The sequence below is a fragment of the Rhineura floridana genome, chromosome 11 (genome assembly GCF_030035675.1).
Source record: "Rhineura floridana isolate rRhiFlo1 chromosome 11, rRhiFlo1.hap2, whole genome shotgun sequence".
NCBI classification, from domain to species: domain Eukaryota; kingdom Metazoa; phylum Chordata; class Lepidosauria; order Squamata; family Rhineuridae; genus Rhineura; species Rhineura floridana.
The window spans coordinates 53,869,964-53,982,085 of record NC_084490.1 but is presented as its reverse complement, the minus strand read 5'-3'; the positions used below and the strand labels follow the sequence as shown (position 1 = coordinate 53,982,085).

The 112,122-nt window shown below is 43.6% G+C and overlaps 2 protein-coding genes across 4 annotated transcripts; both read left to right on the top strand.

The window, feature by feature from the left end:
* Nucleotides 1-13,523: 13,523 nt before the first annotated feature.
* Nucleotides 13,524-91,949, top strand: EFCAB3 (EF-hand calcium binding domain 3). Of its 2 annotated transcripts, XM_061590901.1 has the most exons (19): nt 13,524-13,591; nt 23,435-23,503; nt 26,478-26,582; nt 28,602-28,670; nt 33,342-33,446; nt 35,974-36,042; nt 36,927-37,028; nt 47,199-47,261; nt 48,220-48,324; nt 49,187-49,258; nt 59,203-59,287; nt 62,743-62,819; nt 65,812-65,955; nt 80,315-80,386; nt 80,643-80,760; nt 82,204-82,400; nt 83,610-83,797; nt 86,368-86,472; nt 86,945-91,949. In XM_061590901.1, the coding sequence occupies exons 1-19, from the start codon at nt 13,573-13,575 to the stop codon at nt 87,239-87,241; spliced, it is 2,061 nt and encodes a 686-aa protein (XP_061446885.1). In that variant the 5' UTR covers nt 13,524-13,572; the 3' UTR covers nt 87,242-91,949. The 2 variants fall into 2 exon arrangements, with proteins under 2 accessions (XP_061446885.1, XP_061446886.1); XM_061590902.1 differs by lacking the exon at nt 33,342-33,446.
* A 2,684-nt stretch (nt 91,950-94,633) lies between these two features.
* On the top strand, nt 94,634-109,391 carry METTL2A (methyltransferase 2A, tRNA N3-cytidine). 2 transcript variants are annotated; one of them, XM_061590912.1, is made up of 9 exons: nt 94,634-94,786; nt 97,833-97,924; nt 99,465-99,832; nt 100,644-100,693; nt 101,653-101,713; nt 104,767-104,906; nt 105,412-105,518; nt 106,732-106,797; nt 108,996-109,391. In XM_061590912.1, exons 1-9 carry the CDS (start codon nt 94,692-94,694, stop codon nt 109,196-109,198), a joined length of 1,182 nt encoding a protein of 393 aa, XP_061446896.1. In that variant the 5' UTR covers nt 94,634-94,691; the 3' UTR covers nt 109,199-109,391. The 2 variants fall into 2 exon arrangements, with proteins under 2 accessions (XP_061446896.1, XP_061446897.1); XM_061590913.1 differs by lacking the exon at nt 94,634-94,786 and adding an exon at nt 94,906-95,119.
* Nucleotides 109,392-112,122: the final 2,731 nt, after the last annotated feature.

Genomic DNA, 112,122 nt, shown 5'->3' with positions numbered 1-112,122 from the left:
ATTTATAAAAAACAGGGTTTCTAGCCCTTATGGTTCTGGTGATATGCTTGACAATGAATGGCCAATGACTGCTGACAGGTCAGAAACCAGAGTTGTTGTGGCTGAATAAGATTTTTTAGGGGTCAGAGTGTGTGGCATCAGTAGGTTGTACCGAATGTTAGTCCTACTCAGCACAGACCCACTGAAATTAATAAGCATGACTAATTTATGTCCATTAATTTCAATGGGTCTACTCCGAGTAGATACAATGGAATTTATTGGTAAAAAAAGCCCAACACATTTCAATCTGTAGTTATTTTAGGCCTTCATCAGGGGCTGTAAAATGGAACAACATATGAATTTTCAACAATAAAACTAAATAAATACATGTATTGGTGAAAGACCTTGATGCTTTATTATAGATTAAGGACACCTGGTCATGACTTTTTACAGTATATATAATTAGGTGCCTTTCGATAACATTTTGAGTTGTCAGTGAAGGGGAAAAAACCGGTTGTATTATCAGAGATCCCTGCAGACTATTTCTACATTTTAATTTGAGTAACTATGTTGCCTTTTACAGCCCCTGATGAAGGCCTAAAATAACTACAAGCTGAAATGGGTTTGGCTTTTTTTACCAGTAAATTCCATTGCAGCATTTTGAGATTTTTTTTCTCTCTCTCTCCTTGGGGTCGTTTTGAATGCTTACCACTTTTTGCATCTTTTCTACTCTGAGTAGTAGACCTCACCTCAGCTGGATATAGTTTTGCATAGTTCATTGCACTCCCATGTTTAGGAAGGCCAGAAGATATTGTGCAGATGAACAAAGATTGCATAATAAATAATGCAGTATAAGAAAAATATGTAAATTTACAGAACTTTCACAGTTCACAGAATTCCACTCTTCTTGATACAGAATTCTGATTGCCTGAATGTGTATTTATTTATCATGTGACATACACACAGTCCGAAGCAGCCTTAGGAGCTTTGTTAATCAAGCAGGGAATGCCAAAGCCCTGTGAATATTTCCACATTTATCATTTCTGTCACAGAGAATCGAGTTCATGTCCGTAACTTGGATGCTATTCTAGCCACCATGAGTATTTACCTGTCCGATGATGAAGTCCAAGAAGCTCTGAAATATGCAAATATAGATGGTGAGTCTTTTAAACACTTGCTCTCACTCCTCTTGATGGTAAAATAGGTTCAGAGTATCCAGTTCAAGGGAAAGATGCACATTCCCCTTACAGCTCCTTAGAGTGATTCCGGAGACTCTGGCTAAGGCCCAAATGACACATAACATTCAGTCAATTGTTTAAGATAAATAAATTTTCTCCCCCATTTAAAAAAAATAATCAAAAGCAGCCCTGGGAGTTTTAGAGTTCCAGCATGGCATAGAGGCTTCTTAGCTTTTCCCTTCTGACCTTTTCCCCACTCAAACCTCCCCCAGCTGCTTTTTACCCAATGGAGGAAAATATACAGGTACCTGCATCTTTTCCCCTACAGGCTGAACTGTAGTACATAAGAAGTTAAAAGGGGATATGGCATAAGGTGGGAGGATTAAGCAGCTCCTGCCCCTATTGGTTCTCTGCTTAAGAACTGCTGCCCATATTAGGGGAAAAAATGAAACGTGTCAGGGAAATGCAAACTGACTGAACATCATGTGTTGTTGAGCATGAGAAACATCCCATCCCCAGATCTTGCAACTTCTCTTGAAAAATATGTCCAACTATTTCTTTATTTTATTTTTATTTATTTTCCAAAAAAAGTCATATATCCATTGAGAGTAAGGCGTACACAACATATATTTAAAATAAGATTTCCTGCACTTAAATATACAAGCAAGTAGTGAGTTATTATTTGGTCACCTTTATAGATTTCATAAATTTTGGAACACCTTGGGAACCTTGTTTTTATTGTCTGCAACAGTATATGTAATAAAACTTCCCCACTCTGCCACAAAAGGGTTTTTGCATTTCTGTCCTTTCACCATCTTTAACTTCTGTGACAATTTCTCTATTAAGGCTAATTTCCAGACTTTGCTATACCACAACAAAATAGATATACCTTTCAGATCCTTCCAAAATGGTGCTACTAATAATGCGGCTGCAACTTAAAGAAACCTAATCAATTGTTTATCCTTAAGGGTCTGGTTTCCATTCAAGAATAGATTTAACAGGGCTAATTCTGGGGTTTTATATATCACCTGCTTTGTATTTTTTTTAAAATTTCTGTGAACACCGAGTCCCAAAATTCAGCCACCTTAACACATGTCCACCACATGTGGGGGAAAGAACCTTTCTCTGAGCATCCTCTCCAGCATAGAGGGGAGATGGTTTTATTAATATGTGACAACTTGACTGGGGTAAGATACCATTTTTGCACCACTTTTACCATTAGTTCCTTTGTGGCTGCTGATATTGAATGATATGGAAATTTAGTCCACATAGCTGTCCATGTTGCTTCTTCAATCTCTGTATTCCATTCCATTTCCCACATTCTCCTCTCTGAGCATATCTCTGAGCAAAAGAAGTGTGCAGACACGGGACACGAATCCCTTGCCTGTGTCCTCTGCGGACTGCAGTAATACTTCAAATGATGTAAGGTCCCTCAGAGCTTGTCTCTTGATATCAGGTCACCTTAGAAAATTCCCGACCTGATGCCAAGAGAGCCAAGGGACCTGTTCATTTCTGAGATGTGTTTGCCAATATTCCCTAGGCAAGGGGTTTGCATCCATATAAAATTATTTAAGCCTAAATAGCTGTACCTGCTTATATACTTCCATATTAAACTGCTTATCTCCCACTGCAAAATCTGGATGTCCCCCTAAGGGGATAAAAGGAGATATCCCTGGCATGAGCTTTTCCTTATGTCTTTTCCATACCCGCATCATTGCCCCAGAAGTAGACTTTCGCTCGATAAAATCCAGTGTAATATTTTTCTTAATAAATGGGAAGACTGCTGGGTGAATATATTTCAAGAGAGAATGTTCAATTTGGACCCAGTATGAGTTCCATGAAACAATAAAGGTAAGTAAATGTCTCAATTGGTAAGCCTCATAATAGTTTTTAAGAAAAGGGATAGCCCAGCCTCCAGTCAATAATGTCCTACATCTCAAAAATTTAGTCATTTTGGGCTTTTTACCCTTAAAGGTAAATCCTTCCAAACTTTTTTGCCAAATCTTAAACCATTTGTCAGGCACTTCCACTGGTAGCACATAATATAAATATCTAAACTGTGGCAAAATCATTTTAATTGCCGCTATCATACTAGAAAGAGATAGATTAAGTTTTCCCCACCTCTTAAGGTCCCGACAGATTGACTTACAGAGGGGTTTATCATTTACTTGAAATGATTTGTTCATGATAGCGCCTAAATATCTAAAGGATTTATATGAAATAGGAATGTTCCATTTCTGAGAAACTGATGCTGTAATATGTGGGGGTAAATTAAAACACATTAAATCTGATTTTGCAAAATTGACTTTCAGGCCTGACGTATTCTCAAATGATGTCAATTCCTGTATCAATGCTTGGACTGCTTTTTCTGGATCTTTTAACATCAAACTCATATCGTCTGCATAGAGACTAATCAGGTGTTTATTTCCTTGCACTCTGATTCCTTCTATGGCTGGATTGTTCCTCAGTCTAGTTCCTAAGAATTCTATAGTCCTTATAAATAAAAGATGTGAGATAGGGCAACCTTGCTTTGTTCCACTATATGCAGAAAAAGATCTCGAATTAATTATTGATCAGAAGTTGAGCTGTTGAGGGGGAATATATTGCTTTCATAGCATTTAAAAATTGTGGGCCAAATGTATAACACCGAAGGGAGTTTAATAAAAATGTCCAATTAACAATCAAAGGCCTTAAACAGATCAAGTGCTACCAATGCTAGAGGGGAGTTTGTGCTCTTACAAAATTTTATAATGCTAAATGTTCATCTAACAGAATCTACTATATATCTCTTTGGTATCTGCCTTCATGATCTTTCCAATTACCAATTTCAGTCGGTTTGCTAACACTGAGGTGAACAATTTATAATCTTGGTTTAATAGTGCTATAGGTCTATACGACTCCTTTTGAAGTGAGTCTTTATGTGGTTTTAGGAGCAATATAATTTTAGACTGCGTCCAAGAAGCCGGGAGCGGAGCACCCTCTAAAATATTATGAAAACCTTTTGTAAATAAGGTGAAAGAATATCTTGAAAGTGCTTTTAAAACCCTCCTGTATAACCATCGGGGCCTGGGGATTTTTTTGCTTTAATCTTTTTTATGGCTTAACCTATTTCTTCTATAGAGATTGGATCATCTAATATCCTATTCTCAATTTCTGTGAGAGGGGTAACATTCACACTATTTTGATACTCTCTAATTTCTATTAAATCAATAGCCCTTCCGTTATAAATATTTTCAACATTCAAATTGCAACTTATATGTACTTGTATGTATATGCAGTGCACATACATGTGTCAAGTATATGCAAAATACATATCTCCGCTACCCAGTAGTCAACCTCTGACTTCTCTTTTTCCCTCCCTATCTTGCCTGCCATGTAGTAGCTTGTGTGATTTTTGTGTGTTCCATGCAGCTCTGACAATGCCCTTCACAACTTAATAATGGTAATGGAAGTTCTGCTTTCCTGTCCAGTTGAGTTGATCACTTCTCCCATCTTGTCTTCCAGAGGATGGCAAAGTTAACCTGAATGAGTTCATGGAGGGGGTGAGGAATGTGAAGCTAAAATCAGGTGCAGAAGGTGAGTCTCTGGGGCTTTTTAATGATGATGGACTGAAGGATAATGAACAGTTGCTGCACTGTCATACAATTTTCCCTAGTACAATGCATTTTGGTGTGCTATTTTGCATGAATAAATGTGTTTATGCACCCTTTCCTTTAATATATACATTTTTGTGCATTTTGTTTGGCTGGATAACTGCATCACAAAATTTGGAGAAGTGCAAATTTTGAAGTTTAGCTGTGTTTCAGTTCAAGTATTGGTTTAAGAAGTATGAATTAGGTAGGTTCTCATTTAAATGCCAACAAAATCACATTTCTCCTCCATCCCTACTTACATGTCTATTTTTGTAAATTTTCTTAGGTCTTTCTAAAATTGTTTAAAGCTTAAATATGTATTTCTGTATCTTTGTAAATTAAATTCCTTGCAAATAAATATATACAATACTTAAAAGAGAGATATACATTCAAGGATCTCCATCATAATGTATAGTTCGGTCCTCACTTGCTAATTTATTTTCTCCACTTTTTTTAATACAAGTATTCCTGGTAGATTCTTCTTAATGGATGAACTGGCCCTAAATAGAGGTATAAAGGCAGCTGGGTTCAAGCTGTTTTTTCGTGACAAGTGGTTGTTTTTCATGACAAGTGGTTGAATGAGCAGCTGGTGCTACACTTGCCTTGCCACTCAGGAACAGGCAAGATGAAACCTAGGACTAAAGACATTTTGCTGCCAGAGACAAAGGACAAGATGGTGCCCCCTTCCCATTCCATGTACGAAAACTGACTGGCGAATCTTATTTTAACACTGGCACTGGAAAAGGTACTTCCATTACACCTGAGGGGTCCTGCAATGGCTGTGTGGTACAAGGGATGGGAGAGAAGTTTGATTCAATTCACATTTCAAGCCAAATGTATAAAATTCGCACTTTCTGAAATAATATGAGAACCAAAACACAGCCGTCCTTCAAAATCTGCATTTATTTTAACTTTGCAATGCAGTTCTCCAACCAAACAATGTTTACAAAATGCATGTGTTAGGAGAAAGTGTGCATAAAAATGAATATATGAGTGAAAACAACATACAAAAATGCATCTTGTTGTACACCGCCCTGAGAGCTTGTTGCTATAGGGCGGTTTAGAAATGTAATTAAATAAATAAATAAATAAATAAATAATAAGAAATTGCAAAAATGTATACAGAAATTCACATTAAAATGCTGGAGAATTTTCATGAAAATTTTTTAAAAAACCCGCAAATTGCTGAAGAAATGTGGAGAACTGAATTTAAGATTGGACAAATGGTGCACACACAGCTCTGTCCACCAACACCATACTGCCATTCCCTGCCTTCCTACATCTGCTGCCTGAGGCAACCAGTTCACTCTGCCTAATGGTAGGGCCAGCCCTGGCTTATGGCAGTTTGAGTCTAAAGTTTTCTTTAAAAAAGAAAAAAAGCAAGCTGCATGATCCCATTCATGAACAGTTCATTGCTGATCCTAGATTGTAAACCTGCCAGGCAGGGACAGTGTTAGTTCTACATTCTTCTTTCTAGCACTGAGCACATATGGCACAAAATTAATATTTTATAATTGAAACTTAAGAATTGCCTTGCTGGATGAGCCTTGCAAGTAAGTCCACAAAGGTTACCATTTACCAGCTCACCCACACATTCCTCCCCATGTTAGTCCTTTGTGGTCAAGGTTCTTGCCTAGTCACCAAGAGACAATTCTTACTTGCCAGAAGACACCAGTCAGATGTCTGTTGGAACATAATAATATAGCCTGTAAGGTACCAAACATGGATCATTGCATCAGACTAATTCCTGCTAATTGAAACAAAGGGAGCATGATTGAGAGTGGCAGCTTGAGTTCATCCCTGGAGCAGATGGGCATCCACCTATCTGAAGAGGAAACACAGGAAATTTTGAAACACATCAGTCCTGATGGTGAGTAAGCTGTGGTGGTGGTGAAGGCTTACAGTGCATTTAAGTCCTAAATTTTGGAAGAATGCCAGGAAGTCCATCAGCTTCCAAACATGCATGTAGCAGGAAGGAAACAGACATTTATGTGGCCATTCTGGCTTTACATTTAATGTGCCCCCCCAACGTGTATCTGGAGAACTAAAGTGGGATCCAGCCCCAAGAATTGTTTAGGAGTTAAAGTGGCACTTAATTGATATTGATTGATTTAAATATTTATAACCCACACTTTAATAGAAATATAACAAAGTGGTTATCTAACCACCTTATTTATTTATAAGGGTATTTATATACCGCCCACTTGCAAAACATCAGGGCGGCATACACCAACATAAAAACAATAGCAAACAATCATTAAAATGACTGGCTACTCAAAAAAATATTTTGAACAGCTGCATAGGCCTGTCAGCACAAATACGACTTCAAGAGACTCCTGAAAGTCAAAAACAAGGATGCCTGCCAAATCTGCGCTGAAAGAATGTTCCACAGCATGGGACTGGTGATACTAAATGCTCGACTTCTGGTTGAGGCCAGCTGGGCCTGTGTAACATGGAGGACAATTTACAGTGCTCCTCTGGATTACCTCAGTGATCAGATTGAGATATAAGGGCCCAGGTGATCCTTAAGGTATCCTGAACCCAAGTTGTTCAGGGCTTTGTATTAACAACACAATCTTAAGAAGGAATATCCAAAGTAACCCTTGGGAATGTATGGTATATTCTCAAGATTAGAACCAGGATAAGGGCTAGCAGAAAGGCAGGGTTCTCTAGTGAGAATGACACCAAGAGGGAGGGGCTTCTCCTCAGACTGGCCCTGCCAGATGAGCTGGGAGCAGGCTTCTGGCACTGCCTGTATCCATACCATGGTTACATTGAATTTTATTTCAGCAATTTCTTTCTTTTGCAGAGCTCCAGGCAGAGACTTGAGCTTTGGTTTAGTTGTTTCCCCCTGACCCTAAAGCATTTCTGAGGAGAAACAGTCTTTCCTCTCATGAAAACCTTTCACTTAGTTTCTGAGGCCAAATGTTTTCACTCAGTTCTGAGACCAAATGTTTTGGGTGAGAAGAACATGAAATGAAGAATGTATTGTCTGTCATGTGAGGCAACTGTCAGGACCCCCCAGCTTAAAGAAAGTTGTGTAGAATTGAGGTTGCCAACCTCCTCCTCTTTGCCCCACCCCATCCTAATAATAATATGTGGATGTAATTTGTTTTAAACTGTTCTTAACATTGTGTTTTATAATGTTGTGACCAGCCTGGGACCTTCCAGTAAAGGGTGGGTTGGTGGGGGTAGCAGCAGTAGTCATATCAATAATAGCCACCCGACCTATCTAAATGGCCATTTTTGTTTGCAGGTGATGGCAAAGTGAACTCAAGAGATGCACTGGAAAGCATCATGCTTACAAAGCAGACTTTTGAGCTTAAAAGTGAGTTGAACTGAGGGGGTTGGCAGCTTGGATGCCTTTGTGTTGCAGTCTCCCCATATTTTTCTTCAGAAACAGGCAGTTGATTTCTCCTTTTGCTGTAGGAACTATAGGAGACTCTGCCCACTGCTTGCTCTCTGTGTCTCTTCCTGCTCCCCTGCACCATCCTGTTATTTTATGTGGATTTTTACCTCACCTTTCAAACAATCCCCCTAATGGTTTCTGTAATAAGACCTCATGGAAAGACGAGGGGTTCTTGGCATAGCATCCGTATGAATCAGCACTAAGCTTGTTATAGCTGGTGGGTCTGCTTTTGCTGTAAACTTGCAGGACTGTTTGTTTTTTTCCTCTTTCCAGAACTTTGTCTTGAAAAGGAATGAGTGAGCTTGAACTGAATGCAATGAAGCTGCTGCAAGTACAGCTCCATAGCATGCCACGTCTATATTCTCTTTCACTGACTCATGAATGGCCAAGGACAACCATCATAGTCACAGGGCTGGCCTCAGACATGATGGGGCCCTTGGGCCGCAGCTTGCCCCGGGCCCCAGCATGTGCACATGAACATGCACAGCTATGCGCACGCCCCACCTACCTGTCTCCTGTCTTTTGTGGCTATGTGTGCTGCATGCGCAGCACTACCATTAACCAAGATGGCAGCCGAGGTTTCCCTAAGGAACTGAAGCCTCTGCCACCACCTTGGTTGATGGCAGCAATGCGTGCGCATCTCTGCCGTCAACCAAGATGGCAGCAGGGGCATCAGCACCTTAGGGAAACCTTGGTCGCCATCTTGGTTAATGGTAGCACTATGTGAGCACTGCACACAGCAACAAAAGAAATCAGCAGAGAAAGGTAGGTGGAGCGAGGGAATGGCGGGCGGCTTGGAAACTCCGCGGATCATGGAAGGGGAGTGGAGGGCCCCCTTAGGGGCCCTTGTAGCCCCAGGGGCCCTTGGCCAGGGCCCTACCTAGTTGCCCTTTGGAGCCAACCCTGACCATAGAGGGTGTGGCTTGAAAGATACTTTGCCATATCATGTTGTCAGGGGTAGCTAACGTGGTACTCTCCAGATGTTGTTGAATCCAATTCCCATCAGCCACAGCTAGCACAACCATTGGCCAGAGAGTGTAGAAGTTGTAATCCAACTACATAAGTAAACTGTGCCCAGAAGTGTCCTCCTATGCAAAGGGCCCTGCAATAGAACAAGGGTTACCAACTGGTTAATGTCTTTCTGTAGTTGCTGTATTTGGGAACTCTATTCTTGTCAATCTGATCTCTTTTATTCCCCCAATTGCAGGAGACAGGGTTGATGTTCAGGATCTGAACAACATCCTAGCCAGTGGAGGCATCCATCTCACTGAAGAAGAGCTCCAGGAAGCATTAAAAAATACCCCAGTAGATGGTCAGTATGTACTTTGATAAAGGAAGTCTGTGAAGCTGTTGATGTAATTTGCAATCTCAGAAGGCTTGGCATTCATCTCTGAGCAAACTCCCACAATCTGAAAGTCACAGATGTTGTAATGGAAGCATAAGAAGCACAGCATGAAAATGTGCCAGGTTTGCATGTTTTTTACATGCATTATCCAGCTTGCATAATGGTGGCTGTGTTGCGATTTGAAATATATCCTTTGGGTGGGTGAGGCTTAGAGAACCTTGAAGGGGAAGACTGCATTTCATGTAGGGATGGACAAGAAAGATTCAGTTCACAGTTCAAGCCAAACCTATCAAATTTGCACTTTCTGAAATAATATGAGAACTGAAACACACCCATTCTTTGAAATTTGCACTTGTTAGAATTTTGCAATGTAGTTTGCCAACCAATCAATCAGGGCTGGCACAAAAGGGCAGCCAGGTCAGGCCCTGGCCTATGGTCCTGCAGCTCAGAGGGGCCCTTAAAGAGCTTAGGGTGTGGGGGTAGTGCTCCCCTTCGGCAATCCTCAGCAGGGTCAACTCCTGACCCTGCCGTAGATCGCAGAGACAGAGCTCCCAACCCCCCTACAGACCATGCGGGCCTGAGGCGCCCACCCGCTCCATCTACCTCTCCTCCCTTTCTGTGAATGCCCTGTGTGCTGCACGCACAGCTGCCATCAACCAAGATGGCAGCAGAGGCTTCTCTAAGGGGCTAATGCCCCTACTGCCATCTTGATTGATGGCAGGCATGTGTGCGCACACAGCGTAGCATGCATGCGTGCCATCAACCAAGATGGCAGTGGGGGTATCAGCCTCTTAGAGAAGCCTCTGCTGCCATCTTGGTTGATGGCAGCGACCTGCATGCCCAGCGCGCAGGGCATTCACAGAAAGAGAGAAGAGGTAGGTGGAGTGGTCCCACATGGTCTGCTAGGAGCAGGGGGGCAGGGATAGGCTGGTGCCCAAGGGTCCAGTCATGCCTGGCACCAGCCCTGCAAACAATGTTTACAAAAATACACATGCTGGGGAAATTGTGCATAAAAATGAATATATCAGTGAAAATAACATACAAACATTCATTATATGATGAGAAATTGCTTGCAAAAATGTGTACATTAAGCAAAATTGCCTGCAAAAATCTGTTTATTAGGAGAAATTCACACTAAAATGCTGGAGAATTTTCATGAGGATTTTTTAAAAATCGCAAATTGGTGCAGAAACGTGGAGAACTGAAGATTATGAAGGTGTTAACATTGTAAAGACGGGATACTGAAAGAACCAAAATTGGCAGGTCTTTCCATCCCTACTTTCACGCTAGAGGGATAGGTACTGAGGGGTGGGGTGAGGTGGAATGCGGAAGAATAATACATCCCTGCCCATCGGTTTCTCACAACTGTGGCAATACAGAATGTCATGTAAGACAAAATACAAATAGGCAAAGTGTGAATTTGTGTACACTGCAGGGAACATATCCTAGCAACTAGAGAAATAAACTCTAGGGCTGTGTACACACCGTATGTTTAAAGCACATCCCACCCACCCCAAAGATTCAGAAACTGTAGTTTAAGGGTGCTGGAAATTGTAACTCTGTGAGGAGTACATTACAGTTCCTAGGATTCTTTGGGGGAAGTCATGTGCTTTAAATGTGCTTTAGCTATGTGGTGTGAACTAGGCAGCTAGGTTTGTACATTCATGATGCCTCCTCACCCACACTGTCTTGAGAAAAGGTCAATGCTTGACTGTTGATTGGTGCTTTTTAAAAATATTTTATTCTCAGCATGTTGGAATTTAAGATACTGCTTTTGACTTCTTATCTGACCCTGCAAGGACTAGAATTGGGAGTTTCTGATTGGTGGGTCTTGAGTTGCTCTAAAAAAATCATGAGCCTTCTCACTAACATGTTTGTTGGTCTCCATCTATATTAAGGGTCTCATTGGAGGGGGCAGGGGAGAGGAGTTCTCCTTCTGATTCTGAGTTCTTTTTCTCTCAGCTGATGGGAAAGTGAACTTGGGAGAATTTATGAAGTGTGTGAGAGCGCTGCAACCACACCCCCAGAGTGGTATGTCAATAAGCTAGTTAAGAACACACTGTGAGAGGGGAAGAACCACACCACAGACAAACAGATGCATGTACTTTTGTGCTACACATGTCATGGAGTTGGTGTTGGAACTTTGAGCTGTCAGTCTTTAGCATGAGTACACATGTGGTTCAGGATGGGAAGAACTTTGAAAACCACAGTTTTTAATTATTGTTGTCTTCTGCTAGTGCCAGCAAACCCTGAACTCATGCAAAGTCAAAGACACAATAACACCACTAATTTCTGTTGTCACCTTCCACCACTGTGGGGGTACTTCAAATAATCAGAATCTGATAGTACAATTATTTTGGCTTATTTCAAAATGAGATCCACTCCCTTTTGTTACATTGGAAAAATTGCTATTGACAGTGATTTAAAAAACAAACAAACACAGGATGGTGGTCCCAAAGACATCAATTAATACTTTAAAATTATTTACAATAATTAATATTTACATAGAATCTACTTAAAATAATTACAAGAGAATATGTGTATAGAAACAGTGTGAATAATGTAAAATGTCTCCTTTCATTTTCTTTCTCTTACAAGCTTCAGCAAGCCACCAACAGGTTTTTAGGTGTAGGCAACATATCACACAGCTATTCAAGAACCTTTCTAATTGGCTATGGCCTGTATAGATTGCGCTCCAGAAATTTCATTCTCTTTGTTTCATCTCTCCTCTCCAGGAATCACCTCTATCATTTTAACCCTTCCCTTTCCAAATAGCATTGCCTCTATTTCCAGTTCCTTTCCCTTCAAATTGCACAAGGAAGATCATATTTGGAAGCACAGTGAAGGAAACAAGTATTTAACCTTTTTTCCCTACACACCATGGTCCCAATGAAGATTGTCTCACCTCCCCAACAGGATATTATTTGAAATATAGAAGTCTGGAAGCAGAATTACTATTCCATTCTTAGCTTAAAGCAGAACAGCAACAATGGGTTGCAGCCAAATCATCTGTGTCAGGAAGCATTCTTTCACAGTGTTTAGATTTTCCTCTCCATTCTAGTTTTTTCCCCACTAAGTGAGAGCCAAATTATTGATCTGGTTTGTACTCAATACTAAACAGTGGTTTATTATAGAACTTACAAGATCTGAACAGGGTGGTTCACGACAGATGCTATTGGAGGTCGCTGATTCATAGGGTAGCCATAAGCCATAATCGACTTGAAGGCACATAACAAAAATATAATATCATCTCATACACCCAACTGATCACTGCACTCTGCAAGAGAGGGCATCCTGCAGATAGCATTTTATTGGGGGATTCTGCATGATGTTGGAATTGAGCCTTTTGTGTGGCAGCATCTACACTTTGAAACTCCCTTCTGTTACATATCAGACAGGTGTTTTGTTGTCTAAAGACTTTCCTCTTTCAACAAGACTTCTAAGTGGAGATTTTATACCAGTTGGTATTTGTATTAGATTTGAAATTGTTTCAATATATACAATTCTTTCATTTTACTTTTTATTGTTTTGTGAAATTGCTTACAAATGCTTCATAGGAAGCAGTTCACAAATGAAATTAATAACCTTGTCCAGCAGCATAACTAAGGTTTGTTTACTGCCAGCAAATCATGGTCTGAAACCCAAGGTTTGTTGCTGTCTTATAAACCTTAGTTTGATTTAATTATGGCTTGGCATTGCATGTGAGCCCAGCACCCTTCCTTAACCGTGATTTATTAGACCACTCCACCCCAGATGCTCACCAAACTACAAAGGCATGAGGCAAGAAGAGCCGGAAAACAAAATAAACACTGGAAAAACAAGCCACAGCTTGTTCATTTGTCAGACAACTTCCGGCTTAAGCCCTGGATTAGTGTTTTGTGCAAACCAGGGCATTGCCTTGTCTATCTCTCTCTCTAACATCATTTTCTCTTTTGGCCTCAAGAAGAGAGGATTGCTATCCAGGACCTCAGATCTGTTCTGGCCAGCAAGGGCATCTATTTGAATGACAAGGAGCTCCAGGAAGCCTTGATGCATGTAGAAGTGAATGGTTAGTATTTATTATTCAAATGTATATTCCACTTTTCCACACAGTGGTGCCCAAAGCAACTAACAATAAATAAAGTAATCGCATAAAATATAAAACAATATATAAAATATCTGATGCCCAAACTGGGGGGCTGCATTCTGAGAGAAATGACCCTATTAAAAAGCTTCCAAAATAATTTACATCCAAGAATTAAGTGCTCCTTCATTGCAGGTTTATTCTTTCAGTGCCAGATGGCAAAGAAAATCATTACACAGTAATAAGCCCCAGTGGGTCTCTAAAACCAGAAATAACCCCTTCCAGGAAAAAAACAGTTGGTGTGCCATGGTTTAGAACAGTGTTGGCTGGTGCACACTGGACCTGGTGGAGCTGCAAGGAGGTCACAGAAGCATGGCCAAGTTGTTCTGGTTTTTTCTCCTCCCTTGCAAAGATACTGTGGATACTTAAGCACTGAGTTGTATAAATACTTAGCACATAACTAAACTGAGAAGTGTCATTGGTTCAGAAGGGACCCCTGCTGTCGCAGTTGCTTCTTTCATGGATGCCAGTGAGGTCTCCACGTGGGTTATAGTCCCCAATCAGCTCGAGACAGGAACCTGTCATAATTTTTTTCTGGCTCCTCCCCCTGTTACTGAGGTGATGCCAGTTCTGTTCCTGTCTCAGCTCGGGCAACAACCTTCGGCTGTTTTTCTCTCATCCTGTAGACTATCAGCCTTCGGCTCCTCCATTCTTCCTTCGTTCTTTCTATACTTCTTATTCCTTTATATATTTTGATTAATTAGTTACAAAAATAAATAAATAAATAAATAAATAAATAAATAAATATCTCTACTATCCTACTTCTTCTCTACCGTCTGAGATATGGATGCAGTACCATCTCCTCAAACCGCCAGGACAAAAACCCTTAGAGGAACAGGGCAGCACACAGTGGCTACTGTGGTCAGATCCCTGCAAAGCCATAAGGGGTCAGGGCAGCACTCAGCTTCTGCTGCAGTCAGTCCCCGGCCGCCGTCTGTCCCGCACTCCAACAAAAAGAAGGGACACAAGAAATCGGGGCAGCACCCAGCTCCTGCTGCGGTCAGTTCCCTACAGATATTGGGCATGACGGAGACGACTCCAGCTGACGCGCAACATCCGGCAAGGGAGCATAGGCAAGAAGCCTTGCGTCAGAGCATGAATTTCGCCGCTACATCGCGGCACATTGGTAAAAGCGTCTCCGATTCGGACAATCGTGGCGGAGGCCTACTGCGCGAGATACGGTTTTCTGCCGCATCCAGCTCCCTCATGATTTTTCCCGCCGAAAATGCGGCGGTGGCCATTTTGAGTGGCACACAAGAGGTGCGCTCAATAGAGCCTGCAGTCCAGTGCCATCTGCTGGAGCAGCTGGACGACAGCAGATCGGAGGACGACGGAGCGACGGAAGCCCATGGGCGGTATGCCCCCCCCGTCTCTCCACCTCAACTCTCTCCCCAGCATATGCCAGCTCCCTTAATAACACCTTCAATGACGCTGGCACAGTTGCTTTCGCCTGAAGTAATCCGGCAACTTAAACAGGCACTCTTACAAGAGGTCCCACCACTTAATGTGATACCCCCCAGTGCCCCACAACGCCCTCAGACTTCGACAGTAGTCGTCCCCCCATGTAAGAGATCATGCCAGGTTCTCAGACAGTCCTCCCCCGACCTGACTTCCGTGGCTATGGGTAAGGGGTACTATGAGCAGGAGCACCAGGATGCCCTATCAGAAATCGGTTCTACGAGGTCCATAGATGACAGAGACTGGACCGATTCCTCAGAAACTGAGGCTCAGACCTCGGTCAGATTATTTTTGGAGGTTCATTTTGAACCATTGTTAAAAAAGGTGATCGCTTCCCTGGAGCTGACTGCTCCTTCTGAGGAACAACCTACCTCCTCCAGGCCAGCTATGGTGCTGCCTACTGTTAAGACTGGGCCTAAGGGCGTTCCGTGCCCACCTATGCTGTTGGCTAATATCCAACAGGAGTGGGAACTACCGCTACACCCCAAAAGAGGGACTAATTGGGCTAATAGACTATATACCCTAGAACCTAGTGTCATGGAACAGTTGCGAGCCCCAGACGTAGATGGGCCTATTACTGCGCTCCTGTCACATTCCATCTTGCCTCGGGATGGGGATGCTCATCTCAAAGATCCGATCCAACGTAAATCAGAGCTGGCACTTAAGAGGGTGCATGAGGCGACGGCTATGTCCATAAGAGCCTCTGTGGCAGCTTCAGTATTCTCTAGGGCATCGCTGCTGTGGATTGAGGACCTAGCCCAAAATCAAGACCTGGAGGTCCCCAGGTTACAAAAGTCCATTCTAAAACTCTCACGCTGCATGGCCTTCATAGCAGACGCTACCATGGATTCCTCACAATTTGCAGCCAGGGCTATGGCCACAGCAGTGGTAGCCAGGCGCCTTGTATGGCTTTCGCACTGGGATGCAGACAATGCATCCAGATTTAATCTAGCCACGGCTAAATATACAGGTGGCAAATTATTTGGGGAAGGATAAAAAGAAAGTGATGCCCTCACAGGGCAAAGAGGAAAGAAAGCCATTCCGACGCTATACTCCCACTTTTCAGACGTGCTCCTTTCGTGGCTCAAGGCCCTTCTGCAGTAACAAACAGAGGGATTTTAGAGGATCCCGTTTTCCCTGGCAAAACCAGAAGCCTCCACAGAGATTCCACCAGAACAGACAGCAGTCCTACCAGACTAGACAGCAGCGTCAACCACAACAACGCTTTTGACTCTATACCCGTAGGCGGTCACCTCAATTACTTCCTAGACCAATGGCAGACAACAACAAAAGACAGATGGGTCCTGAGCATTATCAAAGACGGATACAGACTAGAGTTACACCAGTATCCACCCCCACGTTTCGTCTTCTCACACAGACCGACATCACTTCAAAAACACGGAACGTTCCTAGCAGAAATACAGCACCTTCTACAAATCTCGGCCATAGAACCCGTTCCGATAAAGGAACGGTTCTCAGGAGTATACTCCCTCTTCTTTTTGGTGGCAAAAAAGGACAGTTCGTTCAGGGGGGTGCTCGACCTCAGGTTCGTCAACCAGTTCCTGAAGCACAGGACCTTTCAGATGGAAACTATCGCCTCAATCAGAGAGGCACTCCATCCCCAGGACTATTTGGTATCAATAGACCTCAAAGAAGCCTACCTGCACATTCCAATACACCCCAGACACAGAAGGTTGCTCAGATTTACATACGACAAGAAACACTTTCAGTACAAAGCCCTACCATTTGGACTTGCCATGGCACCCAGAATCTTCACCAAGGTGCTGGCAGCAGCACTTTCCTGTCTGCATCTGGCAGGGGTGCATATATCCCCTTATCTGGACGACCTGCTCCTCAGGTCTCCGTCGTTTATCCAGGCAAACAAAGACTTAAATCTTACCTTCAATTTTCTACAACGCCACGGATTTTTAGTGAATGTTCAAAAGAGTCACCTCTGCCCCACGCAATCACTTATACACCTGGGCACGGCAATAGACACCATTGCACAAACTATAATGCTGGCACCACAGCGGATCCGGGCCATCACCGATCTAGCATGCTCCGGCATCAGACTTGATGCGCCTGGCAAAACTGCTCAAGATGATGGCATCAGCTATAGCAGTTACACCATGGGCCAGGCTTCATTCACGTTCTCTTCAACATCTTCTGATCAAATTCCAGAGAGACATTGCCTCGAGGCGACACTGCAAGATTGCCTTACCACACGAAGTGCGTCAGTCACTCACCTGGTGGCATCAGGACTCCAATTTGTCCAGGGGGATCCCGATACAGGAGCCGCCTCGGGCAATAATCACTTCAGATGCCAGCCTCTGGGGCTGGGGGGCTCATTATATGGATCTCTTCGTACAGGGACGTTGGAGCCCACCAGAGGCAGCCAGGCCCATAAACTGGCTGGAACTGAGGGCAGCTCACCTGGCGCTGAAGCATTTCCTTCCCACTCTTCACTACCCCAACGTATTGATCAAAACAGACAACACGTCGACCAGATCATACATAATGAGACAAGGAGGGACCCGATCCAAACTCCTCAATGGAGAGGCGATATCCATGCTGTCCTGGGCGGAGCATCGCCTTTCATCAGTCACGGCGGAATACCTGCAGGGAGCAATGAACGATCGGGCAGATTGGCTCAGCAGATGTCAGATATTCCCAGGGGCATGGGCACTAAACAGAAGTGTCTTCCTGATGCTTTGGCAACACTTTGGAAAATTAGAAGTAGGCCTCTTTGCCTCGGACACAAACTATCAGATCCCACGATTTTTTACAAGATTCCACACGCGTGGGGCAGAACAGGTAAACGCACTGACGGCGAGTTGGCCACAGCTTTTACTGTATGCATTTCCACCAACTCCTCTCCTAGCCAGAGTCCTCAACAAGATCAGGAGGGAGGTGGCGCAGGTGGTCCTAATAGCACCATACTGGCCGAGAAGACCATGGTTTGCAGACCTAGTCCAGATGTCTGTCGACAACCCCCTCCCACTTCCAAATCGCTACGACCTGTTACATCAGGGACCGGTCCTTCACCCAGACCCAGCCTGGCTACAGCTAGTCGCCTGGAGGTTGAACGGAGCAGGCTGTTAGCATTACATATTCCACCTGACGCGGCAGCAACTATCCTGGCGTCACATAGACCCTCTACACTCAGGATATACCAATCCATTTGGGCAGCTTTCCTGCGTTGGTGTACAGCACACGACACCAATCCTATGATGGCATCTGCACCACACATCCTGCAGTTCCTCCAGGAAGGCCTTCACCAGGGTCTACGCCCTAACACCCTCAAGCGTCAGCTGTCAGCGCTTGCATCCGTTCTATCTTTAGACGAAGGGGTCTCTCTAGCGTCACATCCGCTGTTTTAGAGATTTCTAAGGGGGGCAACCGTTATCAGCCCTCCCGTAGTGCACAGATTTCCTTCATGGCACCTCCATACGGTATTAACTGCACTACAGAAACCTCCATTCGAACCTCTGCAGATGGTTCCTTTGAGAATACTCACCTTCAAAGTCACGTTCCTCATAGCAATCACGTCAGCACGCAGGATATCAGAGATTTAGGCTCTATCAGTCCTGAAACACCTCTGCACGTTCCATAGCAAGAGTTGTACTGCGGACCGGTCCGGGCTTCATACCAAAGGTCAGATCTCAGTTTCACCTGCAACAGGAGATTGTACTACCCACATTCTGCCCAGATCCTAAACATCCCACGGAAAGGGCATGGCACTCCCTCGATGCGAGGAGGGCGTTGAAGGTATACATCAATAGGACAGCTCAGTTCCGTCGATCGGAATCTCTGCTGGTATCATTCCATCCTCTGACTCTGGGCCACAAAGTGTCGAAATCAACTATAGTTAGATGGCTGAAGACATGCATCGGCTTAGCCTACAAATCACTTAGTAAACCCGTGCCACAGGGGATCATGGCGCATTCCACTAGAGCGGCAGCCACAACAGCAGCTTTTTCGGCTAATGCCCCATTGGAGGAAATCTGCAGGGCAGCAACTTGGGCCTCACCTTCGTCTTTTACCCAGCACTACAAAATGGACTTGTACGCATCTGCGGAGGCTGCATTCGGTCGTAGAGTTCTCCAGCAGGTCCTTACTCAATAGGCCCACCCTTGGCCGAGCTTTGGTACGTCCCACGTGGAGACCTCACTGGCATCCATGAAAGAAGGTACGGTTGGACTTACCGTGAACGGTGTTTCTTCATGGATGCCATGAGGTCTCCACGACCCTCCCTATGAGGGGCTGGGAAATCCATCTGCACTCTGTGCTATCTGATATTATTCTGCTTTGTTTATATCTTCTGATTTATTTCTTTCCATGTTACACTGAGGTGAAGTTCCGAGCTGGCCAAGAAAGAGAACTGGCATCACCTCAGTAACAGGGGGAGGAGCCAGGAAAAAATTATGACAGGTTCCTGTCTTGAGCTGATTGGGGACTATAACCCACGTGGAGACCTCATGGCATCCATGAAGAAACACCGTTCACGGTAAGTCCAACCGTACCTTCTCTGCTAGGAGCAAACTAGTATGGCCTCCACCTGCTCTGGTTCTCTCCTTATCCTCCTCCTTTGCAAAGAAACAGCTGACAGTTAAACATTGCACTTGTATAAAGAAAAAATAATCTGGTACACAACCAGGATATTCAGGCCCACAAAGATAGGATTTGCCAAGAACTTACATGCAAAGTCCAATGCAGGCCCAGAACCAGTGGACAGCCAGGTCAGGCACAGGCCTGAGGGCCCCTGTGGCTCAGAAGGGCCCCTGCCTAAATCTATAGGTTGTGGCTGGGAGGGTGGACCTCTGTGACCCATGGAAGTTTCCAGAGTGTAATTTGTGGCCTGGGATAAGGGATTGATGCCCCCAAGATGATGACAGGGATGTCAACCCCTTACCCCAGGCCACAAATGATGGCACTGGAATGGATCACAGAGCAGGAGCTCAGAGCTTGGAAAAGTTACTTTTTTGAACTAAAACTCCCATCAGCCCAATCCAGTGGCCATACTGGCTGGGGCTGATGGGAGTTGTAGTTCAAAAAAGTAACTTTTCCAAGCTCTGCAGGAGCTCCACCACCACCCGTTCCAGACAACACCCCCACCAGCACAGCTGGTGCAGGCTTAAATAGCCCCATCCACCCCGACTCCCGTGTTGCCACATCAGTGTGTGTGCACATAGCATGCTGGAGTTCGCACATATGCACTGACGTGATAATGCAGGAGACAGGGTAGCTGGGCCTATTTAAGCCCGCTCCAGCTGCATGGAGGGAGTGTTGGTTCCCAAGGACCATTCATGCCTGGCACCAGCCCTGGCCCAATGTGCAGCTGTGTGCTGGGACAGGCTTGCCTGGGTGGGGTGTGCAGGCACAGTGCAATCCATGCTGTCACACTACATAGAGGCTCTGCCCACTGAATTCTCATAAGAACATAAGAATAGCCTGCTGGATCAGGCCAATGGCCCATCTAGTCCAGCATCCTGTTCTCACAGCGGCCAATCAGTTGCCCCTGGATAACCCGCAAGCAGGACCTGAGTGCAAAGAGCACTCTCCTGCAGTTTCTAGCAACTGGTATTTGGAAGAATACTACCTCCACCTATGGAGGCAGGGTATAGCCATTATAGCTAGTAGCCATTGATAGCCTTTTCCTCCATTAATTTGTCTAATCCTCTAAAGCCATTGTTGGTGGCCATCATTGCCTCTTGTGGGAGTGAATTCCATAGTTTAACTATGTGCTGTATGAAGAAGCACTTTCTTTTGTCTGTCCTGAATTTTCCAACACTCATCTGAACCATCCTACTTTTTGTAATAGCATTCTTCTATTAGGTCTGTGACCGCACAATAAAGTATACTATACTATACTATACTATACTATACTATACTATACTATACTATACTATACTATACTATACTATAATAGCATTTTAAATTTGCCAAACTGTTTTATAGTCTTTATATCCTCACAACAACCCTGTAAAGTAGATCACATTGCAATTTTAGGAAAACAACAAAAATAACAGTATTAGCATATTTAAAACTAACACATCTATTATGGTATATAAGCTTTCTTCAGCTAGAGTCCACTTCACCAATTGCATCATTCTCTAATCCATGAAAGGTTATGTAATAATACATTTGCTAGCCTTTAAAGTGTTACTGGACTATTGTTTCATTTCTGCTGTAAGCTATATCTAGTTGGCTATCCCTCTGACTGAAGGGGGAAAAGGGTAAAGACAAGGCTCTCGAGAATTCCTTACTGTGAAGGAAACTGTTCAGGCAACATTCTATCCAATCAAAGTGTGACACAGCCTAAGGGGTTTAACTAGCACCATCAACCCCTCTGAGCCTTCACAACCCGCTCTCATAGACTTGAGCAAGGGGGGACATTATGAGGAACTGTAAGCCTCGACAATAAATGCAGAGTGCACCTGCAGAGTGCACCTGTCTCATCTATAAGGAATCTGTGTTTTTATTTAATAAGATGATTCCACAACAGTAACTTCAGCATGAAATATAAATTCTTCATTGTTCGTGATGCATGGAATCATTATTGTTCTTTTACCAGAGCAGAAAAAAATGCCAAGCAAAAAAGCCAGCCAGAAGCAAGTAGATCTAGGAGCAACAAATAATCACTGTATTGCAGTATGTGTATTATGTGTTGCAGTTCACCAGAGCCTAGAGCAGTTCCAGTCTAGGTTTTTTAAAAAAAAGTTCTAGAGAACAGGCCAAAGACCGCTGAAAAGAGAGATTCTGGGTGGAGTTTACTCATGCCTAATGTATCTTCCAGTTTGTTTTAAATAAAGTGGTTTGGTCCTCATCCACAGTGTAAAAAATAAATTTTACAATCATCACGGAATTGACAACACTGCAGTTCTGCACGCAGTCTGTCCAACAGCAGTACACTTACACAATAAATTATCCCAGGTCAAATCAAGCCCTCTCTCTCTCTCTCTCTCTCTCACACACACACACCTTCTCAGACTGTATGTTTATATGGCATTCCTATTTCAGAGCTATAGCCTTTAAGATACATCCCCCAAGAAGTTGTAATTGCTCCCAACAGTTTGCATAATTGGAATTAATGCTTTTCCTACTCCCCAGTCCCCTCTTCCCAAATCAAAACAGGAAAGCCCTCTACGTCTAATACAGGCAGTACACATCCCGGGCAAGGTAGCCAAGAGAACTGCTATTCCCATCATGCTTCTGTATCAACAAGTTGCCAGGCCCACAGCATCCATTGCTGGCCAAAAGAAATACATCCCCAGTATGTCTTTGAAGAAAATTTCCCTGCCCCAACTTTTCCCTTCCCTCCCAGCAAAAATATTCTTGAAGCTTTTTTTATTTCCATCAGCTTTGAAGGAAGGTAAAGTGCTCCATGATTGGCAAACACATTTTTAAAATAATAATTTAAGTCCTCCCAGTCCCCCATGTTTCATCCATAAAACAAAAATAGTATAAGTAAAAAAACCCTTTCATTTTACAAAGAAAAGTTTGTAACAAAAGTGTGTCCAGTAGTGCTCGCTCACACAAAACAACAGGTCAGTGAAAGAAAAGAAAATGAGCAAACAGCAAGGCTATTCAAGGAAGCAACCACTCTGACTCCCAGAACATACTATACCACTGTGTAGGTGGTCCTTCAGTGAAACACCTCTACATATGCTCAGAACATGTGAATGATTCGGATAGCTCTTCCATAGCCATAGCCCTGTTAATGGCCTTCTGTGGTTGTATGCTAATTCCTGTGTTCTGATTGGCTGAATTGCCATCAGGACAAAAGGGAAGAGGGGACTTGCAAAAGTGCCAGTTCTCAGGTAATTCAGGCCCTAGGAAATGACATTTTGCACATGGCTTTTCATACTGGAGAAGGATAGGAGTGACCTCCTGGCCATAACAATAGTTTGGATTGGGACTGGCTGAGTGGTGTAAAGAGCTGATTGGTCAGAGAATGGATTTCCTGATGTCATATCTAATTTGAGCCTTACTTTATGTTTAAGATGGTGGAACCCAAAGGGTGTTAGCTTCTAATCTTAAATCACAAAGGTTTGGGAAGAATGTGTATGTTTTCAAGTGTGGGCATTAAAGATTAACAGCAGCACTTTGAATGTAGCCAAGAAACTGGCAACTGGTAACCAGTGAATCTCCTTCAAAACCAGTGTAATATTCTCTAGCGGCCAGACAATTGCGATGCTTCAATGTTCTGGACCACCCAAAGTTTCCATGCTGTTTTCATGGGCAGCCTTATAAATCAGTACAGGGGCTGTGAGACCCATGGGTTGTTGTTTCTTTTTCTTTACCTTACAGCAGACGAAACAGTGAACCTCAGTGAATGCATCAAGGAAATTCAAGAACTCCAAGGGTTGTCACCAACTGGTGAGTTGAGAGCCTTAAAGCCAATCACACAAACAAGCCAATTCCGTTTGGGTGTCTAGAAATGCCAGTAAGTTACTCCTCTATATATGCCCTCTCCCTTGAAGGACACAGAGAGCTTAGTCATGTTGTACTCACTCTATTGCAGATTGTTGTTGTTATTATTATTATTAATCACTTGTTACCTGAAGGTCTCCAAGTGACTTACATTCTTGAAAACCAAAATAAATATGAAAGTGGAAATGGACTGCCTTCAAGTCTATTCTGACTTATGGCAACCCTGTGAATAGGGTTTTCATGGTAAGCGGTATTCAGAGATGGTATATATCATACCATTAAACAAATAATAAAAAAACACTCCCATACAGCCACAGACAGCTTTGGCAGCACACTGATGCAAACAATATCATCTTAGCTTATCAAATGCCTGGGGGGGGGGGAAGGTAAGTCTTTACCTGGTGCTAAAAAGATGTCAATGAAGGCACCAGGCTTTCCAGGTCCTCCAGCTGGCTAGGCTTGGCTACCTTTATCTGTGCTGTTCTCTACCTAACTTCCTTCCATTGTAAACTGATATACTCAGGGAAGCTTATCTGCCTCTCCTTTGATTTTTTTCTTCAACTGTCCGAGGAGAGAGAAGACATCTTTGTCTTTGCTCTCTCTGGGCATTGTGCTGCCAGTTTAGTTAGTTATAACTAGGTATGCCTTTCCTATCTACTATATATTTCTATAAATAAAGTAGCTTTTCTTATTTTACTAAGTCTTAAGTCTCAGTGATCTAAATGCAGGGTAAAAGCCTGCTACTTAGGTAAATACACACACTGGCATTCATGTAGCTCAGACACTGAGGATCTCTGCATGTTTACAAATTTCCATTACAAGAAAAGTGTGGAGAGATAGATGAGGGGAAAAGATTTTGATTCCCTTTATCTGTGCATCCCTGTAAGAGGTAAAGCCCCCCCTCCATAAAAAACCAATAACTCTGCCCCCATTATATTTTTTTGAACCTCAATGAATCCTGTCATGCCAGTTTGATCCCCTTAATTATTTTCCTGGGTCCCTGGTCATAGATAGTTAAAACTTTTGATATTTTCCCATCCCGGTGACCCGGTGATTTTTACAGCCCAGCTGTATCAGCTTACAGCAATTTGGCACCTCTTTATCAGCAAGAGGGGCCTGGTTCCGTCAAGGCCGTAAAAACTCCTACGGCTTGTTATGGGAAACCAGGAGGGATGGGGCCTGGTACTGTGGGAACATCGTTTCATCATTCCTGTGATAGAACTGCTAATTAGTTGATTGTCTCCAGCTGAGGCAGGGATTTTCTCTATAAGAGAAGGCCTCAGTCTCTGGGCTGTGTTCCACTTGTGGGCACCACCTTGCTTATGGTGATGCTCTGCGGTGGCTCCATTATACTTCCTGACTGGCCGTCCCTGAGGGGAAGGACGCTAACTACTGAGAAAGAGCTGAGGCTTTGTAAGTACAACCGAGGCAGTTAGCTTTATTATTTTCATTTTGTGCCAAGAACCTTTATATCCTGTTTGTTATATACCTTGCCCCTTTTGGGTGTTGGTTTTAGGATTTGATTTGCTGCTCCAAACTATTTGTATGTACCTTTTTATCTTTTGTACCCTTTATCCCTTTTTTTTATTTTCTTTCTTTTAATAAACTTTACTTATTTTAAAGCAACGTGTGTTTATTCCAGCGAAGGGGTTCAGTTACTAAGTTCAGTCCTGGCTGCTTGACCAAACTACCGTGTACTAGAGGAACGTTTTCACTTAAGATCTCTGAAGGGGCCAGGAGGGTATCAAGCCTCTGGTCCTGAGAGGTTTAGGTGTTCAGTGGGCTCTGGGGGTCCCTTCACCCCAGAGTAGTTAACCAATAGAAGGGTGGTGGCAGTACTACCGTGCAGGGTTGGTGTAAGCCTACACAGCCCTAGCAGACCAGGTTTGCTAGGATCAATTGCCCAAGGCTGGGGATTGATTCCTGGGACAGTAAAAGTAGGAGGAGTGGAACTCCCTGCTTTCACTACAAATCCCAGATACTGTCTACTACCCCGCAAGGTTCCAACCGATCACACAGCTATTCAATAGCTTTTCTGGCTGATTATGGTCTGCATAGATTGCTCTTTATTCGTTTCCTTTTCTGTGGTCCATCTCTCCTGTCTAGGAATCAACTCTGTCACTTTAACCCTTCCCTTTCTAAATAGCATTTTCTCTATATCCAGTTATTTCCTTTTTTTCCTTTCAAATTGCTTAGTGGAGGGATCATGATTAGAAGTACGGAGGGGAGGAGTATTTAACCCTTTTATCCAAACCATGGTTGCAATAAAAATTGCCCTGCCCTACCCTTCAGCCCCAATAGGATGTTGTCTGGATTATAGACATCTAAAAGCAGAATTACTATTTCACTACTGTCCTAAAGCAGCACAGCAATTATTGGTTGCTATATCAGGAAGCATCCATCCACTGTGGTATTCATATTTTCTCTCCATTCTGGTTCTTTCCCACTAAATGACAGCCAAATCATTGACCTGGTTTGTACTTAATGTTAAACTATGGTTTATTAAAACTATGGTTTAGCATTACATGTGAATACTGCAACTTAGCTATGGTTTGCAACTTTGCTATGGTTTGTTTACTGCCAACAAGCCACAATTTGAAACAATAATTTCTTGTTGACTTACAAATATTGTTATGTTTAACTATGGCTTGGTGTTGCATGTGAACCCAGCACTTTTCCATAACCATGGTTTATTAAACCATCCCATCACAAAGGCACAAGGCAAGAGTAGTTTGAAACCAATACAAACACTGGAGAAACAAATTATAGTTTGCTTGATGTTTGTGGCACAGCTCTTAGTTAACTCATGGCTTGCTAAACAAACCTTGCTTTAAACCATAGCTTGGTGTTATGTGAAAATCAAGACATTGCCTTGCCTAACTTTCCTCTCACTAACTCCATTTTTCCTTTTGGCCTCAAGAAGAGAGGATCACTGTTGAGGACCTGAGCACCGTTCTGGCAGGCAAAGGCATCTATCTGAGCGAAAAAGAGCTCCAGGAAACCTTGATACATGTAGAGGCAAGCGGTTAGTATTATTTAACTGTATATCCCACCTTTCACACAATGCTGCCCAAGCAATTACTAACAATCATAACAATCATACAAAATATAAAACACTATTAAAACTATCTGCTGCCCAAGTTGTAAGGTTGCCTTCTGAGAGGACTGACCCTGTGAAAGGGCTCCCAAGGTTATTTATATATACCGTAGTCTCCCACTGTAGAGTTTAATCTTATGACTAGAGGAGTGTTATGTTGAAGACAGTGGAACCCAAAGAAGTGTCAGCTTCTCATTTTAAATCACAAAGAATTGGGGAGGGTATGTATGTCCTTAGATTTAGACATTAAAAGTTAACATCAGCACCTTGAATTTAGCCTAGAAACTGGCAGCTGGTAACAAGTAGGGATATCAGAGAAACAAGAACAGAAATAGCAAATTTTTGCTTATTCATCCCTTGTCTAGAATGGAACTAAACACTAAAGTCAGGATCATTCAGACCATGGTATTCCTGATCTCTATGTATAGATGTGAAAGTTGGATGATGAAAAAAAGATAAGAGAAAAATCAATTCATTTGAAATGTGGTGTTGGAGGAAAGCTTTGCACATACCATGGACTGTGAAAAAGGCAGATAATTGGGTGTCAGAACAAATTAAATCAGAACTGTCACTAGAAGCTAAAATGATGAAACTGAGGTTATCATACTTTAAACACATCATGAGAAGACATGATTCATTAGAAAATATAATAATGCTGGGAAAAACAGAAGGGAGTAGAAAAAGAGGAAGGCCAAACAAGAGATGGATTGATTCCATAAAGGAAGCCACAGACCTGAACTTACAAGATCTGAACAGGGTGGTTCATGACAGATGCTACTGGTGGTAGCTGATTCATAGGGTCACCATAAGTCACAATCGACTTGAAGGCACATAACACTAGAATGGAAATCAATCCAGTGAATATGATTGGTATTCACTGTTGTTGTTGCTTTCAGTCCTCAAATGCTCCGTAATAGATTCTGTTTTCCCCCCATTTGCATTGTGTTTCCTTCATGATTTTATTTATTTATTAAAATTTATATACCATTTGATAGTAAAAAACCCTCTAAGCAGTTTACAAAAGACGTTAAAATTATTGATAAAATGGTTAAAACAAGTAATTAAAACCATTTTAAAACAAATTAAAAATAGCAACAGACATAAAAGATTAACACATCACTTCTATGCATCTGGATAAGCTTGCCTAAACAAAATTTTAAGCAGGCAGCTAAAATAATACAGCGAAGGTGCCTGCCTGATGTCAATTTGAAATGAATGAAGTGGGATAAGACTCCTCAAGACCATCTCAGGTGTTGAGATCAGCAGAGGGGGTCCTTTTGGGTAGTACCACCCTCAAAACCTCAGGGGGGTGGCCCAGGAGAGGGCATTCTCTGTGGCAGTCCCTAAGTTGTGGAATTTCTTTTCCACCGAGGTGTGTCCGGCAACCTCACTGTACAGCTTTAGGTGAATGCTGAAGATATTTACCCCGGCCTTTCACGCTTGAGACATATATTTTTAGGACCCAGACTATTTTGCAATTCTGGTTTTTTTAAATTGTTTTTAACTCTGTATTTTAAGGTTGTTGTAACCCAACCTGAGACCTGGGTGAAGAGGCAGACAATAAATGCTAATGCTAATAATAATAATGTAATGATAACAAATTTTATATATGTTTTGTAAGTATATGAAATTATAATTTTGCCACCATGGACAGTGACACAAATAACTTAGTTTTTAGTGGAAGACAGACTACAGCAAAATGGAAACAGTGCTGCCTGTACCAAATACAGGATGAAACAGAAAACAGTGCCTTCCTGCGTTCGTAGTAGCCAGTGAACCACTTTCAAAATCAGTGTAATATTCTCCAGTGGCCAGACCTGGATAACATCCATGCATGCATGTTCTGGGCCACCCAAAGTTTCTATGCTGTTTTCATGGGCAGCACTGTAAATCAGTACAGGGGCTGTGAGACCTGTGGATTATTGTTTCTTTTTCTTTACTTTACAGCAGACGGAACAGTGAACCTCAGTGAATGCATCAAGGAAATTCAAGAGCTCCGAGGGTTGTCACCAACTGGTGAGCTGAGAGCCTTAAAGCCAATCACACACACAAACAAATCAATTTCATTTGGATATCTAGAAATACCAGTAAGACACTCTCCCTTGAAGGCACAGGGAGTTCAGACCTGTTATACTCACTCTATTGCAAGAAAAGAATATAAGATGTGGTTCTCACTGGATATTTATTGTTTGATGACAGCAGTGTCAGGTAGTAGCCTTGCCAGTATGGAGGAGCCTTTGCAGGCAGAAGTTTCAGATCACTGTAGACGCAATTCTTCTCAATGGAATCAGTTCACACTTTCAAATATGAGCTAATGTGGGCTGAATAATGTTACATTATGGTTTATTTGTATGCTGCCTTTTGGCCAAAAAGCCCCCCCAAGGTGGCTCACAAAGAATACTCACAAATACAAAATACAAGTAAGAAAAGAACAATACGATTTACAAAAAATGTAAGACAACAAAATATTAACATTTTTAAAAAGCAACAACAAGAACTAAAAGCCAAATATATTAATTTTCCTGGTAAAGGGCAGTCCCCAGAAAGATATCAGAAAGAGCCAGGGTAAGGGGACAAGGCAGGTGGAGAAGTTTGACCCTTGATGGTCCCAGCACAGTCTCACTCCGGCAGCAATAATAAGCCATTCACATGCATATGTAAACTAGTTCTAACTGTGGGGATGTACGTTGTAATGCCTTTCTAGGTTGTGGAAAAGTAGACATGGTTGCAGTGCTGGAAGGAGACTCAAGGCCAAACTAGATGTGGCCAGGACAGCCACATTGGTGTTTTCATGTGACTGCACTGTGTATGTGTAGCACAGGATGTGTGTCTAATTTTAACATCAAAATGGCTGAGGAAAGCTGAGCCCATCTTTCCCATTCCATGTGTCCTTGCACTCTGGTGCTTGAACCCTGTCCTGTTCTGAGTGGGATTCACGAGGCTGAGACGCTGGTGCAATTAAATCTTGTTTTATTAAAGTAATGGATACATCAAAGGCGGTGCGCTTCATAGAAACCTCTAAGCTAGCTCACTAGAATTCCCTAACTGCACTCTAGACATGCTCTGCAATGTGTGAAGAAAGTTGACTCAGCAGCTCAAGCCACAGTCTTAAGTAGGGAAAGTTTTAGATTGTAATCTCTGATTCCTTCGCAAGTCCTGCCTCTGTCCCGTCCGCTCCTCGCGGCGTCGAGAGCGGGGTGACGGGGGGTGCTCTTCCAACGGCTTGTCCAAAAGAACCGTCTCCTTAGCAACCGGCTCGAGGTCATGGGGCGGTGACATGCTTGAAGCATCCCGAGAGCCGCTTGGTAAAGGGGGAGTCAACGCGCACTCTGAAACATCTTCCAACAGTTCATCCGACCTGTCTAGGGGCAGCGCGCTCTCCTCTTCGGAGACTGCACCATCCGTGGGAACTGGCCTGGACTCAACCTCACTCCCCCTCCCAAGGTCTTGCTGAGACTCAACAACTCCTGGGTCTTCCGCGCCTTCTGACAGCTGGGAAACCTGAAACTCATGTCTTCCCCCTCCTTGTAGTCAAAACTGCCTACAAAAATGTGTTTATTAGGAGAAATTTGCAATGAAGTGCTAGAGAGTTTTCATGAGGTGTTTTTTAAAAAAAATCACAAATTGCTGCAGAAATGTGAAGTGAATTTAAGACTGGAAACATGAGAAAATGAGAGAACTGAAATCAACAGCTCTTTCCATCCCTGTTTTATACTGAATACTCATAGTTCTTTTATCCCAATATAAATATAAACAAATCCTCTCCTTAACAACTCTGCTAACTCTTTTACATATGCTTTCACTATCTCTCTCATCTCATTCCATCTTTCTCTTTGTACATCACAGCCACTCTCCCCACTCCAACTCTCATTTTCCAACAGACATTCCCCACCTGTCATTCACTCTAACTCCACAACTCTGCATTCCACTCTATTGTCAATCATTCTCCCTCTTGCTCCTCTGTTACAGCACATTCGGAGAGGCAATTCAGTGCTTGAGTTACAAGGGGGCCACAGGGGGCTACCTCCTTTTTGTGGTCCCCCCCTTTACTACTGTTTGTGAAGGCACATTAGTGGGACTCAAGGGTTGGGGCTTGTGGATTTCATAAGGATCCCCATCTTTCCCCTTATCATTTGAGTACTGGGGCAACATGGATTGGGAAATGGAATGAGGTAGAAGGTTAAACCCCTCTTCCTCCAGCACAGTCCTGATCTGAATCATCCACCTATTTTACCATTTACTTTTCGGAGGGGAAATCAGACAGTTCAGTCATCATCAGTCTCCCCATGTCAGATCTAGTTTAGCTCTTGGTTTCAGAATTTTTGTTGTACTAACAAAAAAAAAATCTCTAAGCATGTGCAGAACACCTCTTGTTCTCCTTGGAATAGCCACAGTCTTTTCTATAACATTGTCCAAAAAGTCAGTCTCTCTGTCTGTCTGTCTCTCTCTCTCTCTCTCTCTCTCACTCACTCTCACTCTCTCTCTCTCTCTCTCTCTCTCTCTCTCACACACACACACACACACACACACACCCCTTTGCACTGTTCCTGTAGAAAGCAGTCACTTGATCCCTATCAATATGTTACTTGCTTGTGGGGAATTTTCTTGGTGACTATGGAGCAGGGCTTCACCAGTAGCCCTGTCTCTGGCGTCACAACTGCTTTCTGCAACAGCCAGTTACCTCTAGTGCACAGAGCCACTACATATGACCAAGTGCTCATATGTTGGGATTTCTTTGCAGACAACCATATACAACATGCAGTTGGGGGTAGGGCTAAAAGCACAGCCCTGCTCCACAGTCACCATTGAAATGCCTTACATGTAAGTAACACATGACCAAGGCTTTTGTCTTGGCCTAATCTACTTTATAGGATTAGAATGTGGGCAAAATGGGGGGTAAAATTGAAATGCTTCCTTTGAGTATTGTACAGTTGCATGTTAAGCAATATTGGCTGAAATTGGACAGACTTCTGACTTTGCAGGATCTAGTTTATCTTTTAACAAAATCCCAAAATCCACCAACGAGAGACTGGTGCAAAAGGCATATACTTAAACTTTAACAATTCTGAGCTGAGGAATTTGTTCTGAGTACAAGAACCAATCTGAGCTCCCAGTGCTTTCAGGCACTCTTCACCTGGGTACCTCTTTCCCAGCTTTCTTCATTTCAGTAGTATTTGGAGGGGGGCAGTCATTTTGCTGTTGTCATTAAACAATTGGGAATCATAAAACCTTGCCAATCTACTTCACATCAGCCAGAGATCTACCATTTGTGCCCAATCTTCCCCACACCGCCACCAAATTCTACACAACATTAAAGGAGAAGGAGCTCTGTCCTTTTTTTTTTTTTTACCCGGCCATCTTATGAACAGTGCTTTTAAAATAATAAGATCCATTTTCCCTTTCCTTTCCTATAAGGAACGTTTTTCCAAAATTTTAAGAAAAATCATAACAAGGAAGCTTTTGACCTGTAACCATCAGGGAGTGCTCTGCTTATCTCCAGTTTAAGGAACATAAACTCTGCTTCACAAGTAGCAGCTGTTTGCCAGGAAGAGCCAGAACTAGAATCAAATCTGTGCTCTGATACTCTTTTTCAATGAGGCGCTCAGGGTTAGAGAGAAAGAGAGAGATTTTCACAGGGTCACAATATCTACACAGGCCTCAGGATGGGATGACTCTACTTACCCAGATGGCCCAAGGATTTCCATTGACCTGGTAGGGCTATAAGAGTTTTTGGCCTGAGCAACATTTAGCCTTGTCCTTGTCTGCTAGTTGCCAGCTGCTACAGGTGTTGCCAGCATCTGAGCAGAGGTGCTCACAAAAGCAAGTCCCCTTGCTTGAATGCTGGGAAGCAAGATTAAAGAGAATACAGCCCTACTGTCACAATATTCTGTGAGTAGGGATGGACAAATCTATCAATTTTCAGTTCTTTTGGTTTCTTATTTTTCCAGTCTTGGATTCAATTTTCCACATTTCTGCACAATTTGCCATTTTTTTAAAAAAAATTAAAATCCTTCAGTGTTTTAAGTGCAAATTTAGTGCAAAAACACATTTTTGCCAAGCAGTTTTCCCTAATATAATGCATTTTGTGTATTATTTTCACAAATATATGTATTTATATGTATGCTTTACCCTAATATATGCATTTTTGTACACATTGCTTGGCTGACACTGTGCGCATAATTTCTTCTGGGACAAAGGCTCTCCATGATCTTTGTGGGACCTTCTCCCTGGTAGAAATTATGCACATAAATCCTGCTGGGGATTCTAGAACTGGTAGTTCTGCTTCCGGCAGGAAAATATGCTCTGCCAGGACATTCAGAGTCTCTCCATTGCATTCCCATGCTGTCCCTCAAGGTATGTTTCTGGCAAAGGGGAGATGGCAGTGGTGGAGGGCACTTCATCCCCCTCTGAACATTCACAAAATCTAGACCCCTTTAGAAGTGAGCAGTGGAGTGCTCATGCATCTCTACTGCCAGCCTGTGCCTGGTCCCCCATTGGCCTCAGGGACTTGTGCCTCCTCCTTTGCACCCTGCTGGCTCTGCAGTCCAGACTGCCTGTGGCCCAGCATCTTGACATCCAGATAACATTGTATTGAGGGGGCTCAGTCTTGTGATTTTGAGCAAGTTTTGCACAATTCTTTAGACATTTGACAAGCGGTTATTGCCAACACTGTTATCTTTTTTACAGAGAAAAGGGTTGATATCGATAGCTTAGATGAAATCTTGGATGAAATGGGTATCCATTTAACCAACAAGCAGAAGTACGAGGCATTGAAATATGCTGCAATTGATGGTTGGTTTCTTTTATCATATATAACTGGCCTTTGTTGAATGCTACAATAACTGGGTCTTTGTGTAATTCAGCAAGGCAATTCTGATCTTATGAAAGGTTGGGGGAATAGTCAGATTACTTGTGGTACAGCAGCTGCTCAAGGCCATCTGCCAAAATGAACCTGATAAGGCAAGAAAAGGTAGGGAGGGGATAGCTGTATATGCATCCATCAAAATCTGCATTATATATCGTTTAATCCTCATGTATGAAAATTCAGTGGTAATGATAGCTTCTAGGGAGGAGCATGGAGACTTCCAACATAAAAACCCCACTCCAAAAAGTGAGTACTCTAAAACAGGAGTGGGGAACTTGTGGCCCTCCAGATGTTCCTGGGCTTCAACTCCCATCATCTCTGAGCATTGGCCAAGGTCAGTAGTGGCCACTAGGGCAATGCGGGTGGAGCTGCATTGCTGTTCCAGTTCCCCAACACTGTGGACTGCTGCTGCTTACTGAGAGGGGGAGGGGCAAGGTGTGGAGAGCTTGGTGTGGTGCAGCATGCAACAACAGACCCAATCCACCACCGCCACACACCACAACATACCAAGCTCCCCATACCTCCCACCTCACCTCCCCCTTTTGGTAAGTGGCAGTGATCCACGCTGTTGAGAAGCCAGGACAGCAATGCAGCCCTACCTGCACCAGCTACTACTAGCCATTGTGGCTACAACAGATAGGAGTTGTGGGCCACAGATTCCCCACTCTGCCAGCTCCAGGTAAAAGCTATGAAAGTCTGCAGAAGGCTCAAATTTGATTCATATTGCCAGAGTTGTTGATCTTCATCTATGCCAGCTCAAAAATGGGGGGGAAGGAGGACTTTCTTCTGCCTTTATCCCTCTGGTCAGCAACTAGTTTCCTTGGAAGGCTATTTTGAGGATGGAATAAGAAATGGAAGAGCCAACTCTACAACCCCTCCCACTCCAAGTGGCCTCTTGCTATTGATACCGCTTCCTATGTCTGGCCATCATGTTATGAGGAATCAAATATTTGGAATTTTTAATCTTTGATTCATCTCAGTGAACCAAAGTTTGGAAAGGCCTGCAACAGCAAAGATTCCTGGGAAACAGCCCCTCTGTGACCTCTGAGTACATATCTTGCAATGCCTGAAGGTACAGACTTCCTGACTCCCATGGAAATTTGGATTTGTCACCCAGTAAGAATAGGCGCTCCTTTCAAACAAAGGAAATGCATATGATACTCTAGGCCATCACGAGGAAACAGAATAGCTCCTTTCAAACTAGGAGGTGTTGTGCATTTCTAAGCCTTTGGAGAAGACAGGATAAACTCCTGTCAAACAAAGAAACTGTTTTACACAAGGATTATGATAATCTTAACCTTGAGGAATCATCAGGAATCTACAGCAGGGAGATCACACCTATCATCCGGGAACTTATCAGGAAATGAGTTGGGTTCCCACCTTCCTGATCACATTTACATTGGGTTTACTTTGGGGTCAGTTTAGTTAGGAAAAGATATAAAACATGAGGAGTGAGAAGGGGAAGGCAGTTCCTCTTCTGGGGGCTTGCAACAACTGCTTTTCTTATCAATGCACGCTAGCATCTTTGGGACAATTTCAGAGCTATGGATTTGGGTGAGAACTTTCAAATCTGGCGCTGGTTACAAAGGGTGGAGCTTTTGCTCATTGGGCTAGATACGAAAGGTCTCTCTCAGTTTTAGGCTTGCAGTAACTCTCCAGGAAAGGTATATGCAACTATCTGGGCCTTTTTCTTTCCTTTTTTCATTCTGTGTGGGTGAGCTTAATGTGAAAGCTTTTATAGGGCTAGTCTCTTTGCTTTAGTCTATCCAGTGTTGCTGAATGAATGAATGAATGAATAATAGTTAGAAAACTACTCATTGTTAACTGCAATTGTATACTGCAATATTTTTCCTTGTTCCTTCTCTTAATAAAACCACTATTTTACTTTCAGTGTATGTGTTATTGGGTTAAGGGTAAAATTATACATGCTCTGGGGGTGACGTGCGGGCAACTCCAGCAAAAAGATCCTGCTGCTCTCTTTAGGGGACTTGGATTTCTAGTGAGCTATGCTCATGAGGAAGTTCAAGGTCCTGTTGTAACAATCACAGACCTCTTTTGCCTCTAGATTGGCAACTTGTGGGATTCTTCAGAGGCATTCAGCTCAGGAGCTGCCGGTTGCTGACCCTCTACTCTGCTCTCTTTGATTTCTTGATCTTTTTTTTAAAAAACTAATTATTTTATGGGCCACTTTTGATTATGCATTTGCATGTTGACTTGTTTGTTCAGACAGATATTAAGACCTTTGGTACTAGTATCTGTGCCACAGGGTGATGGAAGCACATTAGGATCAATTTGTCTCATTCACATTGGCATGTTAAGAATGTGGGTTGAACTTAAAAGCTGTCTCTGTGCCAAAATGATGGTGGAATTATTTTTCTGGTTTCTGCTACCCCCACCTTCCTAACTACTTAGCACTTTCGTGTATTGTTCATTACTTCTTCTTGTTCCTTGCAGCTGATGGGATGGTGGACTTGGAACCATTTAAGAGAGGTGTACATTCCATCTTGACAAGCCAACAAACTGGTGAGCTCAACCATAACTTTGGAAGATGGATGATAACCGTACACTTGTGTTAAAAATGCTTATTAAAAATGCCAGAGTTTTCATCTGTGCATGTGGTCACAAATAATAAATAAGCAATATAGGACTCATCTGAAGTTCCAAGACCTCAAACTGAGGACTGGAAGTGGGACCCAGGTGCCTTAGGGCCAAATAACATTTTATGAAGAGTTCCTTGTAATTTCTCCCAAGCTTTTTATTTCTTCAAAGAGAAGAAACCATTGGAGGCTGCAATAAGGAGCAGCGAAATGGATGGATGAGGAGGTGTGCTTAACCATTTCCATGCCGGCTGTTTTTCTCTCTCAAATTCCTCCACCCCAAGCAACTGTTCTCACCACAAGGGAAAATATTACGGTGGCCAGATGCACCGTTAGTAGTGGTGTAGAAGAGGAAGTTTCAGGAAATGTAGTTTGCATGACCAGCTCCCACTGGGCCACCCACTCTGCACTTAGAGTTAAATGTTAAAGTGCCCTCATATGCTAGCTATGCAATTAAAGTAACATATAATTTGATCGTAAGATTTTCCATTGTGAATAGCTGGAGTGATCATACATACAAAATGTAGGCTTGAGAACTTTTATCATTCTTATTCCAGCCACTTTTGTTTGTAGAGTGCTTGTTACGTAGTGTTGATTTTATTTTTGTCACTTTATAATAAGACGTTCAGAAAGTCGCAATATAATAGAGTGGGGTGAGAGTAGGCATTGGAGAGGAAACATGGAAGATGCACTTGAATGGCAAAAGAATTAATGTGAAAAGATAACGTAGAAAATATCTTGAATTAGCTTTACACAATGAAACTGATGATCGTTAATTGCTACTCAATGTTCCCTCCCATTCTGCTCAAGGCAAAAAGGTAGATGTCAGCAAGTTGGATTCTATCCTGACTGGTATGGGGCTTCACTTAACCCAAGAGGAAGTGCAGGAAGCTCTCAAGCAGACACTTAATAGTGAGTGTGTGTCACGGGGTTCACCTTTTTCATTGGATCATATTCCTGGGAAGTCCTCACCAGCACTGATAGTTCACACCTGACATTCAAACTACATATTCCATGGGGTACCGCATTACTTTTATTCATGTTTTTCTTTTTTAACTCAAAGCTGAAGATGAATCTGAGTGGCAGAAGGGTGTGTGGAAGGAGGCTGGTTAGACCTCTCCCTCTGATCATTTTTTTCAACTTAAAATCATCCTCTCCAGGCTGCTTTTCATTGTAAAAAGGATCCTGATATCTTCAACATATATTTTTCCCATGCTTGAATAAGCAGCTTGGGAAGGGTAGTTTTGATTTATTTATTTATTTTCATGGGGGGAGGGACTAAAAATTAGCCACTTCCTGCCCATCCTTCTTCTACTCAGGATCTTTACAAACAAAGCTTTTAATGTGTAATCTCCATGCCTCCTTCATGAATGTTTGTCAGGTTCACACACTATCATCAGCATAAAACTGAAATTCTCCCATGTTTTCCCACTACTACCTCTGTTTTCCAGGGATAGAAATATGGTTTTGTCCATCTCTCATAATATTAGAACCGGGAGCCATCCAATAAGTGGTGGGAGGTTGACAACAGACAAAAAAAAACTACGTCACACAGCACATAGTTAAACTATGGAATTCACTCCCACAAGACACAGTGATGGCTACCAACTTGGATGGCTTCAAAAGAGGATTAGAGAAATTCATGGAAGACAAGGTTGTTAATGTCTACTGGCCACGACGGCTATGTTCTGCCTCCACTGTTAGAGGTAGTATGCAGGGGAAGATAGGAAAACAGGCAATTCAGACACAGTGTGCCGAGCTGTCCCTGGGGGAGCTGGATTACTTTTGGGGGATGCTACTTTCTCTATCACTTGCCTTGTATTTCCAGTTGCAAAGCCTTTTTGTCCTGCAAGTCAACTTCCCTTTAAAACAGATTTGCCTTTAATCTTTGTTAATTATTTTCTTGTTCTTAAAAACAAAACTGTCCTGCTTCTGGCTCTCCATCATCAGTCACTTATTTGACTGCTTACTAAATTTGTTTGGTCCTGGAATGAACTCTCTTCAATCCCAGCACTGAAATCTCCCATTGAAATTCAGAATTAAGCTTTGCTTGCTCTCTCTTTTATTTTTTAATTTTTGCACACTTCTGAACAGAATTGCACAAGACCTGTAATAATGAAAACAGTTTGGGGCTATTTAGTGCTCTGAGTTGAGGGGAGCGTGCATGTGCCAAGCTTTCTGTAACAATAACTCCTCTCACCCAGCCTTCTCTGTTGTCAGATCCCACCATGTTGTTGAGAGAGGGAAGGAGAATCAGAGCAGTCCTGAACCTCATCTTAGGGCATTTCCAGATTTGTGTGTGTTTGTTTTTTGCTTTTGCAGATGCATTCTGCAATATGTCATTGACACAATAATAGTGCATTAGTGAAGGATCATCCATGCACCATTCTGCTTTATTAGTTTTCCATAGGAGGAATGCCATCATGCTGGATTATAGCTCGTCCTATCGTCCGAAGGCAAGAATGTTTCTGAAGTCAAGACCAGGGCGTCAGGCCACTCCCACTCACCAGTTCATTCTTGCCTTCGTCCGTGCAAGATCTATAGCTAGATAAGTCTTTCGTTTCGTGTGATAGAGGGTGGAGTTTTGTGTGCGTTTGCCATCTCGTTCCTTCCCTCTGTCCTGTCCTTACCACTGTTTGTGTGTCAATTTCCTTGTTAATTTCTCCTCCTTGCTGGGTGTGTGTGTTTTATCCCCAGCAACAGAGACTGCGGCTGTGGTCTCTCGCCTCAGCGGCGGATGCGGCTTGGCCAGGAGCTGTGGCTGCAGCCTCCGACCCCCTTTTTTCTCTACCGATCCTCCCTTTGTGCCCTGACGATTGGGAGCCTGCTGTTGTGGCTCCTTTCGTCTTTGATTTTCTCCAGCCCTTTTTTGCCGTTTTTTCCCTTTGTGTCCTGACGATCGGGAGCCTGTGGCTGCGGCTCCCTTCGTCTTTGATTTTTATGGGCGGTGCTTTAGTTCCCCGTCTGGAGCCTGTGTCTGCGGCTCTTTGCCTTCCCCTTTTGGCGGCTCCTCTTGCTTGGGCTGCCTTGCTCCTCGTCCGCGGCGCTTTGTTTCTGCCCTAGACAGCCCTCTCAGCCCGCGGCTGCGCTTTGCCTGTTGGTCGATTTTTCTTCGGCTATGGGAGTTCACAGGCTGTACTGCCTCCTTTACGGAGTTTTTTCTAGCATTTTTCCACCAGCTGCGATTACGTTGTTCAGTCCCGCGGCCGTATTCTACCGTGGCGGCTCTCTCAATTTTTACAGTTAAAATTTCAGACGCCATTCTTTTCTGCCCGCCATTGCTAATTACGTTTTTTAACAGTTGTTGCTGGGCAAAATAAACGTCATTCTTGTTCGATTTTCCCGCTTTTTCTACGGGCGCCATTTTAATGGCCGTTTCTTCCCGTCCTCTCTGAGAGCCCATTAGCATTGCAATGGGGAGGGTTTTTCTCTCTCACGGGCTGGGGTTAGCGGGATCCAGTTTTTTGTCAAGCTCCCTGTGTATGTGCTGCAGATAGGAAGTACTTCACTAACCCAATCTCTGCGACTGACCCTGGCAACTATTGAGTTACTGCACTTATCTGCGCCAGTATAAAGACTCTTTTTGCTGCAACACTGCTGATACTTCACTGACTGTACACCAGGTCAACTGATAGTGTGTCGGACTGTTGACTCCATACAAAGCTATTTGGCTATGTATCCTCCAAAGCTTTTGATACTGTGCAATCTTGTGCAATATTACCTTTTACGCCAAGTGTACATTCTGCCCCATCGTGACAGTGTACCTACCATCAGCCAGTGCATTCTGCCCCAGTCGTGTGCCGTGTACTGTGCCTGTTCTAAGACTGTTCATAGTGTACATTCTGCCCCATCGTGGCAGTGTACTTTGCCATCTGCCAGTACATTCTGCCCCAGTCATGTGCCGTGTACTGCGCCTGCCCGGGTCTGTGCATTCTGCCCCAGTCGTGTGCCGTGCACTGCTACCCTTAATATCTATATGATGGCAGAACAGCCAGAGACAATCCAGGCAACCAAACCAAAACAACAGCCAGTGACAAACCAGATGACCAACCCTAAACCCCCTAAGGCGGTCAAACATAAGCACTCAAAAGCGGTTGCCAAAACCAAACATCTTAGCCACTGCACAATCAAGCGGACCCGCTATGTCTCTGTTCCAGTCCCAGAGGAGTCAAACCATGCACAGTTAACTACTCTCTTTCATTCTCCTGCTGCTTCCTCTGATGAGGAGGACTTTCCTGGATTCCCTGTACAACCAACGGTCAGCCAATCCGGAGCGTGCTCCTCTTCACTGCCTGTGGGACCGTCCGCAGTCCCGCCTATCCAAGAGCAACCATTTACATCTCCGGGACTACAGCTGTCCAACGAATTCATTACACAACTTCAGGGCATGCTGTCCTTTTTTGCTCAGAGTCAATCATCCTCACAAGTTCCCGCTATCCATCAACGCAGCAGGGTGCAACTTGTACACAGCGAGACAAACCCATCAGGTTCTCCAGACCCGTTTGACGTTGCCAGGGGCAGGTTCGTTGATGATGCCTCCTTTGATGAGGAGTCCGCATTCGCGCTGCAAGACCAAGGAGACGAGTGGAGTGACCATTCGGAACCTGAGCAGGATACCTCCTATCGCCTCTTCGACGCTTCCGATTACCAGCCCCTGGCGCGCAGAGTTCTGAATACCCTTGGTCTTCAATCTACTCCAACTGTAGCTCCCGCTCCTGCTTTAAAAGGGACCAGGGTCCTGAAATCCCCTACGCCCGCAGAAAACTTTCTCCCTGTGCCAGACCCTATCGCTAAACTGGCCAAGGACGAATGGTCCCACCCTCTGCAGGCACGCCGATTTAATAACATTGCGGACAGGCTTTATCCTTTGGCCCTGGACTTTTCTACCAGACTGGCGGTCCCTGGCATCGACGAGCCTATTTCCAGTTTAGTTTCCAGGTCCCTCTTGCCACGGGAAGGGGACTCGCATCTAAAGGATGCCACTGAATGCAGATTGGACTTTGCTTTATGCAAGACCCATGAGGCCATCGCCTTTTCTATGCGTGCATCCACGTCAGCCTCCATTTTCACCAGGGCAGCGATGATGTGGTTAGATGACCTCATCGAGGACCACAATCCAGATCCTGCCTCCCTGCGCAGATCGCTACTAAAATTGCGTAAAACAGCTGCTTTTGTGGCCGACGCCACCTTGGACACAAATCAACTAGCAGCACGCGCCCTGGCGGCTCAGGTCGTTGCCAGATGGACCCTCTGGCTTCATCACTGGCAGGCTGACTCTACTGCCAGAGTTAATCTTTCACGAGCACCTTATGCAGGCTCATTACTTTTCGGGGAGGAGGCATTAAGGGCAGTGCTTGTCGACCCTAAGGACACTCGAAAGCCTGTCTTGGCCACCGTCAAAAATGTCGAGCGCAGACCTTTTAGGCGTTTCACTTCATACCGCACGTCTCAGCCCTTTCGGGGAACGCGGCCCACGGGACGAGGCCGCGACTTCCCAGCTTTTGATTTCCGCTCCACCAGAGGAGGCTGGAATAGACGTTTCCCCAGTAGAGGTCAGTACCAGGGCCGCAGAGGCTACTCAACGTCCTCATACAGGGGAGGGTCTCGCCAACGCAGACAATACTAAGGCACTACCAGTTGGGGGCAGATTGCTTCTATTTGCCGAACTTTGGCTACCTCTGACTCAGGTCCCATGGATCAGAGACCTCTTTTGTCATGGATATGCAATTGAGTTTTGGGCAATACCTCCAAACAAATTTCATCCCTCCCCTTGTCCCAGGGCACTAGACAGGCTCTGCATCATGCAGACTGCGATACATCACCTTTTGGACATAGAGGCGATAGAGCCAGTCCCCACTGCAGAGAGGTCGGAAGGGGTGTACTCCTTCCTATTTGCTGTGCCCAAACGCGATCTCTCATGGAGGGCGGTTTTGAACCTCAAGTTCATTAACCGTTTCGTAAAGTATCGCAGGTTCAAAATGGAATCCCTCCACTCCATTACAGACAGCCTGCAAGAAGGTGACTTCCTTGCCTCTATTGACCTAAAGGAAGCGTATCTCCATGTCCCTATTTGCATAGCCCACAGAAAATTCCTTCGTTTTGCCTTTGGCTCCCAGCACTTCCAATATCGAGCAATGCCGTTCGGACTCTCGTCTGCCCCGAGAGTATTTTACCAAGGTGCTACTTACCTCAGTGGCTTACCTCAGGCTTCAAGGGGTTCATATCTACCCTTATCTGGACAATCTTCTAATACGCGCGAGGTCTAGGGAGCTTACTCATTGTCATCTAATGCTCACGCTCCATGTCTTACAGGCCCACGGCTGGCTAGTCAACTTCGACAAAAGCCATCTACAACCAACCCAATGCCTGCAGCATCTAGGGGCAATGTTAGACACACTGCAAGCGACTGTGTTCCTGTCTCCAGATCGCATCAGCGCTATCACAGACATCGCAAGGTCTCTGATGCACAAAACATCTGCAGATGTCATGCTTCTAGCCAGGGCCCTCAGAATGTTGGTGTCCACCATCCATATTGTGCCATGGGCTCGGGCACACACTCGCCAGCTACAGTGGGCCCTGTTGCCGTTCCAACACGACATTGCCAACTCAAACCATTGAGCAATCCCCCTGAGTCCCACTCTGCGCTTGTCATTCCGCTGGTGGACAAAGGTACATCATCTCACCCAAAGCACTCCGTTCAGAGAACCCCACCGCCTGTCATTACCACCAATGCCAGTCTCCTTGGTTGGGAAGCCCACTGCAACTTCCAGTTCGTTCAGGGAGTTTGGGACACAGCAGAGCAAGCTCAAAACATCAACTGGCTGGAACTAAAGGCTGTCCACTTAGCTCTGCTTCATTTTCAGTCTCTCTTCCCCTTGGACCATGTCCTCATTCGAACGGACAACACGTGTGCCAAATCTCATTTAAACAGACAGGGAGGCACCAGGTCCAGGCCTCTACAGAACCTAGCTTCCCTCATATTCGACTTGGCAGAACAACATCTGCAATCCCTCAAAGCAGAACATCTCAGAGGAATTTGGAATGTGACAGCAGATTGGCTCAGCAGACAACAAGTCTTGCCGGGAGAATGGAAACTTCATCCGACTGTGTTCCATCTTCTCCAGCGTCGATTCGGCCCCTTCTCAGTCGACCTGTTTGCTTCCAGTCGCAATTGCCAGCTACCCAGGTACTTCGCTCGATACCTGGACACGACAGCGGAAGCGGTGGATGCTCTGTCACTACCGTGGCCAGTGGGACTATTATACGCCTTCCCTCCAATACCACTATTAGCCAAAACCTTGCGGAAGGCACGTCATGAGAAGGCGCAGCTGGTTCTGATAGCACCATTTTGGCCCCATCGACCGTGGTTCTCGGATCTCCTTGCACTGTTGGTGACAGATCCCTGGCCACTTCCAGTCAGGCCAGATCTCTTATCACAAGGTCCAGTATGGCATCAGGACCCCAACTGGCTCAACCTAACAGCGTGGCTTTTAAACGGGGACATTTGAGATTGGCTGGCCTGTCAGACGCTGTTATTGACATTATTTTGGCCTCGAGAAGACCATCCACCACTCGTATATACCAACATACTTGGGTAATGTTCTCCAGGTGGTGTCAGTCCCAACACATCAATCCTTCCAAGGCTACAGTACAACAAGTGCTGCAATATCTTCATAGGGGCCTTATGCTGGGACTTAGACCCAACACATTGCGTTGACATGCGTCCACTCTGTCGTCCATTCTTTCAGTATCTTCCACTGACGCCCCTATTGCCTCACATCCATTTATCAAACGCTTCCTTAGAGGCACTGCTCTACGCTCGCTGGCTGTGGCTCACCGTTTTCCATCATGGAGTTTGTCAAAGGTTCTGCAGGCCTTACAACATCCTCCGTTTGAGCCAATCAGGACTGTGCCTTTACGTCTGTTGTCTTTCAAGGTCCTGTTCCTGATTGCAATTACATCGGCGAGAAGAGTCTCGGAACTGGGCGCATTGTCTTCTGCTCGCCACCTCTGTGTCTTTCACAAGGATTCTGTTGTGCTGAAAACTGATCCTTCCTTCCGTCCCAAGGTCAATTCAGTTTTCCACTGCAACCTGGACATTGTTCTACCTTCATTTTGTCCGAATCCTACTCATCCTCTCGAGAAGGCTTGGCATTCGTTGGATGTTCGGAGGGCTCTCAACACCTACCTCTCCAGGACCCAGGATATACGACAGACCGAGTCTTTGTTTGTATCCTTTAATCCACGTTCTATGGGGCATAAAGTTGCTAATTCTACCTTATCCCGTTGGTTGAGAGCATGTATTACCTTAGCTTATGAGTCCCTTAAGCTTCCTGTTCCACCTAGTATAACAACTCATTCCACTAGATCAGCAGCCACTTCGGCTGCTTTTGCTACTAATGCTCCTGTTGCCGATATTTGTAGAGCTGCTGTTTGGTCTACTCCACACTCGTTTATAAGGCATTATAAAATAGATCGTTATGCCTCTGCCGATGCCTCATTTGGCAGACGAGTTTTGCAACAGGTTCTTAATGACAATTAGTATGTGGGTGGTCCCTCCCTGTTATGGGCTGCTTTGGTACATCCAGCATGATGGCATTCCTCCTATGGAAAATGGATCATTGGTCTCACCTGAAGGGTGATTTTCATAGGAGGAATCCCATCATGACCCTCCCAGTTGGAGGATAACTACATAATTTTTGGGATGGTTTATATATTACAATTTTGTCATTATATTATTTTATATTATATTACATTTTAATTTTCTAGTGAAGTCAAGACTTCTATTACTGTTTTCGCTAGGTTAGAGTCAGATATTATGAGTGTTACTATTATGTTATGTTCTTGCTGGTTGGCCTGTTGGCCTTTTTTCCTGCATGTTTAGATATATCTCTTTCAACTCGCTGCGAATGAACTGGAGAGTGGGAGGGGCCTGACGCCCTGGTCTTGACTTCAGAAACATTCTTGCCTTCGGACGATAGGACGAGCTATAATCCAGCATGATGGGATTCCTCCTATGAAAATCACCCTTCAGGTGAGACCAATGGTCCATTCTGTGATACTTCCATTACCACATTGTTGCTATCTCTAGGGGCATTTTTGCAGCGTATGGCAACAAAAGTGGAATAAAAGAGGTGAAACATATGTGGTATAAAAAGTTACAGGATTTCAGCAGGAAAGTACAGGACATGAACTGACAGGCAACAAAGGAGTGTGTCTGCTCTGAAATCTTTGCTGTTGTAAAGAGTGTTGAAAGTGGGATCATATATAACTGCCCTGATACCATCATGAGCATAAATCCTCTTGAAAGCACAATAAAAAAGACATCTGGATCGGCCCTCACTGTCCCCCCCCAAACCTCTCTAGAAGTCCCCTGCAGCAGCAAGAAAAACAGCAAGAAGAGGTAAATGTGTTCATGCAGCAGGATCCCACTTTCCTCTACTTGCTGTTTTTCCACAAAAAAGCCTTCTCCTAGAACTCAGTACAGAATAAAATTGTTTTTTTAAAAAATGGAAAAGGACAAGCAAAGTGCAAAGCTTAATCCTGTAATTAAATTGGCAAGGAAAGGTGAGGGTGGGAACAGCACAAAAAGTATATCAGTTTTCATGCTTTATAGACTGTGCTCTTTAAAAAAAACAAATGGATATTCACTCTATATGAAAGTGCCTGCAAGTGCATTTGGGGCAAAAAGGGGAGCAGGAATTATCTTTTCCCCAGTAGGGTTGGGATCCACTTGTTATTTCCATTTTGATCACATTTCATTGAACTGGAAGGCAGTTTTGTCCTGTGTTCATTTATTTTCTGCTATCTTCTCCTTTTACCATTTTGATTTTTTCGTCCTGAAAAATAACAATACTTATATCGTTTTCCCCCAACAATGTTTTCCTTTCCTAAAGGAAAGGAAATCAGCTTTCTGTCTACCTGCCCAGTACCCACACACCCAATCCCCCTTTTCGCCTGTTCTTCCTGTTCACCCTGAATCATATTGGATTTCCCACCCCTCTGCAGAGGAAGAAAGTGGGAGAAGTGGAGAGATCACCTAGTCAATTTCACATAAGCAAAACAAAGAGCAGGCCGATCAGTTTCAGCTATGCAATGCTAGCTGCTTACATGCCACCTGCCTGGTTGTCTGCTGATACTGGCTGCCATCTCAGGGGTTTGGAAAGGGCTGCCACTGCTTTGCTGAGAGATGTGCAGCACTGAGAGAGCCAGGATTACAAGCCGGAGAGAACTGTGTGCCTGCTTGTCTCCCTGCCTATTATTTGTTTCCACTGGCTGTGGGCTTTTTGTATATGTGTGCATAGTGTTGTTGCTGCCACTATCAAGTGTGCCAAATAAAAACTGCAGTATTGGCTCAGCAAACACTTTAAATATTTCCTCCCCCAACATTGTCCATATCAATATCATATTAGACAAGGGAAAATCTGGTATCAGTAAAAATCACAAAAACTCACAGCACACAAGATTGGTCCACATGGTCCACATATACAGACTATAGGGAAAATCCAGTGCCAAATTCAAAATTAGCAAAATCCTTGCCCATCCCTATTCCCTGCCTACACAGCTATGATCCATCCGGCTGGTGTGGATGGAACAAGCATGTTGTATACACAAAATAATCACTAAGGTGTGGAATGTCCACTGTAATACCATTTGAAGCTTACAGTGGAGAAGCAATGATTTTATTGTGAGACCAGTCTCGGACACAGCCTGTCCCAGGCTGCTTTGGGTTAAAGAAAAACACATGGAGGGAAGAAATGTGGAACTCTGCTTAATATGTAGTTTGAACTTCAGTGCTGCCAGCTAGAGGGAGAGCCAATATTTTAAATACCAAGCGCCTGGATGCTTGTTCCTGTGGCAGGATGATTAGCCAATCTAGAGAGGCAGAGGCTCTACCACCTAGCCCCTCTGAGTCTCTAATAATGAGCCATCAACAGTGAAATAAAAGTTTTTCTTGAGAAGAGCTGTGTGGGGAAGAGGGAGAGATCTTTTTGGAGAGAAGTGGGAATTCAGGGATATGGGGAGGGGAAGCATCTCCATGGGACTGCCTTTTCCATCCAGGCTCCTCTTTTTGCCTTGCAGAAGACGGTACTGTGAATATTAAAGACTTCATGTGGGCCATCCAGGACCTCCCTAGTTTTCAGGGTGAGTTTTAACATTCAAGGGGGAAATGGAGAGGCAGTGGATAACTTCTGGGCTGTACTCAAGAGCTTTGTAACACACACAGGCACTAAGGATTGAACTGGTGTCTGGTTTAGTTCCAAGTGCTCTTCTTCGAGTACCACACCTGCCCACCTCTACCTCACATTCCTTCTTGCCAGGGTACCTTGCATTTTCATTCCTTCAACCAGGGAAGGTTGAGAACAGAAGGGGCTCCCATCACTGAAAGCCACAGACATGATGCAAAATTGCTAAGGGCACTTTCAGATGACCTATTTATTGAGCATTCACCCTGATTTGTTTCTGGGAAGATTAGACGGTGTTAGCTATTTAATTAGCATTCATCCTGATATGTTTGCAGGAAGGTTAGATGACATTGCATCAAGGCAAGTGTTATCCCACACTTTCAAATGCATTTCCCCATCAATTTCCTTATCACAAAGTATCTGATCTTTTGGGGATGGGAAGCACGCTTGTTGCACAAGACCTCCCAAGCAACTATAACTGCACAACTTAAAATTTGCTGGTATGTGATTGAATCCCTACCCCAAAATGGCAGCAATCGCCCCACAAACAAATCAGAATTAATGCTCAATAAAGAGCTGACACCATCTAACTTCCCCAGAAACTTTGTGCAAACAAATCATTATGAGTGCTCAAGGTTGTCTGGCAGTGACCAAAATCTTTTTTCTCTCTCTCAATTTTGATTGTGTTTTCAAATTATGAGCCATGTGGCATAAGGTGGGACAGAAATCTAGATCAATGGGTCAACTTCCGCATTTAGTTGCTCCACCTCAGTGTTCCTTATCTGTGAAATGGGGAATTAATCACTATAGTTGTGACACCAAATGAAGTACCTGTTGGGATTAGTTACACAATTAAAATGGTGACTATTAATTAGTCCTCAAGCCATACTTACCCAAAGATTTTTCTTCTCTTAAAGACAAAAGAGTGGATATTAGCAACCTGGACTCTGTCCTAGGTGGCATGGGGATCTTCTTATCACAGGAAGAGCTGGAGAATGCACTGAAGCTGACAGTGCTTAATGGTGAGTGTGTTCCAAGGTCTTCTCCTCTTCATTAGACTATGTATCTGGGAGTTCTAATATTTGACTCCCAAAACCTTCACATCTGTACATCACATAGGGTGATCCAGCTTTTTAAACCATGGCCTGGATGATTCTTCTGTGGCGTACCCTTCAACCGCTCTGACAGGATGCAGAGGTCACTAGTCCTCTGAACCTACAATCATCCATCATACTTTGTAGGCTTCCCATCCAATCTGAATTTTAAACAGGATTGTGCATATTTCAGAAGATCTGTCTGTAATAATTCAAAATCTTATTCTGGGATGGAATTTGTTTTATACTTTCTATAGAGGCAAAGTTTTGTGACCAAATAGATTTCAATCAGTCCTGTGTTCATTTTCAAGAGGCCTCTCCTAGCAGCTTGTTACGCCTTGCATTTTGGAAATTTGTATAAATGTTAACACATAAATGTTAAGAGTATTAGGCAGATTGTCAGTTTTTAGCTGGGCTAAGAGCATTTTATCTGCTCTTGTTTTTCAAATGGCTGCTGTTTTAAAATGGTTTGGATTTTTATTTTAAGTTCCTTTAAATGGCATGGCTTTAGTTTTAACTGGATTTTTAAAAATATTCTGTTTTATGATTTTCTAAAAAAATTATTGCTGTTCCTTGTAATCCGCCCTGTGGATCAACTGATTTGATCCATGTTAGTGGGATAAAAATGCGGTTGATGTTTGTGAAGAAAACTGTAATGAAATTCTTCAAGAGGCATCTTTGCTCTTCATCTGGAAGGATGCCATAGGTTGTGCTGTTCTCTTCTTTCTCTGCAATGGAGTTATGAGTATCTTGGCCCTTCTCACACCCTGCTGCTCTTTTTGCCTTGCAGAGGATGGGACAGTGAATTTGAAAAACTTCGTAAGGGCTTGCAATGCTACTCTAGCCCTCTCCAGCATTGAGGGTGAGTTTTTACTTTTGAAGGGAGAAATGTAGAGGCAGCAGATTGGAAGGAAGGCCGTTGCTAGTAGGGCTGTGAAAGCAATTTGTCTGAATCATGAACTGTCCTGGCCTGATTTGTGCTGAATTAGCATTGGGTCAAGGCAGATGCAAATCTCTACAGAACAGGTCGGGTGAGCCCAAATTAATTTTGTCGTGATCTGTGCTGATCCAGAGCTCAAAACTGTATCTGAAAAAGCCAGACTGACTGACTCCAAAGTGTAGCAGTTATTAATTACAACACCATACAGTGAGCCCATCCATTTAGAGAGAGGAGGGGAGCAGGACTGTGCTCATTGATCGCTCTAGCTTCTGATCCAAGTCTAGTCTCTCACACAGTCTCACCCAATCGCAGTGCTGAGGGGGATGGTGAAGTCTTAAAATACAACACATTGTACACAGTCCAGCACATTGTACAAGTCAGTGCACAAGCAGTGCACATATAGTGTAATATTACATACATCAGTGCAGTATAGTCTTTTAAAAATATTTTATTTTTTGAAAAAAAGCAAATTTTAAAAGGTGGCTAGCACAGAAACCCCTGGATCTACTTGTCTGAATTACGTGTGTGATATGCGTGTATGTCAGTAAGTCTTGGGTTTACCTGTCTGAAATTTGGTAGGGTTAATCCCCTCTTCAGGGACTACCATGTGCAGATGTCTTGCACCTATGTGGAAAAAGTTATGAGATCTCCTAACATTTGTTTTTTCCAGATCACGATCTGGGGTCTGGATCATCCTGGGTCCCATTGGGGCCAATCTGAATTGCTCAATTGGGTCCCAAATTGGATTGGCAGGGCGTGTAGAGCCCTAATTGCTAGCACTTAGTAGCTTTGTAATGTGGGGAAGTGCTTACTGCCCTCCCAGCTTTATTGCCCCACCAGTATTCTGTAGCCTCCACTGTTGTTGCTACCAGTCATAGCAATTGGGCCTCAACTACATATGCAGCAGAACAAGGGTGCCTCCGGACTGTCGCTATTTTGCAGGAGGGATTCTAGTGCATAGCAGAAAATTAGATTTGCACAATTAAAATAGATTAAGGTGCTCTGTCACCCTAGCACAACAAACCCACATTTAAAAAACCACAGAGACTTTTTGTGTTTAGGAAAGTGATGGGAAAATGGCTGAATTATGGCTGGATTATAATGGTTCATTTCAAGCACTGCAGTCTGCAAGTGGTGAGAGGTTTCAGGCTTCAGCGCATACTCTAGGTTGGTTTCCTTTAAATGAGATTGAGCGCAAGTGTAAGGTTCATGCCAGCGTTAACACTCCAACAGATCCTGCTGCCCTATTACATTTTTTTGGGGGGGGGGTCACCAGCACAATATGAGTCTTGCAGAAAGAGCAACTCAACTTTCCTTGTCTCTTTCTCATCCTGACTCTGAGTGACTTCAAAAACTACTAGTCTGTTGTTCTCTTTCACCTACAGACACCTCAGCAACATAACCTGCAGCCAAGGGAAGGGGGAAAATAAGGATATGCCCTCTTTTAGATGGAATCTCCAGAACATTAGCTCCTGTACTTGATCATCTGCTTCACATAACAGACCCAGACATGTTTGGCAGATTAACTTCTGTTTAGCAGTAACTTTTAACAAACAGTAAGGCCCCATTCACATGGGAGCTGAAGTTCAGATTAAAGACGCAGCTTTTGCCATCACGATGGAATTTTGAGGTTCACACTTCCTACCTTCCAATCCGCTGTTTCTCATTCACATAGTTGCCATTCCTCTGGAAAGGTTTAGTATCGCTGTTTCCTTGTGGCCCCGCCCCAAAATTTACATGTTTATTCCCTCTGGAGTATTGCTAATGGAGAAGGGGAGGGGGATTGTTTCATTGTTTCTTGTCAATTGCACACTAAAGCCGGGAGAGCGTGTGGGTGCAATTGACACGAAAAACTTTTTCTGTCAGTTTCATTTCCTCCTGACATATTTATAGTAAAAAACCCTTTTTTATTAAGCACATATGAAATGCAATTTTTAGTGGGAGTGTGTGTGTGTGTGCGCGTACCTTATGTCACATCTCTGGTAATTGGGTGAATCATCGATATTGGGGGGGGTACATCAACCATCCTGCAGGGATTAACGTTAATTAACATGGAAAGTGAGCACATCGCTGATTTCAAAGAGTGAGGGAAGGAACTTAACTGGAGAGGAAAGGGGGGGAAGGAAGGCTAGAGCAACTGGAAGGAGATGGTTTTTGGGGGCAGTTTCATTGTTTCTTATCAATTGCATGCCTCCCCCGGTTGAACAAATGAGGTCTGTTTTCTTTGTTTTCTTGATAATAGGGATTGAAGGGGCACCCCTTCCCCTTCAAAGTGCTTCTCTTCTTTGTGTGTGTGTGTAAGGGGGAGTCGTGACTAGGACCACCATTCTTTCCTTATAAGACAAGACGTGTGACCCCTTGTCTTCCTTCCTTCAATGTACGTGAGGTAAATCACATGCAGGCACCCCCAATCTTCCTCCCTCTTCATTCTTAAAAAACATTCTTCTCTTAATGGAAACCCCCTTCCATTAAACCATCAACCGCCCAGGTGGACAATTCTCTTAAAAAACAATAGGAAAATGAAAGAGCAAAGGAGACAAAAGAGAACAAAAAACCAGAAGTCCCACGGATCCTGCAATGTGCCTCGTATGCATATGCGTGTATTTCCCTGTTTCTTGTGTGGGAAAGTCTCCCCTAAGACAAAGGGAAGGCGAAGGGAGAGTGCGTGACACTTTCTCTCGTTTCTCTTCCCTTTCGTCCTTCCCAGCTGCTGAAGCTGAAGCAAATCCCAGCCAGCCAGCAATTCCCTCTTCTGCCTTCTGCCCCATTGTTTGTAATTGGGGGATACAACAATATTGGGAAATGGAGTGTGTTGCTGGTTTCAAGGAGCGAGGGAAGGGGAGGAACTTAATCCTCTTCTCCGAGGCATTTTAGCATGTGTTTTTAAATTGTTTTAAATTTTTAAATTGTGTTTTAAATTGTTTTTAAAAGATGTGTTTTAAATTTGTATATTTGTTTTAATGTTTTTAGTTACTGTAAACCATCCAGAGAGCTTCAGCTATGGGGCGGTATATAAATACAATAAATAAATAAATAAATTGGGGGAAAGGAAGGCTATAGCAAACGCGGGAAGACAGAGCAAAGCCGGAAGTGGCTGCTTAAGCCATTGGAAGCAAAATGGAACTTGTAGAGAGTTTAGTGTGCAGAGAATGGGGAGTATCTGAAAGCAAGGATCCACTCACCCAGCAAAAAATGTCAAAGCAAAGCTCCTACATGGATTAACACTGCGAACCTGAGACAGTTTTTCCTTCACTTTTTGCAATATCCCCGGATTGGTTTAATGTTGATTTAAAGGGAAAAACTGTGTCCTAACTTCTCTTTGCCTGCAACGTCATGTGAACCATGCAAATTTAACGGGGATGCAAGTAGCACCAGACTCACACTAAATCTCCATGTGAACCAGCCCTTAGAGTCACAAAGTTGGAAGGGGATCCAAAAAGCATATTTAGCCCAACCTCACTCTCATAACGTACATGCTTTGTGCATGCAGAAGGTTGCAGATTGAATCCTTGGCATTTCCAGGTAGGGCTGAGAAAGACCTTTGTCTGAAACCTTAGACAGTCATGACCAGTCAGTGTAAGGGGTCACCATCATGATGCCTATGGGCACCAGTGAGCCTACCCGTACTTTCTATGGCACCCACAAAAGATCTGAGTAAATATCCTCTGAAAAATCCACATGCTGCTTAGTTTTCACTGGATTGGTCTCTCCTACATTAAATATATCCCCATAAAGACACCCCCATTTCATTGGATTGGATACCAGCCTCCCTTCTGTTCTGAACAGAGGAGATGTAGAAAGAGCTTCGCACTCTGAGTGCAGTGGTAGCTGATCTAGGTACTTTTTAATTTTTACTAATGTAGGGCATGCTTGTACCCAGTGGTGGCTGGTGCCCACTAGACCTGGTAGGGCTGCTATGGGGTTGTGGCCAATGAGGTCATGGGGAAATGGCCAAATTTTGGGTTTTCCCCCATCCTCCTCCCTTGCAAACATACTGTGGATACTTAAGCATTCCAGTTTTGCATATAGCCCTAATTAAACTGTAAAGTACCTTACTTTGGTTCAGAAGGGATTCCGGCTGCTGTCACAGTTGCTTTTCTGAGGGGGGAAAAGTTGTGTGGCCTCCATCTGTTCTGTATCTTTTCCTATACTCCTTTGCAAAGAAATAGTGGACACTTAAACATTGCCGTTTTAGTAATACTTAACACCTAACAGAGCTGTAGTCCTATGCTTGCTTTTATGAATGTACACACAGTTAAGTCATACCTCCTCAGCAATGAACAGTTAACTAGATCTCTGCTCATTAAGTACTGCTCACTCAATCCTGTTTTTTTTTTAAAAAAAAAAACCACACACACAGAGTGAGTGAGTTACTGGAAAACTCACGTTTAATAGGCACTAACTCCACAGAATACAGCAAGATTTACTTTCTCCTGAATAAGATGAAGAGGATTGTGTTGGTAACCAGCGGTGCTGGGAAAATTCATTTTTAAAAGGAACAAAATAAGGGTGTTAGAACAAATTAAACCAGAACTATCACTAAAAGCTAAAATGATGAAACTGAGGTTATCATACTTTGAGCACATCATGAGAAGACATGATTCATTAGAAAAGATAATAATGCTGGGAAAAACAGAAGGGAGTAGAAAAAGAGGAAGGCCAAACAAGAGATGGATTGATTCCATAAAGGAAGCCACAGACCTGAACTTACAAGATCTGAACAGCGTGGTTCATGACAGATGCTCTTGGAGGTCGCTGATTCATAGGGTCGCCATAAGACGTAGTCGACTTAGAGGCACGTAACAACAAAAAATGCAAGTTCATTCAAATGCATGTTAAGTTCATAATAATTCCTGCCTGCCACACCACTGTTAAAGGCACAAGAGTACTGCTCTCCCCCAATGTGGTGGTGTTGGTATTAACCTATAAATCCCTGTACGGTTTCGGCCCAGTATACCTGATGGAGCGCCTCCAACGTCATAAATTGTGCCGCCCTACAAGATCTGCCACTCAGGGCCTCCTCTCAGTCCCGTCAACTAAAGTAATTGGGTTGGTGAGGACTCGGGAGAGGGCCTTCTCTGTGGCGGCCCCCACAATTTGGAACTCCCTCCCAATAGATCTTCGACATGCCCCTTCCTTATATATATTTCGCCGAGGCCTGAAGACTTGGCTTTTCCATCAGGCCTTTATGAACTTGAGACTTCTAAGGTGAACTAGCTTCAGAATTGTATTACTGACAACTCTACTAAATATTGTAATTTTGCATTGTGCTGTACTGGTTATATTGTTTTTATTGTATCATATTTTACCATGTATTTTATCGTGCTTTATTGTACGCCGCCTAGAGTGGCCATTGGCCAGATAGGCAGCCTATAAATTAAAGTTTATTATTAGTTTATTAATGTCAGTCCTAAACCATACAAAGAACTCTAGAGCAAAAAGAAAAGAAAACACAAATATGGGCAAATTTCTATTTTTTTAATTAAAGCTTATTTAAAATAAGCTTCTGTAATTGTATAACTGCAATGGTTAGAATGTTGGACTAGGACCTGGAAGACCAGGGTTCAATTCTGCACCTACTTAAATAAACACAATGGGGTTTACTTCTAAGCAAAAAATAATAGGATTGTTGAGTTACTACAGCTAAATCATACCTCCTCCTTGGTATAGTTAACCATTACATATGTGAGACTATACGGCACTTCTATGGGAAAAAAACACAGCAAATATGTTCAGGATTATGTTTTATTTAAGCTATGCCTGGCTTATTCCCTGGTGCACAGAAAGAACCTCCCTGACCTGAAAGTGTATTTAAGTATCATGGGCAATAGTTATTACCTAAAGATTTCCAGAGTTTCTTTAAAAAAAAATTAAATCAGTCCTGTAAACTGTAAGTTCTTATTGCTCAGAGAAAAAGATGTGGCAGGTTGGGAAAAACAAGAGGCCAAAATGTTAGAAAAGAGGAGTCTTTCATACCATATGATCACTTCTGAATACCATAGCAGAATGTTCCACAAGTTCCTCCAGTAGAGTATTCCACTGGTGGGGGGACTCAGACATCCACAGAGTATATTTAAGTCTCTTGGGTTTTATAAAAGCAGGTTCCACCTCCCCACTCAACGTGAAATTGGGCTAGAAACATTGGGAAAAACCACACATGCCCTGCCAGTTTGGCCCATGAAGAACCAGATCCCACACACACACACCTCCTTTATGATGCCATCTGTGGGCAGTTTGTCACTAAGAATCTCCTCTTCCCCCCACCCTGACAATAAAAAGGCCTAGTTTGGCCCATGAAGAAACCAGATTTTCCCCCACCTCCTTATGATGCCAGCCAACATTTTGAAGGGCAGTTTGCCACCAAGAAGAATTTCCTCTCCCTTCCCAACCTCCTACAATAAATAGGTCCCAGTCTGGCCTATGAAGAAACCGAATCTGCTTTTAGAGTAGTTTACCACCACTCCTCTTACTGATATGTCTCTATATATCTGAGAACGTTCAGAACCAATGTGCGATTCTGATATAAACTACCAAGTGGGCTGCTCTTGAAGCAGTCTAGGCTCCTCCTGGACCCTGACTTCTCCCAAATTTGCTATAGTGGCTGTGTTAAAGAGATCTCTTAACAACAGACGGTGTAGAAGCCTTCTAAGAGGGCTGACAAGCAGGTGGAAAGGAGAGGGGCCTCTTTGCCATAGCTACTATTTTGGATTGGGATTGGCTGAGCGATGCAGAGAGCTGATTGGCCAGAGAACAGTAGATTGACTTAAATGTTTGCAGATCTTCTCTGAGTTCAAGTAGAAGTATAAAATGTGTGTGGAACAAAAGAGAGTGTGGCTTTGAGTTTTTTTTTGGAGGGATAAAAATTGTGTGGCTTTGAGATTTGGGGGGTTAAAAATTGCTTGACATTCTCATTGGGAGGGTTGTGCCCCAGTAGTCCCAATATACCAGTCTCATTGCTTGTACCATTTTGTGGTCCTGTGTCTTTTCTGCTCTTTTAGATGTGACAGTCATTTTGTGCTATTCCATACCCCCACCAGGGTAGCCATTTTATGTTATGCCACATCCCTACAGCAGATATTTTGTGACTGGCACCGACACTCTCCCAAAGTTCCAAATGTGATTACTGGCCCAGAAGGGTTGGTGAACCCAATACTGAACTTGATGGACCATCTGACTTGATATAAGGTAGTTTTCTGTGTAACAAAACTAGCACAACAGAAGCTTAGATTAGAACAGTTCTCCATTATGTGTGAGATAGTCATCCTTACTTGGCAAATCGTGGTCTCCACGCAAGATAATGGCATGTCCATGGTGTTGCTCCTCAGAGCTGGCCAAAGACAATTGGCTACCTGAGGCAAAGGACAAGATAGTGACCGCCTCCAATTGTATGTACAGAAGCTGGCCATATTTGCTGTTGAATCCCTTTTTTAATCACTGGTGACATGCTAGTGTCCCCTGCTTCATTGGATGTAGGGTAGGCTGCATGGCACACCCAGCTCTGTCCTCCAACTTATTGCCACTGCCTTGCATCACCCCAGCATCATCTCTTTGAGATGGCTGCCTCTCTCTGTACCTGATGATAAGGCTGGTTCAAGGTCTCCTGTTACTTACCTCCATGCTGAAAATTTGTCTCCCATACTGGCTGGACAACAGCCAGCTGACCTGGGTTTTCAGGCTAGCACCACCTTCTTGAAGAAGGAAAAAGGGCATTTTCCTACTACTTCTGCTTTTGGGCTTTTTGATAATAAGCATTTGTGTGGTGAGACAAGCAGGACTTCCTGGGATGATTGTTCTTTCCTTTTCCATCTATGGTTTACTCCCCTCCCTCCATAAAGAACCCAGATCCGCCCCCTCCCTCCATGAAGAACCCAGATTAGGCAAGTTACTGTTCTTGGTAGGTGATGATCTCTAGGTGTGTGTCTCTGCTTCCCCCCCTCCCCGACTGGTCAAATGAATTGTGGAGTAATCCCTTCCAAGGGGAGTCAGTCTTACTCAGCCCTGCCTCTTGTTGTAATGGGAGGGATTATCCTGAAGGATATAGAATCATAGACCTGGAAGGGACCTCAAAGGCCATTTAGTCTAATACCTGCCAATGCAGGATACCCGCTACCTTAGGATTCTACCACCTCATTTTACAATATGTATCGGCTAGCTCAGTGTGAGGATTGGGGAGGCAGTTACAAAGATTGGCCTTCACTAAAGTTACTTACCACCAGAGAAGGTATGTAAAGCCCTGTTCCTACGCCTCAAAAAATATTGAAAAGGAAGCCTAGAAAAGTAGAATTAAACAGAGCTCTAACGTCCATGTGAGCTAGGAGTTCCTTAATTTTCCCTTGCTTTTCCCAAACGTGCAGCTAAAGAGCAGGGGGAGAAAAGAATTGGGTAGAAAGAGGGAATTGCTGTGGTGGGCTGGTAAAAGGGATTGATAAAAGGTCACCAGTGTGGTTAAGTACTGCCTAATGGTACATGGAGAGGGAGATCACTATCTGACTACCTTCATCCTCCAGGATCTTGATCCTGGATGGTATTCTGAATGTCTGTGTGTTTCCTGTGCCATCCACTACTCTTCACCTCAGTATATTTAATCATGGATTAAAGTATATCTGCCCAGTTAGTTCCAACTACTTTTCTCTGTTTCCATAAGTCTGACTGATAACAGACCTGCTTCCTTCTCATCTGCCCATGGGCGCCCCCTCCACAAGAATAATATTTTTAAGCCCTCACTATTGCCAGTAGTTACTGGTTGTCCAGGGGGGCCTGAGAAACTGTTATTGGTTACAACGTCTTGACCTCAAGGAAGAATTAAAAAAATTAAGGCCTACAGGATGAAACCAGCAGAGCTGCAGAACAATTGTCTTGTAATAAGAACTTGGTATGTAGAGAAAGTATTTTAGGAGTTACTTCATATGCATCCTCTAGGGAGTTCTCGAAAGGCAGCGTTCTTCTAGGAAAGGGGGAAAGGAAGCCAGGAGGGGAGGGGGAAATGCAGGGGATGTATAGGTGGTGTCAGGGAGAGGCAAACACCCACCATAGACAAGTAGCTCCACAGTCACTCACCCACTGCTGTATCTCTGCAGATACTTGAAAAAAAAGACACTGTTCACGCACAAATTATAACTGAATCATAAACTGAGAACTGAAACAAACCTGCAGTCCTTAGCATGCTTTGCTGAAAATTAACTCCATCAAAATAAGTAGGATTTTGAAAACATTATTCCTTCAGATAACAAATGTTTAGGATGGGAGCAATGATGTGAAATATACTGTTTCATTCAGAAATTTAACATGTGGGATAAAGCTTGTTCTCACCGATCCTCCATTGGTAGAATGGGAAGTGTCTTTTGGGGATGGGAAAGCAGCCATCAAATTGAGTGGGCTTCTAAGCAACATTCCACCAAGTTGATTGTGCCACCCACTCTAGTCCCACCATGCCCCTGGACTAATGAGGATGAGAATAATAATCACTTAAAGGAAGTGCATTAGAATAGTGTAGTGTACTAGTGACTCCTTCTTTAGTCCTCCCAGGTTCAAATTCTTACTTAGCCATGAAGCTCCCTTGATGGTCTTGTGTGTCTGTAGAGGGGGGGATCCTAACTTTTCATCAAAACAGGAGTACAGGTGAGGGGAGATGAATCTTTGTCTCCTTTATGCTCATTGTCACATAACCACTCTGCAAACAAATTAGAACGAATGCTCAGTAAAGACTGAACATAATCTAACCACCTCATAAGCTTTGTTCAAGTAAATTGGGATGAATGCTGAATAAACAAGTTATCTGGAGGAACCCAAGGTGTTCTGCTGGAGATGCGGGGGTGGGAGGTGACCATCTACTATTGACCCTTTATATATTCTCCTTTACTTCATAGGAAAATATCCAAGGAAAAAGTTAGATACAAAGATGTTCAAATTGCCCAAGGTGACGGAGAAGCACTACCCACAAACAACAAGCAGGTCAGTAAGGCTCCAACTCTCTACATCCAATTTCCCCTGATTTTTCTTTCCCATTGCACCCTCTTCCCTGCATCCCAGGCTTTTTGGAGAGTCCCCCAGTCCTCAGGAGAGGCTTTTCAAGGGATGCAATAACAAAGAGGAGGCAGGAAATTCCCCTTGCATGAGCGTCCCTGCCCTTGCATTGCACTGCATGCAATCAGTTATCTTTCAACTCTGGTCTTAATATGTATATAATCTTATTTCATTAAGTTACAAATATTGCCATGAAAATTGTGTGGTCAGTGTTGTTAAGGGAAACTGATCTGTATGATTGAGTAGAGGATTGTTGTGGCCCAGGACAAGGGTGGGGGCTCAAGGAGGGAGACTGACTTTGGGGACTGGAATGACAAGTTGAGGGAGGAGGGCTCGCAGCATGCCCAGTCACCTGGTCTCTGCATGGAAGCACAGCAAGAGCTGTCAGAGACTGTTCCTATGGACACACACCACTCACCTGCACCCAAGGCGCTGCCTTGCCAACTTGCTGATCCCCAGTGAGGTGTCCGGCAGCTTCCCATGTCTGAATGGACTGTTAGTCCCCACCATTTGGAGGGGGAAGCCAAGATCCAACCCCTTTTGTCCCATTTCCGGCAGCTTCAGAGCACAAAGAGCAACTGCTGGAGTTAAGGAGGAGCTGTCTATGCATGAAAGAGAAACCTACTTAAGTGAGGGGGAAGTTGCTGAGTCAATGTCTGCGGCTGCGAAAACAAGCTTAGTCAGTGTTAGGAAGGGAATTAGTTCCTAGAAAGCATAGTTAGGTGAATGAGTCGAAAGGCTTTTGACATATCTGTAACCTTAATAAAAAGAGGAAAAAATAACAGAAATGACTGCGCCTGAATTTCTCAGCTTCAGGCAGGACAAGGATATATCTTTCTCAATTTTTGCAATGACCATTATATGTATATTATTCTGTGTTGCCTGCTTCTTCTTAACTTTTAGTACCCCATTCATAACTTCGTTAATAAATTCTCTAATACAGGCACGCCCCGCTTCCCGGCACTTCACTTCCCGGCATTCCGCTAATGCGGCGGCTTTGATGGCACTTTTTTAAAGCCGATTTTGCCGTTTTGCGACATTTTCGATTCATTTTTGCGCGATGGCACCATTATATTCAATGGGGTTCTGCTTTACGGCGATTTCCGCTTTATGGCGTGGGTCCGGAACGGAACCCGCCGTATAAGCGGGGCCCGCCTGTATAACAATTATTGTATGACAATATAAAAATAGGGTATAAGTGCCTGGTGCTTTGGTAATGTTTAGACTGCAATCCTGTACTCACTTACCTGGGAGTTAGTTCCACTGAACTCAGTGAGTAGACATAATAGGACTGCACTGTTAATTTCTTCATCATTTCAGTTACTTCATCAGGAGTGAGCACCTGTGGTCTTCCAGATGTTGGACTACAACTCCTATCATCTCTGATCATTGGTCTTGCTGTCTGGGGCTGGAATTGGAGCACAACAACATTTGAAGGGCCACAGATCCCCCCCCATCTATACCAATTAGGGATGGATCTGTCAATTTCAGTTCCTCATTTTTCCAATCTTTAGTTCAGTTCTCCACATTTCTGAGGAATTTTTTTTTTAATCCTCTTGAAAATTCTTCAACATTTTAGTGTGAATTTTTCCCCATAAACACATTTTTATATGCAGTTTTGATAAATGTGCACATTTTTGCAAGCAATTTCTCTTCATATTGTGCATATTCGTATGTTATCTTCACTGATATATTTTTATATACACTTTCCCCTAATATATGCATTTTTGTAAACATTGGTTGGAGAACTAAATTGTAAAATTCTGATAAGTGCAAATTTCAAAGGATGGCTGCGTTTTGGTTCTTGTATTGTTTCAGAAAGTGTGAACTTGATAAATTTGGCTTTATTTATTTATTTATTTGATAAATTTATATCCCACCTTCATCCCAGTAGGAGCCCAGGGCGGCAAACAAAAACACTAAAAACTTCAAATGTGATTTAAATGTGAAATGATTGAATTTCTCCACCATCCTTAATACCAGTGGGTCGTTTATGACAGATCCTATTGGAGGTCACTGATTCATAGGGTTGCCATAAGTCATAATCAACTTGAAGGCACATAACAACAAAAATATTTTTTATCTGTAGCTGTTATAATATATATGTAGCAGCACTATATATTTGGTGAGCTTCCTTCCAGCCAAATAAATTTTGGGGGAATTTCACCCCACCCCAAAAATATTTGGTGAAATGGCCTTTTACAGGGGTATGTGAATTCTGCTGCTCCCCCCAAATAACAAAATGATAACAAGACAATAATAACAATAAGAAAACTTAAATAAAAATATACTTCATCCTATTAAAAAAAAGGTGATGGGACTTTCTATCAGAATTTGAAGAGTATTACATCTCATCCCATACATCAGAAAATCCTAAGGAAAAAAATAAGATTTTAAAAAAATATATAGCAGTAGTGGCAGCACAGGTTCTTTCTATCTTCTAACTTCCGCCACCGCCGCTGCTGCCACAAATCATTGTGGTGGCCCAGCAATGTCCTCTTTGTGCAGCCTAACCACCATCTTTACCCCAAACAATGAGTTGCATGTAATATCATTCCAGTGTATTGGGAGCAGATGGAGGCTGCCACAAAAAAACTGAGGCCATCAATTGTTACTGCCATTTTTTAAAGGAGGTTTTCCCCTACAAAGCTCCAGAATGACATTACACCCAGGGTATAGGAGAAATACCCACCCTCCCCAAGAATATTCATTGAAATCCTTCACACACTTTAATGGAATGGCAAATTGGAGGGTGGGGGTGAGGTTGCTTGGCAAATTGGGGGGTGGGGTGGGGTTGCTTAGTCTTAAGGTGTATATATTTCTTTTAGAACACATGAGTCAGCTTTTAGGGGACAGATATTAAAATTACAAGAGCTTGCAGTAAAGAACTAGCCAGCTCAGAAACACTTTCATTAACATTTGTAAATTAGTTCAAAAGTGAAGGAGTGGTAATCCTATCAATAGCAATATCTGTTCAGTGTTTTTTTATATAGAAAAGTCTCAGTTTGTCAGCCGGTAGTTTTGCCACTTCTAACAAGGACAATGAGGTTCTTGGAGACCATCCATTAATCTCTATTTAAAAACAGTGTTTCCTGCCAAGGATAAATTTTTGCTAAAAATGACTATAAAACCTCATTTACCTGATGCATCTTCCAACTTCTCTGTAAGCTTCCAGCTAGCCAAATTAGAAACCTGATTTCGGCCAGCCAAGGGAGGAGCGCAAAAGTCAAACATAATATGAGCATATGGTAAAGGGATACAAATTCAGATCCATACTCCATAGGGGTAAACCTTCCACACAGCACTGAAACCCTACCTGCGACTGAACAGCCCAAACTACATGAGCCAATAAACATTGTGGTATGATCTTTTTCTTTTGACAGAATTGTCTTTTCTGACATACCCTCTGAGATGGCCAAATCTAAAGCAGCAAAGAACCTGAACAAGCCTCAACTGGAAGGTAATTCTCCGGCTTGCAAACCATATAACTCAGGGATGGCTGCCAATGTGGTACCTTCAGATGTTGTGGATTATGATTCCCACCTAGGGATGGAAGGATGTGTCTGTTTTGGTTCTTTCAGTTTCTCATTTTTCCTATCATAAATTCAGTTCTCCATATTTCTGCAGCAGTTTGAGATTTTTTTCAAAAAATATCTTCATGAAAATTATTCAGCAATTTAGTGTGATTTTCTCCTAATAAGCACATTTTTGTATACAGTTTTGACTACAGCACACATTTTTGCAAACAGTTTCTCCTAATTTAATGCATGTTGGTATGTTATTTTCACTAATATATTCTCTTTTATGCACACTTTCCCCAAATGTATGTATTTTTGTAAACATCGTTTGATTGGAAAACTGCATAGCAAAATTCAGTTAAGGCAAATTTTGAAGGGTGGCTGTGTTTTGGTTCTCATACTGTTTTGGAAATTGCAAATTTAATAATAAATGTGAACAGAATCAAATTTCTTCCCTATCCCTATTTCCATCATTCCTGACCAATGGCCACGTTGGCTGGGGCTGATGGGAATTGTAGTCTATCTGGAGGGTACCACATTAGCTACCCCAATGTAACTGTTTTCTTATGGCCCTGGACACACTCTACTCATATATCTGAAAGCCATTGTAGATTCTTCTGCCCAGGCCCATCTATACTACAAACATGTCCTGGTTGAATTGAAACTCTTCTGCAAGGAACCTGGAGGTGTGTGGGTTTTTTTATTGAGGAGGTGGGAGGCCGAGACCAGAGAGGTCCAAGGATACTTCCCTACATAATTTGTAGGAGATCAACAGTGGGAAGACAGTCCTGAAAACAGAAAGTACCTCATTAAAGTACTGTTGTGGGGATTTAGAGCTACTGTTGCTATTTTAGATATGATTATAGCCACACACATCAGGAACGATCCTGCAAGTGTGTGGAACGGGTTAATCTCCTTCTTCCTTTTGGACATGTGACCTCTGCTGTGAATCTGCCATAGTTCGGTGTTATCTAGGAACTATTACTCTTGAAACAATTCACATTAAAGAAAGAATGGTCAATGCCTTCACAAAACAATTTCCAGAAGTTCAGTGTTTGAGGGCAGGAATGACAATTTAATTGGTTTAATCAGGAAGGGGCACGATCTAGAAAAACTTGTTACCTTCTGTTGCTTCATATATGAATAATACTGGGGAAGCCTGAAACTCCAAAATATGCACTTATGAAAGGATCTAATAAGTCTGAATTGAATACCAGCTATAAAGACACTAGAAGGTTATTTAAGGTACGTGAAATGGTTAAGAAACCTGAAAGCAGATGAAGCAACAGCTGGAGGCAGCTGATAGTTAAGGGTGGGGTAGAATGTTTGATAGGAACAGAGGATAAGGGGTAAACATGCTATGAAAAGTGTAGGTCAACTGTTCCTAACCTTTGGGTCTCCAGATGTTACTGGACTACAATTCCCATCATTCCTGACCATTGACCATGCTGACTGGGGCTGATGGGAGTTGTAGTCCAACAACATCCGGGGACCCAAAGGTTATGAAAGGCTGGAGTGGGTTTTAGAATAACATGCTAAAAGTGAAAAACAAATAAGGTCATTAGTTATCTAAGTTAAAAGATGCAGATGGGGTCATCATGAGCCTTTACAAGCAAGATGGCCAGGATCAGGTAGAAACGCCTGGGGTGGAGCAGGGCTTATACAAATGGCCAGTAATGGCAGCAGACAACACATCACATCAACATCACATCAGATGCAGGAAAGGGGGGCTACATCACAACTACAGCATGTCCCTGGCTTGGTAAGGTTCTTTACCTGTTTATCCAGACTGATTACCTGGATAAAAGAATAATGCTGTCTGTGTAGAAATGGTAAAATAACTGTTTTGTCTACATATTATGTTAATAGATTTTATGTACGAAGTTTATGTATGAGTGTGGAATATTGCTTATTAGAACTGGTTTCATTATAAGGTGTAAATAAAACATTGGGTGTCATCCCATGTGTCTATTGAGTACATCAAAATAGGATGCTAAGCAGAACTGGCAGCTGTAAAATATCTAATTTATAGGTCGGTTAGACACATCTACCTATATAAAATAATCAACGGGCAAAGGGTAGCAAAGTTAGTATACATTAATCTCCATTGAAAGCAATGAAACTTATATACTATTGATCTTCATCCGGTGGGCTGAAACCCATTACTAGTTCATAGCCTAATATAAAGTGGGTCGCAGTAGCAGTACTACCATCATACAAATATATGGTAAAAGATTAAGAAATGGGTCCCCAAATGCATGTTTGGATTTAATTTATTTATTTATTTATTTAATTAAGCTTATATACTGCCTGACTAGCAACAGCTCTCTGGGCGGTGAACATTAAAAATACAATAAAAATAACACAAAACTGTACACAAAACTGTACAGTCTAAAATCAAAATATAATAATTTAGAATTAACAGGAATTAAAATGCCTCAGAGAAGAGAAAGGTTTTAACCTGGCGCCGAAAAGATGATAGTGTCGGCGCCAGGCGCACCTCCTCGGGAAAACCATTCCATAGTTCGGGGGCCACCACTGAGAAGGCCCTAGATCTTGTCACCACTCTCCGGGCTTCCCTATGAGTCGGAACCCGGAGGAGGGCCTTCGTAGTAGACCGTAGTGTACAGGCCGGTTCATATCGGGAGAGGCGTTCCGACAGATATCGTGGTCCCGCGCCGTATAAGGTGGATTCTGGGTCAGAAAAGGTTGTGGAGTACTGACTTAGATGGCTTCTCAGTTAAATAAGAATAGATTTTTTTATGTTACAGGATAAACACAGGGTTGTGAACACAAATGGCGGTAGGGACATTCATAGGAGAAATTGGCAGGCAGGTGCATAATCCTTTCTCTTCCCACTAATTCTGTCTCAAAGCAAATAAATATTTGGATCTCCCCTACTTCCTCTTCCTCTATCCCCATACCTCTGTTTAGCGTTCCGCAATGCTTACGATACCTTCAGCAAGGATTTCGATGGAACCATTGATATTGGAGCCCTACAGAACACGGCCCATAACTTGGGAGTCACCTTAACCGAGGAAGAAGCCTTTGATGAACTGATGTATGCTGATACAGATGGTGAGTGCATTCTAGAGCTGAGCCAAAAATTCTTAGTATACATTTTGCTGAGAACAATTCTGTGGTTTCCTCTTTTCCATAGGAGGTATGCCATCAAGCGGGAAACGACTCCACCTATCGTCCGAAGGCAAGAATGTTTCTGAAGTCAAGACTAGGGGCGTCAGGCCCCTCCCACTCTCCAGTTCATTCTTGCCTTCGTCCGTGCAAGATCTATAGCTAGTGACTAGATAAGTCTTTTGTTTGTGTGATAGAGGGTGGAGTTCTTGTGTGCGTATTTTGTCTCGTTCCCTTCCCTCTGTCCTGTCTTTACCATTGTTTGTGTGTCTTCCCTGGACAATTACTCGGGGAGGTTCTTCCTGGCCTGGGTGTGTGTTTTTTCTTCCCAAATCAAAGCCATCCGCCGCCTTACAGAGACCGCGGCTGCGGTCTCTCTCCCCCTGCGGCAGACGCGGCTTGCCCAGGAGCTGCAGCTGCAGTCTCCTGCCCTGTTCCGCCGCTTCTTTTTTCGTGCTCCGCCGATCGAGAGCCTGCGGCTGTGGCTCCCTTTGCTTTCGGCTTTTTTGCGGGGCGGCGCTTCAATCTTCCCCGCCAGGAGCCTGTATCTGCGGCTCTCAGACTTTCCCTTGGCGGCTCCTGTTGGTTCAGCTGCCTTGCCTCTCCAACTCGTCCGCGGTGCTTGGCTCTCGCCGAGACAGTCCTTCAGCCTGTGGCTGCAGCTTACCTGTTGGCCGATTTTTCTCCTTCTACGGAGAGTCCGCCGGCCATCCTGCCTCCTTTACGGAGTTTTTTTCCCGTCTAACTCACCCAGCCGCGATTACGTTCTCAGCCCCGCGGCTGTATCACTGTTCTGGGAGGCTTCTTTTTTACAGTTTTAAACTATTCTGAAGCCCTCCTTTCAGTTCGCTAGTACTACCCTGCCTGCCATTGCTCATTTCTTATTACAACGGTTGTTGCTGGGCAAAGTATCCACCATTTTTGATCGAATTTTCCCGCTCTTTTTACGGGCGCCATTTTGACTGGCCATTTTTTCCCGTCCCTTCTGATAGCCCATTAGTATTGCTAAGGGGGGTCTCTCACGGGCTGGGATTAGCAGAGCCCAGGTTTTTTCACAGCTCCCTCTGTGTGATCTGCTCCCTGTGTATGTGTCCCAGATAGGATCCTATAGCTCCACATAGGTTCCTTTACTAACTCCGTCTCTGGAACTGACCCTGGCAACTACTGGGTTACTGCGACTATCTGCACCAGTACAAAGACCTTTAGTGCTGCACGGTCTGTGCACCTGTGGCCGTTTCGTCAAACTACTATTACTGACTGATAGTGTGCAAAGGCTGTTGATACCATACAAAGCACTGTGCAATATTACCTTCTATTCCACCTTGCACCAGCCTGTTGATACTGTGCCAAGCTGTCTGTGCATTCTATCACATCTGTGGCCGTGTACTAAGACTGTTTATACTGTACATTCTGCCCCATCGTGGCAGTGTATTTAGTCATCTGCCAGTGCATTCTGCCCCAGTCGTGTGCCGTGCACTGCGTCTGTTCTAAGACTGTTCATAGTGTACATTCTGCCCCATCGTGGCAGTGTACTTAGCCATCTGCCAGTGCATTCTGCCCCAGTCGTGTGCCGTGTACTGCGCCTGTTTGGGTCTGTGCATTCTGCCCCATCCGTGGCCGTGTACTGCTACCCTTTAAAGTATATGATGGCAGAACAGCCAGAGACAACTCAGGCAACCAAGCCTAAACAACAGCCAGCGTCAAACCAGATGACCAAGCCTAACCCTCCTAAGGCGGTCAAACATAAGCACTCTAAAGTGGTTGCCAAAACCAAGCACCTTTCCAGCCACAGCACAACCAAGCAGCCCCGCTATGTCTCTGTTCCGGTTCCGGAGGAGTCAAACCATGCACAGTTAACTACCCTATTTCATTCTCCTGCTGCTTCCTCTGATGAGGAGGACTTTTCTGGCTTTCCTGTACAGCCAACGGTCAGCCAATCTGGGGCTTACTCTTCTTCACTACCTGTAGGGCCTTCTCCACTTCTGCCTATCCAAGAGCAACCATCTACATCTCCGGGTCTGCAGCTGTCCCACGAGTTCATCTCACAACTTCAGGGCATGCTGTCATTTTTCGCTCAGAGACAGTCACCATCACAAGTTCCTGCTATCCCTCAACACAGTGGGGAACACTTTGTACACAGTGAGACAAACCCATCAGGTTCTCCAGACCCATTTGACATTGCCAGGGGCAGGTTTATTGATGACGCCTCTTGTGAGGAAGAGTCCGCATTCGCGCTGCAAGACCAAGGAGACGAATGGAGTGACCACTCAGAACATGAGCAGGATACATCCTATCGCCTCTTCGATGCCTCAGATTATCAGCCCCTGGTGCGCAGAGTGTTGAACACCCTTGGCCTTCAATCCACTCCATCTGTAGCTTCCACTCCCGCTTTAAAGGGGGCCAGGGTCTTGAAATCCCCCACGACAGCAGAAAACTTTCTCCCTGTGCCAGACCCCATCGCTAAATTGGCCAAGGACGAATGGTCCCACCCCTTACAGGCACGCCAATTTAATAACATTGCGGACAGACTTTATCCTTTGGCCCCGGACTTTTCTACCAGACTGGCCGTACCCGGCATAGACGAGCCTATTTCCAGTTTAGTTTCCAGATCCCTCTTGCCGAGGGAAGGGGACTCTCATTTAAAGGATGCCACTGAGCGGAGATTGGACTTTGCTTTACGCAAGACCCATGAGGCTATTGCCTTTTCTATGCGTGCATCTACATCAGCCTCTATTTTCGCCAGAGCAGCAATGATGTGGTTGGACGACCTCATCGACGAACCCAACCCAGATCCTGCCTCTCTGCACAGATCGCTACTAAAATTGCGCAAAACAGCTGCTTTCGTGGCCGACACCACCTTGGACGCGAATCAGCTAGGAGCACGCGCTATGGCAGCTCAGGTTGTTGCCCGACGGACCCTCTGGCTGCGTCACTGGCAGGCCGACTCTACTGCCAGAGTTAATCTATCACGGGCACCTTACGCCGGATCATTACTTTTCGGTGCTGAGGCACTAAAGGCAGTGCTTGTTGACCCTAAGGACACTCGAAAGCCTGTCTTGGCCTCCGTCAGAAACATCGAGCGCAGACCTTTTAGACATTTTGCTTTGTACCGCACGTCTCAGCCCTTTCGAGGAACGCGGCCCGGGGGACGAGGCCGTGAGTTCCCAACATATGATTTCCGCTCCTCCAGAGGAGGCTGGAACCGACGTTTCCCGGGTAGAGGTCAGTATCAGGGCCGCAGAGGTTCCTCAACGTCCTCATACAGGGGAGGCTCTCGACAGCGCAGACAGTATTAATATAATACCAGTTGGGGGCAGACTTCTTCTATTTGGCAAACTTTGGCTACGTCTGACTCAGATCTCCTGGATCAGAGATCTTTTTTGTTATGGATATGCAACTGAGTTTTGGGCAATACCTCCAGACAAGTTTCATCCCTCCCCTTGTCCCAGGGCACCAGCCAGGCATTGCATCATGCAGACTGCGATACATCACCTCTTGGACATAGCGGCGATAGAGCCAGTCCCTACTGCAGAGAGGTCGGAAGGGGTGTACTCCCTCCTATTTGCTGTGCCCAAACGAGATCTCTCATGGAGGGCGGTATTGGACCTCAAGTTCATTAACCGTTTTGTAAAGTATCGCAGATTCAAAATGGAATCCCTCCACCCCATTACAGACAGCCTGCACGAAGGAGACTTCCTGGTTTCTATAGATCTAAAGGAAGCGTACCTCCATGTGCCTATTTGCATAGCCCACAGAAAATTTCTTCGTTTTGCCTTTGGCTCCCAGCACTTCCAATATCGCGCTATGCCGTTCAGACTTTCGTCTGCTCCGAGAGTGTTTACCAAGGGACTACTCATACTAGTGGCTCACCTTAGGCTTCAAGGGGTCCATATCTACCCCTATCTGGATGATCTTCTAATACGGGCGAATTCTAGGGAGCGGGCTCATCGTCATCTAACACTCACATTACATGTCTTACAGGCCCACGGTTGGCTAGTCAACTTCGACAAAAGCCATCTACAACCAACCCAACGTCTGCAACATCTAGGAGCAATGTTGGACACCCTGCAAGCGACTGTGTTCCTGTCCCCAGATCGCATAACTGTTATCACAGACATCGCAAGGTCTCTGATGCACAAAACATCTGCAGACGTCATGCTTCTAGCCAGGGCCCTAGGAATGTTGGTGTCGACCATCCATTTTGTGCCATGGGCTCGTGCCCATACTCGCCAGCTACAGTGGGCCCTGCTGCCGTTCCAACACGACATTGCCAGCTCAAACCATCGAGCAATCCCTTTGAGCCCCACACTGCGCATGTCATTCCGCTGGTGGACAAAGGTACAACATCTCACCCAAGGCACTCCGTTCAAAGAACCCCACAGGACTGTCATTACCACCGATGCCAGCCTCCTTGGCTGGGGAGCACACTGCAACTCCCAGTTCGTTCAGGGAGTTTGGAACACAACAGAGCAAACTCGAAACATCAACTGGCTGGAACTAAAAGCTGTCCACTTAGCTCTGCTCCATTTTCAGTCTCTCTTCCCCTTGGACCATGTCCTCATTCGAACGGACAACACATGTGCCAAATCTCATTTAAACAGACAGGGAGGCACCAGGTCCCGTCCTCTGCAGAACCTAGCTTCCCTCATTTTCGACTGGGCAGAACAACATCTGCAATCCTTAAAAGCAGAACATCTCAGAGGAATTTGGAATGTGACAGCAGACTGGCTCAGCAGACAACAGGTTTTTCTGGGAGAATTGAAACTTCATCCGACCATTTTCCATCTTCTCCATTGTCGGTTCGGCGTCTTCTCAGTCGATCTATTCGCCTCCAGTCGCAATTGCCAGATACCCAGGTACTTCACTTGATACCTGGATATGACAGCGGAAGCGGTGGATGCTCTGTCACTACCGTGGCAAGATGGCCTGTTGTACGCCTTCCCTCCAATATCTCTGTTAGCCAGAACCTTGAGGAAGGCGCGGCACGAGAGGGCACGGCTGGTTTTAATAGCACCATTTTGGCCCCATCGACCGTGGTTCTCGGACCTCCTTGCAATGTCGGTGACGGATCCTTGGCCACTACCAGTCAGGCCAGACCTCCTATCCCAGGGTCCAGTATGCCATCAGGAACCCAAGTGGCTCAACCTAACAGCGTGGCTTTTGAACGGGGACATTTGAGGTTGGCTGGACTGTCTGACGCTGTTATTGACATTATATTAGCCTCGGGAAGACCGTCTACCACCCGTATCTATCAACATACTTGGGTGGCATTTTCCAAGTGGTGTCAGTCCCTACACATTGATCCTTCACAGGCTACAGTACAACAGGTGCTGCAATTTCTTCATAGGGGCCTCATGATGGGACTTAGACCCAACACTTTACGTTGACATGCCTCCACTCTGTCGTCCATTCTCTCAGTGTCCTCTACTGGTGCCACCATTGCCTCGCACCCGTTCATTAAACGTTTTCTAAGGGGAACCGCTCTACGCTCACCGGCTGTAGTCCGCCGTTTTCCCTCATGGAGTCTGTCAAGGGTCCTGCAAGCCTTACAACACTCTCCGTTCGAACCTCTCAGGACTGTGCCTTTACGTCTGTTATCATTTAAGGTCTTGTTCCTGATAGCAATCACCTCTGCCAGACGCGTTTCCGAATTGGGCGCCTTGTCCTCTGCTCGCCATCTCTGTGTCTTTCACAAGGACTCTGTTGTGCTGAAAACTGATCCTTCCTTCCGTCCTAAGGTCAATTCAGTTTTCCATTGCAACCAGGACATAGTTCTGCCATCATTTTGTCCCAATCCTACTCATCCTCTCGAGAAGGCCTGGCATTCGTTGGACATTCGGAGGGCTCTCAAGACCTACCTGTCCAGGACTCAGGATATCAGAAGGACCGAGTCTCTGTTTGTATCCTTTCATCCAAGGTCTATGGGGCAAAAAGTAGCTAATTCCACTTTATCCCGCTGGTTACGCGCATGCATTACTTTAGCTTATGAGTCCCTTAAGCTCCCAATTCCACCTAGTATTACCGCTCATTCCACTTGGTCAGCGGCCACCTCGGCTGCTTTTGCTACCAACGCTCCTGTTGCCGATATTTGCAGAGCTGCTGTTTGGTCTACCCCACACTCGTTTATAAGGCATTATAAGATAGATCGTTATGCCTCTGCCGATGCCTCCTTTGGCAGACGAGTGTTGCAACAGGTTATTAACGAGGATTAGGTTGTGGGTGGTCCCTCCCTGTTATGGGCTGCTTTGGTACATCCCGCTTGATGGCATACCTCCTATGGAAAATGTACCATTGGTCTCACCTGAAAGGTGATTTTCATAGGAGGTATGCCATCACGACCCTCCCAGTTGGAGGAAATTTGGATGCCTAGTTGGAGGAGGCCTAGCTATTTCTTAGTATTGTCGTACATATACCTATTACGCCTTTTGATTATGTTTATTCGTGAGGTCAAGACTTCTATCACTGTTATATTGATATGTTAGACTCATATTATTCTGAAGGTTGCTATTATGTTATGTTGTTGCTGGTAGGCCTGTTGGCCTTTTTTCCTGCATTTTTAGATATCTCTCCTTGGACTCGCTGCGAATGAACTGGAGAGTGGGAGGGGCCTGACGCCCCTAGTCTTGACTTCAGAAACATTCTTGCCTTCGGACGATAGGTGGAGTCGTTTCCCGCTTGATGGCATACCTCCTATGAAAATCACCTTTCAGGTGAGACCAATGGTACATTTTTTCACCTCCACCACCCCCAAGAAAAATAATGCCACTTTGCAGAATTTTCTCTGAATATTCTCCACTGTTGGGTGTGTATTTGGTGCACACTGTTCCCCCCCCCCATGCTCCAGAATGACACTAAGGTCCAGGGCATTGCGGAGAATGCAAAATGGTGGCCAGGCTGGCATCACAGTTCCTGCTGCCAAAAATAAAAAATCATTTAGGAAAAAAACAAAAGCTCTTTTACTGCTAACATGAGCTCTGCCCCCGAGAAACCATTGGAGAATTTCTTCTTTCTTATAGAAATGCGGTGAAATGGTTCCCCCCCCCCTCAATTTCTCTGTCCACAAATGGGGTGAAGGATTTTGGGAAGCCATTTGCACTCTCTTCCACCCCTTTGTGGTGGGGACTGATCAAACCATCAATGTGTTTAACTGAACAGTTGTACAGATTTGGAGTTCAACCTGCTGGTTTTTAATTTACCTTGAAAAAAGTCTTCCATTGGCCACAGTTGGTGACTTTTTCCAAGCCTGATTGCACCGAGCAGGGATCCTCTCAGGGGTGCTGGATTGGTAAAAGCCCTAGTCAAGGCTGCAGGTTCTTTGAAGGCATGGAGCTGCCTCTCTTTTTTCCTTTTTTCCCGTTTGCTTATGAAACTGCCAGTGTCATGTATTCCATTGGCTCTATAATAATAATACTTCCAACTTGCCAAATTTATTACTTTTCTCCCAGCAACCCACAAACAAATGAGACTGCATTGGGTTTTTGTGGGATTTGTTACTTGCAGCAAAAGGTCATTTTGAGGGGTAAGAAGTTTTCTCTGAAACAGCGGCATTCCCCAAGGGGAGAAAAAGAAATGTTTGCTATAAATCTGAACAGTTCTCTTCACCTGGCAAAGCACTTGCCAAGAGAAGGGGTGAGTTATTGTGCCAGGCATAGTTCTAGTGGTTGTTTACATTCAAGTGGCACTGTGATGCTGAATTTGTGCCAGGTGTCACCAATCATGTGATAGTAGGGAAATGTGTGTCATCTGTGTTCCAATGAACCCTATGAGCGATGGAGTCATGTACTCCCAGCAGAGTCACCCATGGCAGTGTTGTCAAGTGAGAGGAACCAGACAAAGAATGATCCAAGAATGTCCTCAACAGCAGAACAGGCGGAGGATAACAATGTGTATGTTACAACGGCTGTGAAAGCGGATGAAGGCTGCACCAGATAAAAGACTTCCAATCGTCGTGATATCCATGCCATTGTGTGTTGTGTGTTGATCGTCGTGCACCGATCTCCCCACATAAAACAAATCCACGCACAGGCATCTTCCAACCAAACCTAACCAAAACAAAAGCCCCATGGTGATCGGTGAATGGCAACGGGGGCAGGACTGTGAAATCCGGAAGCCCCTAGTCATGGACCGGCACATGGGCAGTGGATACAGACTTAGTCATCCTAGCTCAAGGACCAAGGCAGTTGAGTAGTTCAGCAGCTATATCCATGACTGAGCAGTTGTATTCAGGATCCACTCTGCTCACCCCATATGGGGAGGGGGCTAGAAAAGGTGCCCTAAACATAGTCTGCCTCATCTCTCTCCTTGACTGGATCACTGCGTCCAGTGGGGTCACCACTTAGCGGTCGCAAAAGATAATTTGAACTTTGGAACATGGAATATACGGACATTGCTGGACAATACAGATAGTGAACGTCCTGAATACAGGACTGCCATCATCGCAAGGGAGTTGAGATGTTTTAATATTGACATAGCAGCACTCCAAGAAACTCGAAGAGCAGGAGAAGGACAATTGAAGGAAGAAAAAGGTTACACCTACTTCTGGAAAGGACTGCCTGAGCAAGAACGACGAATACATGGAGTAGGCTTTGCTATTAAAAATGAACTTGTGAAGCTCTTGTCAGAAGTTCCTACTGGCATTAATGAACGACTCTCAACTCTCCGATTAAAACTCACCAAAAACCAGCAGGCAACTATTCTAAGTGCTTACGCACCAACATTAGATGCTGATGAAGACATCAAGGAAATTTTTTATACCCAGCTGGACACCATCTTACAAGAGATTCCTAAGGAAGATAAAATTATCTTCCTAGCCGATTTCAATGCAAGAGGTGGGCGTGATTTTGATTTATGGCCAGAAACCATTGGGAAAGAAGGAGTTGGCAATAGCAACCCGAATGGCATTCTACTTCTGACTAAATGTGCAGAGCATAATCTTGTTATTACAAACACACTCTTTCACCAGAAAGATAAACTTAAAACATCATGGAAGCACCCTTAGTCGAAGCACTGGCATCTCCTGGATTACGTAATTGTCCATGCCAGAGATCGTCATGATGTACTCCTCACTAGGGCCATGATGAGTGCCGATGACTGCTGGACAGATCACCGATTAATTCAATCCACTATGGCCGTTAATATTGTTCCTCAGTGTAGGCTCCAAGGAAGAAAACCAAGGTGTAAAATGAACATCCACACCCTTCAAGATCCTATTAAGCGAGCCTGCTTTCAAACAACTCTCAAGAAACATCTACCTACGGAACTCCCTGAAAACGTCGAGGAACACTGGAGTAAACTGAAGACTTCCATTATTGCAGCATATGAACAAACGATTGGATACCAAACTAAGAAACATCAGGACTGGTTTGATGAGAATGATAGTGAGACTGAACATATCATTGACAAGAAAAGGAAAGCCTTCCAGATATGGCAAAAAGACATTAACTGTGCTGCCAAGAAAAACATCTATGCCAGTGCAAAGGCTGAGGTCCAAAGAAGAATTAGAGAACTTAAGAACGCCTGGTGGATAAAGAAAGCTCAAGAAATCCAGCATTTTGCAGATGCCCATGATGCACGGTGCTTTTTTAATGCCACAAAGGCCATCTACGGACCAACAAATTATGGTACAAATTCCTTACGTTCAATAGATGGTACCAAACTTCTAAAGGACAAAGAGTCTATTGCACTGCGTTGGAAAGAGCATTACCATGACCTCCTTAACTAACTCTTACGTGGCTGGTGAGGTCTTCTTGCAAATCCCATAACAACAAATTAGAGATGAGCTTGCAGTATTCCCTAATTTGGATGAAGTCAGTAAAGCCATTAATCAAATCAGGAATAACAAAGCTAGTGGTCCTGATGGGATTCCTGCTGAAGTCTTTAAAGAAGGGGGGCCTGAATTTACACAATAACTTCATAAGCTCATTGAAAAAATCTGGATGAGGGAGGAGATCCTGGAAGACTTTAGGGATGCCATAATTATCACTCTTTTCAAGAAGGGTGATAGAACAGATTGTGGGAACTACCGAGGCATCTCTATTCTAGCTACCGCAGGTAAAATCCTTGCAAGGATCCTTGCAAATCGCCTCCTACCTATCTCAGAAGACATCCTCCCTGAATCCCAAAATGGTTTCCGTCCTTCCAAGGGGACAGTGGACATGGTCTTCACTGCACGACAGCTTCAAGAAAAATGCAAGGAGCAAAACCAACCTCTGTATATGGCATTTATTGATCTGACTAAGGCCTTTGATACTGTAAATTGAACTGCTCTCTGGACCATCCTTCCGAAAATTGGATGCCCTGATAAATTTGTGAATATTTTGCAACTCCTTCATGACAACATGACGGCGACAATTTTGGATAACAATGGCTCTCAAAGTGATCCATTCAAAGTGGGATCAGGTGTCAAACAGGGATGTGTCATTGCTCCGACCTCATTTGCTATTTTCATTGCCATGATTCTACGCCTTGCTGAGGGGAAACTTCCCACTGGCGTGGAAATCACATATCGAACAGATGGAAAGCTTTTTAATCTCAGTAGGCTAAAAGCAAAAAGTAAGGTAATTACAACTTCCGTCATAGAACTTCAATATGCCGATGATAATGTAGTCTCTGCACATTCAGAGGAAGATCTTCAAACTATCCTAAATGTCTTTGTAGAAGCATATGAAAAGCTTGGCCTCTCGCTTAACATCAAAAAAACCAAAGTGCTTCATCAGCAAGTGCGAACCAATCCCTCTGTAGCACCATCAATCCAGCTTAATGGTGCGACGTTGGAGAATGTCAATCACTTTTCTTATCTTGGCAGCCATCTCTCTGTAAAAGCTGACATGGACGCTGAAATTCAGCATTGTCTGAGCTCTGCGAGTGCCGCATTCTCCCGAATTAAGCGTAGAGTGTTTGAGGATTGGGATATTCGCAGGGAGACCAAAATGCTTATTTACAAAGCCATTGTACTACCAACCTTACTGTACGCCTGTGAAACATGAACCATCTATAAACACCACTCCCAACTTCTTGAAAGATTCCACCAAACTCTGGAAATTACTTGGAAAGATAGGCGGACTAATGTTAGCGTATTGGAAGAAGCAAAGACCACCAGTGTTGAAACAATGAGCCTCCAACATCAACTTCGCTGGACTGGCCATGTTGTTCGAATGCCTGATCACCCTCTTCCAAAGCAGCTACTTTACTCCCAACTTAAGGATGGAAAACGGGATATCGGTGGACAGCAAAAGAGGTTTAAAGATGTTCTCAAAGCTAATCTAAAAAAATGTAACATGAGCATCGAGAACTGGGAAGCCTTGGCCCATGAGCGTCCCAGTTGGAGGTCGGCCATTATCAAAGGTGCTATGGACTTTGAAGAAGCACGAGTACAGGGCGAAAGGGACAAACGAGCCAAGTGGAAGGCAAATCCTCATTGTGACCATCTTCCATCTGCAAACCTGTGTCCTCACTATGGAAGGCTGTGTGGATCCAGAATTGGCCTCCACAATTACTTACGGACCCACTGTTAAAGACCTTACCCTGGAAGACATTCTTACTTGGCCACGAGTGATCGCCAATGAATGAATGAATGATAGTAGGGATGGGCGACAATTCTGCTGAATTCAGATTTAGCACCATATTTTTCAATGGTCCACATATCCTCCATCTTTGTGGAGCAATCCTGCTTGCTCCAAATTTCAGTGGCTTTCCTTCAACACCAGATTCCCCCCCCTCAAATATTTCCTTAAATATATTATCCTTGTCTTGATTTTACTCACAGCACAACAGTACAGGTTTCTCTCTCTCTCTCTCTGCCACCCCCTTCCACTCCAATAATCCAGGTTCCAAGCAGAAGGAAGCAAGCCAAGTCTCCCCCATGTTAAGGACTCAAGGCTTGCTGAGGAGGAGGTGGGGGTGAAAGCTGCTTTTCTCCAGTCTCTGCTAACATGAAAACTGACCAGCCTCAATCACAGCAGAGGAGGCGGCAGAAAAGCCACTTTCCTTCCTTTTATCAATATTGTATTTCAAATTATTGATATTTTATTTCAGAATATTGATATTTTCTTTCATTTATCAATATTTACTTTCAAAATGATAATTTGAAAGAAAATGTTGATATTAATCTTTTCTTGGAGGGGAAAAAATCAGACAAGGAAAAACAGCAGATAGCGGCCAAAAAACAGAAATCAATACAGCCTGTTAGGTCGACAGGTTGCTTTCAAAGTAGCACCGGCCAATAATCCCATCCCTATCTGGTAGATAGTACCAAAGATCTGAGTCTCAGGTGGGAGCTCAGAAATGGCTCAAAGCGATTTTAGTGCTTAGCTCCTTCTACTCTTTACAGAGGAAGAATGCCCCAGTCTTCTCTTCATCCCTGTCCCAATTCTTTCTGCTCATGAAGCAGTTTATTGAATGCATAGCATTCTCTGCTTGGATGCAAGCCACTTATAAAATTAAGCATGGTGTGGATAAAGTGACTAGAGGGAAATCTTCTCATTCTCCCACGAAATTGATTGGCAATAGATTCGGGACAGTTCTTCCTCACACATCACATAATTAACTTACACAGCCACATGATATGGTGATGAATACTAGCTTACACGCTTTCAAACAGAGATTAGACAAATTTTACTGTTTTTATTTATTAAAACCAGGTGTGGGGAACCTTTGGCCTTCCAGATGTTGCTGAACTACAACTCCCATCAGCCCCAGCAAGCATAGCCAACAGCTAGGGATCCTGAGAGTTGTAGTTCAGCAAAATCTGGAGAGCCAAAGGTTCCCCACACCTGATTTAAATCTTCTGTACAACTCTTTATCAGAACCGGTTTCAGGGGTCTTTGCAACTCAATGGTATGCTTTTATTCAATGGGTTAACAGAAAAAGTGGCCATAGGATTACACCATCCACATGTGGGGCTCTATGGATTTATATTTTGGGAGAAATGAGAGACATTATTTTCCTACTCAGGAAATGAAACTGGCAGAGCAATCCAAACTATAGGAAGCCAGCATAATTTACTCCCACCTAAATTAAACCAGAGTAAATTACCCCTATTCTGAACTCCTTTCAGGAGCAGGGCTACTGCTAGGTGAGATGGCCCCTGAGCCTGGCTGGGAAAAAAAAACCTTTAGAAGAAGCAGGGGTGGGGAACCTTTGGCCTTCTAGAAGTTGCTGAACTATAACTCCCATCAGCCCCAGTAAGCATAGCCAGTAGCTGGGATTGATGGGAGTTGTAGTTCAGCAACATCTTGAGGGCCAAAAGTTCCCTACACCTGAAATAGAATTTGACTTACCACCCTTTTCCCCAGTGTAACTTCCGCTGGATTGCTAGGTGATGTGACTGAGCTAGAATAGGGATAAGTCTCCTCTGGCCTGGTGGCCTGGCCCCACCACATCTCCAGAATGCCCCTTTTTCAGAACTTACCCCAGCTTTGACTGAGCTGAGATGGGGGATCTCAGCCACAGATCTGCCAGTTCCAACCCCCCTTACCCCAGTAGATCTTGGGTTTGGATTGCTCCCTAAGATTGTTCTCCATCTACATTTGGATTTTGAAAATGATGCGCTACATGTTGTTCTGTTTTTTAATGTAAATATTTTTTAAAAACATCAAGGCAGTGTATGATGTTACAAAATAAAATAAAATAAGTAGCAATCCAGAAATGAATTTAAAATAGCACAGCATACTCAGCAGAGTACTGAGGGCAAATAAATAAACAGCACAATCTAAAATATTTGGCGATAAATGAGTTTTTACCTGGCACCTATGTGACAACAAGGTACGCTACAGTATAACTGGCAAATGTCCTTGAGGTACACCAGTGGGGTGCCAGAGCCAAAAACACCCTTCCCTTGGTTGCCACCCACCTCACTTCTGATGGTTGGGCAATGGCAGATAATCTCAATGCACACACACAGGTTAACATGGGAGAAGATATTCCTTATGATACCTGTGTCCCAAGCGGTTAACAGTTTTATAAATGGCTGTTAAGCATGGTAATTATGTTGAGCCTCCATGTTCCGAAGCAATATGTCTCTAGGGACAGAGGAAGGCCTTCATTGCTTGTGGGCTTCCAAGAAGTAGCTGGCTGGTTACTGTCGGAAACAGGAGATTAGGTGAGATAGTCTACTGTTATTTTGATGGAGAAGAGTGGCAAAACCACAGCACTGTGACATGCCCAGAACTGAGCTACAGTATGCTGGTGAATGAATTGGGATCTGAGAGTGACAAGGTTGCCTGGTCACAACCAATATTAAGAGTAAGGCATTGTTGTGGTTGATTCTGTCAGGCTGCCTCATCAGCATCTTTTCTTTGTCCTGTAGGAGATGGAAAGGTGAATTTCACAGACTTCCTTAACATAATCACAGACAGCAAGCGCTTCATCCAGGCTGTAGGTGAGAAGAAACAAGCTCTGTTGTCAGGGAGACTGATCCCTACTCTCTGTATGGATTTTGCAGTTATAGCATCTTGGGGATCCTGTGGGAAATGCCGGTAGCTACAGAAAGCGAACGTGCTATGAAGGCATGATGTCATTGACAAATGGTGGTGAGATGGGCATTAAGACTGCTACCTCTGTAGTTCTAGCCATGACTTGATGAGGGTGAGATAGTGGGAGCTTCTCTGATCACTCTGCACCATCATTTCTCTCAGCCCCCAAGAAAAGTGACGTAGAGACTGTAGATGCCCGAGGGATCTTGTTCTTCGAGCTGTTGTCAAAGCTGGTGGAGTCATCGATGCTGCCAAGAAAAACCACTGTGAATATTGTCAGGTGAGAAAGAGGAAACCCTGAAAATGTATATGAATCACCTTTTACATATATCTTGGTGATGTGCAAACACACCATGAAAACAGCTAAAAATAGTTTTTAAAACATTACAAAAAACAACTAAAGTTATAAAGACCCATCATTGTCTTTTTGCAAGACCTATTAAAAAGTAAAGGCCTGTTGGGACTGAAAACAGTGTTACTTAATAACCCTTCATTAATTAAGCACTTCACTATCAAATTTTCAATTACCACCTCCATCGGGCAGGGACCTATCTGTGGCTTGCATTACTTTGTAAAGTGCCACGCGATGTATATTGGTGATGGTTTATAAATAAATAACACCACCTGGGAGCAATGCCCAGATGTCCTGTGGGAAACGGGAGCATCTAAGACCCATAACTCACTTACCCCCCTCCATGCACAACACTGACAATAAGCCATAGTTCAAAATGGAACCCATTTATTCTACTAAGCAGTGGCAACTTAAGGTTTAGATTGGGGATCAGTGATGTCATGCCTGGAGGTGCACAGGCACCTGCAGGAGCCGCCCCCACCCCACTCATCCTCCCGCTAACATTAGGCTTGAAAGAAGCCAGCAGAACAGGCTACAGTGTGTGCATGGCTGCAGTTTCTCTCGTATGCAAATGTGCCACGGGTACAAACGTTGAAGTGATTGTTCAATAGTGCTTGATTTTTATTATGTCTATTGATTAAGCACAAAAGTGCCAATAGTGTTTTATTTTTAAAGAAAAAGGAAGCAAGTTTTTTTAAAAATGGCAGGAAGGAGAGTGAGGAGCCACTCTGTGTGATCTGAGCGCTCCACCCAATCAGTCAGTCCATCCCCTAGCCCCATGCGGCAGAGGAGTCAAGGGGAGGGGTGGAGTGAAAAGGTGTCATCAGCTCTGAGCCAGCAGCATAAGATTACCAAGAAAGAAAGAAAAATGAAATTGCAATGCTCCTCCTCCCATTTCTAGAATAAGCCAGAGCCCCATCATCCTTTTCTGGATTGCAGAGGCCGACATCTCTCTCACATAGTTTCTCCTCTGTTTTGCTAGCTTCTCCTCTTGTTCATAATGTTGGTTAAGTAATAAAACTAATGGATTGATGAGTATAAGCTGTAGTTGAAGTAGGGATGGAAGGATCTATCAATTTCATTTATGTTTCTCATGTTTCCAGTCTTAAATTTGGTTCTCCACACTTCAGCAATATTTTTAAAATCCTCATGAAAATTCTCCAATATTTTAGTGAAAATTTCTGCTAATATATTTTGTATGCTGTTGTGATTACTATACAAGCAATATTGTATGCAGTTGTGCAAATTTGATATAATCATTTGTAAATGTGAACTGAATCTAATTTCTCACCCATCCCTTGGCTGAAGACGCCTTTACTCTCTTGTTCTGTAACCTTTTGTCTTGGTGCTGCTCCTTTGCCTTCTATCTAGCTACTACCGGCAAAAGTTCCTGGAGTCTACGGGCAAGAGAGCTTGGCGTTCCGATAGCATTACTGAGGGCAAGGGCCATCGCAAGAAACGAAGTCTGAAAAAATCCCAATCGACCTCCATGTCTGCCTTTGCTGGTGCTGCTCGCATCTGCGTCATGAAAGACAAAGAGCTGCAGTCATATGTTGAACACCTCCAAGGTGAAAACTGCCTGGGTACTGGGCAGTCAGTGCATCATAGCTGATAAAAGAAGCCACTAAGAGCAAGGATGGGCTATGAACTGGGAAATTGGAAGTAATGGCCATAAAGTGCTGGGCTGACAACTGCCAATGCTGCTCTGGTTTTTCTAGTGAAAACTAGTTTTTTGGTGAGCCATGAGAAGCCATTATTTTGACAGAAACCACATTCTGTGTTTACCATCATGTGCATATTTGCATCACTCATGTCATAGCTGGCACATGGTTATCTGGACTGGGGCAATGCACTGTTGTTGATTTATGTGTAGCAGCTTCTGTGTCAGGGATGGGGAACCTCCAGTCCATTGGCGAAACTTGGCCCACCAGGTGGTTTTCCCTAAACCATGGCCACCTGCCCCATACCTGACATCATATGTGATGTCAAGTGTGGGGCAGGTACCAACTCTGCTACAAAGGAACAACTGGGAGCTTAAAGTGACCTCCCAGCTGTTCCTTTGCTGGAGCAAGGTGTACCTTGCTCCAGTTGCACTAAGTGGTTTGCATTGAAACCACTGCTAAAATTGAGTTTTTCCCCTTCATTTTAGCAGTGGTTTCAATGTAAACTACTTGGTCCTACAGGACCAGCAAAGCTGCTTGTGCTGTAGTTCTCAAGTGCTCAAGAACAAGCTAACTGTCAGGTACTTTGGACTTTGATAGGTGGGCAAGACAACCCATCTGTCAAACCTGGCCCATAGGTGGGGTTAGATAAGGAACCTGGCCCACTGAGCCAAAGCATTTCCTCTCCCCTGATCTATGTGCACAACACTTTACAACATAAATGAGGACAAGTCTATGCCCCAAGGGGCTTACAGTCTATAATATGGTTACTGGAAGAATAGGTGTACAGTTTGGTCCTACATATTTGGTTACAGCAGTATATTGGACTAGAGGGTTGGTGCTATAGGTTCCATAGAAAAGATGGGTTTTGAGGAGGGATTTGGTGTAAGAGAGGTGGCCCCATGGAGGTGTTCTCTGCAAAGGCATTTCTGGGCACAAGAGTCACCAAGGGGAAAAGGGCAGAATTGATTGATGGAGCAGGAGACCTAGCTACTTCCCCTCACCTTTTCCAAACTCATGTCATGTTGGCCTTTCTGCCCAATCCAGACCTGGCTTGTTTCCTCAGGCACACACTTTCCCAACATCTAATTCCTTGTTGTTTTCCCGTTCTGCCAGGAAGCATTGCCCCTTCAGACAGCCCCTATTCGCAGGTGCCCATCTTTCCTTTGATTCCCAACCAAGATGGCCCAATGAAAGGAAAGCCAAGGAAGGATATTCCCAAGCTGGAGCAGCAGAGGAAGATGGAACCCATCTCATCTTTTGAGGACCACTTCTTCCATAACAAAAGGTGGCTAAACCAAGAGGTGAGAGTAGAACTTCATTTGTGCCAGACTGAGACCTAGCATCAATTTTCCATGTCACAATGTAACCCTGTTATATACTGCACTGGAGACCTATGGCACCTTTATAATATTTGATTTATTTACAGATATCAAGCAGAGTGTTATGGAGGCAAATGCATTCCTACATAAAGTCACTACTCCTGCATCAGGTTCCCAAAAATGAGCAACTGCACCCCAAGCCAATTCACACTGTTCTCTATCCTTGTCTCATTAGCTCTCAGGGTCTCACCTTCTCAAATTCTGATGGATATTACATTGCAAAAACTGAAGAGAGATATTCCCAGACATGAAGCGAACATCTCTTATTGTCAGTTGATTGTATGTTTTGATCAACCTCGTCAATTTTATAGCATTCAGCTATATAACATAGATATTCACTCAGCTACTGTTAGGGATGTGTCAGAATTTCAATTTAGTTCACATTTCAAGCCGAATCTATCAAATTCACATTTTTCAAAACAATATGAGAACCCAAACACAGTGATCCTTTGAAATGTGCACTTATTCAAATTTTGCAATACAATTTGGTAACCAAAAAAAAAAATGTTTACAACATGCATATAATAGGGGAAAGTGTGCATAAAAAGGAATATATAATATGTTAAAATATGAGAAATGTCTTGTAAAAATGTGTAAGTTAGTCAAAACTGCCTACAAAAATGCGTGTATTGGGACAAATTTGCAATAAAATGCTGGAGTATTTTCATGAGTTTTTTTTAAAAAAAACACAAACGCAAATTGCTGCAGAAATGTGGAGAACTGAATTTAAGATTGGAAAAATGAGAAACTGAGAGAACTAAAATTGACAGCTTTTTCCATCCCTAGCTACTGTACAACTAGAGATAGTCCCCTTCAGGGACTGCAGGGTAGAGATTTCCATGTCAGAGATAGTGTTGGCAGAGAGGCTTGGGCTGTGTATGCACAACATTTTATTCTAGAATCAATGGAGACTGAGCAGAATTTTTCTTTGTAGTCCACACACAATCTAGATGTATTGTACATGTTTTGCCCCTGAAAAACGCATCTTGAGAAACTGTATCCACATCTGCCCAATGATGATGTGGGTAGGCGTATATCAAGATCACAATCGCCACTTCCTTCTTCATTCACCTGGGGCATGTGCTGGGAGGAAAACATGCAGATACCCTAATAAAGGGGAGGATTTTCAAATGCATATCAAGTAACCACACTCACCGTTGTGGACAGCAGGATCTAAAACTGAAAATTTCTAGATCGAAAGCAGCATATTGAGGACAAGCACCAATAATTCTGGATTGAGAAAAGCTACATTTTTGTGTAGCAAATCGGTTAGTGTGTAGTACGCATCCTTGGTGAGCCCTGGTATCTTCCTTCCCAAGAAATTAAGCATTCAGGGAAGTGGGGGATATGTTGCCTCTGAAAAGGAGAAAGCACCCCCTTTCCCACTTGTTTATTACATGTAGCTATTTCCCCAAATATCTTAGCATGGCTCCCAGCTGGCTCACAAGCAGTGTCAGGGCCAGACCTGCTTAGCATCAGCAAGAGAAATGTGTCATGTTCTCTCAGACAGTCTTCTAGGGGCCAGACTTCAGGTTTATTCATTTGAAATATTTACTTTAAGAGTCCAGACAATAAGAAGTTTCTATGCCTAATCCCTTTTCTTACACAGTAATACCTTGCATTAACGTACTCAATGGGACTAGAGCGAGTATGTAAACCGAAAGTGTCCTTAAAGTGAAACACTACCTTTTAAAACTTTTTTTACCTCTCCTTCATGCGGAGCCTCAAAGCCCCACGCTAAAGCCTCTGCTGCTGCGCTGCCGTGCCTCTCAGCTGATCACGATCGTGGCTCCCAGCTGTTTTGCGGTGGCACGATCACGTCTATTTCCGCCCCCGCGCTCTAGAGCCTCTGCTGCTGCGCTGCTGCGCCTCCCAGCTGATCGCAGTCGCACCTCCCAGCTGATTTGCGGTGGCACGATCGCGTCTATTTCCACCCCCACGTGCTAGAGCCTCTCCTGCTGCGCTGCGTTTCTGGAGAAATACAGGCATATGGAGCATGTACGTTATAGCGAGGTGACGTTAAGTGAAGCGACGTTAAGCGGGGTATGCCTGTACAAAAACATGATACTGAAAACCTGGAAATCGAAAACAACAAGGCTTGGGTTGTTTCTTGTGTAACTTGGGAGCCTTTGACTGGCTTCACAGGTCCTTATGCCTGACCTCCCTCACCCCCAACATTTTGCAACAGTTTCCCAAACTCAAGCCTCATTTCACAGATCTAGATTGTTCCAACTTTAGAGAAAGTGAAACAGATCCTGGTGACTTTTTTTTTTACTGTAAAATACACTCAACTAGGACATAGCAGATCTCAGTCTCTATCATTCAGAATCAGAGTTTTTGCTGAGCACTACTATGTTGACATGTACATTTTCCCAAATGGGGAAAAATGTGCCACCACGTCTTGTGCCACGATTCTTGTAAGGCTTGACGATTAAGCTGTTGTTTTCTGCCTGATGTTTTTCTTTTTCGTTTCTTTTTTTTTTGTTATACAGCCTAAACCCTCCAAAGACCCCAGACCCTCCCTCACACTTACACCACAATTGACACGAAGACGGCGGCGTTTGACTTTTGACAACCTGGACGAGATCCGACAAGAAGTAAGCTGTTAGGGGCTGACACCATTCAATAGGCTGGGTCCAGGATAAGTTACATGTACACACAGTGCAATCCCCACATTACAGAGAAATAACCCCTCTGAGTGCAATGGAACTTAATCTTCAGGAAACTGTGAATGGGATTGCAGCCCAGGTCCCACTGAAATCAATGGGGCTTAAGTTGAGTTGTGACTAACTTTTCCCATTCATTTTAGTGAGCTGCATGTGGGGACAGCCTAGGTGTATTTGGCAGGCTCCCTTTATTCAGACCTTCCCCCAAAGTATGGACAGTTTGGGGGTGGAGTTAGAAGGGATGCAGTGGTGGGGTGGGGCTAGCGCATGTTACTCATATGGAGAGAAGAATGCCTGCACATGACATATTAAATTCTAGTCTGTATACAATTTTCCTTGTCATTAGTCATAACTGCTCTGACAGTTTAACGTCACACTTACAACCTCTGTCTCTCCTCTTTAGGTGAAGAAAGCAACAGATGCCTACCGGACGGCAATTGCCGTCCGGGAGCGCAACAAGTCACTGAAACTCTGGCGGAGAGTGCGTGGGGCAGAGATTGGACTGGAGACTGGGAACCCCAGCTTCTACCAGACCTTCTCCACGTACTCCTGGTCATGGAATGTCTGCCAAGAACTGTTGACGCCCCGGGAACTTCGAGAATATGATAGCAAACTATATCATAACAGTACCTGCCGATCATCCACTCCTCCAGACAAGCTGATCAGGGCAGGTGGGAGGCAGAAGGGAAGTAAGAAGTAGCCCCCAGATGTTGCTGACCATGGCATCTGCATTTGAGGATGTTCCATAGAATGATCTCGGGCTGGCATCCGGGACATGCTTCCTGCGATGGGAAATGCAGGGCTTCCTTTGTACACTGGCTAATACAGTGAGAAATTAAGGTAGAAAAGGCTAGTCTTCTCTCTCGGTGGTTTTGGCCTTCTGTTCTTAAGTGTTGCCCAACTGGGGTGGGGTGGTGGACAGGGGAAGGGAAAAAACATTTGATCTTGATTGTCAAGAACGATTTTGTGATTAGAACCCAAATCTTCTCATCTGTATTTTAACAGCATCCCATTCCCCATAGAGACCCTTCTCACACACACAAGTCGGAACCCAGCCTTAAAAACTAGACTTAAAACAAACACTAACATTCTGAATTTCAAATTTTGGGATTTCCACATGACATTTGAGTTAAATTCCTCATCCCAGCCACCATTAGGGATGGGACCCATTGGCTAGTGCCAGTTTTGAAAGCATTCCGTCAACCTAACAGGTTGGTATCAATTCAAGTTCATTCTTTGACTTCAACTGCTACTTTTACCAATCTATTTTTCCCCTCACAAAAAAATTGATATTAATATTGATGATTTTAAAGCAAATGTCGATAAAATTCTCATTCTTAATATTGACATTTTAGAGGCAATTAAAAAAATTCAAAAATAGCAGCAGAAAATTGCAACCTAAAAATCCAATCCACAGAGAAAAAGCAAATTAATGGAAAATTTGGTACCAACTCCAAATTGGGCAGAATTCTAGCACATCCCTAACCACCACCACCCAATATTTTTTCCTATGAGGAAACGAACCCAGGCTTCTCTGCTCTTCAGTATCCTTCATGTCAAGAAAGTGTGCTTTCTAGTGAAGAGAGGAGATGAATACGTGATTCTGGAGTATTTACCTCCTGGATGATCCAATAACCCAAGTGATGGGGAAACCAGTTGGTGAGGATAGTGGGAGTACTACTTGTGATTATTCATTTATACCTTTGTTATACAAGTGAATGGACAGTCGTCTTATCTCTCAGATCCTTCAGATGAAACTGTGAAGGGTCATTGTTGCTCTTCCTGTTTTGGAGATGAGAAATTATGCTGTATCTATTCTCAAGCACATGCTAGGAAAAATATTACTTCTGCTCTAGGAATGAGTCTTGAAAAGTGCCCAGAGGAAGAAAAGCTGCAGTCCTTGGAAGGACTGAAGACAGCCAGAAAATGCCAGTACCTCATGACTCCTGAAGGAAAGAACTCCATGTTTTATAGCCAGAGTCTGTTATGCAATTGTTGTCATTTGTATCACTCCTGCTGCTCCTGCTCTGCTGAATTTCACATTTGGGCGACTGAAATTTTGTTGGGCAAGATCAGGACAGTAGGGGAAAAAGAAGTAAGATGGCAGCAGCAACATAGTGGGCAGCAAGGAATCATGCCTTCCAAATACGTCAGCCATATTTATCAGTTGAATGGGGATAGGGCTCAAAATGAGTGGTAGTTTAAAAAAAAAAGTATATGTGACCATTAGGAGAGACAATTACCCACAGGCTGCATAGATGCTATTAAAGCAATGCAAGCACATTTTGGGAAAAGAGATTCCATCGGTCAAGAAAACTATAGTCCAGTCTGGGTGTAAACCATGATTCTTTCAAGATTCTGCACTACACAAAGATGAATTCTGCAACTTAGGTAAATTATGCAAAGTAGCAAATGTGTATCTTTTTGCATAATTTATTCTGCTTGTGGTGGCCAAGAGGAGGGACACTGTTTGAATGCAGGGTACTGAAGCCATACATTCTGATTACTGGAAGTCTTGCTTGGCCCCTCCACTCCCTACCCCATTTTAAGATTTCACCAGACATTGGCCACACATTTTCCATCCTGTTTTCACAGGCTTAAGGTCTATAAACATGCATTTTTGTATGAGTGCATAATCACAGACCTACACAAGGGCACAAATAAACATTTTAATTTTTCATAGGTAATTAGACCTCATTAATGTGTATCATTTCCAAGGCAAGAAATCTCAGGACAGCAGATGTGTGGCAACAACAAAAAGGGACATATTCAGTGTTAGGAATTATTAGGACAAGGGGGTGAAAATAAAACAGCAGTTTATCTTATTGCCATATAAATCTGCTGTTCATGTTCATCAACATTTACAATATTGTATGAAGTATTGAAAGCTAGTGTGGTGCAATGGTTAGAGTAGGACTGAGGAGACCCAGGTTCAAATCCCCACTCAGCCATGAAGATCACTGGATGACTCTTGGCAGTCACTTATCTCTCAGCCTAACCTTTCTCACAAAATTGTTGTGAAGATAAAATAGTGGTAAGAAGAAAATCTATGCAAGTATAATTTTTCCCTAAACATCTTTGAAAGATACAGCAGAATGGCTTAAATGATTATGGGAATGGAATCGCACTTTAGACTGGTGAGGCTTTTCATTTAGAAAAGTGATACTTGGAAGAGGCATGACAGAGAAACATACAGGATCATCTGAAGGGTGAAGAGTGAACAGAAAAAAAACTGTTCTCAAAATATGAAAGTGGATATCACCCACTGAAAATGATTGGTAGCATCTTTTGCGATAAACCAGTCAAGTGCTTCTTTACACAGTGCTTTGTTATCCTAAGGTAATGAGGTTCATAGGTTATTATTTGGCTAACAGAAAAGCAGAGAGACTCCAACATTTAACCTGAAAATGGTCTTGAACATCAAAACAGCCCTGCAGGATCAAATCAAATGCCCATCTGGTCCAGCATTCTGTTCTCATAGTGCCCAACCAGTTGTCTACAGGATGTCTTGCTTTTGTGAGATCCCTTGCTGTTGTGAGTGCTTAGTTTGAGCACTTGCAAAAGACTCAAGAGCACTCACTGAATGGCCATCTTTGTTGCTCCTGCCTCCTAAGAACCCAGCAACATAATGTGTTGCAATAGGAAAGGTGCTCCACATCTAAGCGTCCATTACTACTGAGGATAAGATTACAAATTCCAACATGCCCAAAGCGAAAATGTCAACTTCCACCAAGAAGATGGTGCTCTGACAGTCAATTTCTTTCAGCATCCCTAGTAATCTGGACAGCTAGTAATATAGCATCCATCTTTAAAGGACAGAGACTTCTTATAAACATGCCTTGAGTCAAGCCATCAGCCTCAGTGGTATCTACTCCAACTGGCAGTGGCTCTCCAAGATTTCAAGTGCAGGTCTTCTTAGCCTTAGTGCCCCTGTTCCTTTTGAGTGGAGATATCAGGAATTGAACCTGGGATCTTTTGCATGCAAAGCATATGCACTACCACTATGTGATCGGACCTTCTCCTCAACCTCTGAATACTTAATGCTGCTGTATAGACCAGCAGGAAAGCTAAGATCCAACTAAAAAAAAAAATCCTCACTGTGAAACCAATTTTGAATAACCAGTTCCAATGTAGCTTTTCCATCTGCAAAAGTACAAAAATTGCTCCTGGAAGCATGTGGTACTAATTGTGATGTGTAGGCATTGGTACCAGCTACATTGTAAGATGGATTGTTCAACATGAGGGTCTTTGCTGTTCTCTGATACTTTTCAGGGATTGACAGAAAATCCATCTTGCTCAAATAACATTATATAAGTACGTCTGGTCTGAGTGCTATTGAACAAAATGGGTATATTTTGCCCTAAAGGCATGATTATATATTTAAAAAGTTATTGTAAGGCAATAGAGTGGGCAACAGTAGATATATTGGAAAACAGATTGAGTCCTTCCCAGATTGAACATCCAGGTGTGAATCTCTCTTATACTTTGCTAAATTTGGAAAGTGGATATGTAAAAAATCAGAGATGGGGAGAGGGGTCCTGATGTTTTATTAGAGAAATTATCAAATATTTTAGCCAACTAGGATGAAAATGGCAAAAATGTTATCGTGGCTAGCCATGTATGTTCAGTTTTGTGCATATCTAACAAAATGACTATCATTTGATGAGTGGTATGGGGGAAAGTAGACTGGAGAAGTAAACCCTTGCCTAGGGGGTCCCTGCCTGCTGTGCACCTGAGAGGCAGCTTACAGGGCCTCATCCTTCTCCCTCCCTGTGGTAGCAACCTGCTGTGTATCCACAGTAGGATTGCCAGGTACATGGCCTGAGACTGATCCTGTATCAGGCCCGGCCTCCAAGAGGTCTTCTGTATCTTTCAAAGTTGTGCAGCGGGGAGGGAGAATTCCACCTTCCCATTACAGTGTTGCAAGAACACCTGCACTTGGCTGACTTTCTCTTCTCCTAAAGATACAGGATCAGTCTCAGGCCAAGAACCTGGCAACCCTAATCCATAGTAGGCTGCTGCTGTAGTGACCCAGAGAAAGCAGAAGGGGAAGCTTGTGCCTTCAACAACTCAGGGTAAGAAAAGAGAAGGGAAATGCCTGACAGGGCTGGGCTAAACTGATTAAAGTAAGGTGCTTGATTCCTTCAGTACCTGCAACTTTGTAGGAAGATCAAGGGGGAGGCCTAACCTAGGCTACTATATGTTGCTTTATACCTTCTGTTGATCACTATGCCTGATGACCAAGAGATACTTGGGTTTTTATGAGATTAATAATCACCATAATTTTAAAAATGGGAAAAGTATATGGTGAAGAATGGAGACAATACTGATGGTGATTATTAGAGAACATCAAAACAACCCTTTTGTCATTCAGGGTCATCAGCACCATAATTTACTACTTATAAAAGCAGCTTAATTGTACAAGTTGACATATGTACAAAAATAAAAATAAACAAGTATCTTGATTGCTGAAGCATTAGTGATTCTTTTTTAAGAAGAGTAGGATTGGAGCATTTTTGCACAGCTGGAAGTTGTAGTTCTGACCTAGAAGAATTTCTCCCTAAACTCATTCTGCTTGTATCAAAAGCACTTTCCCTTTTATCCACATTTGCTAGGCAGAACTCTGCCATTAAAAACAGTTTCCTGAGCTGGGCCCTGGATCAGATTGAGATATGTGCAACTTCCCTGCCAAGTGCACCTACACTATCTTTCAAATAGCTGAATTTTGAAATTCCTTTTTAAAAATAAATAAATGTAAGTAGGCAACTTGTTTTATATATTGTGAATGGGCCTGTCTCTGCTGTGTGAAGGTGAGTTCTGTGTTACCAAGTTATGAACACTCCATATATCAGCAGGAATTGGGCCCAATACAAGATAGAAATATCAAGGTGGTATTTTATGTTTAAACTTTATATATAATCAACACATTTCAGTGCAATACCAACCTTGGATTTCTGAGTCTCTGTCTACCATCAACATCTCCAAGGGCTGCTGCTTTAACCACTAGACTATTCTGGTTCTCAACTGTCTCTTAAGTACTACTGCTCAGAAATGGAACTTGATGGGATGAAAGAAAAATAAGCACTGTTGTCATTATACAGTTAACCTGCTTTTGCCCAGTAAATGGAAAGTAACAAACCACAGGATTCTGTTTTGGTATAGCCATTTCCTAGTCTGTGTTATTTTCTTTTCCCCTTAATACAAATGACCCACCAGCATAATATAATATAGCACAACAAAAACCCTTGTGGTATCTTGAAGTCTAAGGCTTGTTATAGAATAAGCTTTCACAGGCAAGAGTCCACTTCATCAGATGCCAGCTTATGCTATAATAAATCTGCTAGTCATTTAGGTGTCATAGGACACTGTTCTTTTTGCTGCAACAGACTAACACTGTTACCCCTCTGGAAGAAGATATAGAAACGCCCACAATCACTCTTCTTTCCAATATTATTTGTTTTTCAGTAAAACAAAACCTTGTGGTTGCTTAAAGACTAACAAATTTATTATGGCATAAGGTTTCTAACGGGGACTCAAGTCCACTTTGTCATATGCCCAATGTGACAAACTCATACTGAGTCCATGAAAGCTTATGCAACAATTAAGCTGTGAGTCTTTAAGCAACCATGATACTTCTGTTTTGCTGCAAAAACCACAGCTGCTACTCTGCAAATTCCTTCTACAGGCAGTGTCTCTTTTTAGCTATCTGAAATACACACATGAAATAAAATACCCTCGCTGTATGTGACATATGGATCACCTGTAATAATCCTATTATAGACACCGATTTACATAGTCCTTGAGGGACTGGACTGAGGGCAAATCCTTTTGATTTCCATCTCGGAGCTAATAAGGATGATTGCAGCCATCAACAGGTTAAAAACTGGTTCAATTTTGCGTTATATCCCAGTTTCTTTTAAATAATCCAGCACCGTGATTAAGGGCAGTGTGTAATTTATCAGGAGATGCGAGAGGTCATGCCGATTTTGGAAGTCTCATGGATGTTAACGTCGGGAACGGGATTCTGTCACTTTTCCACCCAGTCAGTTCTCCTTTGGGCACGTGACTTAGCTCCTTCGGGTTATGGGATACAGTATACAGATCCGAATCACAGTGATACATCTTACTGCATGCCATGGCTAGGGAAACCGTTTTTATTTTTAAATCTCCCCCAGGGCGGAAATTACAGCTGCTCATAGAAATCAATGGGGAAATCCACGGCTTTATTGTAGTGGTGATTGGACACCATCGTATGCACCTAGCAGCAAAAAGAGAGAAGTTCATGTTCTTTCCAACTCAGGTATCATTCTGTATATACACATATTTACGAATAGCGTTATCAATGCAAATACCGTATATTATTAACATATTGCAGCTTGTGGGAATTGCGGCGGAGAGTGGCTTGGATGTTGGTAGCCAGGCTGAAGTTAGGAGCAGCAGCAACAGCCTAGCTTACAACAACCCGGCAGTGAAGCCTGGAGTTCTTACACGCCTGTTACAGGTTAGAGCTGTGACTGAGTTTAGCATACCGTAACCCTGTAATGAAGCCATTGTTAATATTATGGATTAGACAAGTTTGGACTGAGGTTGGTTTGAATTGCCAGCTAAAAATTCACCCCCCAAACCACAAAAAAATAGCAGTAATAAAGTTCTTCTATTTAAATTGCTCCCTCGGACCCCCTCCCAGACAGTTCAGCTGTACGCAGAGGTCTTGTGTGCCATTAACTTGACGACAAAACCCGACAAAACAAGAACTCCTGTGTTTGCTGATACCAAATCCTGGATTTCTCTAACTGGCTGGTCAATTGACCGTAATAAATCTAATGAATGAATGAATGAATGGATTTCTCTAACTGTTTCTATGAGAAGCTCTCACTTCCGCCCCGAAGGAGGAAAGACTCTATTAAAGGAAATACAGTCTATGTGTCACTCTAATTTGTATCTCTATATTTGAAAGATTAGAATCTGGTAGTTTTCACACTGGTCCGCAAGGAGTCTGTAGGCCAATTAAACGCAGAGAAACAGTCCTTGTGCCTCTCTTGCGCATGCGCGTTCCGCTCCACCCCTTTCTATTGTGCAAACAGCGTTTAAAGGTAAGTGCTTAACTGCGGTCTGCTTCCGGGTTCAGTTCCCTCCACTTTTCTCGCGCTATGGCGGCGCCCAACGACGATGGAAGAAGAAAAAGAAAGCAGTTTGGGAACCGTTTCCTTACCGATCCGGCTCGCCTTTTCCATCACAATGCCTGGTAAGGAAAAGATGGGATGCAGCCTCTTTAAAGAAACTGCCCCATCCACTTTTTTTTGGTGAGGGATATTGGCCCATTTTCTGCTGCTCCACATTCTGATTCAGCCTTTATATTATTAATAATATTCTCTACGTTCTCGTTGCCCTCCACGCTGCCTTCTTAAAGCTTCAACTGTGTTGTGGCCTCACGCCTTGCACCAGTGATATTCTTCATATTATAGCCACCAATGAAGAAGATAGGTCCCTGCCCCGTGGAGGTTAAAGTCTAAAACTTGACACAAGGCGAAGCTTCAGTGTGAAGGAAAATTAAGATGAGGATAAACAGAGGAAGACAGTGGGTGATATTCAGTGTTATTTATTGAATTTATATCCCGCCCTTCCTCCCACTAGGAGCCCAGGGTGGCAAACATCTTAATCTGTCCACCACCCCTGCAGGGGAGGATCAGAACCGTAAGTTTAAACTTCACCAGGAAGTGATCTGACCATGACAATGGGGTGACATCCACCACCACCCATCTCCAGACCATCCCTTCCTCCATCTGGAGCAAGAACCAAGTCAAGGGTGTGCCTCAACTTACAGGCAGCCTCGACGTGGACATTGAAATCACCCAGGACTATAATTCTGGGCTCCTTCAATACCACAGCTGAGACGGCCTCTGCCAGCTCAGTCAGAGAAGTTGCCAGGCAGCAGGGTGGATGGTACACCAGCAGCAACCCTAGTTTACTGTCTCCTTAGCTGGACACCAGGTGCAGGCCATCACAGCCAGCTCCAAGACAGAGTGGTTTCCTGGTGACAGAGATGAAAGTTCTGTAGACCACAGCAACTCCCCCCCCGCCATCCCTGCAGCCTGTGCTGGTGTTTCACCAAGTATCCAGGTGGGCAAAGCTGGGTCAGGTCAAGTTCTCCCAGCTCACCCACCCAGGTCTCAGTAATGCACACCAAACTGGCACCTTCATCCACCATCAAATCATGGATGAGTGTAGTCTTATTGTTTACCAATCTGGCGTTAAACAACAACACACACAAACCAATGGGCACAGCAGATAAGCAATGAGGAATCTGTCCATGAGAGGAGTGGGAGCGATGGACAAGGTGTAGATAGCCTTGCCCTTGGCTTCTATGGTAGTTTACCATTTCCCCATGGCTATACCTCCCTCTACCTACGATCACTGAAATTGACGTGGCATTACCCGTGTTCCTCCTTACTAAGACTCTTTCTGGACACCTGATATGGATCCAACAAGAGCCCACCAACAAAACCTACCTGAACCAGTTATCCCAGTAGGCCTCTGAGATAATTGTGAACAGGCAGACCCACTGAATATCTTTCACACAGGGCACATCTAGTCTCCCCTCTGTCTCACACTCGGGGAGGGCTATCCTTCTGCCAGTTGCAGACTCACTCTGAAGGCATCTGGTGACTTTCTTCTATCGTTCAGTTCACTGCACAGGCTTTCACCCTGTGCAGGAACTACACATGCGCCATACGCCCTCCCCACTACCAACCGCCAATTTTAGTCCTATGCTGAGTAAACCCATTGAAAGCAATGTACTTAAATAACTGGTTCTGCATCATGTCTAACATTAGATATCGCCCAGCATGTTCAGTTCAGTTGCACGTATACAGGCTTAGTTTTGAGGATAAGGGATGAGCTTTAGGCTTAATACAGGTATAGGGAACCTCTGACCCATGGGCCTAATTAGAAGCCATTTTCCCCAAACCATGGTCATTTACCCACATCTGATGTCATATGTGATGTCTTCTGAAGGGCAGGTGGAGATGTAGCTGTCAATGTACCATTGGGAGCCTTAAAGTGCACCCCTGATTGTACATTGGCATGGGGGGGGGCTTATTGTCACTGCCAATCAGATGGTAAGTGGCTTGCTAGGATTAGCTGAGTTCACAGTGATTGATCTATCTCTCCGTTCTTGACCGCTATGGCCATACTGATCCCCTAACCCGCTGTGGGTTAATCTGATTTTTAGTTTTAGTTGCAATGTCACTTTCACTCATGTTGCTGAATAATTTACTTTTGGTTGCAAATCATGCCCTTAATTGCAGAATCTGCCATTTCCCCCTCCCCAAGTTGAATGTGTTTTGTCCTGAAATGTCATAGTTCTTCAGCACCAGGTCATCCTGGGTATGTGTGTATGAGGTGAGTTTGTCTTCTGGTACCTGCCTGCAATTCTGCTAGCTAGGGTAAAGATATGAAAGCCCAGAAAATAATGCCCCCCCTTTTTTTCCAAAACCTTTGTTTCCCCCTGCCCATGAATTGGAAAAATGGAAAAGCTTTAAACTGTGACATGTGAAAGTGTATAAAAGTTTGTTTCAGTCCAGACAAACCTTTCGTTTTTAGAAGTCCAGATTAATATGATGGCAAATGTGAAAAAGCAGAAACTGATGCTGATAGCTCACAAAATGAGACTGAATTTCATGTAGTATTCAGTGAGTCTTGGTTTCTTCCCCACTTTTTCTTTGTTCTTTTTATTGAAATGAGTGCTTTATGTCTGTTCGACACTGTGAAAGACTGGAGAAGACATAATTATTTCCAGAATACATAATAATTTTCTTTTTTTACTATAACATTAATGGTTTCTCTTGTTTTTATTGTTTTTTCCTGCCCCTCATAACTAGATTTCTTGCAGTTCAGCAGCTTGTAGCTCCATTTGTAACAAAAAAAATTATAATTATTGTCTGAATAAATTGTACTTTTAATATACCAAATATGATACTTTAATGGCAAACCAAGTTATACATAATATATTTTATGTTCCTAAAGTGACTTTGAATCTGTAAAAGATGCTAAACAATAAGTATTTCATATTTTGCTCAGTGTTTCTGGTTTTTGCTGGGGGGGACGACACATTTTCCCATGGCTTCAAAATGTCCAGAAATTTTCATCTCTAACCTGGGGTTAGCTAAGGCTGCAATCCAATACATGTCTACTCAGAAGTAAGCTCCGTTGGGTTCAATGGGATTTACTCCCAGGTAGGTGTGTATGGGATTGCAGCTGAAAATGGATTAAATATTTCTTTCCTCCCATAGGGATAATGTGGAGTGGTCTGAAGAGCAGGAAGCTGCAGCACAAGCAAAAGTCCAAGAGAACAGCACGGAGTTGGTATCACAAGATCAGCAAGGTATTCATGAGTGCTTAGTGAAAAGCTTGGGTCTATCTCTGCCATAGGTGATCACTCTAGCAATGCTCCCGGTCCAGAGAAAGTTAGGTGTGATGACCCCCTTTTTTACAGATTAGATTGACTTGCCCGTTGAATCTGTGTTTGCTAGGTCTTATGCTTAAACTTGCCACTCAATCCAGTGTACCTCACTGAATCAAACTATGTTTGAATATCTGACTATTAGAGGGAGGAAGAGCTAACTGTACTAAGTGATACCCACTTCAAACACTCACAGACATTTGGTCTTCGTATGCAATGTACCACAGTAGATCTTCATAAGCAGTGTAAGTCTTCGTATGCAATGTACCACAGTAGACCTCGCATGGAGATTTCCACATCTCCGTGTAGAAAGCTTGCAAGGCAGGGGAAAGGATGTTAGCGTAGCTTTCCCCTTGATGTGCTAGTTTTCATGCATGTAATGCTTCTTGCGCATTTTAAAGTGGTCCTACAGTCCCACAACAGGACTGAACCGTGGGTTCCCCTGAAGGTTTGAATAGACTCTAGATTGGTACAGATTTGACTTTTCTGAGTACAAAACCTTTTTGTGTACTTGGGTTTCTGGCAATAAGTTTCCAACAGCCACTGGAAACTAGGGCTTCTTGCTAATACCCAGATGATAGTTAAGGGCTTTTACAGGTCTCGGTGTGTATGTCAAATTAGATACGATGGTGGCAGCCAGGGACATTTGTCTTCCCCGTTCATGCATAAACTGGGTGTGGGTCTGATCGTAACATCAAAAGGTGTGCATGGTTAAGGGGAGTTGAACCTTCCTTGTGGTGTGTTACCCAAACTCTTATATCCCTCAACTCCGATATCAGGAATGAGCTTAGTGTGATAGGTTGTAGGAAGACTACCTCTCCCCTCACCCATGCACCCCTTTTGGTGTTAAAATCAGATCCATAGCCTGCTTTTATGTGTGACTGGGGAAGACGTCTGTATACGTCTGTGGAGGAGTTTTTTGCAAACTGAATGTTGCCAAATTAGAAAGGAGCCGGAGGAGAAGAAAGGTTTGGAAACAAAGTAAGATGAAGATAGGCTGTAGAAGATTACTTACACTAAAGCTGTGAAGAAAATATTGAAATGGAGACATGTTGGTGCTTTCCAAATATTTTCAAGGACTGTCAGAAGTAACATTCACTACAACTACTGAGGACAAGACAAGATGCAGTGGATTTTAACTATAGGAAAGTAGATTTAAGTCAAACTTGGAATGAATCTTCTGACTTTGAGCAATTAAGTAGTGAAAGATGTCTCATGAGATTTCCTTCCTGGGAGTGCGTTTCAAGAAGAAGTTATTTAGCTGGTTTCATTTAGCCAGATGTCTTAGGTGCAAATAAACTTGTTGCAAGGGCAGGTGTTTGGACTAAGAAGCGCTGAACAGCTCCTTCTAGGGTTAAGGTGTTGTCTCCTAAACTGCAAAGTTTGGCATGTTAAGTCCTTTCTCTGGCAAAGAATCTGGATCAGACTTTGGCTGATTTGTATTCCGCCATCTTTTTTGCAGATGTTTATGAGATCAATGCCAACAAATATTGGAGTGACTTCTACAAAACCCATGAAAATGGGTTTTTCAAGGACCGGCACTGGCTGTTCACCGAATTTCCTGAGCTGGCTCTAAACCAATATGAAAGTCAGGTTGACATATGTGTCTCTGAGGCTGCTGTAGAAAACACCAAAAACTCAGACCATAGAGACTGCTGTGGCAATGGACTTGCTTCAGTGTCGACTGCAATCTCAGAACATCTGGACTTTGAGACAAACACCATCCACCAATTGCACACAGAAGATGAAGTGGCAACACAGAAACTGGAGGAACAAAAATTAAGAAGTGATGACTTCCCAGGGTCATCTGCTGCTTACCGAATTCTAGAGGTAACAGCACAGTAAATCAGAACCGAAGGATGACATTGCTGCGTTGGGCCAGTGGCTCTACTTAGCTCAGCATCTTGTCTACCGAATGCCTCAGGGAGGCTTACAGATGGAGTGTAAGGGTGATGTTAACACTGTCTTGCTGATTTCCACCTTGTAGTTTTTGAACCGATGTTAGTTAGTAAAGGTTTTGCTTCTGTGTTTTTATAGCTACTGGTTCCAGTAAACCTGTTACCATATAACTTTTTTGAAGCCATTTATGTTAGTAACACATCATATCAATGAGAGTCTCCCCTTCTGTGCGGACAGCCATGATGTCTTTCCATTTCCCTGGATGAACATGAGTTTTGTATTTTTGAGAGATATAATTTTAATATGATCCAAAGAATATGTAAAGGATTCTGCAAACCGATGGCCCCTGGGCCAAACATGAACCCTGAATGGTACCATGTGACACCCCGATGTCAAGAAGTATGGGGGTGTGGAATGAGCAGTCATGGGACTTGGTGGAAGTCTATTAGGGAAGATGGTGCCCTCTTGAAAGAAGGAAGCCCTCCTATAAAAAGCTGCTTGCTGACCAAAGCGGGTAATATACAATATTTGGTCTTGGCAGTAAAGGAGAGCGTATGAAGAGAGGCTGTTTGCTTCACAACAGCTTCCTACAAGTGGGTATATTAAATATAAATTATTTCCAGAAGGTAGCCATGTTGGCCTGTTACAGCAAACTAACCAAAACAAAGTCTTGTGGCATCTTAAAGACAAATCTGTCATGTGCTCTCTGAAAATATTTACTACATGTTTGTTTTATTGGCAGGTGGGCTGTGGTGCAGGAAACACAGTTTTCCCCATCCTCCAAACCAACACGTAAGAGAGACTGCAAGTAGACTGCAAGCTTCGGTTTACAAACCAGTAGGATGTTGTTTAGTATCTAGAATGGTTCTTCTTTACAATACTTACAGTGGGGTTCCAATGAACCACCTCTTGAAAAGCTCCCACCACAGCAGAAACGCCTTTTAAGTGTGGCCCAGCCTTCTTTATGTGTCCATTGTGTAGTGGACATGAGGAGATCACGATTCTTCCTTCTGCATTGTGAAGCGGAATCAGTTTTGTCTGAATTTTGAATTAATTTTTTTTAATATGTATATTGCCTGCAATACCGTTTTTATTTGCTCTCATTCCAGCCCTGTGGAGTAAGTTTAGGCCAAGGGAATGGCAACTTCCCCAAGTCTCGTCCTGTCAGTTTTCTTCAGGGCGTGGCGTCTGTAAATCCCATTTTATCTGTGCAACAGCCGGTTGGGAAAGGGCTGTCGCTCAGTGGTAGTGCATCTGCTTTGCATGCAAAAGGTCCCAGGTCCAATTCCTGCCATTTCCGGGTAGGACTGGGAAAGTTCCCTGTCAGTGTAGACAGTTCTGAGCTAGATAGACCAATGGTCTGTCTTAGTATAGAGCAGCTTCCTGTATTCCAGTAGACACCAGATTCTGCTTTTCTCTGCTTCTGGATACTAGACTTCATCCTGGCTCATCTTTGGCTTTGCCTGACCTGGCTCTGCTGCTACCCCCAGCCAGGGGACCAATCTTTTGAAATCAAAGTTGGCAATCCTGGTTGGATTGTGCTTTATTGCCATGAAATCACAGACTGCCCTACTTTCATCCAGTTCTGGAATGGATGATGGGCAGAACTTGTCTGTCCCTGCCTTGTACATGCAGCCTCTACCTCCATGTTCTTCTTCCTACTGGCATCCCCATTAGAAGTTCCTCTGTGCCTCTTCTCCATTCTGAACGTTTCGGAGATTCCCTTACCAGTCTCCTCTGGTTTATTTCAGTGATCCAGGCTTGTTTGTATATTGCTGTGACTTCTCCACAACGGCGGTTGAACTTGTTCAGGTAAAAAAAAAATGAAAAGAAGGAAGGGAGAGATGGGTTAATCTTCTTGTCTGGAAGGTGGGGAATGCTGCTGTATTTCTAAACCGCACAGCATTTGCTCACTTAATGGGATTCTGTTGTTAATGTCTCAAGGGCTCTCATCCATCAGCTTTTGGGCTGTGGCTAAGTAGCCTGTAAGTAGAGACCAAGCTGGAGGACGCTGGCAAGGAGTCAGATGGAGGCCTTCCTCTTTGAACTCTGGGAGTGGCTGTTTTAGACCAAGCCCACTATGGCTCTTTTAGTGGGGACAGCAGGAGTAAGAAGTGGCACTGGAACACTGAGGGCAAAGAGAGGGCTACAAAACCATCACACACCCACACCCCTCCCCAATGCCTCTACATTGCTACTGTGAAGTAAAGCCGATGACGTTGACAGGAGGCTTGGGCACAGAGCTGCCCTTGGGATTGGATGATGTTAGGCTAGCTGTTATCATTATTATGTTCGCTTTTTAATGCTGTTCTGTTAGCTTTAAATTCTAATTTACAGATGACTGTGATGATGATGTGGGTTTTTTTGCTTATAACCTTTTTGATTGTTAGCTCTTTTGGGAGGACCTTTAGTTTTGAAAATCAGCATACAAGTTGAAATATAATAGAATTTCACACTAAAGGAAAAATGGGGAATGTGCCAAACACACACACAGAAAGGCAACCATTCAAAATGATACTGTAAATCTTATGTCTATAAAATGGTCAACTTTCTGGTGCATTTTGGTAAGACCTTCTTCTAAAGGTCTTGTGTGTTGCCTTAATATGAAAACTATTCTTGGAAAATGCACTTGAAGGCCTTGCCAGAATGCATTGGCATTTCACTATGTTATAGACTAGTTTATTAAAAAATCAAATTTACAGTATCATTTGGAATTGTTGCTTTCTTTTTGATGACTAAAGTGCTACACTAACAGCCCACTGCCAAAACTGGAAGGCCTTAGAAGAAGACTGGCATTGTGAACATTGACAAACATGCGCAAACATTATAGCCCGGAGGGTGGTTACTAGATCTAGGGCCTTTTCTGTGGTGGCCCCTGAGTTGTGGAACAGCCTCCCCGAAGAGGTACGCCTGGCGCCTACACTTCTATCTTTCCGGCGCCAGGTAAAGACCTTTTTATGCTCCCAGGCATTTTAATCTTTTAATTTTCTTAATCTTTCTACTTTTAACATGTATCCTTCTTAATTTGTGTTGTATTTCGTTTTTGTTGTGCTTTCTGTTGTTTGTTTGTACATGTTTTTGTGATTTTTTACTATGATATATTGTATTTTATCTTGTTTGTTCACCGCCCTGAGAGCTATTCTGCTAAGGGTGGTATATAAATTGAAATAATAATAATAATAATATAGCTTCCTGTTGGGGCTTCGTACATATAAAATGTGTGTCATTTCTTTATACCAAATTAACTTGTGCATGGGGTGTTTAATATGTGAAGCATTTATTTTAGCTGTAGAAATTTGAGCAGTGTGAGTGTTTGGACATGAGAGAAGATCAGGGTAAAAATCCCTGTTCAGCAAATGTATTTTTATTTTATAGGCCACCTTTCAGAACCAAAGCTCTCTCAAGGTGGCTTCCATAACCGTAATAACTAACACAATACAACAATAATAAAGCAGACAACCAGCCGCCAAAGTGAAAACAGATAAATCCAGAACCCAGAGCAGCAAAGAACACAACAAATGAAAACTTCAAGAAAAAAACAGAGAGAACAAGTGGGTTTTCAGATCTCCCCTAAAGACCCGAAGTGTTGTGGTCTGACGGAGCTTCATCAGACCACACGTTCCAGAGCCATGGGGTACCTAGCAACAACGTCCTCTCCCACCAACTTAACTATGCTTGGTGACAGCCAGGCAAAAGGGTGCTCCATTGCTGATGTCTGAATGCAGTCAGGTGGTCCCTCAAGTAGCTTGGACCCAAACTGTTTAAGTTAGACTTTAAAGACTATAATCAGCATTTTAAATTGGGCTTGGCAATGGAAGCCAATGCAGCCGATACAGCTGTGTTGTCATGTGATTCAACCATCTCCATCAGACGTTCTGCACCAGCTGAAGTTTCCAAACTGTCTTTAAAGGCAGCCCCACATAGAGAGTGTTTCAGTAGTCCAATCTGGACATGACTAGAGCATGGATAACAGCAGCTAGAGCCATAGTTGTCTTACCACCTTAAATTGATAAAACACACTACTAACCACATCTGCTGCCTGAGCTTCCCCAGTTACTGTTGAGTCCAGAATACCCAAACTGTACCTGCTTTGTCCAGGAGACTAGACCTCCATCTAAGACTGAATGGTAAATCATCTTCCGTAGCAGGTGATCTCTTCACCCGGAGTCCCTCCATCTTGTCTGGATTCAACTTCTGTCTGTCTACCCCAGAACTACCTCCAGATAATAGTCAAGGATTTCAGCAGCCGCCTCAGGATGAGAGGGTGGAAACGGGAGATTTGTCATATGCATATTGATGACAAAACCTCTGGATGACTTCTGCCAGTGGTTTTATGTAGATGTTAGAGCAGCCTTTCCCAACCAGTGTGCCTCCAGATGTTGTCGGACCACAACTCCCATCAGCCTCAGCCAGCATTGCCAATGGCTGAGGCTGATGGGAGTTGTGGTCCAACAACATCTGGAGGCACACCAGTTGGGAAAGGCTGTGTTAGAGCATGGGGGACGAGAGAAACCCAGGAGGTACTCTGTAGACCAATAGTAACAAGATAGAGTAGAGGTCCCTCAGCATCACCTTCTGGAGCTGCTGCTCCTCCAAAAAAGATTGGAACCACTTTCAAACTATGCATCCCAAACTCAGTTCCAAGAAGCTGAGAAGGACATCATGGTCAAAAGTACCAATGCTGCGGAGATGTCCTGGAGAATTATCAGGGCAACACTCCCCCCTCCCCTTGTCCATGCTCCAGTGTAAGTCATATACTCATGAAGCCGATTGGGTTTGATATGGGCAGGTTGCTGGCTTAATTGGTTGTGGTGAGGGTAAAATAAGAACTATCCTAAAAGAAAGGTAATTGTGTGAACATACAGGCCCATCCAGAATATGATACCTCTCGCTGTTTTGCCTTCGTGCATGACCTGTGTGAGAATCAGATCCCCTTTCCAATGCCAGATGAAAGCGTTGACGTTGTGGTTCTCATCTTTGTCCTTTCAGCAATTCATCCAGAAAAGTAGGTAACTCTCTCGCTAAGCTATGTGTGCTTGCATAATGTAGATAGCAGTGTGTGTTTGGGGGAAGAAGTGTGTGTTGCAATGTAGTGGTTGGAGTAGAACCTGGGAGACCAGGGTTCAAATCCCCACTCGGACATGAAACTCGTTGGGTAACTTTGGGCCAGTCACTGTTTCTCGGCCTAATCTACCTCACAGGGTTGTGGTGGGGATTAAATGAGAAGGCGGAGAACCATGTATGCCACCTTGACCTCCTGGGAGAAAAGGTGGGATGTAAATGCAAGGAATAAATAAATAGAATTGAATGTTTGTGACAAGCAAGAAACTGCAGCAGATCTAGAGCATTTGCAAGTATAAGGGCTGACTATCCTGAAATGGGCAACAAAAATAGTTAATTGTGAGCTTTAAATTCTTTCTCAGATTTAGCTGGTTATGTTGAGTTGGTAGATTACTTGCATACTTCGATGGCTGCTGAGTCCTTTCTCTCTCAATGTTTTTCCTCCCCAGAATGCAGTGTGTAATCAACAGTCTTAGCAGGCTTCTAAAGCCTGGTGGAATTATTTTGTTGCGCGATTATGGCCGTTACGATCTAGTTCAACTCCGCTTTAAGAAAGGTACGTGGAGGGATAGGGTCATACCATTTAATGTGGGATGTAGTCATTCCTGCCGCATCTCGGTGGTTGCTTCCAAAATACACACCACAAACTCTAGCCTTTGCCAGGAAATTAGACATCAAAATGGTTCAGAGAAGATGCTAGAGTGTCCCCCCTCTCCTTCATGGGCACCAGCAGTATTGAAAGCAAAGGCCAGAACACTTCCCCTGAAGGACTTGCAGTGTGTGTTTGGGAGAAAGTGACCCATGTGACATGCCTTTCTGGACCTTTTTTAGGTGATGGGGTGGGTTTTGTTGTTTTTGACGTAGGCTGACTTTTTCAGTCCATGCTTCACGGGAAGGGCCGCAGCTGCATGCAGAAAGTCCCAGCATCAATCCCCAGCATCTCTAGGTAGGGCTAAGAAAGATTCCCTGTCTGAAAGCCTGAAGAGCCGCTGCCGGTCAGTGCAGACCCTACTGAGCTAGATGGACCAATGGTCTGACTCGGGATAAGGCAGCTTCCTGTGTCAAGCTCTTAGGCAGTATTGATTTGTAACCCCATGCAGCAGATTGAGAGGATAACTTCAGGCCAGATGAGAGCCCAGTTTGTTCCTGGCGTACATTTGGTGAGATGTGTGTTTCATTACTACAGAGGGAGAGCTTCTGGCATTGGTGGGGAATAAGAGAAAGGAAAGGACTGAGGAAGGTTGCATCATGGTGTCTGGAAATGCCTTCTGTGTGTTTAGGGAGGAAAAAAGGTCCATAAATATGCCTGGAAAAGGAAGAATGGAAAAACCTGCATCGTTGGTGTTCAGTTGGCAAGAAGTCGAGTGCTTGTGAGCGTGGTACAGTTGGAGAACAAGCTGCAGGTTGAGTTTGCTCACTTTCAACCAGAGACACCAACCAGGATCTGTGTCTGTCCTGCCAGTTTTCTTTCCATCTACTTTCTGAATGCGGAAACATTTGGCAGCTGCTGAATTGCAGAACCCCATCCCTACTCAGAGGTGCCTGATTATCCACGGAAGAAAACAGCGTGAATGTTTTCATAGAATTGTAGAGCTGGAAGGGGACTATAAGGCCACTGAGTCCAACCCCCTGCTCAATGCAGGAATTCCACTTAAAGCATAAGTTGCAACATTTTGATTACCGCTGCCACCAGGTTTTTTGGGGGGGGGGCAGTGATAGCAGCTGTTGGAGTAAGCTGAATTGCAGGCAAAATTCTCCTTCTTTTTTAGGTCAGTGTCTGGCTGATAACTTCTATGTGAGAGGAGATGGCACCAGAGTTTATTTCTTCACACAAGGTAACCCACTGGCGAGTCCAACCACAAGCTGCGGAAGTTTAGGGTGATATTCAATACTAGTCCTACTCAGACTAGACTCAAGCACGACTTAGATTTATTCATTTCTGTGGGTCTACTTTGAGTAGGACTTACCTGAATACAGTCCTTAGCTTCTACTTGCCAAGTGGAGGTCACTGATTTAAGGGCAACTTGAAGCAACTTGGCTTGTTGCCTGGTACAAAGCGGGCAGGGAACAATATTTTGCTAGAGGCTGATGTAGATGGCAAGGAGCAGCAATAACCCAGGGGTAGATAACCTGGTGCTCTTGAGTCATTTCCTTTGTGGCCTTGGTATGCACATCGACCCACAATCATGAGAACTAGATACCAGGTTTTTTTGAAAAACACAAACCTGAAGACATGATAGAAAAAGGCTCATGGCACAAAGAGGTTAATAATAATAAAAAGTCTCAAGATGATCAGTCAAATGCTAATTTACATAGGCTCAGTTCAGATTTCAAAGCCAACAAAGAAATTGTTTGGCTGTTGGGAAAGTGCTGCAGACTTGCATCCTACACTGTTGGTTGCCTCTGAACAGTGAGTTTTCTAACATTATTGTACCAGTTGGATATACATGTAAGATACTTAGCTATTTCTGTTCTGGTGTCTGTCTGAGTGATGTAGGTGTGTCTGGGGTAAAGAAAGTGGAGGTTTGCTGTAGTTGGTCCTATCTTGCAGTAGAGGGCTGTGCTAGATTTTTTAATTCTGTATTTCTCTGCCAGAGAAAGGATTAATTAATAGTGGCCAGTGTTCCAACTGGAGTCAGTCAGTCATATCATACGATATCTATCTTGTACCATCTTCACAGGTATCTTGTTTATTCTGGGCTCAGTTTAAGGTAGTGTTGATGACCTTTTAAATCTCCAAATGGCCTAGAACTCAGAAATCACCTTCCTCTTTATGAGCTTGCCTGACAAGTTTTTTTAAATTTTACAATTATTACAACACAACAGGTAACAATAACACAGTGCCAAACTATACCCATGTCATATATCACTGGATGCATAAAATGGGACCTCCAGGCCAATCATGGCTCCCCAAGGGGTCCAGTTTGGCCCATGAAACCATTTCCCCCCCCAAAACCACACCATCAGCTGACATCACTAGTGACATCAGCTAATGAGTGGGAGGACAGGGTTTTTTTCTGCCTTGGCTATGCAAGAGCTGAGTGGAGATTAAAGCTTTGTCTGGGTGCTGGTTCGCACACCCAAACTCAGCTGTAAACAGGATGGCCCTCCCACCCTGGCATCGGCTGATGCGAAGGGAGAACAATCCAAGTAAGCTGTTTGAAGCTGGACCAATCTTTAAAGAAGCAGGAGAGACTGCTTCAAACAGCACTGCAAAACTAGCGCCTGTTTCTTCATTGCTGTGTGACAGAACAGTCCCTGCCAGAGCTGATGTCTGGAAGCAGGTGTTGGCTCTGGCAGGGACTGCTCTGTTGAGCAGCAGTGAAGAAAAAACCTGGGGCTGCTTGCTTTGGAGTCTGCTTGCCCTATGCTGATCCTTTTCAGAGGCTGAAGGAACCAGGCAGAGCAGGCTTTCCAAGTCTGCCCCCCTTTTGACACTGATTGCAGAGCTTGAAAGGCGGGGCACGGGGCAAGTTTTGCAAGGGATTTGACAGGTGGGTGGGGCAACTCGCCTGTCCATCATGTGATGTCACAGTGACATTGTGTGATTGACAAGTACATTGCCCTGCCTACCTGTCAAGGTTGGCCCGAGGGGTAGGACCAGATAAAGAGCTAAGAGCCAAAAAGGCTCTCCATCCCTGGCATAAAAGTTATTCCAAATACATCTTGCCGCAAAGTGCCATGAGTCACTGAAGGATGTATTGATCATGTTTGTATAAAATGCAAAACAGTGCCAATCCCCTCCCCCCAAAAAATGTTATCTGGACCTTTTCTTGCCTCACAACTTCATTTATCTTTTGAAGCACTGCTTTAGGATCCCAAGGAAAGTTCACCTCGCCTCTTCATTGTTCACTTTAATGGACACCAAAGACTGTTTTATTTCATTGAGCGAAGCCTTTGTACTCTTTTTTTAAAAAAATATTATCATTGGTTGTATTGATAATATGGTTTTATTATTGTGTGTTTTTATCTTCATCGTAAGATGCCTTAGAAGGGTGTACTGAAAAATAACGTTCTCTCCTTTATCCCTTAGATGAGTTGGATTTGCTGTTCTCCACAGCTGGCTTGGAGAAAGTCCAGAACTTAGTGGACCGCCGCCTCCAAGTGAACAGGGGGAAACAAGTCACCATGTATAGAGTCTGGATCCAGTGTAAATATTGCAAGCCTCTCCGGCCAAGGGGTGATAAGGAATCTCTGGGAGAAAGGACCACCTCTCACCCTTGTGGCTGCGTGTAATGAGACCTTCCTGTCCTGGGAGCTGCCCCCATGATGCTGGGGAAATATTGCAGAATTGATGTAGCAATAGGATTGCTACTGGCACTAGCCTCTGTGCGGAGTGAAAGTTTTAAATTTGTAGTGTGGGTGGAAAGACACTTCTTGGAAAACACTTGTAATTAACTTTAATACAGCTTTGTGACTTGCAGAGTCATTCAAGGAGTCTCATAATTCATTGGCCTGCTTCTCAATTAGCTTTATAAAGGATTCCTGCAAAAACAGCATTCAAATCCCAGTCGATGCTGCCTCTTTTTGCTGCTGCTGAGCCCTAGCTGGAGAGGCTGCCTGTATCTACTTACTTGGCCAGGGAAGAGGGAAGTCTGGCCAGCTCTTCTTTACAGCTCTTCAAGCTTTCTTCAGATGCAGGAATGTGGATCAGATCAACTGTCTCCAAATCTCTCTCTGTGTGTGTGTGTGTGGTGTGTGTGTGGGGGGGGGGGCTATCTCCTAAATCTAAAAGAAACCCAACATTTTGTTTAAGACCATTGCATCTCTTGCTGATTGCTTCAACAAGTTGATACTGACTGTAATTTACAGATAGGAAGCTAAGACTTGTAGCCCAATAGAACTTTTCTGCTTTACAGAGGGGGGACAGTGTGTGAGAAATTATACTGGGAAACTTTCATACTCAAGAATAACTTCAAAATCTTTTTTAAAAATATTCACTAGGATAAGTGGTTGTTACTGGACCACCCTCTTAATGAAAACATATGCATCTCTTTGCAAGTTTGATAGAACCCTCCACTGCCTGATGAGCTTTTCCATGAAAATACCAAGTTGGCATGTCTCACACAAACAGAAATTGGTCTATAACAAATACCTTGCAACTATTTGCCTTGAATCTTATGAAACTAGTTGCTGTGCACATGTCCTGCCACAGAGCACGCAGGAGACCAAAATGCTGAGACTCAATTAGTCCTTACTCAACCCAAGCAGTTTGATCAACTTGCTGCTGCTGATCAACAGGTACACTATGTGAAAAGTAACAATTCCCCCCCACCTCTCAATGTTATGTTTAAATTATAACATGTATCATTAAAAGAAATCCGAATTCAATACAAACAAGCATGTTAAAGACTGCATGTATAATCTCTAAAACTGGAATCATGATATTAGATTAAGCACTGAAATTCAAATAAAAGACCTTTTCAGATGTTGACAATAAATTACGGGCGGGGCAATCTTCTTGTCAGTCATGTCATAATGATGCCATGTGATTGACATATGGGTTGACATTGGAGGTTGAAAGAGGGAGCGTTGGAAAGGGCTTTGCAAGTCCTTTGTCAGAAGTGCAAAGGACAAGAGCAGGGAGCATTGCAAAGAGCTTTCAGAGTCTCCACGTGCGGCTTGAAAAAGCAATACTGGGAAGGAAAAGTGGCTTCTGCCTGTCCCTCCTTGAGCAAGGCAACACGCCTTATTCCAGCAAAAGAACAATCGGGAACCCCCTTTAAGCTTCCCAATTGTTCCTTTGAAACCCCACCCCACACCTGACATCACATATGCTTCCCCCAACCAGCCTGGTGGATCAAGTTTGGCCCATGGGCCACAGGTTCCCCACCCCTGGTTTACATTAGGGTAGCCAACGTGGTGCCCTCCAGGTTTTGTTGGATGCCAACTCCAATCAGCCCCAACCAGCATAGTCAATGATTAGAAATGATGCAAGTTCAACATTGGACAGGGACCATGCTGGCTACCCCTGCATTACATGAATGTACAGACTTGTACACCAACCCATCCTCTTGTGGTGTGGTCACAATTAGTCCAAACATGCCAGGATAGAATCATAGAATAATAAAGAGTTGGAAGGAGCTTATAAGGCCATTGAGTCCAACCCCCTGCTCAATGCAGTTAAAAGCATAATGAAAGCATGGTTTATTGTCCTGGCTTATTCACGAACCATAATTTAAACTAATAGTTTATTAAATTTATATTAACTACATTTTGTAGAGTTTGGATAAACTGACAAACTCTGGTTAATCAAAAACAGAAATAAAAGCTGCTTAACTCTTCCTTGCAGCCATGCCAGAAGGGAGAGATGCACCTGAGACTTGCCTAGTCTTGTTCCTGCCACAAGTAAACTGTTTTATTGTGACTCCAAATGCAGCCAGTGAGAAACAGTGGTTTGTTGAAAACAAGGTAACACTTCGAGTGCCCTCTTTCTGTCTGCACTAGAGGAGGCTGTTCATGCTTGTAGTTAGTACTATGTGCAAATCCATCCATTAGCTCAGGGATGGGGTACCTTTCTAGCCTACTGGGATAGATTATTTCCTCCATCGCTCATTGGAGCCACTCACCTGATGTCACAATGATGTCAGGTGACCTTTTTTGCCTGCAGGGGTCTTCAGAAGCCTGTTTCAAAGCACTATTTTGCAGAGGCATCAGGCATCGCAAGCTCTGCTGATCAGCCATGCCTGCCAACATCCTGTCAGTGGAGCACTACCCATTACCTACCCCAGGTATAGGACAGGTGGGTGTGGCATGGCCTTGTGAGCCAAATGGGGAGGCCTGGAGGTTTTAAACAAGCCACAGTTTCACATTATGTCTGAATCCAACCAATTAGCTTTGTATTATGAGTTTTCTTCTGGATCCAGCAAACTAAAAAGTCATACACAGTAGATTCTAGGAGACATCATCTATGTGTTACTGATGAACTTGTAATCTTACTTTTATGTTCTTCAAATATCTAAGCTCTGTGTTTTTAACTCTCAAATTATGAACATTTATGACTCTGCTAACAGTGCGATCCAACTTTCTATCTCCTAGATGAACATTATTTTGCCCTGTAACTTTGCTTCTAGAAAGTTCCAGGCATTTACTCATAAATCTTTTTTTTTCAATGAGACTTTCTTCCAAACAAGTGTACATAGGATAGCAGTCCTAGCCTT

What these genes read in the sequence shown, in the direction of transcription:
- EFCAB3 (XM_061590901.1), top strand. An exon ending in GAAGCTGACAGTGCTTAATG is followed by an intron (nt 48,325 to 49,186) that starts GTGAGTGTGTTC and finishes TTTGCCTTGCAG; the next exon opens with AGGATGGGACAGTGAATTTG. An exon ending in GATGTATGCTGATACAGATG is followed by an intron (nt 65,956 to 80,314) that starts GTGAGTGCATTC and finishes TTTGTCCTGTAG; the next exon opens with GAGATGGAAAGGTGAATTTC.
- METTL2A (XM_061590912.1), top strand. Translation starts at nt 94,692, where the DNA reads ATGGCGGCGCCCAACGACGATGGAAGAAGAAAAAGAAAGCAGTTTGGG. An exon ending in CCCATCCTCCAAACCAACAC is followed by an intron (nt 100,694 to 101,652) that starts GTAAGAGAGACT and finishes GGTTTATTTCAG; the next exon opens with TGATCCAGGCTTGTTTGTAT. An exon ending in TCAACTCCGCTTTAAGAAAG is followed by an intron (nt 105,519 to 106,731) that starts GTACGTGGAGGG and finishes CTTCTTTTTTAG; the next exon opens with GTCAGTGTCTGGCTGATAAC.